The 138,107-nt window shown below is 45.1% G+C and overlaps 2 long non-coding RNA genes across 2 annotated transcripts; one reads left to right on the forward strand and one right to left on the reverse strand.

Annotated features, from left to right (window-relative positions):
• Positions 1-3,607: 3,607 nt before the first annotated feature.
• Positions 3,608-111,608, reverse strand: LOC129046550 (uncharacterized). Its single transcript, XR_010405328.1, has 4 exons — positions 111,303-111,608; positions 79,785-82,131; positions 24,616-24,703; positions 3,608-6,695 (listed from the first exon to the last, which is right to left on the reverse strand). It is a non-coding gene; the product is annotated as an uncharacterized LOC129046550 (long non-coding RNA).
• A 3,269-nt stretch (positions 111,609-114,877) lies between these two features.
• Positions 114,878-118,486, forward strand: LOC135361492 (uncharacterized). Its single transcript, XR_010404773.1, has 3 exons — positions 114,878-114,947; positions 115,322-115,390; positions 117,822-118,486. It is a non-coding gene; the product is annotated as an uncharacterized LOC135361492 (long non-coding RNA).
• The last annotated feature ends 19,621 nt before the right edge of the window (positions 118,487-138,107 follow it).

Consider the following 138,107-nt stretch of genomic DNA (forward strand, 5'->3'; position numbering starts at 1 on the left):
ACTCCCATGCTCATCTGCCCCCGAGACACCCTCACGGGCACAACCCAGAGCAAAGCTGTACCTTCTGGGCCTCCTGTGGCCCAGCCACGTTGACGAATCACATTAACCATCACAGGGGTTTTCGTTTGGGGCGCTGAAAACGTTGTGGAACCAGACCCTGCGGACGGCGCACAACCATGTGAATATGTTTAATGCCACTGAATAGTACACTTTAAAATGGCTAAACTTGGGGGGCTCCTGGGGGGCTCAGTCAGTTAAGCGTCCGACTCTTTTTTTTTTTTTTTTTAAAGATTTTACTTATTTATTTGAGAGAGAGAGAATGAGAGAGAGCACATGAGAGGGGGGAGGGCCAGAGGGAGAAGCAGACTCCCTGCCGAGCAGGGAGCCCGATGCGGGACTCAATCCCGGGACTCCAGGATCATGACCTGAGCCGAAGGCAGTCGCTTAACCAACTGAGCCACCCAGGCGCCCAAGCGTCCAACTCTTGATTTCAGCTCCGGTCATAATCTCAGGGTCGAGGGATCAGACCCCGTGTCCCATCCCGCTCTGCGCTCAGCGGGGAGTCGGCTTCTCCCTCTCCCTCTGCCCCTCCCCGCCCACCCCCCACCCCCCGCACACGCGCAGGCGTGCTCTCTCTCAAATAAATAAATGGATCTTCAAAAAATATATAAAATGGCTAAAATGGTAAATTCTATGTTATGTATAGTTACCACAATAAAAGTCAGTGAAGCAATGTGCACCTGTTAGTTCTGTCCTAACTGCATCGAGGGGGCCCTGGAGAGCCTGGGGGTTCAGCAACAGGTGCATACACCTGCGTGTCCGCCACCCTCACGGCTCACCTGCAGGATGGAGCTAGCACCCTTATCGTGGGGGATTGTAGAGAGCATGAGGCCGCCGGCGGAGGGCCAGTGCCCCCGGCCCCCTGTCCTGCCGGGGTCTCCGTAGGGAGGACCCCCAAGCCCACTGACATCCCGCGGCCCACCCACTTCCCATTACTGGATTCTCACTGGTGTTTGTGTATCTTTTTAATGAGGCCCATGCAGGGACGTGTCTTGGGGCACATCCTGACTTCTGTGGGGGAGGTGGAAGACAGCTCGAAATACGTAATGGACCTGGAAGGAGAAGAATTCCAGCGGGGGCGGGGTGGGGGGTGAGTGTCTGTGCACGCGTGTGGCTGCTCAGTGGCGGGGGAGCCCGGGGAGCAGGTCTGGACAATGATCCAGCAAACACAGGACACAGGGTGACTCTGTTCTCCTGGGGCTCAGACTCCCGGGGGACCATTAACAACACATCGAGACAACCTGTATTTCCCAAGGTTCCCAACACTGTGCAGTGTTGGGTATAAAGGCTTCCAGATTTTTGTTCACCGATGTAAACATCGGTGGGGGGGATCAAGGTGTTAGAATGAAGAAACCGCCTTAGTGGCCAGTGGGGGAAAGTCTCAACTCGAGGTAGTCTGCGTCAAACGCCCTCCCTCTGGGCTTTGCCTGTCATGGTGCTTTGTCCCTGCCAGCCTGACCCGGGGCAGACCGTCCCAGTCCCACGGTTCAGGGAAGGGCAGGGTCACCTGAAGCCTGCGGCTGTCCAGACAGGTGCGCCGGACCACCCTGGCCAATTTATCCGTGTGAGCTGATTGCTTTAAATAAAGTCAGCCGTTCCTCCAGCTCATGTAAGGATGGTGGGATCAATCGGGTACACAGAAACAGATTACCAAGCAGGTGGCTTCGGGCTAAAGATAAATTGTGTCCTCACATAACTCAGGAGAGTGGGATGCACATAGCTCCTAATGTGCAAAGCAAGACTGTCTAGTTCCTTACTTCTGCAGGAGAGCCCAGGCTGTGGCGCATGCCTCCTGGAGCCCCCGAAGACCCTCCCCCAGAGGAAAATCGCGGTCAGGGCTACCCTGTGTTCCAATTGTGAGCAGGCCGGTCTCCCTGCTGAGGGAGGGGCAGATGGTGACAGTCTCTGCCTGGCCCCCCTCCCCCGCTGCCCTGCCCCACACGGCAGAGAGCAAAGCAGGCCAGGGATGCACTCTCTGCACAGGGCTTACAGGTTCCCTCCTGCTCCCAGCGGGACTGTTCCTGGGGGCCCGCCCCCCCTTACCTGAGTTGACCTCCCCGGACATCTGACCTGGCAAGTCGGCCCAGACCGTTGGAACTCCTCATGTGTCTGCTATGCTTGGCCTTGTCCCATGTTGTCAGCCCTCCAGGGATCTAGCCTGTCCCTTCCTTTTTTTTTTTTTTTTGTCTTTTTTGGAAGTAATTATAGATTCACAGGAAGTTGCAAAAATAGCACTGAGAAGTCCCGTGCACCTTCACCCGGTTTCCCCCAGGGGTAATGTCTTGCATCAGCACAGCACGGTAAGGGACAGGAGTGGACCTCTGGAAAACCCACAGACCTCACTCAGGGCTCACCAGTGTCGCACGCTGTCGCAGTCGGCTCAGCTGCTCTGACAAAATACCATAGGCTTGGGGCTTCACAGCAGGCATTTATTGCTCATGGTCCTGGAGGCTGGGAAGTCCAAGCTCCAGAGGCTGGGAAGTCCAAGCTCCAGGTGCTGGAAGATTTGGCTCCTGGGGAGGAGCCCCTTCCTAGCTTGCAGATGGCTGCCTTCTCGCTGTGTCCTCACATCGGGGACAGAGATGATCTCTGTGGGGTCTCTTTCTTAAGGGCCCTGATCCCACCCTCGTGACTCATCACCTCCCAAAGCCCGCCCCCCCCCCCCCCCCGCCAAGGCCATCAGCTTGGGGATTAGGGCTCCAGCTGATGAGCCTGGAGTGGACAGACAGTCCACGGCACATGCATTCGCTGTGTTTACCCAGTTCCATGGGACCACATCGCATGGGCAGATCCTTACAACCACCACCACAGTCATGACCCAGAACATCCATCACCGTGAGGACCCCTGCCACTGCCTCTGTCAATCTGTCCCCTCATTTTGCCATTGGAGATGTCATGTGTAACTTCCGAGGTCGGCTTTTCTCGCTCGGCATAATGCCCTTGAGATGCACCCATACTGTGGCCGGGGTCCACAGTTTGTCCCTTTAGACTGTGGGCAGTGTCCCCGGCCCGGATGGACCACAGTCTGTTTTACCATCTACCCGAAGGGCATGTGGGGTCCGGTTTGGGGTTACCACAAAACAGCTGCTATGAACGCCGCACACGGGTTTGTGTGAACGGAAGTCCTCGTGTCTGTGGGGTAAATGCCCAGGAGCACAATCACAGGTAAGCGTCCTAGGTAAGCGTAGTTTAGCTTTTGAAGAAATGGCCAAACTTTTCCAGAGTGGCGTTTTACCCTCCCAGCTCACAGGGGAGGAATTCCATCTCTCTGCATCTCGCCTCCTCTCCTCCCACGCTTCACGTCCCTGGGCTCCCGTGTGGGGAGCAGCAAAGCCGGCCACCCTGTCCCCCGGGGGGCACACCCTGAGCCTCTCTGCTCCTGGCTCCGCACGTCCAGTGGGGCGGCCCCCTTGAGTCTGCCCTGTGTCTCTCCACCCTCTGCTGCACCCCTCAGCCTCTTCCCATGCCTCTGCCCCCCACCCTCTGACCCCCGCCCTCTGACCAGCACCCCACACTGCAGCAGGAGGGGCACCCCCATCAGCCGCTCGTGGTGCCTTTCCAGCCTCACCTGGTCGGGTCCCCCCATTCTTGGAGACCCATCACCCTCCTCCGCCTCAGCACATCCTTGCGCGCTCATCTTTGGGTCTTTGCCCTTTCTTTTCCTTGCCTTGGCATGCTCTTCCACCCTTTTTACTGGTCAAGTCTCACCCAGTTTCTAGGTCTTCACTTAAGCACAGTATTTTCTGAAGAGCTTTTCCTGACCTTTCTGCTGTGTGCCCCCGTCTTGCCCCAGGAGACCCTACATCCCCATGGATAACTGCTGTGCACAGCAGGGGGGATGACCTTCTCAGCCCAAGGCTGGCAGCCCTGCAAGGGCCTGGCACGGGGCATCAGGGCACTGTCCTTCGCTGTCGTGTCAGTCTTCCCGGGGGCTGGCTTCCACAGGCATCTGGGTCCTCCCTTTGGGGAGAAGGCCGGGCTTGGCCAAGATCAGAAGGAGGTCGGGAGGATGCTGCTGGAACAGCCTGGTTGGGGGGGCGGCGTGACCCTGGACACCTGGCTCTCCTCTGCTCTGTGGCCCCGGGCTTGGGGGCAGGGCCAGCCATGCGATTCATGGGGGCCTGGTAGGAATTTTTCCGGCGGCGACAACATGCGGCCCCTCTGAGCGTGGGGACCCTCCAGGAGGCCCAGTTCTAGGTTTGCCTCCCTGCCTAGAGAGGCAGCGGCCAGCTTCTTGAAGTGGCCTCCCCTTTACTGTTTTATCAACTCACATACCACCTGACATTCTTTGCCCAGAACAACCTCCTCTTGCTGGCCTGAGGCTGTGGAGCATGCTGAGCAGCGAGACCACGTAGATCCTTCTGTGGATTTCCACTCGGGGGAACTCTCACCAGCTCAGTGCCTCAGCTTTCTCATCTGTGGAGGGGGTACTGGACCCATCAGAGGCCGCTCTGGGCCCTGGAACAGCCCAGTGTGTCCCCCAGTGTTGCCCTGGCCCAGTTCTGAGGCAAGCCCTCGCAGGGGGCCCCGCAGAGCCCACCCCAAGCCTGGACCGCCTGGACACTGTCCTCATGTCCTCCTGGCCCTCCCATCGAACTCTGTTTTTCTTTCTTCACATGGTGTTTTTAACAAGGATCCCACATACTTGGGCCAAACCCGGCTGTTACCCTGGAGGCCACCAATAAATTTCGTAGGCAAATAAAATTGACTGAAAATTAGCATAAGAAGCCTTAAATTAACAGGATGTAATTTTATGAGTATCTCACAAACTAGTCAAAGATGTATGTCAGCCTGGGGTGAGTCAACTCCTTCAAGTGTCTTTCATTATATAACGCTACTAATTTTTCTCAAATGTAAGCAATGTGTTTTCTTCCTAAACATTGTGTCCTTTGTTCTGCAATTTGGAAAAATAAATTTCCTTTAAAGCCCTGCTTTGCTCAACCACAAAACAAGGCAGAGAGGCGGGAGCAGAGGTGCCCCAGCCCCCCACCCTGGTCTAGGAAGGCCCCGCCGTGTGCGCGTGGGAGGCTCTTGCTCAGAGCAGAGGAGACTCCAAGTTCAGGGCCACTAAGGCTGGGAGCCAGGAAGCCTCTGACCAGAGGCTGCAAGTGAGACAGAGACACAGACTCCTGTGGCCAATGGGCGTTAGCTGGAGAGAGGCTGACCTTCACCTTCTCCGTGGAGGCCAGGCTGCATCGCCCCAGGGGCTTCGCGGTGGCTCACGGCAGCGAAATTCGACCTTTGCTGAGCACATGCCCTGTGCCCTGTAGGGGCACATGGACAGGGGCACCCTGGCTCACCCCCAGGATCTCATAGCGTGCCCAGGGCTGGTGAGGTGACCGGGGCCCCTTGGAGCCCATGGAAGAGGCTCACCACCACCCAAGGGCTGAGAAGGCTGCGGGCAGGGGTTGGGGGTGGGGCGCATTTTGCAGGAAGCGCTGAAAACTGAGCCAGCGTGAGCAGGGAGCTGGGGAAGCCATCGCAGAGGGGAGAGGAGACAGAGGGCCTTTAGGGCTTGACAGCACAGGGCTAGGAGGACATGATTCCGGGGAAGTCCAGAGCCCACTACGAGGCCCACCCCACAAGCAGTAGGTTCTGGAGAAACAGAGCAGGCGGCGGTTCAAACCTCTGCTCACCCTGATGGCCCCATGTGTCAGGAAGACACGCCCTGGCAAAGCCAGGCTGCGGCTGTCACAAGTGCCAGGGTACTGAGCGACACTTGGAAGAGCAAGCTGGGAGGTCTGACTCAGTTCTGGAGTCTCCTGTTTGGACTCTGGAGTCCTCAGCGTTCAGGTGGTGGTGGTGGTGAGACCAGGTGAGACAGGCGGGGGCTGCAGAGAGGAGGGAGGAGCCAGCCCAGAGCCTGAGGGAGTCAACCTTCAGAGCCAGGTGGAGGGAGCGGGCGCAAGGGAGGCAGTAGAGGGGGACTGGGGGCTTCACGCCTGGAAGATGAGAGCGGCTGAGAGATCACAGAAAAATATGTCCATTGGTCTCTGCCCCTGGTTCCTGGCCCAGGGCTCCGAAAACCCTTGGAATTTCCTAAGTGGTAAGAGCACTAGGAGCATCTCGTATTCCAGTATTTGGTCATCTGCCCCCAGTTCTGACACTGAGTTCCTAAATCCTAAATATGTGTCCCATGAATCCCATGTAGGAAGGCTTGGAAAACACAGATGCGGGTCACTTTGGGGGTGCAGTAGGCTCCCCAGGGGTCAAAGCCTGGCTCCATTCAGACTCAAGAAAGATCATGTCACCAAAGAGAGCGTGGTCATCGGGGGAGGTCCCAGAGGTGGCAGGTGGGAGGGGCAGGCTGGCAACGAATGCACAGGGGGTGAGGTCGACATGAAAGTCTCCAGGTGACCCCCAGCCTGCAGGCGGAGCTGGATGTTATGCAATGGCCCATCGAGTTATCTCTGTAAAGAGTTGTCCTGTCCGGCTTGCCACCTTGTTCTGATTCCACGCCAACTTGACACTTGGTCCTGACTTGCCTTCCATGGACATCAGCTGCAGAAAGAGAATGCACCAGTCATGCCCGCACAGGTCTGGGCCACGGGACAGGCGGTGCTTCTCACTGAGCATTGGCCCCTTGGCACTGGGTTTGGTGAACTTGGCTCCAGAGACTGGATACAGGAAATGCCCTAAGGCAAGGAGAGACAATCCATAAGCCTCCAAGCTCACCAGGGGCCAGAGAACACGTTCCCAGGCTTTTACTGACAGCCCACACCATTACTTCCTGCGCCCTAACCCCCCCGACCTCCCCTGCCGCGTTCCTATTTTGCAACGCCCGGCTACAGCTCCAATCACGTGCAGCTTTCTCTGCCGAGGGGACACAACAAAGATGGGTGACACGTGCCTGGGAACATCCAGCATCGAGCATGTCAACCACCAGCAAATGGTCATCCGGGTGCAGAGCGGGGACAGGCTGCCTCCAGGAGAAAAGAGCTCTCCACGTACTTGGACCTGCAGTTAGGAGATGGGGACAGCTACCAGAGGAGATCACAGAAGTCGGTGTGGGGGAGGTGATGGGGAGAGATGAAATGTGTCCCCCAAAGGCCACTGGCTGATTGGAGGGTGCAGAACTGTCGGAGGTGCTGAGGAGGGGCTGTGTCCGTCTGCGGGGGCTGCCGAGACAGAGCACCACGGGCCGGGGGCTGCAAGGCTGAGGTCAAGGTGCCTGCAGGGCTGGTCTCTCCCAGGCCTCCCTCCCTGGCTTGTAGACACTGCCTTCTCCTCTCCTTGTCCTAATCTCTCCTTCTTACGAGGACACCAGTCATACTGGATTAGGACCCCCCGGAATGAGCTCATTTTAACTTATAACCTCTTTAAAGACTGTCTCTGAATATTCTATGTCCCGCGGGTTAGGACATAGGAATTTGAGGAGGGGGGTAGGGGATACAATTGAGCCATAACAGAGGATAAAAGTTGTAGCTAACGAATTTGAAAATGAAGAAGAAAGTTTAAACCCCCCCCCAGTTCCTTTGGTTTGTGGGGGCTGGAGGTGGTGGGTGAGCCCCGACAAGGGTTAACCGACCTGGCCGGTTAATCAGCGTAAGCTTTCAGCAAGGCTTGATGAGTGATAAATGGGCACATACTTCATATCAAGTGCACTAATAATCTTCCCTGAAATCAGCCAAGTATACATCACGATGATGCTGATTTTCCAGGAAAATTAAATAATTGCAGCCTAGGTGGGTGGACCTTAGTCACCACCTCATTTTCCTACCCTTGGTGCCATCCTCAAGGGCCCTCACTCAGCTCCTCGCCTCCAGCCCCTGGTTATGGACACTCGAGAAACCTCTTGTTCATGTCCAGGCCCGGCAGGACTCGGGCAGCTCCTTCCTGAGGGCTGGTGGGCGGCTGTCACAATTCCACATTCTCTGGACAGGAGCCTTCTGAATGTCTGTAATAATGGCCCCTCCCGCAAGAGCATGGGGGAGTTAGAAAGGTGGCCAGAACCTTCTCTAGTCTCCAACCCCGGTGAAGTCACAACTTTCAGGATTACAGAGAAGAGGGAAACTGGGGCTGGGGCCCCAACAGCGGTCCTGTATCACTCAGGTTGAGCTCCAGAAACAAGCACCCTCCGCACTTCGGTGGCTTCCCAGCACACATTTGTTTATCTACTTATTTATTTTTTGAGAGAGAGAGCGCGCATGCACAAGTTGTGGGGAGGGAGGGGGTAGGGAAAGGGAGAGAAAAACCCAGGCAGGCTCCACACTCAGTGCAGAGTCCAACGTGGAGCTTGATGCCATGACCCTGAGATCATGACCTGAGCTGAAACCAACGGAGCCACCTGGGCACCCCCACCCCGGACCACACGTTTATGTGGCACTCCCTCCACACAGCCCATCTTTGGTGGCCTTGCTGTCTCCAAGTTGCCTTGTTCTAGGACCCTGGCTATCGGTATAGCCTCCTCCCAGACATTGCTGGCTTTGGGGTCATGGAGGAACACGCACCCGTTCTTAAATCTGCTCCCTGAAAGGGACGTACAACACACCCACCTGCCTTTCATTGGCCGAGTCAAGTCAATGTGGCCGCCCTGGTGTGAACTGGGTGGAGAGCACTATCCTCCAGCAGAGGGACAGCAAACAGAACGATGTAAGAACCTGCCACAGGTTCCACGCGTGCCTGACCCACCTTCCTCCACCCCCGGAGAGGTCCCTCCCTGCGGGAAGGCACAGGACGGGTCCCAGCATAGCAGAGCGCCCAAGGCGGGAAAGAGATGGCTTTCTGGGGGTGTCATCAAGACCTTTGCAGTTGGGAGCATCCTTGGAAACCAGCCTCCGCATCTCACTTATGTATTTTTAAACTTGCATCTTAGGTTCAGACAGTTGAGTTCATCGTACTCCTGACTGCACGGCACACGGCTCCATTTCCTGCCATTAGTCTTCATCTCGTCCCCAGTCTGCAAGCCTGGTTCCCCCTCGCCCCCGACCCCAGGTGCTCACTGGAATGTTTCACATCCGTCCTTGAATCCTTGTTTAACTAGAAAACATGTAACTTTCGGGTGTTTTAAGGATTGTTTCAGTTGTAAGTACATTTTGTTGAACTATAAAGCTCCTGTTTCTTACTTTTTTCATTCAACAATATGCCTTAAAAATCTGTCTGTGCTGCTTGTTGCTGAGTACACCACTAACTCGGTGGTTCTCACAGCTATGGAATCCCACTTTATGCATCTTCGTCTGCTCTCTCTGTCCCCAGTGATGGACACAGGCTGTCTCCTCCCTCACACGGCCGCAGCACAAGCCCCTCTACATGGCCTCTGGTCCCTGGCCCCATGCATGTACCCAGAAGGGGGACCGGTGAGCTCTGAGCCACACAAGGGCAGCACCAAGCGAGGTGCAGGACCCGCCCCCCACCCCCCACGGCTGCCTGCCCCCCACTCCCACAGCTGTGCCTAGTGAGGGACCCATTTCCTCACATCTCTGTCAACATCTGCATTACCCAACCAATCTTTTCACAAAGTTGACGTCTTAGTATTCTTTTTGCATTTCCCCCCAAATTCCCAGGGACATTGAATATCCCTTCATACGCTTGTTAGCGTTTCAGGCTTTTCCTTCTTGGAATTGTCCATCGTTTTCTGCCGGTCACCCGTTTTTTTCTTACTGGCTTTGTCAGAGTCCCTTGTATGTTGTAGATAGTAATCTCTGCTCAATTCCAATGTTCTAAGTATCACATTGCAATGTGCCATCCCCTTCTGTTACCCCTGAGTCTACCTCTCGTTGACCAACATCTCCAATTCTGATGCAGTTCTAACCACGAGCAACTCACCCAGCGGTTGTGCTTTGTAAAGGACTTCATTTCAGAAGTCCTGCCCCCATCTGTATTAATTTTACAGTTTTATTCCTTACACCCATATAAATTTATATTTTACATCTATTACATATGTTTATATTTAGCCAGTCTAGACTCACTGTGTGTGGCATGAGGTGCTAGGAAATCAATCTAGTGTTTTCCTCTATATAGTGAGTCAATTTTCCCTACACTGAAAATTAATAATTTATCCTCTCCCCTCTGGTTTGTGATCCCACCTCCATCAAATACTATGTTTCTGCATGTCTCTTCTTTCTCCAAACTGACTTAGCAACTGGTGGACATTATGGCTTATGTATATTTAGAAGGAGTGACAATTTTAAGCCTCCATTCAAGTGACCTATCTTTCCATTTTCTTCACGTTTCCCTTCATGTCTATTTGGATGAAATGTTTGCCCCTTGCCAACATTCATACGTTCATTCATACGTTGAAGCCCTAATCCCCAGTGTGATGGTGTTTGGGGGGTGGTGCTTTCTGGAGGTGAGGAGGGTGAGGACCAGCGCGAAGGCAGCCATCTGCAGGTCAGGAGGGGCACCCTCACCAGAACCCGAGAGTGTGGACTTCCAGCCCCCAGAGCATTGGGAGATCCGTCCACCTCCGGCCCATCGTGGTTTATGGCCGCAGCCTGGGCAGACGAACACAGCCCTTCAAATGCTCTCAAATCTCTCTCTTGACTTGTTCATGTCTTCTTCATGTCCTTTACATTTCTTTCTTTCTTTTTTTTTTTTTAAGATTTTATTCATTTATTTGAGAGAGAGCATGAGCAGAAGGAGGGGCAGAGGGAGAGGGAGAAGCAGACTCCCCGCTGAGCAGGGAGCCCGATGTGGGGCTCGATCCCAGGCCCCCCGGATCATGACCTGAGCTGAAGGCAGACGTTTAACCGACTGAGCCACCCAGGCGCCCCTTTGTCCTTTACATTTCCTAAATTTTAATGTCCCCCCACCAAGGTTTCCTGCATTTATTTCTGCCTTAATATTTAGATACTTCATAGTTTTTTTGTTCCTCTTGTGAATGTATCTCTTTTTCTATTATATTTCTAATTAGTTAATACTGGTGTAGAAAGCCACTAATTTTAGTAAGTTGATCTTGTGTTCAGCAATCTCGCTAAACTCTATTATTAGTTCCAACCAATTTTCTGTTCACTCTGGTGGGTTTCAGCAGATGATAGGTGCTCTGTACAGACTGACAGCTGTGTCTCTTCCCCAAGGATTCTTCTGTGTCCTCCTGTCACAGCACAAGCCAGAGCCTCCAGGTTTCTTCCCAATAGTAACAGAAAAAAATATAGAGTTTACCTACAGAGAATCAGGTTTCCTGTACACTTTTAATGTACGAAACCTCAATCACATTAAGAATGTCTGTTTCTATTCAGTTTCCTGAGAATTTTTAAAACTCACAAGAAGATGAACTTCATCAGATGATCTGCTGTGTCTATCGAGAGCCATTTTGTTCCTTTAGTCCAATGATACGGTCATAAATAACACTGACAGGATTTCTGGTGTTAACTTGTTCTTGCACTTCTAGAATAAACTCAGCTACGTCACTTTTCAAAATGCACTGCGGGGTTAATTAGCTTGCAGCTTATTTGGAATCGTGCCTCTATTTTTATAAGTGAAGTAGACCCAGTTTTTTCCTCTATTGGCCATATCTGAACTTGGAATAAATGTTATTTTTGCCTCATAAAATGAGTTGGGCAGATTTCCCTTTTTTTTTTTTCTTCTATTTTCTTGTTTCTGGAATGAGTTCTCTAAGAATGTTTATCTGATCATAAACTGTTTCACAGAACTTCACATAAAGCTATCTGTGCTTGAGGGTTTCTTGAGGGGAATGTCTTTGCTATTTCAGTTTCTTAAGAGCTCAAGTTCATTACGTTCTTACAGCCCTCCTGTATCTTCGCTTGATGTCTTTGACGGCTTGATCTATTAGTTCCAAGAGGGACATTTTTAATGACAGTTTTAATTGTGTATTTATCTAGTTTTGCCCACAGTTTCATTGGTTGTGGCTTCCTGAAGTCCAATGTTATCTCATTAGAAGAACATACGCTTGGGATTGTTATATTTGCCCCACAATACTCTTTTCACAGAGGCCTGATTTACAAATGTTTACATGTGCGCATTAGAAGTATACAGCTCAGTGACTCTTGACAATGTATATACCATGTACCTAATTCCCAAACCAAGACACAGGACGTTGTTGTCACTCCAGACAGCTACCACATACCCCATTCTGGCTACTGTTGTAACTTAACCACAATGGCTAGTTTGCCTGTCACTAAACATCATGTAAATGGAATTATATGGTATGTACTCATTTCTTTTTATATTTATTCACCCAACATTATGCTTTGGATACTCACTGATGTTGTTGCATGTATCAGTCACACATTCCTTTTCAGTGCAGAATACTCTCCCACCGTATGAATAAACCACAGTTCACTTATCCATTCTCCTGTTCATGGCTACTTGGGCTGTTTCCAGTTCTTAGCAATTATGAATAAAACTCCTACAAATAATTCTATACAAATACTTTATGGTTTCATGTTTTCACATCTCTTCGGTAAGTACCTGAGAGTGGAATTGCTTGATCATTGGTAACTGTATATTACTTTTATAAGAAATTATCAAAGAATTTTTCACAGTAGTTATATCGTTTGAGACTTCACAGCAATTAACGAGAATCCCAGTTGTCCCATATCCTCATCAATACTTGATATTGTCAGTTTTTAATTTAGTCATTCTGCGGGTATGAAATGGACTAAGCTCATGATGGTATTAGATTGCATTTCTCTGATCACTAAAAATGCTGAATACCTTTTCATGAACATATTGGCTATTTGTGTATGTGTGTGTGTATATATATATATTTTAAGTATCTATGGGAATCTTCTATTTTATATGGCTATCTTTTTAGTTTTGATTTGTAGGAGCTCTGTATATATATTCTGAATATAAGTCCTTTTTCAAATACATGTATTGTAAATATTTTCTCCCAATCTGTTGCTTGCATTTTCACTTTACTAAAGGAGTCTTTTAATGAGCAGAACAGAAATCTTTAATTTTTATGAAAGCCCGCTTACCGTTTTTTCCTTTTATGGTTACCATTTTTGGAATCTAAGAAGTTGTGCTTACACCAAGGTCTCAAAGATATTTTCCAATGATTTATCTTCTAAATTTAGATCTATGATCCACATCAAAATAATTTCTGTATGGTATGACGTTGGAATCAAGATTCATTTTTTCCCATATGAATATCAAGTTGTTCCAGAATCATTTGTTGGAGTTTCCTCTCCCCATAGAATTATGTTGGAGCTTTTATCACATTTCAATTGGCATATACGCATGAATCTGTTTCTAGACTCTATATGCTGTTACATGGATCTATTTGTCTAACCACATGCCAATACCATGCTGAAATAATTACTGTAGCATTATAGCAATTCTTGAAATCAAGTGGTGTGAGTCCAACAACACTGTTTATCTTTTGCATGCTTGTGTTGGCTACTCTGGGTCCTTTATATTTCCATGTTAATTTTTAACAGCTTTATTGAGATATAATAATTTATGTACAATTAACTGGGTATATTTTAAGTGTACAATTTGACAGGATCTCATATATATTATATACATATAATATATATTATATACATATAATATTATATACATATAATATATAATTATATATATTATATACATATATATTATATACATATAATATATATGCATCTGTAAAACCATCACCACTATCAGGAAAATGAACATACACACATCACCCACAAGAATTTTCTTTTGCCCCTCTGTAATCTCCATATTCCTCCTGAACCTCCCTCCAGGCCACCGCTGATCTGCTTTCTGCGCTACAGTCCGTAGGTATTTCCTAGAATTGACGTAAATGGAATCATGCTATATGTATGCTTTTTTTTTTTTTTGGTCTGATAGCTTTCACTCAATTTTTAAAATATGTATACATCTTGTTAAGCGTATCAATAGCTCTTTTATTACTCAGTAGTATTCTGTTATATGAATGTACTAAAATTTATGTATCCATTCCCCCTTTGCTAGAGAATTGGGTTGTTGCCCATTTGGAGGTGTTACCAATAGAGACACGGTGAGCATTCATGAACAAGCGATCGTGTCAACAGACGCTTTCTCTCCAGATGTGTAAATACCTGGGAATGGAGCGGCCAGTGCCTACGGCAGAGGTATGTTTAACTTTCTAAGGAAGTGCCAAATGGTGTTTCAAAGTGGTTGTACCATTTCATGTTCCCACTGGCTGTGTGGAAGAGTTTCAGTTGCTCTGCGTGTTTTGTTAACACTTTGTGGTCAGTCTTTTACATTTTAGCCATACGAGCAGGTATGCTGTGATATTTCATGGTGGTTTTGATTTTTCAGTTTACTACTGATGTTTAGCATATATTCAAGTGCTTATTTGCCATCTATGTGTCTTCTTTGCTGAAGTGTATATTCAAATCTTTGGTCCATTTTAAAAATTAGGTTGCGTTTTCTTATTATTGAGTTTTGAGAGTTTTTATAGATTCCAGATAACAAGCTCCTTTTCAGATACCTGCTTTGAAAATGTTTTCTCCTTGTCTGGAACTTGTCCTTTCATCCTGTTAACAGTGTCTTTTGAAGAGCAGTTTTTTACTTTGATGAAGTATAATTTATCAATTTGTTCTTTTATAGACCAGGCTTTTAATGCCACATCCAAGAAATCTTTGCCTCACCCAAGGTGACAAAGATTTTCTCTTATATTTTCTCCACAAGATTTATGGTTGAAGTTTTGCATTTAGGTTTAAGACCCATTTTGAGTCAATTTTTGTACACAGTGCAGGTTATGGATCAAAGTTCAATTTATGAGATATGAATGTCCAATTGATCCAGCACCATTTGTTGAAAAGACCATCCATTTCCCCACTTTTAAACCTCTGTCGAAAATCAATTTTCTATGCATTTGTGGGTCTAATTCCAAACTCGCTCTTCTGTCCCATCAACCCATTTGTCTATCTTTTGGTCAATATCCCACTATAGTTTTTTAATAGCTCTTGAAATCAGGTGGAGTTAGCCCCTTGAATTTATTATTATGTTTCAGGGTTGTTTTGGCTATTTTAGTCCCTCTGTATTTCCGTGTAAGTTTTAGAATCAGCCTTTCCATTTCTATAAAACAAACAAATAAACAAACAAAAACTAAAAACACAACTGGTTGGGGTTTTTATTGGGATTGCATTGAATCTGTAGATGAATTTGGGATGAGTGGAATTAACTTTATTGAGTTTTCTGATCCATGAACGAGGGGCCTCCTCTCTCACAGGGGCTCCAATTGCATGTATATTAGACTACTTGAAGGTACAGCATATTCCACTTAAAGTTTTTCTCTGTGCATGTCATTTTGGGTATTTTTTTATTCCTATATATGGAAGTTTACTCCCTTTTCTTCTGCTATGTCTAATATGCTGTTAATTCCATCCAGGATATTTTTCATCCCAGACATTGTAGTTGGCATCTCTAGGTTTTCCATTTGGGTCTTTCATATTCTCCATGGCTCTACTTAACATTCATTCATTCATTCAAAGGGGGAGGGGCAGAGGGAGAGGGAGGGAGAGAATCCCAAGCAGGCTCCACGCCCAACGCAGAGGCCAGTGAGGGGCTCCATCTCACAACCCTGAGATCATGGCCTGAACTGAAATCAAGAGTCAGACGCTGAACTGACTGAGCCACCCGGGCGTCCCTCTACTTAACTTTTAAACATATGGAATACGGTTATAATAATTGCTTCGATGCCCTTATCTGTTAATTCTAGCATCTGTGACAGCTCTGGGTTGGTTTTGACTGATTATTCTTCTCACTGTGGGACTTATTTTTCTGCTTCTTTGCATGCCTGATAATCTTTGATTGGATTCCAGACCTTGGGAATTTTATCTTGTTGGGTACTGGATTTCTATAAATATTCTTCAGCTGTGCTCTGAGATGCAATTAAATTGCTTGCAAACTATTTGATCCTTTGGGTTTTGTCTTATGATCTGTCAGGTGAGACCAGAGCTGTGTTTAATCTAGGGCCAGGGCTGGTACTAAGATGAAGAAAGCAAGGTGCCTGGGGTGCAGAATTTAGGGAGGTCCTTGTACTCAGAGTCATGCAAGTGCAGGACCTCCTTAAATGTTGTGTTGTATGGGGCTCACTAGGGGACTCACCCTAGTCCTAGCCCTCATTATGGCTAATTATTTGCCACCACTCAGGTAAGACCTAAGTACTTTAACCAAAGCTCCATGAATTATGACAATTTTCCCACCTGGCTGTTGGAAGAGGAATATTCCCAGTTCTGTGGGAGCACCAGGCACTGACTGTCCCCAGCCTTGGCTAATTTCCTCACATGAATATGCTGATCAGCACTGAGCTGAATACTCAGGGGGACCCTCTGCATACATCTGGGGTTCTTTATATTGCCTTCTCCTTTCTGACACTCTGCCCTGTGAACTAGACTCCTTGGTCTACCTGGGCTCTCATCTTGAACTCCTCAACTCAGGGAGTCTGCCCAGCTCTGCCTGGGCTCCCCAAAACTGTATCACAGCCTACAAATTGTCTCAAGATAATAGGCTGGGACAATGTGAGGATCACCTCATTTGTGTCCCATCTCTCAGGGATCACTGTCCTTCCTTGCCTGATGTCTAAGGTCTTGAAAAACATTTTTTCATGCTTTCTTGTGTTGTTGCTATTGCTGCTGTTATTTCAGATGAAAGAGTAAACTTGATCCCTGTTATTTGGTCTTCGCTGGAAGAGGAAGTCTATTTCTATACAAATTTTAGAATCAATTTATAAATTTCTGTAAGAACGTCTGCTGGGATGACTGAGATTGTGTTAAATCTGTAGATTAATATGGAGAGAATCGCTATCTTAATAACATTGAGTCCCCAAGTCCACGAACACGCCGTAGCTCCCCATTTATCCCAGTTTTCCTTAATTTATGAACAGAGTATTTTCACTGTTTTAATTTTGTTCTTAAGAAGTTAGTGTTTCATGTTCTTTTAAATGCTATTGTTTGCATTTCATTTTTTAATTGTTTCCTGCTAGCATCTAGAAATAAAATTTATTGTTGTGTACTGACATCATGGACCTCAATTCCTGAAACCTTGTTATATTTTTTTATTTAAATTCAATTAGCCAACATATAGTACATCATGAATTTTTGATGTAGTGTTCAATGATTCATTAGTTGCATAACACCCAGTGCTCATCAGATCACGTGCCCTCCTTAATGCCCATCACCCATTTCCCCCAGTGCCCCCACTCCCTCCCTTCTGCAACCCTCAGTTTGTCTCCCAGAGTCCAGAGTTTCTCATGGTTTGTCTCCCTCTCTGATTTCTTCCCATTCAGTTTTCTCTCCCTTCCCCTAAGGTTCTCTGTGCTATTCCTTATGTTCTACATATGAGTGAAACCATATGATAATTGTCTTTCTCTGATTGACTTATTTCACTTACCATAATACCCTCCAGTTCCATTCATGTCGATGCAAATCGTAGGTATTCATCCTTTCTGATGACTGAGTAATATTCCGTTGTATATATGAACCACATCTTCTTTATCCATTCATCTGTTGAAGGACATCTGGGCTCCTTCCACAGGTTGGCTATTGTGGACACTGCTGCTATGAACATTGGGGTGCATGTGCCCCTTCTTGTCACTACATCTGTGTCTTTGTGGTAAATACCCAGTAGTGCAATTGCTGGGTCATAGGGTAGCTCTATTTTTAACTTCTTAAGGAAACTCCATACTGTTTTCCAGAGTGGCTGTACCAGCTTGCTATATTAACTTATCACTTCTAGTAGGGTTTTTGTGTTTTTTCATAAATTCTTTAGAGATTGTCATATACAGAATCACATCATCTGAGAACAAAGAAAGTTATTTCTTGCTTTCTAATCTTTGTCTTTTATTATTTCCTTGCTTTATTGCAATTTCTATGACCTCCAGAATGGGTAGTATCAAAAAGACAAGAAATAACAAGTGTTGGTGAGGATGTGGAGCAAAGGGATTCCTTGTGCATTGTTGGTGGGAATGCAAACCAGTGCAGCCACTGTGAGAAACAGTATGGACGTTCCTCAAAAAAACTAAAAATAGAAATACCCTATGATCCAGCAGTCACACTACTGGGTATTTACGCAAAGAAAACAGAAACACTGGTTTGAAAAGATATATGCACCCTTATGTCTATTGCAGCATTAAGTACAAAACCCAAGATCTGAAAGCAATCTAAGTGTCCATTGATAGATGAATGGATAAAAAAGATGATATATATATTATGGAATATTACTCAGCCATAGAAAAGAGTGAAAAGAATCTTGCCATTTGCAACAACATGGGTGGAGCTAGAGAATATAATGCTAAGTGAAATAAGTCAGTTAGAGAAAGACAAACACCATATGATTTCACTTAATATGTGAAATCTAAAAAACAACGCAAATGAACAAATAAACAAAGAACAACAACAAAAGAGAAGCAGACTCATAAGTACAAAGAACAAACTGGTGGTTGCCGGGGTGGGGGGTGTTAGTGGGGGGATGGGCAAAATAGGTTAAGGGGATTGAGACGTACAAACTTCTAATTATAAAATAAATAAGTCATGGGGCTGAAAAGCACAGCATAGGGGACACAGTCAATACTGTTGTAATAACTGTGTGTGGTGATAGGCGGTAACTACTTATTGCGTGTAATGTATACAATTGTCAATTCACTATGTTGTATACCTGAAACTAACATAATATTATATGTCAATTACTCTTTAATTTAAAAAACCACCAAACATGCATTCCTGAAATAAATGTAATTTGGTCATTACTTATTATCATTTTATATAGGGTTAGATTTGATTTGCTAATATTTTGTTGAAAAGTTTTGTATCTAGTTCCTGAGCAATATGGGTCTACAATTTTCTTTTTCTTTAATTCTGTTCAGGCTTTGCTATCAGTTGTATGCTGGGCCTCACAAAATGAGTTGGGAAATGTTCATGCCTATTTTCTGAAAAAGTTTGTGTAGCCTTGGTATTATTTCTTCCTTAAGTGTGATAGAGACAAAAAAATGAAGCCATCTGGGCCTGGAGTTTTGTAAGCCTTAAATTATAAGTTCATGTTCCATAATAAATAAATGTAGGGATATTCAGGTTTTCTGTTTCTTCTTGTCTTAGCTTTAATCAGCTGAGTTTTTCAGGGGAATTTTCCATTTCATGTAGGTTGTTAGATTCATTTGCATAAATTTGCTCATGATAGTCCCTTATTGTCTTAGTAGTATCTATAAAACAAAACTGATGATTCCTCTTTCATTCCTGATATTGGTGATTTTTTTTTCCTCCATTTTTAGAAAAATCAATATTGCTAGATTTTTATGAGTTTTAATAATATTTTTAAAGAAACAACTCTTGGGTTTGTTGGTTTTCTGTATTGCCTGACCATGTTCTATTTAATTCATTCTCATGCTATCTTAAGACAGAAGATATGGTCATTGATTTCAAATTTTTATTCTTTTCTAACATTAGCATTTTAAATTATAATGTTTCTCTAAAAGTAATTGAGCTGAATCCCATGTATCTTTTGAAATAAACCTATAAATTTTAAGGATGATTTTAGATTTACCAAAAAAATTGCAAATACAGTACAAAGAGCTCCCATATACCCAACACCCAGTGTCCCTGTTAGTATCTTATGTGTATGATGTAAATGTACATATACATCCATGATAGATTTGTCATAACTAGCAAACTGATCTTGATATATCATTATTAACCAAAGTCCATATTTTATGTGGATGTCCTTGGTTTTTGCATAATGTCCTTCTTCTGTCCCAGGGTCTCATCAAGGACACACATAAACTCTGATCATCCTGTCTCCTAAGGCTCTTCTAAACGGAAATCTTTCAGATTTTCCTTGTTTTTGAAGATTTTGACAGTTTTGAGGACGACTGGTCAGGTATTTTGTAACTGTGTGCACCCCACACATTTTGAGATGTTGTGTCTTCATTCCTATCAAATTTAAGAGTTTTTCTAATTTCTGTTGCCATTTTTTCCAGCCACTGGTTACTTAGAAGTGTATTGTTTCATTTTCTCACATTAGAGGACTTCTAGTTACCTTTTCCGTGTTGGTTTCTGGTTTATTTCCATTGTGGTCAGAGAGCTTACTCTCCATTAATCCCACCTTTTGAAATACACCGAGATTGGCTTTATGACACAGCATATGTTCTCTGTTGGTGACATTTCATGGGCAATTGAAAAGAATGTGTATTCTGCATTTGTTGGATGTGGCAGTCTATAAATGTCAACTGTATCAATATGGTTGAGAGTATTACTCAAATGTTCTATAGATTATAGATTTTTGATCTATGGGTTCTATAAATTTCTGAAAGAGGAAAGTTACAGTCCCCAACTATGAATTTGGATACGCTTATTCCCAGTCAATTTTTGCTTCATGTATTTTGACCCTGTTTTAAAGGTGCAAATGTTCTTAGGATTATGTGTCCTCCTAATGAACTGATACTTCTAGTATGAAGTGTCCCTTTTATCTCTGGTAGAATCTTTTTACATCAAACACAACTATTGATACTGTTGAGTTTAAATAAACCACCTTGCTATTTGTTTTCTATTGATCCCTCTTGTTCTTTTTGTTTGTTCCTCCTTTCCTGCCTTGATCAAATATATTTAGCAATCCAGTCCATCTCACATTTTGGATTTGGGACACATCTGTGCATCATACTTTTTGTGGTTACTATAAGAATTACAACATATAGTCACATTCGCCTTGAATTACTATTGTACTGCTTTATATATAAGAATCTTAAAATAGTATATTTTTGTATGACCCTTTCCCATCCTTGGTGCCATTGTGTATATTTCATTTCTACACATTAATAAACACATTAAATTGTTATAAAAGCAATCACTAGTTCTAAGGAAATTAACAAAAAAATAGTCTCTTTATTTACTTAGTGTTTGTTATTTTCAGTGCTCTTCACTCCCTTCTGTAGGCATAGATTTCTATCTAGTTTTATATCCCTGCATCCTAAAGAACTTTCTTTAGCATTTGTTTCTTTTTCTTCTTCTTCTTTTTTTTTTTTTACAACTTTTTATTTCAGGACTCTTTTACACTTTTGCTTTTGTTTTAAACAACTTTATTGAGATAGAATTGATATACAATAAACTACACATGTTTAATGTATGCAGTTTTATAAGTTTGGACATATGATACACCTGCAGAGCCGTTGTCACAATCAACATAATAGATCTATCCATCACCTCCAAAAGTGTCCTTGTGTCCCTCTGTGCATGTGTGGTAAGAACTCTTTTTTTTTTTTTTTTTTAGATTTTATTTATTTATTTGACAGAGACAGAGACAGCGAGAGCAGGAACACAAGCAGGGGGAGTGGGAGAGGGAGAAGCAGGCTTCCTGCTGAGCTGGGAGCCCGATGTGGGACTCGATCCCAGGACCCTGGGATCATGACCTGAGCCGAAGGCAGTCGCTTAACCAACTGAGCCACCCAGGCGCCCTGTGGTAAGAACTCTTAACATGAGCTCTAGTCTCTTCACAAACTTTCAAGTGCATATACAGTATTGTCCATTATCAGCTCTATGCTGTCCAGCATATCTCTTGAACTAATTCATCCTGCATAACTGAAACTTCACACCAATTGAACAACACTCTTCATTTCCCCTCCTCTGAGCCTGAATTTTGAAAGCAGCAAGAGAAAAGAAAAACTCATCACATACAAGGGAGCAACCAGGAGACTATCAGTAAATTTCTCAGCAGACACCTGAAAAGCCAGAAAAGAATGGAATGATATGTTCATATATAAAAAGTAAACAACTGCCAACCAAGAATACTTGGCAAAGCTGTCTTCAGCAATGAAGGAGAATAGGAAAAAAAAAAAAAAAAAGGAAGGAAAAAAGGAAGAAAGGGAAAATAAAGTCTTTCCCAAACAAACAAAAGCTGTGGTAGTTTATCACCACTGGATCTAACCAACACATATGGAAAAATTCACCCCAAAGCAGAAAAATACAGTTTTTCCAAGCATACCTGCAACATTCTCCAGGATAGATCATGTGCTAGGCATAACAAAATTCTCAATAAATTTAAAATAATTGAGATAATCTGAAGTATATTCTCTGACCATACCAGAGTTAAATTAAAAATCAACAACAGAAAGAAATCAGAGAAATACTGATATACTTGGAAATCAAACATCACATTTCTAAATAATGCATGGGTCAAAAAAATATTAAAAAGGAATTTAAAAAATAGAAAACAAAATGAAAATATGACATTAAAATTTATGTGATGTAACTAAATCAATGTTTAGCAAAAGATTTTAGATTCAAAATCTTATATTGGAAAGGAAAAAAACTTAACACAATAAAGAATGAAAGAAGGGATGTCACTATAGGAATTCCAGAAAGTAAAAAGGAAGATTATGAACAATTTTATGGCAAAAACTTAAAGGAATCTATAAAATTACTGTGAGAATTAATCAGCAAGCTTAGCGAGGTCACAGGATATAAGATCAGTATATCAAAAAATCAATTGTATCTCTATATACCACCAATGAAAAATCTGAAGACAAAATTAGGAAAACAATTTCACTGACAAAAGCATCAAGAAATATTTAGGAATAAATTTAAGAAGGGAAATGCAAAACCTTTGCACTAAAAACTATAAAACGTTGGTAAAAGAAATCAAAGTGGACCTAAATTGAATGGAGACATATACCATGTTCATGGATTGGAAGACAATATTCTAAACATGGGAAATGTTGCTTTCAGTTTTTCACTGTTGAGTATGATGTTAGCTGTGAGCTTATCATTCATGGCCTTTATTATGTTGAGTTACATTCCTTCTATACCTAATTTCTTCAGAGTTTCTATCATGGATGTTGAATTTTGTCAAATGCTTTTTCTGCATTGACTGAGATGATCATGTAATTTTTATCCTTCATTCTGTTAAAGTGGTGTGTCACATTTGATTTGTGTATGTTGAACCATCTTCACATCCCAGGGATAAATCCTACTTGATCATAGTGGATGATTCTTTTAATGTGCTATTGAATGGTTTGCTAGTATTTTGTTGAGGATTTTTGAGCTTATCAGGGACATTGTCCTATAATTTTCTTTTCTTGTAGTGTTCTTATCTGGCTTTGGTATGAGAGTAATACTTGTCTTATAAAATGAATTTGAAAGTATTCTCTTCAATTTTTTGGAAGAGTTTGAGTAGGACTGGCATTAATTCTTTCTTAAATGTTTGGTGGAATTCACCCATGAAGCCACCTGATCCTGGGCTTTTCTTTAATGGGAGATTTTTTATTACCATTTCAATCTCCTTATTCATTCTTAGTCTGTTCAGATTTTCTATTTCTTCCTTATTCAGACTTGGTAGGTTTTATGTTTCTAGGAATTTATACATTCCTTCTAGATTATTTAATTTGATGGCATATAGTTGTTCATATTTGCCTTCTATGGTCCTTTGTGATTCTATGGTATTGGCTGTAATGTTATTATGTAAGTCCTCTCTCCTTTATTCTTGGTTAGTCTAGCTAAACAATCCTAAAATTTATATGGAACCACAAAACACCCCAAACAGCCACGGCAAACTTGAGAAAGAAGAACAAAGTGGGAGGCATCACTCTTCCTGATTTTAAACTATATTACAAAGCTAGTAATCAAAACAATATAACAGTGGCATAAAAATAAACCACAGACCAATGGAATAGAACAGAGAGCCCAGAAATAAACCTATGCATATATGTTTAACTCATCTTTGACAAGGGCACCAAGAATACACAACTGGGAAAGGATAGTCTCTTCAATGAATAGTGTTGGGAAAAGTGGATATCCACATGCAAAAGAATATAATTGGACTCTTATTTTACACCACACACAAAAAATTAATTCAAAAAGTATTAAAGACTTAAATGTAAAATCTGAAATTATAAAACTCCAAGAAGAAAACAGAGGGGGAATAAAAACCATGACACTGGTCTTGGCAATGATTTTTTTTTTTTTTATAAGACACCAAAAGCAGAGGCAAAAAAGAAAAAATAAACAAGTGGGACTACATCAAACTGAAAAGCTTCTATAGAAGAAAGGAAAGAATGAACAAAATGAAAAAAGCAACCTACAGAATAGGAGAAAATATTTACAAAGCATATATCTGATAAGGGGTTAATATCCAAATATATAAGGAACTCTTACAACTCAATAGTAAAAAAATAAGAACAAAAATAATTCAATTAAAAATGGGCACAGGACCAGAATAAACATTTTCCAAAGAAAACAGGCAGATGGTCAACAGGTACATGAAACTATGCTCACCATCACTGATTATCAGGGAAATGCAAATCAAACCCAAACGAGATATCGCCCTGCATGCATTAGAATGACTACTATTAAGAACACAAAAGATAGGGGTGCCTGGGTGGCTCAGTCGGTTAAGCATCTGCCTGTGGTCAGGTCATGATCTCAGGGCGCTGGGATCAAGCTCCGCATCGGGCTCCCTGCTCAGAGGGAAGTCTGTTTCTCTCTCTCTCCCTCTGCCCATCCCCCTGCTTGTTCTCTCTCTCTCTCTCTCAAATAAATAAATAAAGTCTTCAAAAAAAAAAAGAACACAAAAGATAACTAGTGTTGATGAGGATGTGAAGACATTGGAGCCCTCGTGCACTGTTGGTGGGTAAACTGGTGTAGCCACTGTGGAAAACAGTACACAGCTTCCTTGGAAAATTGAAAATAGTACTACCATATGATCCAGCAATCCCACTTCTGGGTATCAATCCAAAGGAAATGCAGTCAGGATCTCTGCGCCCCCCATGTCATTGCAGGATTACCTATAACAGCCAAAACACAGAAACAACCAAAATGACCATCAATGAATGAATGAAGAAAATCAATATATAATATATCAAAACTATATGAAATATTCATCCATGAAAAAGAAGACATCCTACTATTTGGGACAACATGGATAAACCTGGAGGACATTATGCTGAGTGAAATAAGCCAGATGCAGAAAGACAAATACTGTATGTTTCCACTTGGATGAGGTCTCTAAAGTAGTCAGACCAGGGGCACCTGGGTGGCTCAGTCAGTTAAGTGTCTGCCTTCAGCTCAGGTCATGATCTCAGGGTCCTGGGATCGAGGCCCACATCGGGCTCTGTGCTCAGCAGGGAATCTGCTCGTCCCTCTGCCCCTCCCCTGCTCGGGCTGTCTCTCTCTCTCTCAAATAAATGAATAAAATCTTTAAAAGAAAATAAAGTAGTCAAACTCATAGAAACAGAGTTTAGAATGGTAGTGACCAGGGGCCGGGAGTGGGGGATGTGGGGAGACAGTGAAAGGGTTACACACTTTCGGTTATAAGATGAAGTTCTGGGATCTAAGGTACAGCATGGTGATTCTGGTTAGTAATAATGTATTGTAAGCTTGATATCTGCTAGGAGAGTAGATCTGAAGTGCTCTTGCCTTCTGGTTCTCCCAAGCAGGTGGCAGGGTGGGAAGCCATCGCGGGTTGCCGGCTCCATCCCCTGAACCAACCCCTGGAGTCACCACCTAAGGGAGGTGGGGGCTGATGGGCCTCTGAGAGGAGCCACCGTGAGGGGAGCCTTGGGCTGTGATAGGGATCCCCCCAGGCCTGGGCCCTCAGGATTCTCCCTGCACCTCACCGCCTCCTGTGCGGGCGCCTGGCTGCCTCAGCCTCCACCCTCCATGCCTGGTGCCCACAGGGGTGCTGGTCATCTGGCTGCTGCGGCCCGGGAGAGGCGGGGTGGTGGCAGGGCGGAGGAGAGGGGCGCATGCTCTCGCGTGGACTTGGCTCTGGTGTCTGGGGGTGGGGGGGGCGTTGAACTCAACAAGGCCAGTGAGAATGGAGAAGGGAAGAGAGGCTATAAAAATACCATCTCCCCATCCAGCTGGTTCAATGGGACTTTGGGGATGGGAGGCATCCCACAAGTAAACAAATACAAGGTCTCCTACCCATGTAACAGGATAAGATGGAAAGCACATTATGTGATGAAACCCTATTTAAAAGGCGCAAGTCAAAACAAACAAATTAATTTAGTGTATTACGAAACAATTACAACAGTGCCCACTGCCCTCGTCCCCCACCTCCTACCCCCGCCTCCAACTAGAGGTCTTCTTTCTGGCTCAAACCCTGGGGTTTTGGCAAAATTTAAAATGGCTTGAGTGCAGTGTGTGCCTTTGGACCCAACCTGGCTGGCTTTATTATGTGCATAGACTATCGGCACGTTGTCTGGCGGGCTTCCCCAGCCTGGCACCCTTTCTTGCTCCCAGAGACAGAATAGGGGCAGCTGAATCTGCCCCACTAGGCTGCCCCCCACCCCCCAGGCCAGCCTGGTGACCTGCTGGGAGTGGTGGCCCGCAGTGATCTGCACTGTTTTCCTTCCCTCCTGCCCCCAGGCTGAACCCTGCCAGGTCTCCCCTCCCTTTCACATGACTTGTCCCATCTCTCACCTCCTTCCCCTCCCCCACCTTTCCTGCCTCCCAAGGAGACACCTGGGAGATCTGCTCTGTTAGGGTTGGGAGCCCTCACGCAGCCTGCCCAGGCCCTAGAGTGCTCTGCTCTCCCTTCCAGAGTCAGTTTAAATTCAGTCGAAATGCCATGCTCTCTGGGAGGCTGAGGTGTGCCTAATGTCCCTGCAAGGCGCCTCCATCCCAATCCCTTGGACCTGCGACTGTGTTACTTACATGTCAAGGGCAAAATTAAGGCTGCAGGGAGAGTTAAGGTTGCTAGCCCACTGACCTTAAAAGAGGGAGGCGATCCAGGATTCTCCAAGTGGGACTCAGTGTCATCCCAGGGGTCCTTATAAACGTGAATGAGGCAAGCAGGAGAGGAGGCTGAGCAGGATCCGCCCCCCTGCCTATGCTGGCTTCGAAGATGGAGGAGGGGCCGCGAGCCAAGGGGCCCATGTGGCCTCCAGAAGCTGGCAACAGCCAGAGAACAGATTCTCCCCCTGGAGCCTCCAGAAGGAACTCGGCCCTGCCAAGCCCTCAGTTTTCTCCTGGGGAGACCCATCTCAGAGCTGGCCTCTGGACTCTAAGGCACTGTAGCCTCCATGTCAGGGGTAATCTGTTGTAGCGGCGAGGGGAACCCGGGACAAAAGTCTTCTCCCCCAGGATAAGGAAGGCAGTCCCTTTGTGGGCTCCACAGAGTTCAGAGGTCTCTGGATGCTGCTATTTTGACGGGACATTCTGTAACGGCTGAAAGAACAAGCCGATAAACTCACGGCTTTTCAAACATGACCAGGTAGAGTAAGCCCAGTCCCAGCCTTCACCCCTCCCTTGGCCTCGCTCTGTCCTTGATCCGCACACATCTCAGGGCCGTGCTAAAGAGCGATAGGGCCGGCTTCCTCCCTGAGGAGGGAGCTCTGGGCGGGGGCTCCAGAGCTGGGGTGGGGGTCCTGGAGCGGACCGCTTGCATCACCTGGTGAACGAACAGCTGTGTGGCCAGGGTGTCCTGCTTGGAGCACGACCCCCTGGGGGCACCTGTGGCACCGTCTGGAACCGTTTGTCTTGTGGTCTCTCTGGGTGCGAGGCAGGTGGCTGATTGATCGCTGAGTGCCCAGAGCCAGAGCTGACACACAGCAGGGGCTCAGGGAATGTAGGCACCAATCAGTCAATCAACAAATCAATCAGCCAGCCAATACACATTTAGCGAAACCAAAAGATGGTTTCAGAAGAACGTCCAAGTCTGCAGCATCGCATTCTCCTTATGGAGGACCACTTCCGAGCTGGCCTCTCTCTCACCTGGGCCAGGCTCTCTGAAATGCATCGCCATTTCATGCCTGCCCCCTCTCCCAGCTTCTGGACCAGCCTCCCCTGTCCCCTGAACCCAGGCACCCCAACAGGTGAGCCCTCACCTGCCCCCTGCACCCTGGGCAGACCCACAGCATGCCCACTTCAGGACTCTCACCTACTCCTGGTCCTCCACGTCCCCAGCATCCAGCTCCAGAGAAGGCCCTGCGCAGGTTCCCCAGCAGCGCTCTCCTAGGCAGGGAGGGCACTAGGCCCAAGCCAGCGCTCTGCTGATGGGCTCCAGCAAGGCTGTAGTTCTGATGCTATTAGATTTGCATTATCCATCCTCATTTCCTCTTAACTTTCCCCCCATTTGCTGTTTTGCTGAATTAATGAAAAGAGTGGATACCTTGTGCCCCCTTCTCTCTGGACGCTGAGTGTAGTATGATGAGATTCTGTTAACATGGGTCTGTCCTCGGAGCCAGGCTGGAGCCTGGCAGGAGGGCCACTGTATCCCCAGGAGTCCATGGTGGGGACGGGAAGTAGGATTCAGGGGCCCAGGATGCTGGGTCTCCCCACGTGGATGAGTGGCCCGCCCTGAGTGGAGAGGAGGTAGGGGTGTCAGTGGTCACAAGAGTGACCAGGCTTTGCTCTCTCACATGGCAAGACGGGCCACTTTGTGTCTGGGGCCAAGAGACAGCTGCACAGACTCTGGAACCGAGTGTCCTGAGCTCCCTGAAAACCCCATTGCTTGCAATCAAAGTCAGATCAATAATTGCAAAAAACGGAGCCTGGCTCGTTCCCGGCTACCCTTCCCCACTGTCACTGGGGCGCTCAAGCTGACGGCCTCCGCCCAGTAGCAGGGAGGAGTGTCGGTGATGACTGGACTAGGAGTGCGAGCCCAGCCTCATTCATTCATGCTGGAGACGGGGCCTTCCTGCCTCTCCCCCTCCCTGCCGCAGTCAGTCTTGGATCATTCACTTCCAGGCCCAAGCAGCGGCCCCCAAACGGGACAGTGATGTCACTTCCCTCCCCCTTGTCCCAGCCTCCAGCCCCTGACATGAACAGGTCCTCAAAGGACTCTCCAGGGAGGCCTGACAGACGGAGAAGGTGAGGGGCGAGACACAGGAATTCTTCCCAAGGAGCCAAGGAACTTTCTGGCACTGGCGATTCTCACAGGGCAGCCAGAGCTCGTAGCCAGCAGGCCGGCATGACTCTGACTAACGGGTGTGGACGGCCCAGGAGGACCAGTCATCATCAGAACAGGCTGTTTGCCCGTCAGGGAGAGGGTGAAAGTGTCCCCTAAAGGCTGCACGAAGCTTATCCAGAAGCTTCTACCGGAAGCAGCATGCAGCGGGTCTGATGGAGAAGGTGGGGAGAGGGCCAGGGCCAATGGCAGGGAAAAGCAAACCCAAAGCCACACCAAGTCTTGTTTTTGATTTACCTGCGCGATTCCTGGGCTGAAAATTGCACAACCGAATTCCATCCATATACGGGGTAACAGGTTCCCTCACAGACATATCGGTGGTAAACACACTGGAGCCCTGCTTCCCAATTACAGCGAAGTTCATCGGCGTGTCACAAGGAGAGAAGGTAGCCTTGGCCACTGCAGTTAATTTTTACCAGGGCACTTTTGGTAAACAGGGGACTTAGCCGAGTTTTATTTTTCTTTCCAGACCAGCAGCCTCAATATGTTTGTAGTATAACAAATAAAAGCGTTTTCTTGGAACCTCCAGGAAATTAATGGCTCATTTTTCCTGGCAGGCTGATGTGAGGGTACTCAATTACCTTACGCTGATTAAAGACAAGCGTTACTGCCTCTGGGCAAAGAGGAAAAGAAGAGAAAAAACGAAGCCCATTAGCAAAAGGGGGCAGTGATGTAAGTGATGCAGACAAGTTGGATCTGCTTTTCCACTCGCCTGTTGTTTCCAGATGCCACAAAATGGGATCGGATGGAGCTGAGGCCGCATCTTGCCATGAGGCTGCCTTGGGAGGGTTCTTGCAGGCAGATAAAAAGCAATCATTATTTACTAAGGACCCAAGATGCATTCCACGCTTTCATCCTTTTGCCCATTTTAAAAATGCCCCGTAAAGAAGGTGGTAGGTATGGACATCGTTTTGCAGCTCCAGGAGCAGATTGGGAGAGCCAGTTTCCCCTCCCATGGAGACCAGGAGGAGACGGGGCACTCTGGCCTGCCTGGGTATGAACCACAGCTGGGAAAACTTTGTGCTCGGTGCAGCTCAGCAGCACCCAGGCAAGGGCTGACTTATTAGGTCCCCAGAGGTCTGCAGACGTAGGAGTAGGTTCACGGTGGGATCGTGTCCAGGGGGATCATTAGTCACATATCTCCTGCCCATGCCCCTGGCAAAGAAGACTGTGCCCACAGCTGGAGATGCCATGTGTAGCCCCCCAGCCCCACCCAAGAGAAGAGGAGAGGGTCCCCAGCCGCCTTCTAAGCCCGGCTCTTCCTCTCAGCAGCTCTGCCACATGGCATAAATCTCCCGGTGCCCCAGTGCAATGAAGGGTTGCCCTGCATAATTCCTGAGGTCCCTTCGCCTTTACATCCTATGATTCTATTAACTCCGAGAGTGGGTTTTAAATGCTAAATGGAGTACATGAAGGCTGAATATTTCTCGAGATTTAAAATGTCTCTCTGCTAATTGAAACTAATTCTCCAAACTGCACATGAAAAGCCCCAGGCTGATTTTTCTATTTGATGGACCCTGACAAAGCAGCGCGCAAGACACAGCGGCCCCAGCCACGCGCCAGCTCCATGCGCCCCCACGTTCCTGCAGCCCCGCTTGCTTCCCCGAGCGCCCTCCCCTCGCTCGCTCGGGTCCCCTCTCCTCCTCCTCCTCTCCCTCCTCCTCCTCCTTCTGCTCCAGCTCGGCAGGCTAATGGCCGTCATCATTATGATGAGCCTTTAACAATGACGGGCGCTGCTCTCAACAGAACGCATTTCTTCCTCGGGAGAAGGGACATTTAAATCCTGCTGCCTGGCTAAGTGGGAGAGGGAACAGCAGGGCCCCAAAGCCGTGCAAGGAGGAGGCTCCCGGCAGCTCGAGGTAGCAGCGGGAGCTTCAAATCAGCGGGGGTAGGAGGGGGGCCGGGTGGTTGGCAGGCAGAGAAGAACAAAAGTTTCGGGGTCCTGTGCTCGCCCTTCTGAAAGTGGTCCCTCCCACCGTAGCCGGTTTTGAGTTTCCAGTCTTTTAAGTACACAAGCAACAAAAGTCCACGAAACAGTATTTACCGGCGCTTTACGTGATGCATTGTTTTCTTACTGTGTTGAAATACACCTAACATGAAATTTACCATCTTGGCCATTTTTAAGTGGCATTTTTCAGTGGCATTAAGTACATCCACCCCATCGTGCTACCATCACCACCATCCATCTCCAGAACTTTCTCATCATCCCAAATAGCAGCCCTATCCCCATTAAACACGAACTCTCTGATCTTCCCACCAGGGGCCCGGGGTATGTGATGCACGTCTACGTTTCTGAATCTCTTCAGGTCCATTCCATTAAACACATGCTGGTCAGAACTCAGTAGCAATCTACATTTAGAAAACTGTACAGCCCTCATTCCAGTTGGGAAAACGGAGGCACAGAGAGAGGAGACAGCCTATCCCAACTGACAGAGCACCAGGGGCCATCAGGGATGCAAGTCAAGCCATCAGATGCTAGTCCTGACTGTCATTTGACTTTCACTGCACTTTACATATGGCCAAGATGGGTTTGTCTGTTCCTTTCTTTTATAGGAAATTAAAGGGACATACAAGGCATAACAAACACTAGTGTGCCCACCACCCAGAATTGATGAATGGTAATACTGTGTCACAGCTGTTTGACATTTGTATAAAAAGAACAGAATATTAGACAATGCTGCCTTCTTGTCCCTACTCCCGGGGCACTGTTTCCCCATAGGTAACCTGAATTTCACCCTTCAGAATTGGGTGTGTTTTTCCAGTGCGCTGTTTAGACCTACAGAATAAGATATATGTGAATAATTTGTAGTGTAGTTTGAAGTGTGTTTTCAAACATTTTCATGAATGATATTGCAAAGGAAGCTTGCTTTTTCCTCAACATTATGTTTTTGAGATGGAACTGGGTTGTTATCAGTGTGTGTGTGTGCGTGTGTGTGCGTGTGTGTGTGTATACTTAGGTTGTTTCCAATTTATTTTCCTATTACAAACAGTGCTGCAATTATGCACAGGCTTCTCTAGGTAATAGATTTAGAAGGGGGAATTGCTGAGTCTTTGCAAACATGCATTTCCAATTCCAATTTCACTTTGGATATTGACAAATTGCTTTCCAAAGTGGCTGAATTAATCTCCACTCCTACCAGCAGAGTGTGAGAATTCTTTTTTTGCCTTATATTCACTAACTCTTGATTCTGTCAGTCTTTCAAAATTTTTGTCAATCTGATTAGTATGAAATGTCCTCTTGTTTGTTTTAAATCATATTCATCCGATTCTTAGGAAGGCTAAGCTTATGGGCATTAATAATTTTTATTTTCTCCTGTAAATTGTTTATTCTATCAATGAAACAGAATAGAGAACCCAGAAAGACCCACATAAATAATGTCAAATGATCTTTGACAAAGAAGCAAAGGTGATACAATGGACTAAAGACAGTTTCTTCAGGAAATGGTGTTGGAACAGCTGGACATCTACAAGCAAAATAATCCATCTGGACACAGACCTTACATACTTCATAAAATTTAACTCAAAATGGGTCATAGACCTAAAAGCAAAATTATAAAACTCCTAGAAGATACCACAGGAGAAGACCTCGGTGACCTTGGTTAGAGCGATGACTTTTAGATACAACACCAAAAGCACAATCCTTGAAAGAAATCATTGATGAGCTGGACTTGATTAAAATTAAAAACTTCTGCTCTGCTAAAGACAATGTCAAGAGAAGGAGAAAATAGTTCTCCCACTTGGAGAAAATATTTGCAAAACATGTATCTGATAAAGGGTTTGTATCCAAAATAAAAAAGAATTCTTAAAACCTAACAAAAAGAAGACAAACAGTGTAATTAAAGGATGGGCCAAAGACCTTAACAGACATGTAAGTGTCAAATACATATGTGAAAAGATGCTCCACATCAAATGCCATCAGGGAAATGAGATACCACTACACACTTATTAGAATGGCCAAAATCCAGAACACTGACAACACCAAATACTGGTTGAGGATGTGGAGCAACAAGAACTTTCATTCACTGCTGATGAAATTGCAAAATGGCTCAGTCACTTTGGAAGACAGTTGGAAGCTTCTTACAAAATTAAATATAATTTTACCATATGATCCAGGAATCACACTTCTTGGTACTTACCCAAAGGAGTTAAAAATTTATATCTACACAAAGACCTGCACACAGAAGTTTATAGCAGTTTGATTCATAATTCCAAAACTCTGAAGCAACCAACATGTCCTTTAGTAGGTGAATGGGTAAATAACCTGAGTACATCCAGACAATGAAATATTATTCTGTGCTATATAAAAATGGGCTAATAAGCCATGAAGAGACGCTGAAGAAACTTACATGCATATTACCAAGGGAGAAAAGCCAATCTGGAAAGGCTACATCCTGTAGGATTCCAACTCTATGACATTCTGGAAAAGGCAAAACTCTGGATAAAATATCAGTGGTTCTAGGGGTTGGGACAGGAGGGATGACTAGAAGGAACACAGAGGATTTTAAGACAGTGGAAATACTCTTTATGATACTATAACAGTGGATTCATGTCATTATACATCCGTCTCAACCCATCGATTATACATCAAGAGTGAACCCTGTGATATACTATGGACTTTGGGTGATCATGATGTGTCAGTGCAGGTTCATCAATTATAATAAATATTCCACTCTGGTGGGTGATGTTGATAATGGAAGATGCTATGCATGTGTGAGAGCAGAGGGCATTTGAAAAATCTCTGTACCTTCCTCTTAATTTTGCTGTGAACCTAAAACATCTCTAAAAAAACAAAGTTAAAAAAAAGATCACTGACAGCTTAAAGCAAGATTGATAATACTTTGTGGAGTCTCTAACACGTGTAGAAATGATATGTAGGACAGTGATAACACAAAATAATACATGAGGGGGAAATAGAAACATACAGTTTATATTTTTTACCGAATACGTTCTTTTAAGAGAGACTGCAATAAATTAATTGTGCATATCCTAAATTCTAGATGAACCTTAAAAAAAATAAAGAGGTACCTCTAGTAAGCCTATAGGTGAGATAAAAGGAGATGCTAAAATTACTCAACCCAAAAGAATGCAGAACGATGGGAAAAGGAACAAAGAATATACAGGATGTCAACAGATAGCAATATTATATAATTAAATTTAAAAGGTAAATGGTCTAAATGCACTGATTCAAAGCAAAGATTGTCAGACTGGATAAAAAAGCAAGACTTGAGACTTCCAATTTCAGCTCTGACATGTAAGTGCTTGCAAGTAATCACTCCCATCCTTACTAAAAAAAAAAAGAAAAAGGAACAAAGTGAAAATCAATGTCTTTTGTTGGATCCATCATCCATCAGAGAATTGAGGTCACAGGGCAAACTACCACCGAAAATGGGGGGAGAGAGGAGACACTGTCACAGCTGCGATCCGCTCTCCTGAGGAGCAGAAGCCACTGGAGCCAGAAACTGGTAGGAATACTTACGTGGTAATTGTGACAAATTGCCGGAGATTAAGTGTGGACAAGCATAAGAATGGGAAATGGGAGGGGGAGGCACAATTGACTGGATTTTTATCTCCAGTCCCACCAGGTTCTCACCTCAAAGAGCCAAGAAAAATTCCCTCTTGTCTCAGGCTGGGAGAGGGGAAAATGAACCCTTTGAAATACTCTCAAGGCATCTCCATAACAAAGGTCTACTCAGCAGGAGAAATGACCTTATCAGGACTGTGTCGCTGGTAGGATGAAGGGCAATAGCCCCCTCTAGCCTTCCTGTCTCACTTAAGTCCGGGAGAAGGGGAGAAAACCAAGAAACATAGGTGAAGGTCACAGGCCAAGGACACAGGTCCACTAAGATTTAATCGTGAGATCACAGAATGCTCTCCCTCCTCCACGCCTTACTACCACAGGCTCCAGTATCACGCCAGTGAGCTACAGCCTAAAGAGCTACAAGGCACAAACTATATTTAGGAAGCAGTTCTTAGCAAAAACCAAAGACCACATGAAAAATAGAAAGAAGGAAGCTAGAGGAATTTGAAGCCTTTGGAACTTACATCTACAACAAACAACACAGCTCCACTTCGGGCCATAAAACCTCACCCTAAAACCCTATTCACCTCAGTTATTGTTACCAGATACATCAGGTTGGGGTTTCAACAAATTATAAGGCATTCTAAGAGGAAAGAAAAAATAAGACCGAACTATATGCTGTCTGCAAGAAAACCAGTTTAAGTACAAAGACACCAAGGATGGAAAAAGAGGTATCCAGCAAACACTAATAATAAGAAAACTGGCCCATGTCAATAAAAGACACAGTAGACTTCAGAACAAGGAGTATCCCTAGAGGAAAGAGGGACATCCTGTAACGATAAAATGCTCCATTCACCAATATGACACAACAAAACAAAACATGTATACTTCTAATAACACAGCATCAAAATAAGTGAGCAAAACACTGAGGAAGCTGAAAGGAGACATGAAAATGCACAGTTATTTTATATTTCCATATTTCTCCCTCAGTAATCAAGAGGAAAAGTACACAGAAAATCACTAAGTAGCTAGGATAAGAATCACACTGGGTTTATCCTCAGAAACTGTGGAAGCAAGAAGACCGTGAAGTAAAATCTTTAAAGTGTAGAAAGGAAGAAATCCACCAGTCTAGAATTCTGTATCCAGTGAAGTTATCCTTCAAAAGTGAAGTAGAAATACCTTCTCAAACAAAAATTGAGAGAATCTGTTGCTAACAGACTTGTCCTGAAAAGAAATGTAAAAAGAAGTTCTTCACAAAAGGAAAAGGATGTGGATCAGAAACTTGAATCTACAAAAAAAGAAAGAACGTAAGAAAGGGAATAAAGCAAGGTAAAGTAAAAATACTTTTATTATCTTAATTGAACTAACAAATTACAGTTTGTTCAAAATGATAATAGCAACAATGTATTCAGTGGTTATACTTATGAAAAAGTGAGATGAATGGCAGCAATATTATGGGAAAGGATACCACAATTAAGAATTCTCTTCTACAAAGTACCTGCACTCTCCCATAAACAGTATTGTGTTATCTCGAAAGTGGACTTGGGTTAGTTGCCAATGCATATTGTAAACTCTGGGATAGTCACTAAAAAAAGTAAAAGAGAAAGAAATAAATATGCTAAGAGGGAAGAAAATGGAATCATACTGAAATGCTCAGTTAAAACCATAGAATTCAGGGGCGCCTGGGTGGCTCAGTTGGTTAAGGGACTGCCGAAAAAAGTAAAAGAGAAAGAAATAAATATGCTAAGAGGGAAGAAAATGGAATCATACTGAAATGCTCAGTTAAAACCATAGAATTCAGGGGCGCCTGGGTGGCTCAGTTGGTTAAGGGACTGCCGTCGGCTCAGGTCATGATCCTGGAGTCCCAGGATCAAGTCCCGCATCGGGCTCCCTGCTCGGCAGGGAGTCTGCTTCTCCCTCTGACCCTCCCCCCTCTCATGCTCTCTCTATCTCATTCTCTCTCAAATGAATAAATAAAATCTTAAAAAAAAAAAAAAAACCATAGAATTCAGAAAAAGACTGGATGATAAAAAATACAAAGCAAGGGTGACGAGTAGAAAACAGGAACAGACATGATAGATATTAATCCAGCTGCTTTGGTCTACAGGTTTGTGTCCCCCTAAAATTCATATGTTGAAATCCTTCCTAAGCCTCAGAGATGGTGGTATTAGGATATGGGTCTTTGGGGGTGTTCAGATCATGAGGATGGAGCCCCATAAGTGGGATTAGTGCTCTTATGAAACAGGCTCCAGAGGGATCTTTAGCCCCTTTCATCGTGCATGGGAATAGTGATAAGGAGCTGGCTATGAACCAGGAAGAGAGCCCTCACCAGAACCCAAACAGGTTGACACCCTGATCTCAGACTCCCAGCCTCCAGAACTGAAAGCAATATATCTCTGTTGTTTATAAATCACCCAGTCTGGTATTTTGTTACAGCAGTCCATACCGACAAAAAGCTCTATCAAAAATCACTTTAAACATCGATGGTCTAAATGCAATTAGACCAATTAAAAGACAGCGAGTGGTAGAGTGGATAAACACAAGTTCCACTATAAACTGTCTACAAGGAACACACTTTAAATATAAAGGCTCAGATTAAAAGTGAAGGGATGGAGAAAGTTGTACAATGCTAACACATCAAAGGAAAGCCAAAGGAACTATATTGGTTTCAGACACAGCAGACTTCAGAGCAAGGAAATGATCAGAGATTTTTAAAAAGGGGCATTGGATGATGACAACGAGGTCAATTCTCCAAGAATATGTAGCAATTCTTGACGTGTATGCACTTAGAAAACAGAGTGTCAAAATATATAGAGCAAAATCTGCCAGAACTACAAGAAGAAATGGATTAATCCACGATTAAGTTGGAGACTTTAACACCATTCTACCAGTAACGGACAGATGCAGCAGGCAGAAAATCAGCAAGGACATAATTGAACTAAAATAGCATCATCAACCAACTGGATCTAATTGAAATCCACAGAATACTTCATCCCATATTCTTTTCATGGGATATTCACCAATGTTCAAATAGATCAAACTCCATGTCATAAAACATACCTCAGCAAGTTTAAGAGAATAGAAATAATAACATATGCTCTCAGACCACAGTGGGATTAAACAAGAAACCAATAACAGAAAGACACTGGAAAACCCCCCAAATACCTGGAGATTAAACAACACACTTCTGAATAACACGTAGGTCGAAGAAGAAGTCTCAAGAGATATTAATAAATATTTTGAACTAAATGAAAATGAAAATACAACAGCAAAATTGTGGGATGCAGCAAAATCAGTGACTAGAGGGAACTTTTTAGTATTGAATGTATATATTAGAAAAGAAGATCTAAAAACAGTAACCTCAGTTTTCACCTTAAAAACTATTAAAAGAATAAGTCACATCCAAAGTAAGCAGTGGAAAAGAAATAATAAAAACTAGGGCAGAAATCAGTAAAATTGAAAACAGGAAATCAGTAGAGAAAATCAACAAAACCAAAATCTACTTCTTTGAAAAGATCAATAAAATGGATTAAACTCTAGCTAACCTAATTAAGAAAAAGAAAGAAGATACAAATTACTAACATCAGAAATGAAATAGAGGCAGGCCATCACTATTGATTCCATGAACATTAAAGGGATAATAAATAGTATGAAAAACTCTATTCCCACAAATTTGATCACCTAGATGAAACAGACAACTCCTTGAATATACATTTTACCAAAACTCATACAGGAAGCAATAGATAAACTCAGTAGACTTGTATCTACGAAAGAAATGGCATCAGTAAATAATAATCTTCAAAACAGCAAGTGCCAGGTCCAGATGAGTTCACTGATGAATTCTACCAAACAATTAAGGAAGAAATTATACCAGTTCGCTACTATGTCTTCCAGAAAACAGAAACAGAAGGAATACTTCCTAACTTCCCAATTCTATGAGACCAGTATTACCCTGATACAAAAACCAAAGACATTATTACCAAAAGAAAAAGAAAAAGAAAACTACAGACCAATATAAATCATGAATATAGATGGGAAAATCCTCAATAAAATGTTAGCAAATCAAATCCAACAATGTTTAAAAAGATTGATACAGCATGACCAACTGGGATTTATTCCAGAACGCAATACTGGTTCAGTGTTTGAAAATCAATTAGTGTAATTCCATTCCATCAACAGGCTAAAGAAGACAAATCTTATGATTATATCAGTAGATGCAGAAAAACCATTGGGAAAAAATCCAACACCCATTCATGATAAAAATTCTCAGTGAGCTAGGAATAGAAGGGAACTTCTTTAACTTGATAAAGAACAAGCACCAAAAATGAAGAGCTAACATCATATTTACTGGTGGGAAACTAGAAGTTTTCCTGCTAAGATGAAGCACAAAGCAAAGATATCTCCTCTCACCACTCCCTTTCAACATCGAACTAGGAGTCCTAGCAAATATAATAAGACAGGAAAAGGAAATAAAAGACTTATAGAGTAGGAAGGAAGAAATAAAACTTTGTTTGAAGATGACATGATTGTCTATGTAAAAAGTCTGAAGGAATCAACAAAAGCTTTTTGGAGCTAACAAACAGCTACAGCAAGTCTACGGGATACAAAATTAATATACAAAAATTATTGCTTTCTTGTATATCAGCAATGAACAATTGGAATTTGATATTAAAAACCCAATACCATTTACATGAGCACCAAAAAAAAAAAAAGAGGAATAATTGGGTATAAATCTAACAAAATATTTTGAAGATCTATATGAGGAAAGCAGCAAAACTCTAATGAAAGAAATAAAAGATCCAAATAAATGGAGAACTATTGCATGTTCATGGAAAAGAAGACAATATTGTTAAATTGTCAATTCTTTACAACTTGATCTATAGATGCAACGCAATTCCCAGCAAGTTATTTTGTGAATACTGACAATTTAATTCTAAAGTTCATATGTAGAGGCAAAAGGCTCAGACTAGCCAACTCAATATTTAAGGAGAACAAAGCTAGAGGACTTCAAAACCTATTATAAAGCTACAGTACTCAAGACAGTATGGCATGGTGAAAACAGACAAACAGATCAATGGAACAGAATAGAGAGCCCAGAAATAGACCCCACAAATGCAGTTCACTGATTTTTGACAAAGGAGCAAAATTAATTCAATGGAGAAAAATTGTCTTTTCAACAAACGGTGCTAGAACAACTGGGCACCCTCATTCAAACAAATAAATCTACATACAGACTCAGATCCTTCACAAAAAATAACTCAAGATGAATCACAAACTGAAATGTAAGCCACAAAATTATAGGAATTCCAGAAGATATCACAGGAGATAATACAAGCATCTTTGGGTAAGGTGATGACCTTTTAGATATAATACCAGAAGCACAAAGCCATGAAAGAAAAAAAACCCTAAGTTGGACTTAACTAAAATTAAAAACTCCTGGTCTGTGAGAGACACCATTAAGAGATAAAAAGATGAGCTACAGATTGGGAGAAAATATTTGGAAAATGGATATTTAATAAAGAACTTGTATCCAAAATATTCAAAGAATTCCTAAAATCAACCATAAGAAAAACAAACAACCCAATTAAAAATGGGCAAAAGATCTGAACAGACACCTCACCAAAGAAAATATACAAAGAAGATATGGATAAACTGTAGTATATCTAGACAATGAAACATTATTCATCAATTTAAAAAAATTAAGAGAGTAAATCCTAAGAGTCCTCATCACAAAAAGAATTTTTCCCGTTATTCTTTTCTTTTAAATTATATCTCTATGAGAAGATGGGTGTTAGCTGAACATATTGTGGTAGTCATTTCCCAATGTAAGTAAATTGAACCATCATGCTGTCTGCCTTGAACTTACTGAGTGATGCATGCCAATTATTTCTCAATAAAACTGGAGGAAAAAAAAAAAGAAATGAGCTATCAAGCCATAAAAAGACACGGCAGAACCGTAAATGAGTATTGCTAAGTGAGAGAAGCCAATCTGGAAAGGCTACATACTGTATGATTTCAACTATATGACATTCTGGAAAAGGCAAAAATATGGAGACAATAAAAGGATCAGCTGTTGCCGGGGTTTGTGGGGAGGACGGGAGGGAAGAGTAGGTGAAGCACAGCATTTCCAGGACTTTGAAACTATTCTGTACGGCCTGTGATGGTGGATACGTGACATTATGCACTTGTCAAGACCCATAGAATGGGCAACACCAAGAGTGAACCCTTGTGTAAACTGTGGACTTGGCTTAATCACAACGTAGTGACACTGGCTCATCGGTGGTAACTGACGCACCAAACCGATGCAAGATGGAAAATCATAGGGAAACTGTGTGCCAGACAGAGGGAGTATGTGGGAACTCTGTACTTTCCAATCAATTTATCTGTAAATTCAAAACTGCTCTAAAAACATACAGGCTACTAATTAAAGAAAAAAAAAATCTTAAAAGCTTCATCCCCAGCCCAGGGCCTGGCACAGCCTCAGCCCAGCCTGACACCAGCTGTGGGACACCCATGGTGGCCACACAGAGAGAGGGTCCTGCTCTGCACACTGTATGTGACTGCCCCTGAAGGATGGTCCCCACCTGCCCCTGCCCTGGGGGTGTCCAGGGAGTGGTGACAGGTATCAGGCTGGAGGTGGCTGCCCCAACCTGGTTCTCCCTGGGCTCCACCCCCTGGCACGCTCCCCCTTTACACCTCCTCCTCTCCAGGCTGGCTTCTCTCTTCTAGAAAAACATGCTTCCACATCTCTGTGGTTCTTCCTTTGTCGTTCCTGCTGTCAATATCTTCCTGCTTCTCCATCGGAGGCCTGCAGAAAGGACTCTGGGGCTGCTGGTCTGTAGATCGGGAGGGTGAGAAGTCTTACCCTGTCCTCTACCACCTGCACATCTGCCCCCTCTCCCCACCGCCCGGGTGGCTGAAACATAGGAGGTGGTCTCACATCGGCACCAGGGTATCTTTAATCACGTCCATGTGCGAGCGTGCACATCCTTGTGTGAAGGCATGTTGTCTGTGCCCACAGTGTGTATGTACCCTTTTATCTCCCAGAGTGTCCACAGGAAGGACATGTGAGGGTCAAAGTGCCCTGTGGTGTCTCTCCTTTGACCCTGGGTGCACCTGTCCATGGGTCTGTCTGTGAGTGGCCTCCTGAGCTTGGTCTCAGCTCTATTCTTGTGGCTTTTTAAAATTTAAGACAAACAGGCTAATTTTATAAATGGATGAAAGATTTTAACAGACCATTAACAAAAGAAGATATGTACATGGCTTATAAGCATGTGAAAAGACACTCGACATCATGAGTCCTAGGTGAAATGCAAGTAAAAACCCCAATGTGCTACCACTACATACTGCCATGTGTTGGCAAGGATGTGGACCAGTGAGAACCATCAAAACCGAACCAAACCAAAACAAAACAAACCAAAACATGTCCATGCTGTTGCACATGTAAAATGGTATAAGCAGTTCAGAAAGCAGTTTCATCATCTGTTCAAAGTTAAATACGCACTTATCTTATGACCTAGAAATTCCATGTACCCAAGAGAAAGGGAAATATATGTCCACAAAATAACTTAGACACAATTATTTGAAGCATATTCATTCACAATAGCCCAAAACTCAAAACAACCCAAATGTCCATTCACTGGTGGACAGATAAATTCTAGCATGTCCATGCCTGGAATACACTTAGCCATAAAATGAAAACTAGTGATACAGCGACAGGGGTAAAAACCAGAAATATTATGCTCAATGTAGTAAGCCAACCTGAAAGAGTCTATAACATACGATTCCATCTGTTCACAAAAAGCAGTGAGTGGCTGTCATGGCAAGAGGTGGAGGGGACACAAGAGACCTATGGAGGGAAAATGTTCTGTCTTGATCGTGGTGGTGGTGACTACCACAGGTCACATTCGTCAAACCTCATGGAACTGTAACCTTAGTATCATTGATTAATAAAAAATTTCAGACACATATACAATAGGTGGTTTACTTTTAGAAGGGATAGGGCATCTCCAAAATGAGTTAATAATATACTTTTGGAATAACTCCAAAATGAGTTCTGTTCCTTGATGTTCACGAATAATTATGCTTGCAATTAGACCCTTCACTATGGCATTTACTGCAAGAAAGCCAAATTAGAGGGGCAACCAAAAGCATAAAAATTACACAAGTTGATCATAAAAGGTAACCAGTGAATGACAAATACCTGACTGCATTGTTTGTAGCCGTGCCCCCGGCCAGTTTACGCTGCCATTGAGCAACGTCACTGGGTGAACACGTTCGAAACTCAAAGTCCCAGTCTCCCTCCCTCTGTCGCCAACGGGATGTGTAGGCTCAGGCCAGTGAGTTAACACTGGCTCACCAGATTCGTGGTCTCCTGGGTCTGAAAGACACAGTGCTATTCTTAAAGATAAGGATGAAACTAGCAGGTGCCATGATGTGGTCATTGTTGATTTCATTTATGACCATTAACAGGAGGGATGCAGATCAAATAAGCAAGAGGTCTGCTGATAGGAGCTTCTCCCAGTTTTCCTTCAGCTGAGAATGTCTCTATTTCATGTTCATTCCTAAAGGATATTTTCAGTGGATGTGGAATTCTATGCTCCTTCAGCAACTTAAGGATGTCCCAGTGCCCCAGACCGTGGTTTCTGTGAGAGCAGTCTGCGGTCACAGAGCTGCAGTTCCCACCGGGGCCAACCAAGAGCCACAAACAGGAGGGGAGGATTTCCATCACTCCAACCGTGCCATCCCTCGGCCCAGAAACAGAGGGCTTCCCTTAGGACTTTTCCTGATCACACTTGGTGTGTAGTTCCAAGTTTCCAGCTGCCTCTGAGCCGAAAGGAGGACAGGCTGAAACTCAAAGAAGAAGGTTGCGGGGGGCACTCACTGATGGTGGGGGGCGCTTTCCGCAATCAGCCTGCTGCCATTTCTGTGAGCAGATGCTCCACACATCTTTCCAGGCTTTAGTTTCTGCTGGTGGGAGACAGAGTGGAGCGTGCTTACTCCGTCTCGGTCCCAGTTATGTTACCCGGCATGCTGCAAGTTCTGTGAGGGCAGAGACGTCGTCTAGCTTATTAATCTGACTGACCCGAGCTCAGCGTTGTTCACGTAGCCACTCCTCCTCTACAATTCACTGAATAAATCAATAAACAGTGAAGACTAAATTAGGTGATGTTTGTAAAGCAACTGGCCCGGTGTAAAGACGTTCAATATCAATAAACGATAGTATCTACCTTTGCCTGGAGAGACCTGAAGCTTGTGTGTCTATCTCCAGTATATTCCAACTACTTAACACGGAAGCATTCAAAACAGGGCCAGACGCTCCTACAAGTCACTAACCTGTTGAAGTAAATGAGGCACCTCTCCAAAAATGTTATCCATAAGCCCCAAGAAAATCTGAGTTTATCCCGTATGCAAATGAGAATTTAAAACATGACTGAAAACACATGGGTGGCGTTTCAAATTGGTGAGGGAAAAGAGAGGTTTTCAATAAATCATACGGAATAGCCATTTAGGGGGAAAAAAACATAGACGTCCTTCTTACCCTCTGTTTCCAAGTAAAGCCTGGATTGGTCTGAATAGAAGAAATAAAGCCACAAACGTACTAGGAACAAACATAACTAAATAGTAGACCTATTATGAGAAAGAACTTTCTAAATAAAATACAAAATCTAGTACCATAAAGGAAAAACTTAATAACTTTGATTTCATAAAAATGTAAATCATTCCTTGTGGAGGTATCATTATAAAGCCAGAAGGCAAGCAAAAAATGAAAATGTGAATTTACTGTAACAATGTACAGAAAAATATGAGTACTGTTGTGCATACGTGCACACACACACAGATACACACAGTATCTAAATTAGAATGCTTCGAAAGAGGACTTCTAGGGGCACCTGGGTGGCTCAGTCGTTAAGCGTCTGCCTTCGGCTCAGGTCATGATCCCAGGGTCCTGGAATCGAGCCCCACATCGGGCTCCCTGCTCGGCGGGAAGCCTGCTTCTCCCTCTCCCACTCCCCCTGCTTCTGTTCCCTCTCTCACTGTGTCTCTCTCTGTCAAATAAATAAAATCTTCAAAAAGAAAAAAAAAAAGAGGACTTCCTACCCTTCTCTCTTACTTCGGCTGACAGAGGGAGGTATATCTTTTGGAGGGAATCCTCAGGACCTAATAATTTGAATTCTGCCTACGCTGCGGAACACCCCCCTCCCCCGGGGCAGGGTCTAGGTGTCGCACAACTCCTAGGGGTACATTCACGTCACAGTCTCCCTGCAGTGGTGGCACCGGGGTCTGGCAGTCTGTGGTCAGCGTTCACTGTCCCTGTACTACAACCCAGGCCGCCCCCCCCCCCACAGCTGCTTCCCCGTTACCCAAACCAGTGAGCTGGCGGAAACTAAACAGGGACCAGATTGCAAGGAAGTCTGGAAAATGCAGCTATAAGGAAGATCTTGGAAGGTCAGGGAGAGGGCTGGTCACATCACGTTTCTCTTTTGCCTGATATGATCGGGGACTACACGATCACAGTCTCCAAAGTGGAACCATCTCTCGTTCCTGGGATAAACGTGTCTCCCAACACATCACCACATTTTCTCCGTTAAAGGTTTTAGTTGGAATTCTTCATAAGTGGGATGGCCAAAAATAATTTTTGTCCTAGTCTTGTCTGGATTTGGCGTCAGAATTATGCAAACTTCATTGGAGGAGCTGGAAATCATCTTTTCCTATTCTGTAGAGCAGTTTATGTAAGTACCTTATAGGAGACACCTATTCCTTAAAAAGTTAGAGCGTGCCCGCTGAGCGGCCTGGGTCTGTTTTCTGTCATCAGTGTTGTGTCGACACGGGAAGTCTCCAGATTACCTGTTCCTGTTCCCTTTTTCCTGTGGGTTATTTTTCTCTTGAGGTTTCTCCTCTCCGGGGAGAGGGGGGGTCCACGTCAGTTCACCCATTCTCAATTATTCCTAAATAATTTTTAATTTGTTTTTAATTTTCTCTTCAACCGAAGTTATCTAGAAAATCATTTTGTAATTTTTAGGCGGATGGATTCTTTTTTCAAGGTGGCGGAAATCTTACTCCCTGGGGTTGACTGCAATTTCCTACTTCTCCCTTGCTTTGGGAAGCCATGTCCTGTTCAGGGTGGCGATATGCCCAGCTCTAGGGCAGAGACCATGTTTGTCTGAAGCTATCCTACAGCTCCTGTTCCTCACCACCCGCTACTCACTTGGCCAGCCTGCTTTCCCAGGGCAGACCCACAACTCCATCCAGCCCCCTTCCTCCCTCTTTGGCTCTAACATTAAATACCTGGAACCACAGCACAGCGTAGAGGGTGAGCCCAGACTGTGGGCTGCGCCTGGGCTCAGCTCCCGTTCCATTAATTACTGGCTCTATAACTTTGGACAAGTTACTGAATCGCGCTCTGCCTCAGTTGCCCCACATGTAAAGCGGAATGCCTTATCGATTTATATGATAATTCAATGAGTGAAAATATAGAAAGGGCTCAGAACAGTGGTTGACACAAAGGAAGTCCTACGAAGTGCCAGGATCATTATAATAATTATTGATGTTCTAATAATCATTGCCATCCTCTTGGGACTGTGAGGACAGAGAGCCAACATATAGAGAACACAGAGCAAAAAGAAAGAAAGGGCTTGGATCCTTGATGAAGATGTTGAACAGAGCTCGGAAAACCCACCTCTAGACATTCAGAGAACATTAAATGTCCCTTCTTAGGTCCTCTGCTCGTTTTCGTTGAATGCATTCTAACTGATATGCTTGCTTATATTTTTCATTAATTCAAAAACACGTCTCAGGCACTGTTCTAGGCTCTGGGGACACAGCTATGGAACAGCCTCAAAGAACCCCTCTGCTTCTTGGAGCTCACATTCTTTTTATACTAATTTCTGATTGCTTTTCACGGAAGCCAGAGAAAATAGCCCCATGAGCTCTGCTTTGAGGACTCTCTACTGAGATTTTGTTGCTAATACAATTTTTATAATTGAAAAGTGAAAAGAACTTTTGAAAAGAATGCATGTTCTTGTTTGAAAAGAACGCATACAGGCAAGTAGAAGACAAGAAAGGTTAAGGTCCAGATCGGTTTTTTTACGTACCGATGTCCAGTTGTTCAAACACTGTTCTTTGAACAAATGCCTCTTTCTTCATTGAATTGCGTTTACACCTTTGTCGAAAACAAAACGGCCATATTCGTGGAGGTAAAGTGAAAGGAGGAGAGGGGAGAGAACAGAAAAGCAAACACCGTAGAAATGCCTAAAATGAAAATACCAAACGTCGGCAGAGTCGTGGCACAGACAGACCCGTCATTCCCTGCAGGCTGGGGTGTTGCAGGCACGATCTCTGTGGCCGGATCCATCTTTTCCGGCTGAAGTAAGTCCTCCAGTGCTCTCAAGGGTGTTCTCAAGCAGAAGCGCTCACAGACATTGGGCAAAAAGCACAAACGAGAACGTTCCTGGCAGGACGATTTGTTGGGCCCCAGGGTAGAGACCGCTCACGCATGGCTTGTCGTTGGCCGCATGGACCGCGCTGGGGTACGTCCACACGATGGACCAAGGCGTGCAAACGAGAAGGAACGCTTTCGCACGACGCCCCACAAGGTGGCCAAATCTCACCAATGTAAGTGCTGGAACTAAAGAAGGAAGACGTGAGCGGACGTCCGGAATAATTTCGCTCATGTAAAGTACCAGACCAGGCCACGCTCGGCTGCACTGTGAGAAGCAGGGCCGGTGGCTTTCCTTGGTGGGAACAGGGGAATCCTGAGGTTATGGGATGCTCTGTCTCCTGACCTGGCTGCCGGTCACACGGGTGTGCCCAGTGTTTGACAATCCATCCACGCACACACATGCGCTTGTCTGTGTATCACACTTCGAGTAAGAGTTTAGGAAAAGAGGGGGAAGGGAGCAGCAGTGGTCCTCTGCACCCCTCGTTCTGCACGTGGGGGTGCACTCTGCCCACCTGCTCCACAACCAGGCACGTGACAGCACAGCCCCCCTCCCCCCCCACATACCCTAAGCTTCCGGCTCTAGGGGTGTGGAGGATGCTGAGCCACGAAGCCCAGGACAGGACATGCCCTCGGGAACTTCGAGTCTTGAGGAAGGAGGAGGACCCCACAGCCGACACACCCTCCAAGGCACCAGGTCACTGCGTCCACTGGTAATGCCCGGCTCAGGTGGTCCCAGTAACTCTGCCTACAACCCCGTTTCATCCTCATGAGCTGGTCTGTGCCCCGAACACACAGATCTTTCTGACACCGTCATCTTGGGCCATGCTGCTAATGCAGCGAGTCGCTAAGGCAGGCTGTGGGCCCCAGAGCGCTTGTTAGGGAACCAGCGAGAAGCGCTCGATGTCCATGCCTGTCTACAGCACCGACATTTTATGCAATTTCCAGAGCATCACAGGGCCCCTGCAAGCTCCTACTGGGAGCGGGAAATCTTCTTTCTTCTTTCTGAGAGTGGAAAATTGCTCGGTCCTCTCAGGGGAGAGCTGCGGGAATTTAAGCTCTTAAAGGCACAGAAACACCCTGTGGCCGGAAGTAGCTTTTTCTACCTCTGCTCCCCATCCGTCTCTGCCTCTCTCTTTCCCCTAGTTTTGGGGGCTCGGAGTGGGGATGTTGGAAAGCCAGGCCTGTATCGCCCGATATTAGGAGCAGAGACTTAGGGAGAGAGAAAACTGCCACTCCCAACCCCTAGACTCCCACGTAGGTCCCAAGATCACTGTCACCTCGGCTGTGGAGAACAGGAATCACATTCGGGGCATAAGGGGCTGAAGCCACTGACCACTAGTGAACTGTCAAAATCACCTACATATAAAATTTCCTAAAAAGTTGTGCCATATGGCTCTCACTTTTGACTCATGATGTTAAATAATAGTTGTTTTAATACAGATTCCCATTTTTCTACAGAAAAAGATACAGAACGTTGCCGCTAGCCCTGTACCACAGATAAAACACTGACCCACTGCCCGAGGTGAAGGCAGTCACTGAGCTCGTCCTGACAGCTCCTGGGCCTCACCGCATCCGTGGTGAGCAGTCCGTTGGGTTGAAACGGCGTTAAGCCCTCAAACCTCCAAATCAAGCTTGCAAAATATTGGCCGTGTCCTGACGCGCTGGCTGCATCATCCACAACCTGAGAGCATGACCGCTGTCCTCATCCGTGGCTTGAAGGGGCTCAGGGGTGTTGGCATGCACACGGACATCCAGGTGCACGTGCTCACATGCACACACCATGCCAGGCGGCTGGGGAGCTGTCGTCTCATGCCAGGGGGGCCTGTTATCCCTACAGGCAGAGATTCCACTCAAATCCAGAGGCACCTGGACCTGACTTCCCCGAGCCAGCCGCCCCTCTGGAGGGCAGCTCCATAATTTCCCAGCCACCCTGCTAAAGCCGAACGAACCTCAGACATCAGTGTACAGGCGGGGTGGGCAATGAGACCAGAGGGGCAAGCAATTTGTCCAAGGCCTCAGAGAAAAGCCCAACAGGGCAAAGATGGGACCTGCACCTGTTCCTGCTCCCCTCCTCTGTTCCAGGGGCCACCTGGGGAGACATGGGGAGAGGAAGTTACGGTGCTCACAGTAAGGTCCCGGCCCCAAAGCTTCCCACCTTACTCCCCAGGAACCCAGGACAGATTGTGACACGTGAAGGGTTTGTTGGGCAGGGGTTCAGGCGAGAGTCCAAAGTTTAGCCTCTGTCCGCAGGCAGCCCCCAGGGAGGACCCCTCTCAAAGAAACTCAGCCCAAGTGCAAGGGTAGGAACAGATTCCCCAGGGAGCAGCCAGAGCGGATGGCTCCAGGGCAGAGGAGGAGGAACCCAGCAGTGGGGGGCAAGCAAGACTCTGCTCCTGCTGCGAGGACCCCAGACAGCAAATCCACTCCCTTCCTCCCACCAGCTCCAGGGATGTGCAAGTCTCCCCGTCACCTAGCTCACGTGACAGGGAAACAGGATGCATGAGGCCCGAGGTCTGACACCCATGCCGGCCTGTTAGGGCCAACGTGACAAAGCGCAACCGAACAGGCCACTTACGTGACAGAAAGGCACCTCCCACAGTTCTGGAGGCTACAGGGCTGAGATCAAGGTGCCGGCGGGTTGGATCCTCCAGGGCTGAGGGAGGATCTGTTTGGGCCTCTCCCCAGCTTCTGGTGTTTGCTGGCGACCTCGGTCATTCTTCAGCTTGGTGGCAGCGTCCCTGCCCCTCCGGCTCTCCACCTTCATCTTCACATGGTGATCTCCCCGTGCGTGTGTGCGTGCGTGCGTGCAAACCTCCCCCTACGATAAGGACGCAGTCACCTTGGATTAGGGGCCCGCCCTAGTCCGGTATGACATCATCGTGACCCGTTACATCCACAGCAACCCTGTTCCTGAATAAAGTCACGTTCGGAGGGAGTGGGGTTTCGGACTTCAGCGCATGAATTTGGGGAGGACACAATTCAGCGATAAAAACGCTGAACACAGGTCCGGCTCTCCACTCGGCCACTTCCCCACCCTGAACACAAGATGTCACAGCATCAGCCGGCAACGTGCCTCCTTCCTCTGAGAGATGGGGAGGGAGCACCCACCTCGCCGGTTTGTCATGAACAACCCATGAGACGGGGGAGCACCTCTTGCGTGCCCTCCACCTCGAGCCCTAGCGTGGGCTCTGGAAGGCAGGAAGGCATCGATGGCATGACCCCCAAGACCAGCAGCGACCCCGGCGCTCAGGCGGGAAGCCGGCACACAGGTGCTCCCAGCCCACCCCTGCAGTGACTGCAGAAAGCCATTAAGAGCAAACTACATGTGGAACCACCATAAATCGAGGGGCTCAGTTGGCTGTTCTCCTGCAGTTCTGACCCCTGCCCCCCTCAAACCCGCGTTTCTCTTTGATGCATTCCTAAAGGAGCTGGGCTCCAGATGTTGTCAAGAAAGAAGGCATTTGCAAGGATGCCTGTGTTCAACTGCCCATGTTGGAGATTTATTTACTTGATTTATTCTTGTTCCAGCAAGAATTGAGGGGATATACAGTGAATAAAATCCATTTTGGTTAAGTGGATCGGCGCCCCACAATTAGCGGGACAGGGCCAGAATAACTGAAAAACACAAATAATCCCCAATTCCCATTGGACCTCACAGCTGGCATCTCAGACCAGATGTACCTCCTTGCATAGGCATGTTATTTTTAAACCATGAGGCTCAGCGTGTTCAGGTGCTGTGCACGTGATAGTAAGGATGGGGTGCCTGAGGACGAGGTGGGGGGGCTTCCAGGCCAGCCGCACCAAGGGAGCAAAGAATGGGATGGGAGAGAGAGGTGGTGTTAGAGACCCGCCATGCCAAACGCCTTGCCTTTCCTACCAAACCCAAATTGAATCCCCAGACACTCTGTCTCTTCAAAATTGCGACTTAACCTTAGAGCACTGCCTGGGGGGGTCCAAGGTTGGTCGTGTTAGCCATTCACCTCCAGAAAGCCACGTCGAAGCCTGGCTCTTGCCACCTGGTTCTGGTGATCCGTGAATTTGGCCTCTGGTGGCTCCTTTGCCGCATTAAACACAGTGTCACCCACGGTGAGCGAGCTGGCAGGCTCTGCTCCTGCACCACGCCCCAGGGGGCCCCGGCTGGCCCCGGATGATATGCAGTGCCCAGCCAAGCACTCCAGGAGGGGTGCTCTCCATGGCACATGCTGCCCCTCCGTGCCAGCCCCTGCGCCCAGTCTGGAACTAGTCGCACTTTAACTCCCTGGCGACCCAGAGGAAAGGGGAGAAAAGCGCACACTGAATCTCTATTTGGGGAGGAGCCCGGGCACCATCAATGCCCCTGCCTGCTCTAATGGGCGTTTGCCCAAAGCAAGAGGACAGCCTTGTGGGGTGCATCACGCCATTGTTCCCTGAGCAGGTTCCTACATTGCAGGACCCTTTGGGGTCACCCTGCATGGCAGCCAGTGTTCCCACAGAGCCACCCCCCAAGGCCAGCACATGCTGCTGCAATCCACCCCTACAGGGCCCCAGGCGTTGTCCCTCAAGTCTCTCCGTTGGCATCATCCCTGGCAGCAGCCCGAGGCAGCCCCATGCTGGCCTGTCCATCACTGAGCAGCGAAAGGGAAGGCGGTCCCACCTTGGGCCCTTTTCCTACTGGGAGATTCCCGAGCTCCCCTGTAAACGTGCCCACCTCCTCCCAGAACCTTCTCTGTGAGCTAGTATGGAAAAAGGAGGGTGGCCTTTGAAACACCAGGGGAGTCCCTGAGTCGCCTCCCCCAAGGCAGTGGGGGCCTGGCTAACACTTCAAACTAGAAGAAGTCGGCAAAAACGACAGGAAAAGAACATCTGCTCCATGGGGACCGTCTGTGTCTAAAGGGACACTGAAGAGGTGGGCTGGGCTCTGCCCTGAGGTCACAGCCCCACTGTGAGACTTGTAAGGTGCCCACTGGGTATCGCCCACTCCATCCCACCCTCCTGCTGGGGAAGCCGAGGGCCTCGTCCTCTAGTACGTGGGGAAGCTGAGATGGACCCAGGTCCGGGGCGCACCTGAGAACTTGCTTCCCTTTGATCTCTGTCAAGGAAGGAAAACGGGACCCGCAAAAGGGGAAGCAGCTTGCAAAGGTCTCAAGGCAAGGGATGGGCTTCTAACCTCGCTTCCGCATCAACGGTTATCTGCCATCAAGCCTTCCGGGCGCCAGCGCATTGGGCCGCGGGCTGGGGTGAATCGAGGCTACTTAATACGTCCATCCTGGTCCTGCCTTGTAATTAAGATTCCGGGAATAAAGTAAGGCCGGGGGCTTTCATGGGCGATCTGCCTTCAGATAGTGCAGGTCAGCTTTAGGCACCAGCGCCGTCCTAATGAATGGCTCCCTTTGGGTCTGAAAGAAAAGATGTAATCGGCCCACACAAAGCACGTCCTGTGCAATTACAAGAATCCACATGGATGGGCTGACCTGTGACCTATAAAACAGAATGAAGATTTTCAAATATCACCAGGAGGTAGGGAAAGAGATGGCTGGTCAGCTGCTCCTGCCTTCTCACTCCCCAGGGTGGAAGAAAGAACAAGATCGGGAGACCTAGAAAGAAATGGGGCAGGCTTTGAACAGCCTTGGTACAATTTTTCGGTTGTAGGGTCTTTTGGGGGGGGGGGGGAACGCTAATGCTCATTTTTGCACTCCATATCCAGATGCGTATGACAAAATAGTTTTTCTTTGCTGCCGGACGCTAGCATGCCGGCAAGTTATTTCTTGCTCGACAAAGCAGAACCTCCAACAGCCATAGGATGTGCTCATTACGTTCTGCCAGAATATTAAAGAGAGTATATTTTGGGGCAGGGGGGTGTCATGGTGAAAAGCACAGCCATACGCACTCCTTACGGGACCTGGATTCCTGAGCTCGGGGCCAACTGTCCAGGTTCGGGGCTGAGAATCTACTGAGGGCAAATAAAGATTGCTTATCCATTCTTCTGTCTCCAGACTTGGGGAGCTGTGTCTCATCTCTCGGGGAAGATCCTGACCTATCACATGGCAGCTTAGTTAACTATCAGGGACCCCCAGCAACAGGGAGGTCAGGGAGGGGCCGCAGTTTCTCGTGAAATCTGCAGACGCGGCCTTCGCCTCCATGCCACCGCGCCGGGGAAACCTGCAGGGGAGCAGCGAGCTCTTCTTTCCTTCTCTTTTAAAATCAACACCCGTCCCCAGATTTGCTTTTGGCAAACATTGCTTAACTACCGCTGTTCTCTCTGAAGTCACTGGAGAGAGAGAGTTGGATAATGAGCTGGCATGCTCTTTTGAAATGTTTACTGTGTTCCTTAAAGCAAGGGACATGCTGGTTCCTAAACTAATTTGGGGTTGCTAGATCTTTTCTACTCTTTTTGGAGATCTGCGAAGTAAACACATGGACTTAAGTATAATTAAGCTGTATCAGGGAGTCAAATAAACAGTCATGGGTCTTCCTAAAGGGTGAACCGTTGCGGATCTGCAGGTAGAAATTTTTCCTTGAGTCTTCCCCCCGCCAGAAAGGAAAAAGGAATGCCTGAGTATTACGATGATACATCCCAGCACACCCCAAAGATTCAGGGATGACAGACCAGGTGGTCTTGCCTTTGGTTCGGCAGGGCCACAGTGCCTGTGGCTCAGAGGATGGACCCCAGCGCCCCAGAAAGCCTCCTACGTGCAAACTCGGTTTTGTAATGGGGCTTATGTTTGAAAATTTTTCTGAGCCTCAGCCTAGAACATTTCATGGTCTTGTTTAAAGAAAAAAATTAAAACTCAGGGCATCCAGTCTTGTGTAATTTCTGTGAGGACTATAATAAATGTGTCCACGTAAGCCCTAAATTCCCACTTTCAAAATGAAGATCCGGGGTTAGGACGACATTTATATAAATTTCACTTGGTATTTTGGTGGAGTGTTTTTCCCAAGGAGTTCAAAGGCATTTATAGATATTCTGATTAGTGCTTGTGATATCCCGGTGGGGTGGCAAATTCTATTAGCTCAGTTTTACAATTGGGAATAGAAAATCTTGCAGCAGCCAAATGACTTGGCAAAAACCATATGGCGTGTCACCGATGGCATTTTGAGAAGGAAACAGGTTTCATCAAAATCTTTGTCCAGTTTGCTTGCAGGATTATTATTTTTTTTAATATTAGGTAACACAAGGTGATTCCCAGGGTCTGTGTTAAATATCACCCCCATTTCCAGCCTGCTGGGGCAGGGTTCACCTGTGCAGAAAGGGGCACCGCGGAGCCCCCCTCCGTCTGTTGGGAAGGACAGACTCCCTGCATCATCCTGGCCATCTGGAGGGCTGGGTCCGGAAAGCAAAGACGGGCGTCCTGAGCAGAGAGCGCCCAGGAGAGGGGACGCGAGAGCCCAGGGAGGGACTCCCCAAGCCCCCTTCCCTCCGCACAACCCCCGGCTCACAGTGACCTCCTCCACGCGCGGTCCAAACAAGAAGTAGAGAAGGAAGAACAAGAAGAAAGACGTGGGCTTGCTGTACAGGGCAGATGGCGCATCGAGAACAGATGCCAGGGACGAAGACGACACTGCGACTCCTCGTCGGCTGCCACGTCTCTCCTGGGGGAAGGACCTCCAGCGTGCAGAGCGGAGTGAGTAGTAGCCAGAAGTCAGAGGCCAGCCCACTGCTGCTGGCCGAAGGGTCCTGGGCCCCTAGGCCCTGCGATCCTATTCCAAGGCATGTCCCGACCCTGCACTCACTCGTCCGATGGTCCTATTGGAGGGGACGTGTGAGTGCAGGAAGGTGGGGACACTAGCTGCGGGCCCAGGACGCCCACCCCTGAGGTCCTCCTTCCCTGGTCACAGCCACTCCCTCCACCTCAGCCTCTCGTCCCCGCCTCGGGGTCCCCACGGTCCGGGCCATCTGACGGGAACACCGCTCCCCGCCCTGTACCCACGCACACATCCTATTTGCACGCAGTCTCCCCAGCCAAGGCTACCTTCCCGGACCCGCATCTGGGGTCAAGTCCCTCAACCCAGGCCATCCCAGCCCTCGCCTGCAGGTGACCATGGACATCTGAGACCGAGTCATTCATTGCTACTTCGTGCCTGAGCGGCGGGCGTCTCTACCGCAGGAAGGTTACGCCCCATCACGTGGCACGTTTGCTTTCTCCTGTTCACTGCCACTTGCCCAGGGCTAACGCGGCATCCAGAAATATTTAACAAACTCTTAAAGTAAATCGTTCATCAGTTTGGTCCAAAGAAAGGACCACACAGAAGGCAGGGTGGTGATGGGAGGAAGTCATGGGTTTAGTAGACCCATACATGGAAATACTGAACATTCTCTCATGTGGTTCTGACTCCTCTCCACGGCCCCAATTTCCCATTTCTAGGACCTCGGTCTTCTGACTCCCAGGGCACGCCACTGGCCCCCTCATCTGTCCCACACCTGCTCCCTAAGGGACATAGGTGTCCCTGAACCAGAGATGTCCAGGGCTCAGCCCGCGTTTTCCACGTGGGAATCATGTGCCCTCTTAACATGGCCTTGCAAATCCAGTGAGGTCTCTTCCCTAAAGGGATGCTTCTTCTGTAGGGAGCAGTGAACTGAGTTGCATTTCCCAATATTCAAAAAAAATTTTTTTCCCCAGTAAATATTTTCCACAGAACTTTCTGGTCTCTGCTTGTTTGAGAGAGGTCAATTAGGATTTTTACATTTTAGCTATGCTTCAGGATACACAAGAGATTCCAAATATGAGCTTCTAATGACTATATTTTATAAAATTAGGACTGCTCATTCAATTATAAGTAAAGGCATTCATGGCATTGTTGTAAGCCTTTTTTGTTTTTTTCCTCAAACACAACTCTATGTCTCCCAGTGGGAACATCACAAAAACACCATCAGAAATGAAGGTGCTAGTGCTCTACCCCACTCCCCGGATGCCTTCTCCAAACACCCAGAGGCCTTTTCTCAAAATCAGAGAAACTCTCCAAGGAGGAAGTGGTTTGGACATCTGTCATTGCTATGAGAACATGACTACCAGTCCTCATAAGTGGTAGAAATAATTCCAGAAGAATGAAGCAATAGGTAAGTGGGATCTTAACGGGAGAAGTGGGGGAGAGGAAGGGTGGGAGGCAGGGGCTGGATGGGAGAGAGAGAACAAATAGAAGGAGGGAATAGGGCCTTGGATGCATCCCTGATGAGCCAACTCACCCCCCGGGCAATGCAGAGATGTCTGTCACGGGTGTGCTGGGTGGTGCGATTTGTCACAGAGCTCCTTTTAATTATGTAAAAATGCCCTGAAACTGAAACTAACAGAGTGGGGGCAGCAAGTTTTCCCATTCATGTAATCTTATCTTTTGAACTTCTTTGAACTTCACTATCCTTAAAAAAAAAAAAAAATCCACCAACCTAAAGCTATACATGTTACGCGTTGCCAAATGGGTCCAAAGATGATCAGTTTCTGAAATTTGAAGGTTTATTTCATTTAAATAATTGCTACATACTTATAACTCACATTTACTTCAAGTGTTTTTAATTTTTTATGATAGATGGCACATCTGTCTTTGCCAATTACCCAGAGGCAGACACAAGTCTGAGAACAGAAGAAGCCATTAACACCGCAGTGAAAGACAAGTGGAAATCTTCTGTGTTTCGACTTCATATTTTCTACGGTGTCAAGCTGTCATTTTCCTACAGGGAGAGGACACAGGGAAACCCGAAACCCGATGAACACATTTTCAGCAGCGGAGATAATCTCATCCTCCTCATTTGCTGAGCTCCCAAGATGAGCAACTATACTTTCTGAGAAATTCCTTTTAACACCTTCACAGATTCTAGAAACCAGCGCTCTCTGCCCAGGCTGAGACAGGCTCCTCTCCCCTCCTCACACGGTAGTCTGTTTTCATATAATCTGTGAGTTTCCGAGCACGGACTGCATCTCCTGCACCCGCTGTGTGTGAGGAGACAGGCTCTCCAGGGCCAGGGCCTGGCCGCCACATACAGGAGGCTCTCCCATCGTCCCACTCATTGCCACAAAGCCAACCTGATTCTCTACTCCTCGCGTTCTCGCTCGTCTCCTGGAGTCTCTCCTTGAATGCTGTGGCCAGAGTGACCTTTGAACCACACAAGTCTGGCCAGGTGGACCCCTACGTAAAAACCTCCTTTAGTGCCTGGAGGAAAGACCAAGATCCTGAGTTTCACGTTGAAGGCCCTGGGAAGCCTAGCCCCGGGAGATGCTCCAGCCCTGTCTGCCACCCCTTTCCCTCCCACCTCCTTTGCTGTGGCCACCCACTGGACAACACAGTCCTCAAAGCTGTTTGCTGTTTCCATTACCATTCCTCCCACCAAGCAACACTAACAGAGTACTCAGGGCTTGCCGGGCACTGTGATGGGTGCCAAAGATGGAGGCAGCCACCGAGAGTTTGCAGTTCACTAAGTTAAAAGTGATGTAGGTGCTGGACTCAGCTCTTTTGCCTGGACCCCGGGAGAGCACCTTGACTGTCATCCTCCCGGCTGCCTAACCAAGAGGCCATTCTTTCATGTTTGCAAAGGAAAGTTTACAGATGGCACATGTGTGGTGCACCTCACACCCATTACGATAGTTACTATTAAAAAAACCATAAAATAACAGGTGTTGGCAAGGATGTGGAGAAACCGGAACGCCGTGCATTGCTGATGGGAATTGAAAACGGTGCAGCTGCTGTGAAAGAGCCTGGTGGTTCATCAAAAAATTAAACAGAATTACCACATGACCCAGCAATTCCATTCTGGATGTACACCCCAAAGCACTGAAGGCAGGACTCAAATTGATATTAGCACACCATATTCATAGCAGCTTTATTCATAGTAGACGAAAGATGGAAACAACCCAAATGTCCATCAGTAGATGAGTGGTTAAACAAACTGTGGTATGCCCATACAGCGGAATATTACTCAGCTGACACTTGAAAAGGAGATTCTGACACACAACATGTCCTACAACATGGATGAACCTTGAGGACGTTATGCTGAGTGACATAAGCCAGTCACAGAAAGACAAACATTTTATGATTCCACTTACGTGAGGTAGAGGAGTCAAGTTCATAGAGACAAAAAGTAGGATGTGGGTGTCAGGGGCTGGGGAAGGGGACAATGGGGAGTTAGTGTTTAGTGGAGAAAGAGTTTCAGTTTGGGAAGATGAAAGAAAGTTCTGGAAACGGATGGTGGTGATGGCTGCACAACAGTGTAAACGTGCTTAACACCATTGAATGGTGCACTTAAAAATGGTTAGAGTGGTAGATTTTATTTTTTTATTTATTATTTTTTATTACTATTTTTTTAACGATTTTATTTATTTATTTGCCAGAGAGAGAAAGAGTGCACAAGCAGGGAGAGTGGCAGACAGAGGAAGAAGCACAGTCCCCGCCGAGCAGGGAGCCCGAAGCAGGGCTCGATCCCAGGACCCTGGATCATGACCTGAGCCGAAGGCAGACGCTTCACCGACTGAGCCACCCAGGCATCCCAAAGTGGTAGATTTTATATATATTTTACCACAATAAAAAATGCATATGTAGAATTTCTGCTTCTGACCACGACACAGTTACAGGGCCCCGATTTACCCCTCCACATTAAATGACAACCAGACAAAACAACTAAAAAAAAAAAGATAAAAATAATTTTCAGATGTAGGCCAGCAGACAGCACAGGACCGTGATCCTTGCGAGATGGGAACAAATGAGGTCTGCCTTCTGGTCGCCCCAGCTTCCTACATTTCCAGGCCACACGGCAGGAGGGGCAGCCCAAAGAGAGCCTGGGGTTCTCCCTCACATGAGCAGACAGGGCTGAGAGTCCAGGGAGGCCAAGGAGGCTAGAACTTCAGGGCAGCATTCGAGAGAGGAAGGAGCTGCAGAAGAGGAGTGGGTTGCAAGAAGAGAGAGATTTAAAGTTCTGCAGAGGGGCCCCCGGGAGACTTCAGCTGAGCACCTGTCAGCACGCACACGTGAGGCCTGGGAAGAGTCACCAGAAAGGATGCAGAACTATCTCTGAAGCTAGAAATAGCTAGTGTGTTCACCAAAGCAGAGAAACCTTGTCATACACAGGGCATCAGGAAGAATACTCAGAAGGATACTACCTCAAGAAAATTAGCCCTATGCTAATGACCATTCTGGTCTTGTCTAACAAAGCTTAAAAGTAAGGGTCAAAAGGATTGAGCTATTTCCAAGAAACATAACAGCTTCCAAGAACAAAGCTCAAGAGTGTGTAAAGGAATATAAAAATATCCAACACGCAACAAAATAAAATGTATAATCCTCTCTCCAATCAAAAGATTATTAAGAATACAAAGTAACAGGAAAATGTGACTCATCATGGGGGGAGGGAAGCAATCAATTGAAACATACTCAGAAATAACACAGATAATAGAGCTGATAAAAAAGGGTGTTAAGTAGTTATTGTAACTCTATTTTTTCTATGTTAGAAGGGTAGAGGAGAACATAAACATGTTGAAAAGATACGTGGAATAGATCTAAAAGACACGAATTGGCAGAAATAAAAAAAAATGAGGCCAGGATTACACACTACAGAACAAAAATTTAGTGCACTTGAAGACCAAATAGCAATTGAAACCATGTAAAAGAAAACAGAGTAAAAAGATGAGAAAAAAACTGAAGAGACTTAGTGAGCACTGGGAAACACTCAAACAGTCTAATATACATTCATTGGAGTCCCTGAAGGAGAGGCAGGTAGGGAAGAAAAATATTTGAAGAAGTAATGGTTGAAATTCTTCCAAATTTGGTGAAAACTATAAACCCAAAAATACAATAAGCTAAATGAACTCCAAGTATGAGAAGTATGAATAAAACTATAGCAAGGTACCTCATAGAACCAGTGATAAAGAGAAAACTTTAAAAGCAGCTGGAGTGGGGAAGAAGGGCATATTATGTTGAGGCCCAATTTCTCATCAGAAACAATGCATGCCAGGAGACAGTACAGCAACATCTGAAAGTTTAAAAGCTGCCAATCTAGAGTTATTCCTCAGAAAAGGAAATACCTTTCAAAAATAAGGGTAAAAAAAAGACTTTTTCAGATATACAAAAGCTAAAGAAATTCTTCACCAGCACACCTCTACTGCAAGAAATGATAAAGTCCTTTGAGCAGAAAACAAATGGTAACGAAAATTTGGCTTTATACCAAAAAAATAATAATAATAATAAGATAAGCACCAGAAATGGTAATTATTGGGTAAATACAAAAGACATTTTCTCTTATCTAAAAAAAATTTGTTTAAAAGATAATTGACTCTTTCAAGTAAACATAATAACAATACATTGAGGGGTTTAAAAGACGAGTAGATATAAAGGCATGACAGTATTTAGCACAGACACTGGAAAGGGAGAAACAGAAGTACAGCCTTGTAAGATTGTTACACTATATGTGAAGAATTCTAATATTACTCAAAGATAAGTATACTTTTAAAGTATATTTATACTTTTAAAAAAGTAAATTTTCAAAAAATCCATTAGTCATTTATTTATTTATTTTTAAATTTTATTTTATTATGTTATGTTAATCACCAAACATTACATAATTAGTTTTTGATGTAGTGTTCCATGATTCATTGTCTGCGTATAACACCCCGTGCTCCATTCAATACGTGCCCTCTTTAATACCCATCACCAGGCTAACCCATTCCCCCACCTCCCTCCCCTCTAGAACCCTCAGTTTGTTTCTCAGAGTCCATAGTATCTCAGGTTCGTCTCCCTCTCTGAGTCCCTCCCTTTATTTTTTCCTTCCTACTATCTTCTTTTTATTTTTAATATACAATGTATTACTTGTTTCAGAGGTACAGATCTGTGATTCAACAGTCTTACACAATTCACAGCGCTCACCATAGCACCCTCCCCATGCCATCAAAAACCCTGAAATCTTGCTATTTGCAACAATGTGGATGGAACTATAGGATATTATGCTAAGCAAAATAAGTCAATCAGAGAAAGACATGTATCATATGATCTCACTGATAATGAGGAATTCTTAATCTCAGGAAACAAACTGAGGGCTGCTGGAGTGGTGGGGGTGGGAGGGATGGGGTTGCTGGGTGATAGATATTTATTTATTTTTAAAGATTTTATTTCTTTATTTTAGGGAGAGTGTGTGCACATGCAGTGGGGGAAGGAGAGAGGGAGAGGGAGAGAGAGAATCCCAAGCAGACTCAGCGCTGAGTGCAGAGTCCAATGTGAGGCCCTACCCCATGACCAAGAGATCATGACCTGAGCTGAAACCAAGAGTTGGATGCTTAATGTTCTGAGCCACCCAGGTGGCCCTCCATTAGTCATTTAAAGTGTAAGACGCATATACTTTAAGCTTTTGGGATATCATATCATTCGTTACATAAAAAATGTATAATACAAAAATGGGAATAAGCTTTAAAATTAAAGCAAATGAACTTAGGTGACTATAATTTCCTTATAGTTAAAAAAAAAAGTCTATACTATAAGCCCTAGAGCAGCTTCTATTTAAAAAAAGAGAGGTAGAGTGAATAAGTCAACAGAGCATATAAATTGAAATAATCAAAGTCACTCAATTTATCCAAAGGAAGTCAGGAAGAAAAGAACAAAGAGCATATGGGACACATAGAAAAAAAGCAATATAATAGATTTAAACTCAGTTATATCAATAAGCACATTAAATGTAAATGCTCTAAACACTTCAAATAAAAGGCACAGACTGTCTGATGAATAAAAGAGCAAAAACAAACTACATACTGTCTAAAATAAATCCACTTTGGGGGCACCAGGGTGGCTCAGTTGGTTAAGCAATTGCCTTCAGCTCAGGTGATGATCCCAGGGTCCTGGGATCAAGCCCCACGTTGGGCTCCCTGATCAGGGGGAGCCTGCTTCTCCCTCTCCCTCTGCTGCTCCCCCTGCCTGTGCTCTCCTGCTCTCTCCCTGTCAAAAATAAATAAAATCTTTAAAAAATAAATAAATAAACCCACTTTTATTAAGAAGATATAGATAAATTAAGAGTAAAGGATGGAAACACAATACATCACCCAAAGAATAATCAGAAGAAACCTGGAGTGGTTATATTAATATCAGACAAAGTACGTTTTGAAGCAAAGGGTATTGCCAAGGATTAAGAGAATCATTTAATGATGATAAAGGAGTCTATTCATCAAGAAGACATAACATAACAATTATAGCTGGAGACTTCAGAAACTTCTCTTAACAACTGATAGACCAAGTACACACAAAATCAGTAAGGATAAAGAAATCCTGAACAATACTATAAGCCAATTTGACCTGATTTGAGATCTATAGAATATGCTACCTAACTGAAGAAGAATGTTCTTTTCAAGTGCACACAAACATTTACCAAGGTAGATCTTATTCTGGGACCCAAAAAAATGAATAAATTTATAAAAATTCAAGTCATACAAGGACTATTCTCTGGCCACAATGAAATTAAATTAGAAATCATACCTGAAAGATATCTGAAAAAAAAAAATCCCCTAAATATTTGGAAACTAAATAATGCACTTCTAAATAACTCATGCCAAAGAAGGAATCACAAAGACTATTAGAATCGTATTTTGAAATGAAGAAAAATTAAAACATGACATGTCCAAATATGTAAGATGCAGCTAAAAGTGCTTACCATGAAAGTTAAAGCACTAACCACCTAATTAGCAAATGAGCATGTTCTTGAAATAATGACCTTAGCTTCCACCTTAGGAAGTGAGAAAAAGGAGAGAAAACTTAACTCAAAGTAAGCAAGAGACAAGAAATAATAAAGACAATAATAAATAAATGGAATAGGGAGAAGAAAAGTGATAGAGAAGATCAACCAAACCAAAAGCGAGGTATTTGAAAAGATTTATAAAGTTGATAAATCTCTAGCCAGGCAGATCTGGAAAAGGAGATAGAAGAAACAAATTACCAGTATCATAAATGAGAGTGGGGAGAGACATCACTACAAATCCTACAGGCAGAAAGTAATAATAATGAGAGATTGTTATGAACAATTTTTAGATGACTAAACTCAGTAACTTAGATGAAATGAGGAAATTACTTAGAAGACAAAAATTTTCAGAGTTCACTCAAAAAGAAACAGATAATCTGAATGGCTTAGCCTTATATCTATTAAAGAAATTGAATTTGTAGTTAAAAACTTTCTCACAGAGAAAATCCCAGGCCCATATGGCTTCACTGGAGAATTCCACCAAGCGTTGAAGACAGAAGCAAAATTAATTCTACAGAAACCCTTCCAAAAAACTAAAGAGGAGGGAACATTTTCCAACTCATTCTATGAAGCCAGCATTACCCTGATACCAAAACCAGAAAATGATATTATAAGATAGCTACAGAGTATTATCCCTCACGAACATAGATGCAAATTTTCTTTTAAAAATTGAGCATATCTAATCCAACAATATACAGAAAGGATAATATATCCTGGCTAAATGGGGTTTACGAAGGAATTGCAGAGTTGATTTAACATTTGAAAATCAGTGTAATTCATCATATTGGCAGAATGAAGGAGAAAAGACGTATGATCACATCAGTAAATGCAGGAGACTCATTTCACAAAATCTAACATGTCATGCCTTGCAAATATTCTCAGCAAATTAAAATTAGAAGAAATTCCTCAATATGAGAAAGAGCACCTGCAAGAAAGTTACAAGGAACATCACTAATGGCAGAAGGCTGAATGCTTTCCCCTAATTTCAGGAACGAGGCAAGGATGTCTGTTCTCACCATTTTGGCTCTTGCTGTTGCTCTCACCACTTTCATTCAGCACTGTATTGGAAATTCTAGCTAATGCAGTATGGCAAAGGGAAGACATAAAAAGCAGACGTATTGGAAAAGTTAAAGTAAAATTGCCATATTTGTTCATGACATGATCATCTACATAGAAAATTCCAAGGAATCTACCAGGAAGAAAAAAAAAAAAGGCCGCTAGAACTAATAAGTGAGTTTGCCAAGTTTGCAAGATACAGATTAATAAAAATATATTGTTATTGCCACATATTAGCAAGAAAAAAAAAGAAATTGAAATTAAAAAAATAAAATCACTATGATCTCATCAAAACAGATTAAATGCATGGGATTAAATTTGACAAAAGAAGTGCAAATACCACTGAAAACAAAGCAGTGTTGAGAGAAATAAAGACCTATTAAATAGAGAGGAGTACAGCATTCATGGATCAGAAGACCCAATGTTATTAAGATGTCAATCATCCCCAAATTAATGTACAGGTTCAATATTATCCCAATCAAAAGCTCAGCAGGTTTACTGTAGAAGTTGATTATCTAATTAAAAAAATTATATTAAAATACAAAACTAAGACTAGCCATACATATACACACAGAACATCTTTGAGAAAAAAAAGAGTAAGGTCAGAGGGCCTAAACCTAAACTGATAAATTTTAAGATTTATTGCAAAGTTACTATAATCAAGACAGTATCATATTAACATATATAGAGACATACAGGTCAGTGCAGCAGAAAAAAGTGGTCAGAAATAGACTGATTGATTTTCAACAAAAGTTCCAAGGTAAGGCAGTAAAGAAATGACAATTTTTAAAATAATTAATGCTGGAAAAATTAGGTAACCATATACAAAGTTTAAAAAATAAATGAACTTTGGGGCGCCTGGGTGGCTCAGTCGTTAAGCGTCTGCCTTCGGCTCAGGTCATGATCCCAGGGTCCTGGGATCGAGCCCCGCATCGAGGTCCATGCTCGGCGGGAGGCCTGCTTCTCCCTCTCCCACTTCCCCTGCTTGTGTTCCCTCTCTTGCTGTGTCTCTCTCTGTCAAATAAATAAATAAAATCTTTTAAAAAATTAAATTAAATTAAAAATAAATGAACTTTGATATTTCATACCATACGTAAAATTAACCCAAAATGGATCATGGCCCTCAATGTAAGAGCTAAGATTATACTCCTTCTAGAAGAAAATATAAGAGGGAATCCTAGTGGTCTTGTGTCCGGCAAAGATTTCTTAAATACTATTCAAAGTAGGAAACATAAAAGAAAAAACAAATTGGACGATATCTAAATAAAACTTTTTGCTCTTCAAAAAGAGTGTTATGAAATTAACAGCTATTAATTAACAGCCACAGACTGGGAGAAAATATCTGGAAAGCATAGATCTATCTACAGACTCGAATCTGGAATGTATAAAGAACCCTTATAGTTCAATAATAAGATAAGCCAGTAAAAAATAAGGAGAAGATCTGATTACGCACTTTATCAAAAGAAGATACATAGATGGCAATTAAGCACCTGGCAAGATTCTCAACATTATTGGTTATGCAAATAACCATATGCAAAATAATGCAACATAAAATTCAAAATAAATGCATAATAAAACCATAATGCAAAATAAAAAATGCAAAATAAAACCATAATGAGATACCACGGCACACCCACTAGAATGACTAAGTTAAAAATAAAAACTAACTACAGGTCCACGTAGATGGACCTAGAAAGTATAATGCTATGTGAAAAAAGTCAGACAGGGAGAGACAAATTCCATATGGTTTCACTTACAGGTGAAATCTAAAAAAACAAAGCGAATGAAATAAAAACAGACTCATAAATCCAGAGAACAAACTGGTGGCTGCCAGAGGGGAGGTAGGTGGGAGATGGGTGACATAGGTGAAGGAAATTAAGAGGTACAAACTTTCATTTATTAAAACAAGTCATGGGGGCGCCTGGGTGGCTCAGTCGTTAAGCATCTGCCTTCGGCTCAGGTCATGATCCCAGGGTCCTGGGATCGAGTCCCACATCGGGCTCCCTGCTCGGCAAGAAGCCTGCTTCTCCCTCTCCCATTCCCCCTGCTTGTGTTCCTGCTCTCGCTATTTCTCTCTCTGTCAAATAAATAAATAAAATCTTTAAAATAAATAAATAAATAAATAAATAAATAAATAAATAAATAAATAAATAAATAAAACAAGTCATGGAGATGAAAAGTACAGCACAGGGGATGTGGTCGATAATATCGTAACCACGTTGTTTGGTGACAGATGGCGACCCAACTTACCATGGGGAGCCCTGAGTAACATATAGAATTGTCGAATCACTGTGTTGTCCACCTGAAACTAACATAACACTGTATGGTAATTATACTTCAATAAAAAAATGCAATGGCCAATTAAAATAAACAAGTGTGCCACATGCCGAAAGAGAGAGAACGAAAAGAGGAAAGACAAGACTGACCACACCAAGTCCCAGGGTGGATGCGGAAGCTTCTGGAACTCTACACAGCTGGTGGGACTGTAAAATAAATAAGCCACTTTGGGGAAACGGTTTGGCAGTTTCTTAAAAAGTTAAACATATGACCCAGCCATTCCACTCCCAGGTAATCACCCAACAGAAATGAAAGCATATGTCCATGCAAAGTCTTGGACATGAGTGTTCACAGCAGCTTCATTTGGAAGAGTCAAAATTGGGAAACAGCCCAAACGGCCATCAACAGATGCATGTATAAACAAATCGTGGCATAGCCGTACAATGGAGTATGACTCAGCAATATTAAGGAGTGAGCTATTGATATACATGATAATACTTACCTGGCAGGGGAGATACGGTGATCGTGATACACACAATAATACGGATGAAGCTCAAAATAATTATTCTGCGTGAAACAAGTCAAACAAAAAGTACGTATTGGATGATTCCATTTACAAGCAATTCTGGAAAATGCAAAGTAATTTATCATGACGGAAAGTAGATCAGTGGTTATCTGAGGGTGGGTGAGCATGGAGGGATGGATTACAAAGGAGCTCAAGGAAGCTTTAGGAGGTGACAGTTGTGTTCACCATTTGACCATGGGGATGGTTTCATAGACATATATTAAACCTCATCCACTGTATACGTTAAATATGGACAGTTTATTATAACCCAGTTATATTTCAAAAAAACTACAAAACACAACTTAAAACTTATCTCTCTCCTTCTGTTAACTTGTGATGCTATGCTCAGGAAACCAAGGTTTTAGAGGCATTCCTGGGGCCAGCTTGGCATATTTGTGGGTGTTAGATGATCCAGCCTTGCTTATTCCACAGGACTCAGACTAATACAAGCTTCTCCTCCTCCACCCCCGGTCATCCCTGTTTGCTCAGTTAACTGCTATTGGTTTGAAGAAACTCAGCTCAAAAGTCAGCTCCTCCTAGATATCTTCCTGGGATGCCCACCCACATTCTGATCGGCACTCACGATCAGCCTGTCTGAGCCCAGTCATGTGGGTCACTCTCAGGACACTGTGGACAACTCGTCCCATAGCTTCTGTTCACAGCACAATGCATGGCCCCAGAAACACACCTGGTGAATAAATAACAAGCATGGGGGTAGGAATAGGTCTCAAACAAGGGCAGGAACGAGGCTTCCTTCTGGATGATGCAGACACAGCTGACATTAAAGGTCCAAGAACCTGAAAGCACGGCCCTGCATCTCTTCCAGATGCCCCCTCTCTGGCTGCTCAGAAAAGGGGAACAGAGCGGTGAACAATGAGTGTGTCCAAATAAGCCCCGATACATCTTCCTTCCCCCTTCCAGCTCAGGAGGGAACTGGGGTCTTGTGGGGTAGCCATGATCATCTCTGGCCTCCACAGGACCCACAGGGAGAGGGTACAGAAGAAGTTAGGCCAGACCCAGCCTTTGCAGTAAGGAACATCTACAAGGACAGGCAGATACAATTAAAATAATCCCTTGTTTGCTCCCTGAGATGCCAAACAGGGGATAAAAGTCCACGTCAATGGGTCCAAGCTTTTGACGAGAACAGAGCTGACTCATGCAGTATCTCCCCTTTTGGATGGGGTCCCTCAGTAGGCTCCAGAAAGGCTGAGTACAGCCCCATCTGACCCTGCCCCTAGTAACCACAAGTCCTTCCTACATGAGCATTCCTTTCTCTCCCCCACATTCCCATCAGTCCCCAGATCAGCATTACCAGAGGAACCCTCATGGGGATCTGGCTCACACCACCTGCCAACGCCCTTCTGGATGCCAGGAAGCCGGACTCCCTGGGCCGGGCAAGTTCCAGAATGCATGCCTCTCCGGAGTCAGGGCTTTGCTTTTGTAGGCATGCCAGAGAGTATCGCGGTGGGCAAAACTGAAAAGGAACCAGAAGTCCTCTAGATACTCCAATTCATTCATCCCCAAAAGATGTGTCTGCCCTTTGTGGGGTCCTATGCCACCCAAAGGTAAAAGAGGAGAAGGAGCCCCAGCCTGGCCCCTGGGGAGCCCACAGGTGGTGGAGGAGACCAAGGAGAACAGAGAGGAAGTGAGGGCAAAGAGGGGAGGTGGTCAGGAAAAGCTTCTGGAGGAGGTGAGCTAAGCCAAGGTTTTACGAAGTGGGCTACCCTGGACGAGGCCCGACCAGAAAAGGCCTGTTGCAGGAAAAGGCATCAGGGCGAGCAAAGAGGAGCCAGGCATACCCATAAGGAGTGTGGTATGAGGGACGAGGAGGCTGTGGCTTCCAATACCCCATGCAGCCTGCTCAGCGCAGGGGCCCAGACGTGTGACTTGGTGTTCTGTCAATCGATGGTGCACAATTGCTAACATTCGCCATTTGAACAGATTATTCCATTTATTTACCTTGGTGGGTGATCTATAGCTATGGTACAAGGTTCCAAGGGTATAAAGTGAAAGCTGGCTTTCTTCTTTCACCTCGGTAAGACTCTGGGGAATGCTGTGAAACAGCTTGATCCTGGATCTACACAAGAAGAAGGGAGAAACCCTTTTTTGAAGCATTGCTGGACTCATAGGAAGTGAGTGAAATCTCTAAAGACCAATGCCCACCCCCAACGTCCATACCCCTGCCCCAGTAAAAAGGGAACTGGTGTGAATTGAACCCAGAACAGCTGGGAGCCGAAGGCAAATGGGGGAGGAAGTTGCCCTGAAGGCATGTAAGGCAGTCAGTGGGAAAGACAACATGATGTAGACCCCGAGGCCTGTGGCCACCAGAATTTGTAGAGAGTATAGCAGAGGTACATGGGGCATGTTTGAAGAAAACAAGGACCAACTCCTAAAGATACACAAACAAGAGCCTGTGGGAAGAATGACCACGCAGAGCTTAAAAAGAACCCAAAGGAACTTCTAGAAATGAAAGATATAATTTGGGAAATAGTTAACTCAGTAGATGGATCAAACAATAAATGAGACACCACAACTGGAAAAGACTCTCTCATGACTTCCATTCGCTCCTCCAATGCCGGCCCCTCTGCCTTCTCCCTCCAGCCTAGCAGACACTGCAACCAGAAGCAAACAGAAGAAATCTTCCACTGCGGCCGAGCTCGCCTCCACCACGTGCCAGCACCACACCCACACACTCAGTCTTCACCCCTACTTCTAGCAATGAACTTTTCATGCCCCAACCTGAAGGCAAGTCCACCTGTGTTCCAGAACCGTCTCTCCACATCCCCTGAAGGCCACTGCGCCAGACATTCTCTGCTCCTCTCCCACACTACTCACTTTCTCTCTCTGCTGGAATATTTTCATCACCTTCTTATGACTTAACCATAGAGTTAAGTGGATTGAACACCCAGAGCCAAGTCTTTTCTCTCTTCCCTTGGTTAGCTAATGTTTTAGCTCCAGTAGCTTCTTCAAGAAAGACTTACAAGAACCAGATTTCCTGAGCCCTTACCCATTCGGTAGTGTCTGTTGCCTCGTGACTTGTGTGACAGTTTGGCTAGGTATAAAATGACTTTTCTGAGCACACCCTGTGGATGCCTTTCCCCTTCTATGTTTCTCACCTAACCTGATCACCTTTCCTTGATTCCCGTGTTGTCTTTGAAATTTAGTGACTCTAATCAGGAATGCCTTAGTGTTGACCACTGTATATATCTCCCTTGGGACACAATATTTCCTTTCAATCTGTAGACTCGGGTCTTCCTTTTATTTCTAGAAATATTTCTTGAGTTATAATTATAATTTTTAATTATTTTTCTTTCATAATCTTAGCTCTTTGTTCTTCAGTCTCATTGGATACAAACATTTGGGATATTCTTTACTACCTCCCCATACTCAAATCCTTTGAAATGCCTTATTTGCTTCCATTTTGTGTTGTTCACTTTCTCCTCAGTCCTGTCCTTCACATACCTTCCTATGTTGTCAGCTTCGGCAGTGTCTCCCTGTGCTGCTTCCAATATGCCCTTCGTATCTGGTAATGGCCGTACTTGTCTGTTCCACATTTTCCTGAGTTCTGCAAGTTCATGTCTCATTTCCTTTACTCTTGCCATGACTTCCCTGGGGTCCATCTCTACTTTAAGCTCTTATTTTATAGAGGCAATTCTCCCATGTTTTCTTTTTTAATTCATGGCCATATGTTTGGTCATGAATTCCATCTGCTCCACAATAATATTACTTTGATAAGAAAGAAAAGATGGAAAGAAAGACGAAAAACATGCATGTATGTCATCCATTTGCAAGGAAATCCAGTGGGCCCATAGTTGACAGATGCACTGGTGGTTAACCAAAGCCACACACACCTCCGTGGGGCTCTCTGGCTCTTTCTTCTGTTCCTACCATGATCCCCACATAAAGGGCCTTTCCCCACTTCAGTCTCTAGGATCCTCTCCATTCCTTGGTGCTCTGTGAACCGCTGTGTCTTTGCAGAGAACCCTGGCTATTTCCTGTGATATGGAAAAAGAGTTTCAGGACACCTCCCTCCCCCCGAACTCTACAACCACACATGTATCCTTCAGCCAAATGGCCTGCTGGGATTCCTGATAGGTTAGTGGAACCATGCTCCAGATTTTCCAGCCAGTGGCACAGAGAGAATTCCCAGGGCCAAGGGAGAACAAATAGGGAAAGCAGCTTGACTGTCCTGTGAATGCACTGTCTTCTCTCTGCTTTGGGTGCTGGAATTTGGGTCTGGTGGTGGTAAGAACCAGTCAGCACATCTGTCTGTGCACCAACTTTTCCTCTGACTCATTACCTTGCACCCTTGCCTCTATGCCTTGCTTCTTTTATCTATCCAGCTTTAATGTATGCACGTATAAATAAATCAATAGGAATCAGAGAGGGGCTGGTCAAGGAAAGCATTTCCTGGGGTCAAAGACTGGACATCATTTTAAAACCACTGAACCTCCAACAGTGGCAACAAGATGCTGATGTTCACTGAACATCAAGTAAAGCTAATGTTGCAGAGACCATGAGCAGGACATGATCATCTTTGAGCTGTTTTTCCACTTCTCATGAAGGATGAGGACCAATCTGCATGCAGCCTTTTGCCCCAGCCAACAAGGGGTTCATCTGGGGAGAAGGCTGAAAAGCTGCAGGAACAGCGAGGGTTAGAGCTTCGGGAAACAGGGTGCAGTCCCAGCCTTCGTGACGATGGAGAGTGTCTTATCACTAAACCTCACCTCCCTACTGCAGTTGGAAACACCCACTTCAGAGAACGGCTGGGAAGATCTCATGGGATGCTCCCTGTAAAAGCATCAAGCAAGGTGCCTGGAACCTCGCAACTGAAAATAAAATTTGGTTCACTTTCCTCTTTCTGAGCCCTGCAGAAGCTGGAGGACCGCTCTCGCTCTTACGGTCTTCCTTCCCTGTTGTGGGCCATCAGGTGTGTCCACTTCAACCCTGCAACTCTTACAGGGCTGTTTTGATGCATCGACATCAGAACTGGACTTGTCAATTTTTTAAGTCATGGGTTTTTTTTATCAAGTAATATTCACAACAGATCTCCGGACACTATGCCACCCATCACCCCTTCAAATTACATCATGAGACACTTGCCCCTTTGGTGTCCCATGCCACCTCCTCTACCTCTTCTTTTTGTATCAGTAGTTCTCACTTTCTTTACACTTGATTTGTCTGAATTCTTATGAGTAGGTACTATGTGTTTTTAGTTTTAAATTCCAGTTAGTTAACCTACAGGGTAATATTAGTTTCAGGTGTACAGTATACTGATTCAACACTTCCATACATAACCCAGTGCTCATCACTCCTTCATCCCCAACACCTGCTTCCCCTACCCCCCCACCCACCTCCCCTCTGGTAACCATCAGTGTGTTCTCTAGAGTTAAGAGTCTGTTTCTTGGTTTGTCTCTTATTTTTTTCCTTTCGCTCATTTGTTTTGTTTCTTAAATTCCACATATGAGTGAAATCATATGGTATTTGTCTTTCTCTGACTGAATTATTTTGCTTAGCATAATACTCTCTAACTCCACCCAGATCATTGCAAATGGCAAGATTTCATTCTTTGTGATGGCTCAGTAATAGTCCATGGTGTGTGCGTGTATATATATATATATACAATATATATATATACACACCACATCTTCTTTATCCATTCATCAGTTGATAGATTCTCGGGCTGCTTCCATAATTTAGCTATTGTAGATAATGCTGCAGTAAACATAAGGGTGTGTGTATTCCTTTGAATTTTTGTATTCTTTGGGTAAATACCTAGTATGCAATTGCTGGATCATACGGTAGTATTTTTATAATCAGAAAAAAATACCAAACATCGTAAATAATATACCTGTGTTGCGGCAAAGGCATACTGAACTTTGGGGAGTTTAGTGGAGATTGTCCAGCATGGTGGGAAGCTGAGAATGAGCAGTGTCCTGTCCCCCAATGTCCTCCACTCTCTGGAAACCTCTGAGCAGGACTGCCCCAGTGTGGGAACAGAACTCCCTCAATCAGAACCTCCGAGCCGCCTCTTGCCAGGTGTATGACTTGGATCAGCTGGTTAACATCTCTGTTCCTCAGACGCCACATGTATCAAATGCAGGTAAGATCGAGCCCGAGCTCTCAGGTGCCCAGGAGGAGGGAATAAGGCAAAACACCTCGAGTGGTACCCAGCACCTCAGGGCCATCCCCGTGCACACGATCAATAAGGGAACAGGGCCAGACAGCCTGTAAGGGAACAGTGGCCCTTTAGCCACAAAAAGGAATAAAGCACTGATTCGTGCTATAATGCAGATGAACCTCGAAATCGTTGTGTTAAGTAAAAAGCAGCCAGTCACCAAAGACTGCATGTTGTATGATTCCATTTATATGAAATGCCCGGAATAGACAGATGTATGGAGACGGGAAGTAGATTAGCAGTTGCCAGGGGCTGGGGGGTGGAGGGGTAGCTGCTGACAGTGGTGAGTGCTTAATGAGCGTGGGTTTCCTTTGAGGACGATGAACAAGGTCTGGAACGAAGAGTGATTGCTGTACATCATGAATGTACTTCATGCCGCTGAACTGTACATTTTAAAACAGTTAAAATGGTAACGTTTATGTTATTTGTACTTTGCCATTTAAAAAAAAAACAAAAACGTACAGAGGCCCATCCCCGGAGGATCCCCAGAACACAATCATGAGAACACACTCTGCTTTGAGTGATCAGTGGTTCCTGCACCATTAGCTTTGCTGTTTAACAAACCACTTCAACATTTCGTGGCTTTGAACAACTAAGCTCACCATTGTCTGGGCTGGCTGTGCTGTTCTGGTCTGGACTCCCTCACATGTCCGTGGTCGGCTGGCGGGCCACTGGAGGCTGCAGGATCTAACGGGGCCTCACTCCCATGCGTGGCTGCTGGGAGCCTGCTGGCTGGGGAGCCTCGGCCGGGAGGGCTGGTCTCTGGCCCCCGGGGGAGGGGGAGGGGGCGCAAGTCTCTGGAGGCCAGGGCTCCAAGTACACAGCCTCACTCCTGCCACACCCTCTTGGTCAGAGCAGGTCAGGTTGGCCAGATTCAAGCATGGGGGTGAGTGGGAAATGGACCCCGGTTTCCAGCTGGAGGGGCTGCCAAGGAGCCGTGGCTCTTCACCCAACCACTGCATTCCTGAAACAAAGTGTTAAAGACCCCGGGTGCCCAGTTTCTGCTATGCGTTTCCCAGATGATGCCCAGGTCCCACGCGATCCCCGTGGCCACTGTGCTTGCACCTCCAGGGGTGGGGGCGGGGGGCGGCTCGTGTGAGAAGGGCGAGGCTCAGACAGGAGGCCGGGGCATCCTCTTTGCAAGCCACTTAGTATAATAGTATAGCTGAAATGGAACGGCTTGCAACTCAGGGCTGCCGCGTCCCCGACACCCAGGCAGAAGTAATAGAGGGGCCACATCGAAATACTGTCCTTGGTTTCCCCTGGGACTCTATGTTTCTTTTTGTTTCAGAACTAAATAGGCCTGTCATCACTTTTGTCCCCCCTGTGTCCAGAGCCTCCTCTCTCTCAGCAGTTCTGGAGGGTCAGGGCGGGGGTCCCCTTCAGGTAGAAGAAATAAAGGGGCAAAGACAGGGGTGGGGACAGCAGGAGCCCCTGTCTGCTGTGGCCAGGGTCCTAGGGCATATGAAGCAGATTTCTTGTCCAGAAAGGGGAGTTTAGTGCATGGTAAAGAGCCTGAAACGAGGAGGGAGGTGAACTGGACCATGTCCGTGGTAATAGAGAGCCACTGACGAGCGTGGAGTGCCAGGGCCGAGTTCAGGAAAAGCCGTCCACAGCATTGGCAGACAGATGCTGTTCAGAGAGCTCCAAGGCAGGACGCTCCAGCAGGAGGCCGTGATGGAAATGCCATGGAGGTAGAGTCGATGTCTTGACAACGGCTTCAGTGTGGAAGGACAGGAAGGAGCGGAGAGGGGATGTGGGGAGGGGGTGGGTGACAGGGAGGGCAGGGGCACCACGCATGCGGGAGGGGGACAGGAGAAGGCACGGTGCATTTGCAGGGAGAAGGAAACCGATTGCGGGTAAGTGTTGCTGACTGTTCTAGGGAGACGTCCAGAGCATGGGGTGTCATGGCCGTGGGGCAGGGGCAGAGCGAGGCTGACGGGGTGGCCCCACAGGCAGAGGGGTGCACGCTGGCTCTGGGCACTGCCCCGCCCGCAGTCTCGCCCGCGGCCGGCCCCCGGGCCAGCCCTGTGGTCTGATGTGCCGCCGGGGTCTAAGACCCAACTTCCAAGATTGAGCAATAGCGTTTTCTCCTCCCAGATGAAAACCTGTCCAAAACACAGGCCCAGATTGCTTCCCTGCTCTCTCCTACACTTGGAGTGCTCGGCGCCTGGTCACAGCTGCATGGCTCACAACAGACTTTACAAGGTTGTCCCTCTGCCAGAGCCTTTGAGAAGTAAAAATAGCTGAAATGAGCCCGCTCTCCCGGAACCATGAAAACATTTCACCATCCCTCAAGCTTTCACCTACTGCCGTGTCATCCTATACCCCGACTCACTCTTCACGGGACCCGAGTGTGGAGCCTCGAGGGGCCATGCTGAGCCTCCCTCCACTTCGGGCTCAGCTTTAACTGGGGCATTGGGCTGGAGACGGGCAATTGCCATCTCCGTTGCCGCTCAGGTGCACCGAATCCCGCAAGACGTGCTGTCGGTGAGAAAAAGAAATGCTTTCTAATCTTCCCGGCACCTGCTGGGGCACGCGGCGCCCGGTTATTACATTCCGGGCACGATTAACCCTTCCAATATTAGGGTCCTGGGCTTGGGTAATGTGCTCTCAGGCCAGCAACAAAAATATCTCTGAGATTTTTGAGCTAACGGTGCATTTGCGAGGTCATTCAAGGCTAAGACCAGAAGGATTAAAAGATCTGACTCCTTCCTGAGGTCCTTAGTTGTAAAGGACCAAAGAAGCCGTAAAACAAAGATTTATTCAGTTTCAGCCGGACAGCTCAATGGCACAACCCCGTAAGGACCAGGAAAAAAGAAACATCTGGCCAGAAAAGCACACTTGTTTACGAAAAAAAAAGGTTTAAGAGTCTTCTCCAGCTTTACCAAGTTTTTGGACGAAAACGAGGCTGCACACGAAAAACAATGTAGAACCTTGAGAGACACAGGGGCAACACAGGCGGGAGAAAGAACATCTTGTTTCTTCCTCATCCAGCTGCCTCAGACCTCGGGGCCACCCCCCCGCCCCGCCCCGAGCGCCCCGGGGAGAAGCCCTGCCCTGGTAGGTAGCCCCTGGGGACCGCGCAGCTGTGGGCTCCCCACACAGGTGGCCAGGCCGCCCCTGGGGCCCCGCCCTCTGGTGGGGGAGGGCAGCCTTCGGACGGATGCGCACGGAGGGTCCCTGATGACCAAGAGGCTCTCTTCTGAGCTCAGCGCACACCACCCTGGTGCTGTTGGCACCTAGATAGTGACACCCACTTCCACGGCGTGGGGGGGGGAGGGGCGGTGCGTCTTTGGAGCGTGGACAATGGCTGTTTTGTAAGGAAGGAAGCCTGCACTGGCAACATGGCCCCAGGCCCAGGCCGGGAAACTCGACTTCTTTTCCAGGCCTGCTGTTGACTCAGCGGGGCTCTGAGGCCAAGCCCTGCCGCCAGGGTCGGCCCAGCCCCCTCCTGACGTGCGTGCGCCGGAGCCTACGGATGCATGGCAGTCACAGGACGGCCGGACCCCCAGCTCTCCCCGGGATGCTCCTGGGATGAACGGGTTAAGACTGGAAGATGCTTTGAACTTCTTGGCACAAAGCTGTCTCGAGCACGGTGATTAATAAATCTTACAACAGAGGTGGATTAAGGTCAGAAGTCACTCAGGGGCCTGGGGAACAGAGCTGGCTCATGGCTGCACCTCTGAAGCCCACGCCGTTTGCAGCCCTACAGCAACGGAGGTGGGGGTGCCCCAGGGTCCCCAGGCTCACTTGTTCAAACTGCGGGGGGCCCTGGAAAAGCTCACAGGACTAGAGAAACACGCACACACACGATCGCCATGGAAGTAAAGGCTAGAGAAGAAATGGAATCACACGGCCAAGGCGGAACGGAGTTAGGCAGCCCACAGCCGCTGGGGTGACAGGAGCACCATGTTGTGGGAGTCCGAGATAAAGCTTCTAACAGCAGCCAGTGAGGAAGACGCTGAGCAGACCACTAACCAGGTAAGGCGGCCCTGCTGCCATCTTCCAAGGGGGCCTAGAAATTTCTGAGCAACCAGGGCCTGCGTGTTCCCAAATGCCACCGAAAGATGACATTCCTGGAAACCTTGCACCACGATGCCAAGTCGCAAAGAGCATGAGACAAAGCTGTGACTTTCGTTACAGTGGCTCCTTCTCTTCCTCCATAAAATGGGGTGTCGGACCCGCCATGGCATCAGTGTCCCTGAGTCACCCAGACTTGCAGTCCTTTACACCTCTGTCACCTCCCCCCCATACAGCATGGGTGGTCTGTGGACGGTCTCCTTTCTGCTGCCCTCCTGAGCCCCAGTGAGACACTCAGGAACCGGCGCCCCAATGCCCCAGATGGCCAGACCAGACCGAGGCAGGACAAGCTCATCTCCGGCTAGGTCAATGCCGCGCCCAGTACTACTCCTTCCCACCCGTCTGCCCTTCCAAATGTTCCCGTGGCACCTCAAAATGCCACTCTTAGGCCATGAACCGCTGGTACAGGGACATGGAGGTGACACTCTGGCTCCCGAGCTCCCCGTGGTGTATTCAATTCCACCTGCTGGCCTGGTGTATTCCGGAGGTGCCCCTGCTCTCTGCATGCTGGTTCTGCACTAAACCTTCTTCTCTCCCCAAGTCTCTTTGGCCCTGTGTTCCCCCAGGAAATCCTCCTGGATCACCTCAGCTAGCCCTCCCATCGGTGAATCCCTCCCCAACCTCATGAGCACTGGAAACACATTTCCAAACAGGGATCTGACCTTTGGGCTAACAAAGTCCATTCTCACCAGTACGGCGCCCTGACCACTCCCAGCGGCCCTGAGAGTCTCCTCTCCCTGTCCCAATGGCAATGGGCTTGCATGCACGGAAAGGACTCATAAAAGCCTATCATTTGTTCTGCTCGTCTGTGTTTGTCCTACCCCTTCTGATGCCATAGACTGTGCAGCTAACCCTCCGCACACCTGGGGGAAGCTGAAACCAAAGGGGAGCATTGTATGCCCTACAGACCATCAGCACTATGGCCGGCTCATTAATGATTGCCGAAGCCCCAGACAGCAGCATCTACATCTGCCCTCCACTCCCCACCCCATCCCATCCATCGAAATCCCATCCACCTGGCCACCAGGCCAGCTCCCTCTGCTCCTGTCACCCCCAGTCCACCTTCCCCTTTTCATCACCAGAGGGGGGTGTCCTTAATTCTACCCCTGCTTTCTCATCAGGATGACTGCAAAGCCTCTGGTCCTCCAATCCCCCAAGACTTCCCACACACCAAGGCCAGAGCAGTCCTTCTCAAATGCTTTCTCGGCATCCCCTAGCTTGACCCAGGGCCAGAATGCAGCGTGTGGTCAGTATCAAATACACAGATGCATCTGCCCAATGGATCATAGCACTGTCTCTTCCTCCATTGTCCTGAGGACAAGGCTCGTGGTCATTGGTCATCAGTGTGGCTTCAGAAGGTGTGCTGACCTGACCACTCCTCGACACACAGACCCTATGTGTCAGGGCCACCGCAGACTATTCACCTCGAACACCACACTCTGCTTCCAGGCTTTGCAGATACAGCTCCTTCTGCCCCCCTGCATCTGTCCTCACCTCCACTGTCCTCATCCCATCATCCTTCACCCCCCAAGGGTCCCTTCTCCGTGGAAGGGCCCTCCCTCCCTTGCTCCCACGAGGGTCGGCACCCACGTTGGCCAGGCCAGGTCCATGCCTGCAGGGGCTAGGTCTGGGCGTCCACAGTCAGCGAGGCTTTCTAGGGCGCGCACGCAACTCGCTCACCGGCCTGTCTTTCCCCCGCACACCACATTAGGACACGACAACCAGCGAGAGCCCCTCTTAGCTGAGGCTCAGCCTGGGTCTCAGTGTGTGAGGTGAGCTTGCTGTCGGGGCTGGCTCCCGGGCCAAAGGAGCCTTGCCTTTAAAATTGCTTTGTTGATGTGCATGGAAAGCCAGTGTTCTCTGCTTATCTCAGAGTGGGTCCCATCTTACCGATGAGTTACTGCGCTCACATGGCAACTGGGGGGAGCGCCTGGGTGGCCCACACGCACGCCAGACCGCCCGGCCCTCCGAACCACTCACGTTTCAGAGCTGGTCTAAGCAGCCTGGCTGGCTAGGCCCAGGTGTGCCAACGTCCTACACGAGCAACACGGTGGTTGCGTCCGATCAGAGAGAGCGAATCAGCCCCGCTCCACCCCAGGCTGGTGGGCACGGCCCGACCCTCTGACTCAGGTGAGTGGGGCCAGGGGCCGCCTCACCGAGACCTTCTTGCCCCTCTGTATGTCCTCATATCGTCTCCAGAGGCATCTGCCGTGGCACCCAGGGAAGAGATGGCCGTAAATCATCTGCCCCCACCGCCGCTACGAAAACACTGAAAGTGCTCGGGATAGGTGTGGTTTTGCCGGCGAGAAGCAGGGCCAGCCCGAGGCCCAGCAGCATTACAAGCAGGAGTTTCAAAGGGCTGTATCAGTGGCATGGCCGAAGGCTCCGCCCTCCATAAATCAACCCGGGGCCTTGGCGTCCTCACTGGGCGCTTCCCGCTCGGGCTCACCCGAGGGTGAGGGGTGCTGCCGGCCACTCCCATCCCACGCCACAGGCTTGGGCCTCGGCTTAACCCGGCCTGACCCCGCAGAGGCCCACACGCTCAGCATCCCACACACCACACGCAGCCACAGGATTACACAACACCATTCCGATGCTGCAGAGAACAGCATGTACAGGGGAAGCCCAACCCCGTGGCCCGCAGGAGGCAAATAGGAGGGAGGATGGAACCTGTGTGCGGCCGACGGGCGGCTCCCATTCCAGCCCGGGCTCGGTCACTCCAAGACCGGCCACCGTGGGCAGGAGCCGCCGCCCCCCTCGGCCCCGGCCTCCACCTCCGCAGAATGGGAACGGGCGGCCGATGGGGTCCAGCCCAGCATAGGGGTGCCCAGCACAGGCTTGGTGGGCCCCTGAGCCCCTGGGTCTTGTCGGACCCTGTCACCATGAGGCGGTTGGTGGGACAAGATGAGAAGGAAGGGCCTTGGGCGCCTGGGTGGCTCAGTTGGTTAAGCGACTGCCTTCGGCTCAGGTCATGATCCTGGAGTCCCAGGATCGAGTCCCGCATCAGGCTCCCTGCTCGGCGGGGAGCCTGCTTCTCCCTCTGACCCTCCCCCCTCTCATGTGCTCTCTCTCTCATTCTCTCTGTCTCAAATAAATAAATAAAATCTTTAAAAAAAAAGAGAGAGAAGGAAGGGCCTGAAATGTGTATTTTACTGGATTCCCACTTACTCAGGATAAGCTGCCTGCAGAAAATGGCCTTTATAATCTTTCCTTTCGTGTCTGGCCAGGTATATCACTCCTCGGAGCAGAGGGCTATGTCCAGGCTCCTCAGCAGGGCCCGGGGACCAGCTGTCCCAGAATGACTCTGGCCTTGGCTAGGGAAAGTCTCTGCCAGGAGAAATGGTAGAAGCGGCATAAACAAGGAGACTTCCTGCAAACACAGGCCCGAGCTACCGGAGCCTCGAGGAGCTGTCCCCACGAAGGAAGGCCGGGACCTGGGGACCTGTGCTTTCCACCCTGACAGCACCCTCCTCACGGAGGCCACGGGTGACCAGCGGGACAGAGCCGCGTGTCTCTCCGTAAGATGGGTACTTCCCAAAGAGCACCTTCTCTCAGGTCCCAGCCCCGTTCACACCCAGACAACTGAGGACGATGGAAATGCCGAGGACTTCCAGAGCCAGAGGAGCCTGCCTATGGCCCCCAGCACTGCAGCATGGTCCCTGGGTGACATGGGGCCCACGGTTGTTCTCATAGCCCGGAGCGTAGGGAGCAGACGAAAGATCCGGTGCAGTCCCTTACATGTGCTTCCTAGAGGGAATCAGACTCGGAGAGACGGAGAGTAGAATGGGGGTCTCTAGGCGGCAATGGGGACAGCTTCAGTTTGGGGAGAAGGAAAGTTCTGGAAAGGGATGACGGTGAGGGCTGCACAGCCGTGTGAATGTGCTCAGTGCCACTGGATTCATGGTGAATTTTAGGTCACGGGTATTTTGAAGACATATTGCAGCTCCTGGGGCCCAGCGGTGCGGGCATGTCGAGACAGGTCTTCTAAGGTGAAGGGTAAGCTGGTGCGTCTGAAGCCTCCTACAGCCAAGGAAGAGGCACAAAGCCTCCTGGGCTTCTTTAGAGTGTGGGGGCAACGCAGCCCTCCCGCGGGTGGGTGTCACTCCGACCCATTCACAGAGTCACCACAAAGCTGTGCGGTGTGGGGCCCCGAACAAGAGGGGGACAGGCAGTTAGTGTTCAATGTGGACGCGGCCTCAGTTTGGGAAGATGATCATGTCCCGGAGACAGGCTGGTGCTGGGTGTGCTGGCGACCACTAAACCGTGCGCTTAAAAATAGTTAAAATGGCCAATTTTATGTGTGTATGTTAACCACAGGGTTAAAAACCTAGAAAAGAAAGCAAGGGCAGACTATATTTTTAAGCATATACAAAAGTACGCTAGTGCCCGCATGATCAGACTCATGATGTATATAAACTGGGTAGAAGGTGCAGAAACCTATCTCAAGTTGTCAGAGCAACACAAACGATAACGAACAAAGACGGGAGGCAGTGGGGGGTCAGCAGACGAGTGAGGACCGCGGAACCAGCCCTGGAGTCAGCGTTCGAGCGCCGGAGCGCAGAGGGGCCGCTCCGTTCCCGCGGGGTGTGCGGGTCAGCGCCAGGCTCTGCCCTGGGCACTGTGCAGAACATGGTGGCTTCTCGAACGTTGCTCAGGAACATCAGTCCTCTGTGCTGGTCTCCATGGGGCGGTTTACGCTCCGGTTGCCGCGGGGGGCCTCCAGCCAGCAACGGCTCTGAACTCCCGGTAGGCGCCCAGGAGCTCGGGCACAGTTCGGGGCTCTGAGATGCACAGACAGGCTCCCGCCCCCCGGAGCTCCTGGACTCGGGGAGCAGACAGCACACACAGCCTGTCACGCAGAGTCCGGTGTGCCTGCCGCGTTCAGAACACGCTGTTAGTGTTCCATTTCCCTTTCCTGCCCCGGCCAAATAACTCATGATGTGGGAATGGATGAGACAGGGAATCGTAGAACCGGACAGGCCGAGGGGACGCCTCCAGTCCGACCTCCTTCCTTCACAAATGGGCTGCACACGTGTGCCCTGCAGGCTCCAGTGACCTGGCTCCGTCTTCCACGAGGTGGACGCTGGGACCCTTATTCAGAGCTCGGACAGTGGACCTGCGGTCAGCGCAGCTAGTAAGGGCCGGGGCTGGGATGAGAGCCCGCACAGGCCTGGATGACCAGCCTGCCGCCTCCCCGCTGCCTCGCTGGGGCGCAGGTGGGCACACGGAAGCTTCCCTGCCATGGACGTTGTCTGCGGACACCTGCTGCGCGGCTAGCTGGCCAAAGATCCCCTGGGGCGGCCAAAAAGGTCCAGGGACAGGCCCGCATGGACTCCCCGAGGCAGAGCCTGCGACAGCCAGATTCGCCCTGTGGCCCAGCCTGGTGGACTCTGTCTGCTTCACCTTCCAGTTTCATGCTGTTCCTTGGCTGTGGTTCCTTCGCTGCATTTTTCCTTCGCAGCACTTAATGATGAATTAAATTCTTCTCATTTTTCCCCCTGATGCAAAATAACAACTGAGAAAGAAAGAAAGAAAAAGAAACACCAGCTGATGGAAACTCCCGAGTGCGTCCCGGCACCTCGTTTCAGAGCACGCTGGCGGTGGCCACCCGGCAGGGCGGGGGGCGCGACCTGGCAGGGGAGGGGGCCGAGGCCCTGCCCCGAGGCCCCCGCAAGACCTGAGCATGTGCGTCCCTTTGCTTTTGGGGGAACCTGAGCCCAAACCCGTGACGAGGAAGCGACCGCACCTGCCCCCCAAGCTGGAGGAAGAACGGAAGCAAACAGGTGGCGCGGAGTGGGCACTCGGGGATGACGCTACCTTCGCCAACAAACACGTGCAACCTGCGGAGGTCCTGCAGGCCAGCCTCCCCGCCCGCGTGCGGTCCCAGCCCGCAGGTCAGCGCGCGCAGAGGGTGCGCGGGTGGTCGGTCGTGCAGTGGGCGTGTTTCGCCACCACGTGTAAACACGACAATAATAAAGAATGTTCCAGAGACTCCTCACAGCTCATCTGTCTCCTCTGCACTTGAGGCTTACCATTGGCTCCTCTGACAAGCTCTGGGTTCTGTGCTTCTGCCAGGACATCTTTTCGGGGGAAAGGCCACTCCCCCAACGGCCGCGGTGACACAGCAATAACCCTGCTGCCAATTGTTGGGCACTCACCACTCCCTCCAACCCTGGCGGCTGCCCCGCAGCACAGGGGTCCAACCCCTGATCCACGAGTCTGGAAGCTGAGCCCCCAAGAGGTGACATAAGGAGCTCAAGGCCGTGAAAGCAGTGAGAGTCCGAGGCCAGGCGCCCCCGCTCCAAAGCCAATCATCACTCCTCCCAGTGCATCCTCACCCCGAGCACAGTGCTCATTCTCCCGAAGGAGCCAGGAGGGGCCGATGCAAACATCACTGCTTCTTCCTCCTTTGCTCTCCTCAGCACCTCTCCGTCCAGAACCATGCGGGCTTCCTATAGCAGCCCTGAGCAGGATGGGGGCTCCGGCGGGATGTGGGGACAGAAGGTATCTAGAACTTACTTCGAACTACACCCCCAGGGTCACAACTCCAGTAAGCCCCAGCGCCCCTGTCCCTGCCAGGTGGAGGGGAGAAGGGAGCTTTTGGTTGGAGAGGCCAACAGGTCTGGGGCTTAATCGGGGCTCTAATCTGGGCATTAACTCCAAGGAGCTGCCTTGGTTTCTTCATCTGTGAAATGGGAACAAGACAAGACCACCCTCCCTACAGTTCTGGTGGGGGTGACGGGAGTGACGTACGCACAAGGCCCAGAGAGCACCCAGCACCAGTGACACACACCCCAGTCCCACCTTGTGTTGGGCCCACGATGAAGGCCTCCTTTCCCTTGTGTGTAAGGGAGGTGATCATCCACACTCTGCCCACAGCACAGAGTTGTTGTAACAACAGCATTGAAGAGGGCCCATGGAAGTTATTTTCAAGCCAGTCATCTGTTCAACCGTCCATGCGACGTTCGAGCCTATTATGTGCTAGATGCAGCGCTAGGCCGAGGATACCCAGAAAAAGGAGGCCTGACCTGGGTCCTGGCTGCAGGATGGCCACAGTCCGGCTGGAGCAGAACAGGGGAACTTCACCCAGGACACGAAGCAGGTGCTCACCCAGAGGGAGGGAGCTTCTTCGGGCTGGTACCGGGCCCCATAGGCACAGCAGCCCTGACCTCCTGGGTGACGTCCACGTGAATGTGGATGACTCGTGAGGAGTCCAGGACTTTCTGGAGAGATCGGTGAGCCGCGTCCAGGCAGCTGCACACCTGCATAACTAGCCCTGCCTGTCCTCTTATGGAGATCTAGAAAGCAAGGTGGGCCCAGTGCTAGGGTCTCTCCCACTGGAAACCCAGGCCCAAGGGCTACCCTCTGGGATCTGGGTGGAAGCCCCATCACTTAAACGGCCATTTGATGGACAGAGTGCTGCCTCCCCGCTTGAGTCTCCATTCCCCAGCTGTCATGGGGGTTGGTGCCGGCTACCCCAACTCTTGTCCTGATTGGAGAAAGAAGTGAAGTGCCTAGCGTAGCCCTTGGCTCCAAGAAACTACTTGGGAAAATGCCCACCTTAATTATTCATAATATCCATAATAAGGGCAATGATAGAGCAGGTGACACAGGAGAGTCTCCTGAATTCAGACTAGCCGGGAAGCCATGCCCAGGCCTCCTAGGGGCCCAGGCCTCTGTGTTTGAGTGCGGAGTGTGAATTATCCCACAACTTTAGCCTGCCCCACCATGTCCCTGCAAATCCTTATAGGCTTCTCTGCCCCAATGGACCTGGGGAAAAACAGGACCAGAAATTCCTCAGCAGGAGCTCTTCTGTTTCACTTCCAGAGGCCACTGGTTGTGAGTGTGAGAAAGGAAAGGAAGTCATCACTCCTGGTCCTGCCAGGGCCTCCTCCCAATCTGTACACCCGCCCTGGCCATCACAGACACACCTCTCGCACTGCCCGGGGTAGCCCTTCAGAAGACACACTCATCAATGAAGAGTCCATCCCAAGTTGGCAAGTTGTGCCTTCCCAGTGACTTAGCCTGATCACCAAAATCTCACAAATCAAACTTCTCCAAAAAATAAAACTTGACAGACTCTAGCCCAAGGACCAAATCCAACCTGATGCCCAGATTTGTAAATAAAGTTTTATTGACACACTGCCACGACCATTTCTTGCTGTACCACCTACGGCTGCTTCCACACTACATTGGTGCAGTTGAAATGTGGATTGTGACAGTGCCTTGATGTGAATGTTTGTGCCCCCTCGCCCTGCAAATTCACCGGTTGAAATCCCACCACCCAGAGTGATGGTATCTGGATGTGGGGCCCTTGGGAGGACAGAACCCTCATGATTGGGATTGCTGTCCTTATAAAAGAAACCCCAGAGGACTCCTTTACCCCTTCTGCCGTGCAAGGACACAGCAAAAAGATGGCCATCTACGAACCAGAAAGTGGGCCCTTACCAGACACTGAATCTGCCAGGACCTTGATCTCAGACTTCCAGCCTCCAGAACTATGAGCAAGCTCTGTTGTTTATAAGCTTACCCAGTCTGCAGTCATCTGTTAGAGCAGCCCGAAGTGACTAAGAGCCGCAGAGCCAAAGATATTTACCATCCATCCGGGCCTTACAGAGAAAGTGTGCTGGCCCCACTCTACGTGAACACAGGGACACATGTGGGGCTCTCCCACCCCATACTGCATGGCCCCTCTGTGCCCTGACTTCAGCACGGTGCCCAGAGCGGAAGGTCCTCATTGAATGCTTGTCATCCTGGTGTAGACACCTGCCCCAAACATGCCCCGAATCATTCAACAACATTCACTTAGAGCCCCGTGTGACAGGCCGTGATGTATCCCCAAGTGACTTCCCAGGGTGGACCTCACCCAGAGGAGGAGGTAAGGCTCACAAGCTTTCTTTCAGGAGCACATCTTTGGAGAAGATCAGGCCATCTTATGTGTATACAAAAAGAGGATTCTGGAAATGTGTTTCCAGTTAGCTGGAAGTAGAGGGAGGAAAATTATGATTTTTGGATGATTCTGGGGTTACCCAGAACCGAAAGGGAGACATGAACGCCTGAAAACAGACTAGCCGCTCATACCCACTGAGTCACTGATGCAGAAAGGTCACAGACAGTGTGGCCGCGATAAATAGCTAAGATGTTCCAGAGACAGCTGACCTCCCTCCTCCTCCCTGTCCAACCTCAAAAAGTACATGGAGTGACAGCTTTTCCCACTGCTCAGGAACTCCAGAGTTGCTCCTGTTTTCCTGCACATCCAGTGATTAGTGGGAGAATGGCACAAGCCTGGTGATTTCAGGCAAATCTGTTCGTGCTCTTTGAGGGAGGCGGCCGGGGGATTGCGCTACCTCTGCTCCAGTCGCTCCGGGACCCCACACTGACTGCAGTCCAGCCCTTAGCACGGTGTGCAGGCCCCTTTGCCCACGGCCTCGCCCATCTCCCCTGCTCCCTCCAGGCCTTATGGGAGCTCTTCTCACCCTGTGCCTTTGCCCCGCTCCGCAGGGGGACTGCCCATGGCCTCCCTCCCAAACTCCCTCCTTTGGCAAACTCCTCGCAACCCAGGAAGCACAGCATCAGCATCTCCTCCACACAGCACTGCCTCAACCTCCCCAGCCTCCACTTGCCAGGCGCCCGGAGCCCCCCAACCCTCTGTGCCCCCGTTGAACCCCTGTGACCCAACGGGCTTGCTTTGTCTCTCCTCCCCGACCTGATAACTGATTGCCCTGAACTGGGGAGTCTCGCTGATCCCTGAGCCTCCACTGCCTGGTAAATGTTTCCTACCTTTAAATCTTTGCACTGATCATTTGTTTCTAGATTCCTTCAACCTGTGTACCATTGGTTTAAGGGAACAGAGGCTAAAGCAGATCTGGAGTTCAGGTAGCGGTTCGTTCCAGCCTGTTCCACCAGCAAGCGGTTCCATCTTTGTATGCCCAGCCTGCACGGGCCGTTGGAGGGACCAGGGCTCTCAAGTCCTTGTCCCCCCAGCTCTTCTAGGCCCAGAGTCCCCTCCTTTTCCTCAGCTCCTGCAGCTCTGCATCTCCTGCTTTCCTTCAATCATCTGTGCAGCAAACATCTGTGACCCCTTCTAGTGAGGATGGGGGTGCCCAACACCCCCCATTCCTGCCTCGAAGGAATTGTCATCTAACGGGGAGATAAGAATCCAGGTGGGGAACCCAAAAGAAACTGAAAAGCAAGCATCCTTCGCAGCATCTGCGATGGCCTTGTCACGATGAGCAAGAACTCCTGCATCATCTCTTCTACCTCAGTGGCAGACTCAGACCCAGGTGGCACTCACTAAGTATTTGATCGATAAATCAGCAATTAAAGTGGGCACTTCCACCGTCGGTGGGAATGCAAACTGGTGAGGGGGGAAACACTATGGAGGGTCCTTAAAAACGTGAGAACTACCACATGCTCCAGTAATCCCACAGCTGGGTATTTACCCAAAGAAAACAAAACGCTAATTTGAGAAGATATAAGCACCCTGTGTTTACTGCAGCATTATCTACAGTAGCCAAGATATGGAAACAGCCCAAGTGTCTACCAGTGGATGAGTGGATAAAATAGATGTGGTATATACGTCCAACAGAATATTACTCAGCCATCATACAGATGAGATCTTGTCATTTGCCACAACATGGATGGACCTAGAGGGTATTATGCTAAGTGAAATAAGTCAGACAAACACTGTATGATTTCATTCATATGTGGAGTCTAAAAAACAAAACACCTGAACAAACAAAGCAGAAACAGACCCATAAATAGAGAGACAGACTGATGGTTGTCAGAGCGAGGGGATGGGGGGATGGGCAAAACAGGTGAAGGGGAGTGGGAGATACAGGCTCCCAGTTATGGAATGAATGAGTCAAGGGGACGAAAGGTACAGCATAGGGAATACAGTCAATGGTACCGTAATAGTGTTGCATGGTGACAGATGGGAGCTACGCTTGTGGTGAGCACAGGGTAATGTGGTACACCTGAAACTAATGTAACATTGTGTGTCAACTGTACGTCAATAAAAATAAAAGGATGGATGGATGGACGGACAGATAAATGGCATGCCCTCGGGTGAAGACCGCAGAATGGAAAAGATTCACAGATACACCCTCCTCTGATATCCAACAAAGTGAAAAAAAAAGTCATAAAACCAAACTCATCATCAATAATCACTCGATGCCATAAGCACTGGAAAGGACAGCTAAGAGGAAAGCAGGAGATTCTGGTTCGGCACAAAAATGTGCAGTTCCTAACCCCACTCTCCACCCCTGGAAGATTTTCTGAGGAAAGAAATTCATACTGAGAATTCTCACAAAGCTCTGCAAGGGGCAGTGGGCTTGGGCAGACTGGCAAAAGTGAAGTTAAAACCTCAAAAGTAGAAGTCCCTGCATGTTCCAGGAGGAGCTCCGCAGAGGGAAAATGTGTTTGCCATTTTCCAGGCTGCCAGATTTAGCACATAAAAATGTGCCAAGATGTCCTGTTTGGGATATACTTATCCTAAACAATTATCGGTTGTTTATCTGAAATTCAAATTTAACTGGGCATCTTGTATTTTATCTGGCAATCCTACCAGGGCACCGTGCTCAGTTGGAACAGCAACCTGACGCCCGTGGGAGGGAGAAGCGTGCCCTCGGCAGGGCTGACTGGGCCACGGGACAGAACACTCAAAGATGTCAGGGCTGGGGTTCTCAGCCTCAGCAGACGCCCCTTTGCTACCTGCTCCCTCCTGCAGACCACAGGGAGTCTGCCTGCCACTGACATGCCATCTTCAAAGTACAGCTCAGAAAGAGAAAGACCAAGTTGCCCCAGGTAAGATGGGAAAATGACGCTTTCACACAGAACACGTCACATAAATAGAAAGACTGGACTGAGCTGTCCCATCACACGGGATAAACAGAATAAAAGAGTGGCCTCTAAGGGGAATCCTGACCTTGGGGCAGAGGGTTTACAAGGTCAGCACGGAGACTGACAGTTGCACCTGCCCTTTTCTTTCACAGGTGTTACTCCCCCATACACCTTTTGCACCTCTAACTGTTCTCGAAGAACTCACACCAGCAACAAAAACTGGTGGAGAATAGAGCAACGGAGTGGCGTGACAGAGCCACTCACCCATCCCGTGTAGGTGGGGAGTCAAGACCTGCTGGAAAACCTGAAAACTCAGGACTTGTCTGCTTAATGATTTGTAAAATATTTTTCAGTAACCTAAGGAGTCTTTAAAGACTGGTATCTCTTGTGGTGAGGGAATTTATCTAAAATTTAGCTATTCCACCATACTACTTTTCTTTTTTAAAGCTCAAATAAAATTAAAATTTCATATTTTCAATCATGCAAAGTATGATGCTACTTTTATAGAAATAATATCATGTTGTCGATCTATATATTCACCTATTTTCTATTTATTCCAATAGAGAAATCTGGCATGATGTTCACCAAATATTAACCCCATTTGTTTCTGGGCAATGGGGGATTTGCTGGTTTCCTATTTGTACTTCTCTGTATTGCTTTAGCTTTTGTAATGGCATGTAAAACTTTCATCAAAAAAATAAAGCCATTACTCTAAAATAACAATAATTATAATGGCAATAATATGTATGGCTCACATTTCTAAACACTTTATATGTATAACTCCTTTATAACTCATCAGAAGGTGAATTATTACATCTATTTTAAAATAAAGAAAATGAGACAAATATTTACATGGAATTTCAAAGGAATCTACATAAATATCATTAGACTAGGGGCGCCTGGGTGGCTCAGTCATTAAGCGTCTGCCTTCGGCTCGGGTCATGATCTCAGGGTCCTGGGATCGAGCCCCGCATCGGGCTCCCCGCTCAGCAGGAAGCCTGCTTCTCCCTCTCCCACTCCCTCTGCATGTGTTCTCTCTCTTGCTGTATCTCTCTCTGTCAAATAAATAAATAAAATCTTTAAAAAAATCATTAGACTAATAAGTCGAGCAAGGGGCTGGCTACACACAAATATACATTGCATTTCTATACACCATCAGCAAATATTTGGAGTCAGTTAGTAAAAAGAAAGCCACCTTTTATAATAGCAACCAAAATCAAAGGTATCCAGAAACGAATCTAATTAGAAATGGGTAAAGTCTGTATGCTTTAAGCTTCACTGAACTCTAGAGTTATTGAACTCTATTAAAAATGTATTAGAGAGCGCCTAAGTAAACGGAGAGAGAGAGCCCATGTGCATGGATAGGAGCACTCGATATCACAGAGACATCAATCTCTCCCAAAAAGAGAGTTACAGCTCAAATTACTCAAATAAAAAAATGTTTTTTTAATTATAACTGGGTTTTTCATGGATTGACAAGCTGATTATAAAATATTAATGGGAAGACAAAAGGTCAAGAATATTTAAGGCACTCCTAAAGAAGAGTAAGTTAGAGAGATATCCTAATATGAAGGCTTATTCATAAGGTTAGGGCAAATAAGATAGTGTGATATTGCTGCGAAGATTGACAAAATGGCCACTGGAACAGACTAGAAAGCCTCAAAATAAATCCACCCATATGTGGAACTTTAACATACGACAGAGGTTGCTCTGAAGATCAGTGAAGAGAGGAGGGACTATTGAGCAAGTGGTTCTGGTATCAATAGTTATTTTTATGGGGGAAGGTAAGATTAGATCTCTATCTCAAACCATTAACAAAAGTCAATTCTAAATGAATTAGAGTCTCAAATGTGAAAAACAAAAACTTGTAGAAGAATATATAAGATAACATATTTTATCTTGGTGTAGGAAAGTATTGAGACACAAAGTATTAAACATAACATAAAACATTAATATATTTTAAGTTATTTCAATTAATAACTTATGTTCACCAAAAACCACCACAAAACAGTGAAAAGAAAAGCCACAGACTGGGATATAATATTTGAAACACATATAAAAAATAAATAATTAGGGCGCCTGGGTGGCTCAGTTGGTTAAGCGACTGCCTTCGGCTCAGGTCATGATGCTGGAGTCCCGGGATCGAGTCCCGCATTGGGCTCCCTGCTCAGTGGGGAGTCTGCTTCTCCCTCTGACCCTCCCCCCTCTCATGTGCTTGCTCTCTCTCTTTCTCTCTCTCTCAAATAAATAAAATCTTTAAAAATAAATAAATAAATAAATAATTAGTGCCCCAAATATATAAGGAACTCCAAATCTAAAGAGAATAAATCAGGGGCACCTGGGTGGCTCAGTCGGCTAAGTGTCTGCCATCAACTCAGGTTGTGATCTCGGGGTCCTGGGATCCAGTCCCACATCAGGCTCTCTGCTCAGCAGGGAGTCTGCTTCTCCCTCTCCCTCTGTGCTCTCTCTCTCACTCTCTCTCAAATAAATAAATAAAATATTTTTTTAAAAATTAAAAAAATAAAAAACCAAAAGGGAATAAATCAAACTTTAAAAATACATAAATAGGCATTCTACAGAAGAAACACAAATTCCAATACATATATGAAAGGTGGATTAACCTCTTTAGTAATCAGGAAAATACAAATTAAGGTCACCAACAAGCTATTAGTTTGCTCTTTGCTGGCAGTGATGAAGTCTGACTACACCAAGTGTTGGAAAGTATACAGATGAACAGACTGTGAATGGACACAAACATTTCAGAAAACAATGTGGCATTATTAGCGAAGTTGTACATTAACTACCGTCATGTAGTTAATGACCCAATCATGCCACTCCTGGATATATTCATAACAGAAATGAGCCCAAACATCCCCTACAGTGGAATACTACGTAGCAACGAAGATAAAGTACAGCTACATGAAGCAACAGAACATTTTTTTTTTTTTTTTTTAAGATTTTTTATTTATTTGCGAGAGAGACAATGAGAGACAGAGAGCATGAGAGGGTGGAGGGTCAGAGGGAGAGCAGACTCCCTGCTGAGCAGGGAGCCCGATGTGGGACTCGATCCCGGGACTCCAGGATCATGACCTGAGCCGAAGACAGTCGCTTAACCAACTGAGCCACCCAGGCGCCCGCAACAGAACATTTTTATCCAGTCCAAAAGCAAATAAAATGAAACAATATATAGTCAGGCATAAATACATGCGTGAGTTTTTTTGTTTTTTGTTTTTTGTTTTAAGAGTATAAGAAACAGATTTAAGGTAGTAGCTATCTTTGAGAGAGGTAGGGAGAGAACAGGTAGATGCAAATTATTGGTTCATGGGTTGTTTATCATTCTGTTTTATGACCTAAATATATGTTATACATAATCTTTTGTGTGGTTTTTATATTTTAATAGAGAAAAAAAATTAATTAAAAAGAAACCAAGGCACAGGGAGTTTATGGAAGTGTTCAAGGTCAGGGATAGAAGAGTGGGCGGAGCCAAGATGCAAAGATGCAGCTCTGCTCCATCCCGGCACTCTGCTTCATACACTTCAGGAGCTCTCCAAAGGAGAAAGTGCCATGCAGTGGGAAGAACAGTGAAATGATATGACTGACAAATAGCTTCTCGTTTAATAACAAGAGGCCAAACGAGCAGAACTGAAGAGGAGATGAACAGAGAAAACACAAATACATGTGCTACAGCCCCCGGACGGTGTTCTCAAACCTGGCCCCCTCAGACTCCCCACTGCCAATGATGGGTAAAACGTGTAACCTGCATGTAGCCAGCCCTTTCGTTTTTTGGGAAAGTAGTGATTTCTCTAAATATCTCGTCCCCAACTCCTGAAGAGTCCTCTCAGAAGAACACGGAGCACCAGCAGCCGTAAACAAGATGACATACCCAAACCCCACCCGCAGTGCTCCCCGGGCAGGGTCCAGCAGAGGCTTTGGAAAGACTGTGTCAGATGTTCCACGGCTCTGGGCACTGAGAAAGCCTTCATTCCCCTTAAGCCCCATATCTCGGACTGGAATCCTGTATCCATAGTGCTTGAGTTCTTCATTTCAAAAGCACTTTTCATCTCCTTAAAAAGTCAATGCTTTTCTGATTATACAAGTAACCCATGTTTCTAGCGAAAATATGAAAAACAGATAAGCACAAAGAAGAAAGGGGTATAAAGCACACACAATCCCCACTCATAAAAAAAATAGCTTTATCAGTTGGTGCCTTTCTTTCCAGGCCTTTTTTTCTGTGCACGTGTAGCTCTGTGTTTATGTGTGTGTTTGTACTTAAGATGTTTCTACTTAACTGAGATCTTATTGTATATACAGTCCCCAAGTGCTTTTGACTGACTAAAGAAAACACTGATCCTCCCCATCATTTCAAAGATAATGCTTTATGCTTTTCTCTCCGGAGCCCAGGACCACATCAGCTATACCCTCGCTTGCACTTGGGTGGTATTGGCTCCATGAAGGACTTTGTGATGGGCCCTGTTTAATTTATCACAGTTCTTCAGATGAGAAACTATCCTTAGTCAAGTACAAACCAGAAGAGCTCTCCCAGGACTTTGTTGCTGGCATGTTAGGGGAGAATCACAATGACAAGCACGGCAATTTGCATTTGTATACTGGTTTGAGCTATATGACCCACTTTCACGTGGAAATATAACTGTCATTCATGTGGAAAAGGAGGAAGACAAAGCCCTACAGATATTCATCAACTGGCCTCTTGAGTTGGACTGCCAGAAATTAAATCCCGGGCCTCAAATTCTGTAAACCCATGTTTCTTCATCAATAAATTGAGGATAATAAAAGCACACGACTCATGTGGTTATACAAGGACAGTTGAAAAGACCCAACACACACAAATCAATTAACAGCGTTCCTGGCACATAACGAGTATTCAATAGATGTTACTGCTGTCAGTGCCATGGTGGTGATGGTGAGGATGGTGGTGAGGACAGTGATGGCCATGATGATGACACCGGAAAGAGCTGTGATACACTTTGGGGATTAAACGGATCAATTATGTACAATAAAATGGACTCCTGCTAAGTCTTCAAATTTGGAGTTTAGATAAAAGTATATACCCAAATAACCAGGCATAGAATATTTCTATCACCCTGAAGAGTTTCCTTAGACCCACTTTCAGTTAACTAATCTTCTCCCCTTGCAACAACAGCCCCAGGCAACAAGTGTACGTTAGAGTTATCATTCTACGTTCGATCGGTCTTTTACAGAGATTCATGCAAAGAATTCCATTTTATCCTCATTTCCTGGCTGCTTAGCTACATGTCTTTGCTCTTTTACTTTAATGGTTGTTTTGGGGTATGTAGTATACACCTTCTTCATATTATATTATCACCTTTGAGCAGTATCCTGCCACTTCACACATAAGAACATTACTTCCATTTCTCCCAACCTAATCTTTTTTTTTTTTTAAAGAAGACATTGTGTTTTTTGTTTTTTTTTTTTTAAGATTTTATTTATTTATTTGACAGACACAGCAAGAGAGGGAACACAAGCAGGGGGAGCGGGAGAGGGAGAAGCAGGCTTCCCATGGAGCAGGGAGCCCGATGCGGGGCTCGATCCCAGGACCCTGGGATCATGACCTGAGCCGAAGGCAGACGCTTAACGACTGAGCCACCCAGGTGCCCCCCAACCTAATCTTTATGCTACTGTTTCATACATTTAACTTACACGCTGTCAGAAACCCTAAAACACACTGTGACAATTTTTGTTCACACAGCCAGCTCTCTCCTAAAGAGATGGAAATGGCAAGAAAATAACTTCTGTATTTACCCGTGTAGTTTACATTTCTGGTGCTCTTCCTTCCCTGTGTGGACCCCTTTTTCAGCCCGTATCATTTTCCTTTTGCCTAGAGGACTTCGTCGTACATTTCCTGCTGATGATAAATTCTTTTGGATTTTGTATGTCTGAAATCTCCTTCACATTTGAAAAATACTTTCTCTAGGTAGAGAATGCTAGGTTGAGAACACTGTCTTTCTGTACTTTAAAGATGCTGCTCTTCTCATTCCCAGTGAGACGTATGCGGTCATCCTCGGTATACAATGTGTCTTTCTTCTCTGGTTCCTTGTAATACTTTCTCTTTGTTGGCTTTGACCAACTGGATTATGAGGTACCTTGATTATGATGGGGTTTTCATCATATTTTCTTGTTTTTAAGGCTCATTGAGATTCTTGGATCTGTAGGTTAATAGTTTTCATAGAATTTAGAAATTTGGGGGCCATTATTTCTGGGTATGGCTCCCCTGTCCTCTCTCCTTCCCCCATTTTCACAGCTTCTAGTTCCAGTCTGTTTATATTAGGCTGCTTGAAGTTTTCCCACAGATTACCGATGTTCTGTTTTTTAAATTATTTTTTCTCTGGGTACTTTCTTTTGGATAGTTTCTATTGCTATGTCTTCAAGTTCCTTAATCTTTTTTTCTGCATTGTCTAATCTCCTGCTAATCCAATCCAGCAGATTTTTCACCTCTCATGGCACAATATCTGTCTCTACAAATTTAATTTGGGTCATTTCTATATATTCCATGTCTCTGCCTAACTTTTTTTTAACATACAGAATACAATTATACTAACCATGTTGGTCGATGCCTTTGTCTACTAAATACGACATCTGTGTCAGTTCTAGGTCAATTTTGATTGATTGATAATTCTCCTCATTTTGGGTCATATATTCCTGCTTCTTTGCATGTGTGGTAATTTGTGATTAGATACCAGACATTGTGAATTTTACCTTTTTGGGTGCTGGATTGCTTTTATTTCTATAAATATTTTTGGGTTTTCTTGGCATAACTTAAGGATGACAGTAAGTTACTTGGAAAAAGTTGATTTTTCAGGAATGGTTTCTATGATTTATTAGGTGGGTCTAAAACACTGCTCAGTCTAATTATTCCCCACTAGTGTGGCAAGACCCTCCTGAGAATTCCACCAATGCCTGTGCATTATGAGTTTTTCCAGTCTGGCAGGTGTGAACAGGTACTATGCCTGATCCTGTGCCTTCTGGATGTGTTTTTCCCCAACTCCAGGTCATTCCTCACATGCATGTGCTAATCATGCTCTGCAGAATACTCCAAGAGGCACTTCTGCAGCTCTCTGGATTCACAATGTAGTTCTCTGCTCTCCACTATTCTGCCCTTCTAACCTCAGCCACGTTGGTCTTCCCAGACTCTCAGATCCTTGTCCTCAACACAGCAAGCCAACCAGGCTCCATCTGGGTTCCCCTTCCTTGTGCCACAGTCCAGAAACTTCATCAAAGTGTAAGTAAACTGGAGCAATCCTAGGGCTCACTCAATCATTTCCCATTTTCAGGGATCCATGTCCAGAAACTTTGTCAAAGCATAAGTAAACTGGAGCAATCCTAGGGCTCACTAGATCATTTCCCATTTTCAGGGATCCATGTCCTCTGTTGCCTGGTACCCAAGGCCTTGGAAACTATTGTTGCACATCTCTTGTCTTGTTTTTATTTTGTAGTTTTTTGTTTTTTTAATTTTTTTTTAAGATTTTATTTATTTGCGAGAGAGAGAATGAGAGACAGAGAGCACGAGAGGGAGGAGGGTCAGAGAGAGAAGAAGACTCCCTGCCAAGCAGGGAGCCCAATGCGGGACTCGATCCCGGGACTCCAGGATCATGACCTGAGCCGAAGGCAGTCACTTAACCAACTGAACCACCCAGGCGCCCTATTTTGTAGTTTTATGGTTGTTTTGGGCATGTGAATAAATCTAGCCCCCAGGACTCCATCTTGTGTGGAAGCAGAACTGTCAAAGGAAATATTTGCATCCACTCTGGGGGTTAAAAATGTAACTTACATACAACAAAATAAGCCCATTTTAAGTTTCCAAAGAAGATTCCCCAACATTAATGGGATTTGCCTCCATATTACTTAGTTTTTAAAGTTCTTTATATATTCTAGATACAGGGTTTTATAAGATATGTAAGATAAATAGTTTCTCCCATTCTTTGTTTTACCTTTTCATTTTCTTAATAGTGTTCTCTGAAGAGCAAGTGTATGCTTTTGATAAAGTCTAAATTAATTTTTATAATTTTTTGAGTATAGTTGACACATAAGGTTATTGATTTGTGCATATGTGTTCTAGCTAAGAAAACTTTGCCTACTCCAAGGCAAAAAGATTTTTCCAATGTTTTCTTCTAGAAGTTTTATTCTTTCAGATTTTAGGGATAAGCCTACGCTCTACTTGGAGTTAACGTTTTTTACTATGTCATGGGACAAGAGTCAAGTTTCATATTTTCCTGTATGGATATCAGCTGTTTGAGCACCACTTGTTGAAAAGTTGTCCCATTCCCTATTGAACACTGGTACTTTTACAAAAACTCAATTGACTGCATATGCCTGGTCCATCTCTCTCTTCTGTTCTATTGATCTATATGTCTGTCCTCACATAATACTATGCTACCTTGATACCTGTAGCTTTATCTTAAGTCTTAAAATCAACCAGCTTAAGTCTTCCAACATCATTATCCTTATTCAAAACTTAATAACAAAACTTCAACATAAATTAAGCAAAACTTGAGGGTATTGGAAAAAGAAAGAGATTTACAACTTGTTGAAGATTCCAACATTCTTTTCTCGGTATTGGTGGAAAGAGTATACAGAAAATTAATAGGGATAGAGAAGACTTGAAGACTATCGACCAACTTGACCTAACTGACCTAACATTTATAGAACACTGTACCCCAGATCTGTAGCACATATTCTCATGAAGTATACACAGAACATTCAGCATGATAGACTGTATCCAAGGTCATAAATCAAACCTCATTCAATAAAAAAAGGAAGGAAAAGATATAGAATATATTTTCTGACCCAAATGAGATTATATTATACATCAGTAACAGAAAGAAATCTTTAAAATTTCCAAAACGTCAGAATTTTAAATATAATCCACAGTTTTAAATAACCTAGAGGAGGAAAAAAAAATCCACAGGAACAATTAAAAAGTATTCTGAACTGAGTGAAACTATAACCACAATGCCTGAAGTGCAGCTAAAGCACTGACTAGGGGATGTTCTCACTTTGAATGTTCATATTAGAGAAGAGGAAAGGTGCTAAATCAATCAGCACTTTGACCTAGAGGGGAAAAAGCAAATTGAAGCCAAAGCAAGTAGAAAGAAGAAAATAAGAAAGTAGAAAGCAGAAATAAATGAAATAGGAATAAATTAAAAAACAAAAACCCCCAAAAAAACAGAAAACCCATGTAACCAAGAGCCAATTCTTTGAAAAGGTCAATACAATTAATAAACATTTGACAAGCGGCACACCTGGGTGGCTCAGTAGGTTAAGTGTCTGCCTTCAGGTCAGGTCATGATCCCAGGGTCCTGGTATTAAGTCCCATGTCAGGTTCCCTGCTCAGTGAGGAGTCTGCTTCTCCCTCTCCTTCTGCCCCTCCCCTCTGCTTGTGCACATGCTCTCTCTCACTCTCACTCTCTCTCAAATAAATAAAATCTTAAAAAAATAAACATTTGACAAGACTGATAAAGAAAAGGTTCAGATTTCTAATATTAGAAACGAAAGGGGGGGGGCACCTGAGTGGCTCAGTCGGTTAAGCGGCTGCCTTCAGCTCGGGTCATGATCCCAGGGTCCTGGGATTGAGCCCCGCATCGGGCTCCCTGCTCGGCGGAGAGCCTGCTTCTCCTTCTCCCTCTGTCTGCCACTCTGCCTACTTGTGCTCTCTCTCTATCTCTGTTAAATAAATAAATAAAAATCTTTAAAAAAAAAAAAAAAAGAAAAAGAAACAAAAGGGGGAGATTACTACAAATTTTACAGACATTAAAAAGATAACAACACAATTAACAAGTTTAGGCCAAACATTCTACAACCTGGATGAAATGGACATATTTTTTGGAAAACACAAATAATCAAAACTGACTTAAGAAGAAACAGAACAACTGCATAGCTCTATGTCTATTCCTGAGTTGGATTTATAATAACATACTTTCCCACAAAAGCACCAATTCAGGTGGCCTCATGGGTGAATTATAGCAAATAACTAAGTAATTAAGTAATCCATAAAGAAATTTAAAAGCTAGAAGAAAATTTTTATACCTTCTCACATATTTACCACTTCTACATTCCTCATTACTTTGCATAGATCTAAGTTTCTATCTGGTATCATCCTTCTGCTTGAAGAACTTCTTTTAACATTTCTTATACAGCAGGTCCGCTTACAGCAAATTCATACAAGGTTTGTTTTTCTGCAAAGGTGCATATTTCATATTCATTTTGAGATATATTTTCTTTGGGTGTGCAGTTCTGGGTTAACAGTAGTTTGCTGGCTTTTCTTTCAACACTTTAAAGATGCTGTTCCACTGTCTTTAACTTGCATAATTTCTGATAAGAAGTCTTCAATATTGTTACCTTGTTCCTCGATATGTAAAGTGTCCTTATTCTTTAGCTGCTTTTAAGATGTTTTCTTTTAAAACATTTTATTTATTTATTCATGAGAGACAGAGAGAGGCAGGGGCAGAGGGAGAAGCAGGTTCCTCGCAGAGCAGGGAGCCCGATGAAGGACTTGATCCCAGAACCCCGGGATCATGACCTGAGCCGAAGGCAGACGCTTAACCGACTGAGCCAGCCAGGTGCCCTAAGATGTTTTCTTTACACTGGTTTTTAGTAGTTTGATTATGATTTTTGTATGTGTGAGTTTATGTGTGTGTTTATCCTAGTTGGATTTGTAAAGAGATTTTTTTATCTCTAATATTATATTTCCCATATCTGGAACTTTCATTTGGTCATATATATATATATATTTATATCTTCCTTTTCCTTCCCACTATATTCATGTTTTCTTTTACATCCTGAAGCATATTGCCCATGTTTATAATGGCTGTTTCAATGTCCTTTTATACTAATGTCATCATCTTTGTCACTTCTGGATCTGCTTCTACTGCCTGACTTTTCTCCTGTTTATGGGTCATATTTTCCTGCTTGTTGGCATATCTAGTAAATTTTGATCAGATGCTAGAACTGTGAATTTCATGTTTTCACATGTTTGGATTTTGCTGTATTCCTATAAAGAATAGCAGCCAGTTAAGTTACTTTCAAATCACCTTGGTCCTTTTGAGACTTGTTTTGAAGCCATTTTAAGGTGGTGTAGAACATCCCCTTCTTCAAAGACTAGTTTAGCTTTGTCCCTATAGTGAGACCCTTCTGGTTCTTTATGAAATGTCACTTCTATCCAATGAGGTCTCTCCCCTCTGGCTGATAGGATCCTGGATCATTCCTGATCCTGTGTAAGATCTGGGGACTGTTCATCTTACAGCTCCCTAGTAATTGTCCTTTTTCTGGAAGCCGTTCTTAGCCCAGCCTCATTGTGCTTAGCCTTATGTAAGGGCAGAGTAGCAGGTAGACAAATACTCAAGGAATGCCTGTCCTATTTCTGGAGGTCTTTCTCTGTCTAACTCCCTCCTCTCTGGTGCTCTTCCCCGTAGATTCTATCTACCTCCCCCAACTCAATTATCTCTCTCTCAACTTAGTAAGACCACCTGAGTACCAATTGGTACCCTCTTCGCACCATGACCCCAAATTGCCTCCATGCAGAAAACGGGGGCAATCACTGGGCTCATTCCAAGTGTTACCCTTCTCCTAGGATCATAGTCCTGTATTTACTGATGTCTAATATTGCAAAAAGTGGTTGTACATATTTTATCTAAATTCAGACACATTACCCCCTTATAGTCAGAAGTAAAAGTCAGATGTCGGAATCTTTAAAGCAATACAAGATGTGAATTAGACTTTGGTAAAGAAAACAGAGATCATTATTGTATTATGTATTATTTTGTATAATTGCACAATGTAAGTAAGCATGTGGCATTTTATCATCTACAAGGAATGTTAACCTCCATATTTAAATTCTGAAACTAACTCTGTTACTAAATCTTACTAAATTGTTAAATCGTATTGTTGCTCCTTTGAAGGGAATGTGCTTTCTGTCTCCGCCTTCCCTGGAGTTTTCTCTTTGGCATTGTTTCTCAGCACTTTTACTGTGCCTCAATGGAGTCTTCACTGTGAGTGCGTTTTGCGGTGTTCCCAGTCATTCTTGAATCTGCAGTGTGATATCCTTCATCGTTTTTTGTAAGTGTGTAGCTGTTATAACTTCAAATATTGCTGTTCTCCCATCCCCCCCTCTTCTCCTTCTCAGATGAAAATTACCCAACTCTTAGGCATTTTTGTCATTTCTCAAATATCTCATGCTTTTTTCTTTATTCCTCACCTCTTTTTTTCTCTCCACACCTCAGTATAGCTATTTTCTCCTTACATTGCCTCTCCGTGCTTCAGTTACCTCATCTGTGAAATGGGCATAATAATAAGACCCAACCCATAGAGTTGCTATAGGGATTAAATGCAATGTGTGAATATGTGCCAATTAATTCGTCCAGCGCCTAAAATACCACACTATTGTTATTCACATTACATGATGGGAAAACTCAAGCTTGGACAGGTCAGGTAACCTGGCCAAATTACACAGCTGGAATTTCCCTCCTGAAAGAAGATGTGGTCTGAGCTGGGCCTTGTAAGTTTGACAAACTATGGATGGCTAGAGAGAGTGGGGGGAGTATGTGGACACCTTGAGGAGACTGATTTGATGGAGATGGACAGATGTTTCAGAGAGGACCCCAGGAAAAGGCTGGCTGTGAAGGGCAGTGCCAACCAGCCGAGAGATCATTTGGGATGTGCAGTCAGCTGTTCCAACAATACCCCAGGACAAGAGTGGCTAAAACAAGACAGAAGTATCTTTACCTTTCACATAACACGTGTGAGCATAAGCATCCCTGGGTATTGGAAGTCTATTAAAGATGCCCACTTAACAGAATGGGCCAGAATGGATTTGAATGGCCACCCAAGTTGTTTGTGCTATAGCCAAGAGCGCACCTCTCCTGAGAAGCTAGTCAGAGGCTGGGTCAACTAGAGCCTCTTCCCAGGAGGACACAGCATGTCCTGCTCATCTCAGGTAATGCCATGCTGACCTGCTTGCCAAGCAGCAAACTGGTTCCATTTCCAGTGGCCCAACACACCAAGGCACTCATCCTAAGATGTAACTAAAAATGTGTTACTCCTCCACTTACAAAATGTAATATGAAGAAAAAACCCAGCCAGCTACCCCCTTGCCTACCAAAGTTCAGCATTCAAGGACCACCAGGTCCAAACCGCAGCTGATCTGTCCCGGTCCATCTGCAGCTACTTCTCCATAACCCAACGCAGGCCAGTCTTCCTTCCCTGAACACAGTGTATCCTCACACAGCTATGGTGTTGCTGAGCAGCCCCCTGCCCCCCACGGCTGCCCCTGCCTTTAACTTCTCTGCTTTCTAGAGAGCTCAAGAGTTCACTCCATGCCTCCAAGATGGACCACCAGCAATCGGCACCCACCTCCAGCTCAGTCCTTGCCACGTTGATGCATCAGCATGGGCTTACCATCTGTCCCTACGAGAACGTGAGAATGTGTGTCTTCGAGGGCAGGGATCAGGTCTTCTCAATGTGTGGAGCCTCCGCCTCCCACCGGGCATCAAGTCAGTGCTCAGTGAATGTGGGAGGAGAGGGGGAAATGCGATGAACTGAATGTGTGCCCCACCCCATCCCCCCAATCCATATTTTCGAACCCTAATCCCCAGTGTGATGATATTTGGAGGGTGGGCCTTTGGGAGGTGATGAGGTTTAGATGAGGTCATGAGGGTGCAGCCCCCATGATGGGACTGGCGTCCTTCTAAAGGGGATGAAAACACGGAAACTCTGAGAAATAAATGTGCTTTTTTTTTTTTTTTTCAAGCCCCATGGGTTACGGTATTTTGTTATAGCAGCCCGAGCTGACTAAGACAGGAAGAAAATGCCATTCGGCGTGTGGGGCTGCCATGAAAACCTGCCAGGAGCCGGGGGTGGGGGGCTGTGTAAGCACATCTAAGTGTACAGTTCCAAGATCCTCAGGAACAACGTCACCCTCCACCAGCTCGTCTTTTCTCACGCCCCAAGCTCATCAGATTATTAAGTAGATCGCATTAAATACCAGACTGGTTTCCCAGAGACAGCTGGTTTCCAGTCCCCACTAGTTCCGTCCTCGCTCCCCACTACCTGTGTTGGGATCCTCACGCAGCCTCAGAAATTCCTGCTCTGAGCAACTTGAAATGAATCCAGGAGCAGAACAAGCAATCGTTGGCAGCTTCAGAGACCAAGCTCTGAATCGAGACATGGCATTAAATAAGTGTATCCAGAAAAAAAAAAATTATATAATACATGGAAATTAGTCCAAGAAGCAGGCTATGGTCTCCGTGCCATGGGAACTAAAGCACAGCACAAGCCTGGGGACCAATAAATCCATCCATTGCAGGCACCAAAATGTCGCTAAAAGGTAAACCAATATCGTAAGGGACTCCATTTGTCACTTTAAACACACGGCTCCCAGGAAAAATGATTTTCATCTCCGTTTCATTCCATCTTTCTTGTTCAAGGGTCTGGCCTTATCTTTAAATAACAAAAATCTTAAATACTGAAATGATTTAAATGCTGGTGAGATCAGGCTGATAAGGTAATCGGGTCCTAAGAGAACCAGAATCTTCCCTAAGGGCCTCTTAGCAGGCAATCAGTTCCTGACAAGGCTTTGTACGTGGTTAGAGACCTGGTTTGGTGGGAGGAGATGGGGAGGGTTTTCCCAAATGCCAAGGATCAGCACACAGAGCTCCTGAAGTAGAAGGAAGCTTGGAAAGGAAAGCATCCTAACCTTTCGTTTTAAAGTCTGCAGAGTCAGAGATGGACAGATGCTTCATAAATGTGTGGTGATGAGGAGGTTATTCCTGGAGGTGGGTACCAATGGAAATATGAAGTGTCCCAGCCCTCTCTGTCCTTGAGCTCGCTGGGAGCCTGCTCAACTGTCCCTATCTTCACAGCTCCTCTTACTAGAAGGAGAATCAGCAAATCCCACTTGGCTAAAATGTGGCCTAGAATGACTTGCCTTCAGGCAGCCCCAGACACAGGACAAAACTTTCTAAAAAGATACAGCCAAAGCCCTTGGCCTGTGGAGAGCATGGGATAAATGGAAAGAAGAGCTCCTGCCTGCTTTTTCAGCTCTCATGTGGTTACGGTAGACATTTTGTATTGTTTTAACATGTTTTTTTGAATGTGTGTAAGAGAGAAAACTTACATAACCCTTTGGACCAGTTCCCTAAGGAAAAAAGAAAGCTTAACTGTCAGCCTGCGGTTCACGAGGAGCTGATGCTTCTCTACCAGGCCAGACGCAGGATGGTATGGCCAGGCAGCAGGCTGGCTACCCACTCAGAGGGCTGCCTGTCTCCCCGGGATGACCACGTGGACTCCGCTGAGAATCAACTTGCAGCCATTTGGCTTGAAGAGTATCCCTTCCCTACCGGGAACATTCATGCCTCAGGTGACCAAACCAGGATTTTCCACAAACTCTGTTAAGTGCTCTTTACTGGAGCCTCAGCCTACACGGTGCTATTTTTGCAACTTCTTGCGAGTCTGAAACTACTTCAACATTAAAAGTTTGTATAGAAAAAGATTGGTTATATTATCCTGATTTTTTCAAATATGGACATCAAGTGTCATGGAAGGTGGGGGGCTCATCCAAGGTCCCCTGACACCGTGTATCAGTCAGGAGAGGCTTGATCGTGCTGCACAAAACAATCCCCAGTCTCGGCGACTTACGAGGACACATATTTGCGGGTGGCCTGGGAGCTCTTCCCTGAGCTGGCGTCATCCTTTCTCCAGAGCACCGGCCCGGGACCGAGGCGCAGCCCCCACGTGGACTGCTGCAGGCGACCGTGGCAGAGACAGAGCCTGGCCAGGGGTGCCCTGGCCCTTCCTGCTGCCACCTGGAAGTGACTGAGGGCAGCCCCATTCCACTGGGCACAGCCCACTAAGAGCGGGTGGAGAAAGGCCATCCTACTGTGAGCCGAGAGCGCATGCATGCGCAAGCGCCAGGACACCACATTCCGTAACAGGTGGCTCAGAGCTGGAAATGGGACCTGTGCCTCTCTGAGCTCAGGGCCTGTGTCCTCTCCACTCCACCACAGAAACTCTGCAGTTGCACTGCTGCTTTTCATTTTAGAAGTTTAAATAGTATGTATTTTAGCCTCTCTCTCTTTTTTTTTTTTTTTTTTTGAAGGACTGTGGCATAAAACCTAAGTATCTCTTAATCCACACCTGGCTTTAAGTCATATCAGAGAAGAGGTGCCAGATAATGCGCCAGACACTCAGTTCAATTTAAATAGCAGATAAACAACAACAAAATTTTTAGTATGAGTGTGTCCCAAATATTGCACGGGGCCTCCTTATCCTAATATATATGTATATTGCTTATTTAATATTCAAATTTAACCAAGTGTCCTTGGGGGGGGTGATTATTTTGTTTTTATTTGTTTTTCTGCTGAATCTGTCAACACTACCTCAAAGGTGGGGCCGCCATCCTGCCAAATGATATATGAAAGGACGTGTATTGATAAATTAAAGTCATTGAAGAGTATGTTGAGGCCAAAGGAATGCTAATACCTGCGGAGGGGCCAAAGATCACTCCCCAGGCAATAGTGCAAACTCAAAGGAAGACACATTGGGACAATGTCTGCATTCCCCACAGCTCCTTGCTCGCCATAAACGCTCAAAGAACGCTGGTTTGCTGGGTCTACCTTGCCTACTGCCAGATAAAGCCATCACCTCAATGGGCACCCCCATTCCACATCACTCGGCTTTTCAGAACCCAAAGAGTTGGGCCTCGTTGAACTTGACTCTATTTCCCAACAACCAGCACAGGACCTGGTACAAAGAAGGTCTTGACAAATGTTCCTTAAACAGAACTGAAATGGAAGGAAGGGAGGCGGGGGAGAGAGGGAGGAACGGAGGGAAAGGGAGGGGGGAGGTGGGGAGGAGGAGAGGGAGGGGGAAGGGAGGGAGGTGGGGAGGTAGGTGAGAGCATGGGATCCCATTTTGACTAAACATCCCTGAAAACCCCTGCATGCCCACTGGGGTGCTCAGGAAGGCGCTCAGCAAATGTTAACTGAAGGAAGCATGCTGTTGCCCTCGGGGCCACTGTTAGCCCTTAGAGCACCTGCATGGGAGTTAGTAAATTGTACCCTCTTTGGGTGGCCATGGCTCCCAGATACAGGGGTCAATGAGCACACAAAGTCCTTGACCTATTCCACCAAAACCCGAACACTCCCTCCCCTCCCCCTTGGGCAGAAGCAGTGTGAGAGCCCACAGCCTGGCGAGTGGGACAGAGTAGGGGGTTCAGCCCCCGATCGCCTCTCAGTCGGACACCTGTGCCCACGGCGTATGGGTGCATGCAAGTTAGGTATCCGGGACGTCTCTTCCCAGTCCAGCTCCTGTCTCTGCTGGAAAGCACTGGAAGATGCCCTCAGATGAGGACTTCCACCCTTTGCAGAAAATCTCTTCTGCTCCATTTCCACACGTACCACGTTAGACGGGGAATTGAGAGAGAAAGAGTGAAACTGCCACGAGGGCACTGGTGGGTACGCGCTGTAATTGCTGGGTGTGAACTGTGTGTAAGGTAACAATCGCACTTGAGTGGTGTCTGAACGGAGCTAATCCAATTAAATATTTTCCACATAGAGCTAATGGAGTATACATTGTCCTCACTTATGTTCACTCTTTCGCCGTCTTCTTGGTGTTTTGGGTGCTGCTTAAAAATGATTTAATGAAACAAAAACAAAGACTTCCAGAGCTGGGTATCCTGAAACGAGGACTGCAGCTAAGGCTGACACTTACTCTTTAGTTAATTCAATTGTGCCTAATTATCTTGTTGCTTTGTGATCCAGCTTTCTCCCAACCAAGACCAGCTCCAGGAACGCTCCTCCTAATTGCAGAGCAGTGCGAGCGGAGCGGTATCTTAAAGATAATGTGAGTAATCCTCAGCACTGCGATTCCTGTGCCATGTCCCTGAATGCCTCTCAGCGCGTGCAAGAACGAACTCCAGAACCCAGCCTCCCCGCCCCCTGGGGTTTGTGAGAAATCTGTGGCTGCATTTCCCATCATCCTGCATCACCACAAACAGCCAACGGATACTCTTTGTCCACTTAGCAGATGACGGCCTGTTGCAGAGGGACCGCTCTGATAAGTGGGCAGAGACTCGAAACATCCCACAACTAAGCAACTCTGAAATCTCTACGGAAGATAAAACGCACTGAGATATGCACCAGCCTTGAGCAACTTTCAGCTTTGGGGATGTGATTCAGTTCCTTGGTTTCTCTAGCTGGCTGGTCCAGGTTTTTACAAATTTCCCTCTGCCTATGCTGTTTTCTGTACTTAGAAAAAAAAATTTTTTTTCAAGCACTCTAAAACTCCTCTCAACTTCAAAATTATACCCTAAAGTCAAGAGTGCAACAAAAGTGGGACTCCTTTGGTTTACCTTCGTCGTAATTTGGTTTGGGAAAATGTGGTTTGCAGCCATAGCAAAGAAAATTGTCTTCAGAGCTTGAGCCCTCTTTGGTGAAATGCTATGTTTCCACCAAATATTTGTTTCCATGAAGTGTTTTCTAGCAGCTGGGAGAGCCAGCCAGCTGAGCTCTGCACTTAAACATACCCAAGCCAAGAGTGAATTCACAGGACCCTCATTTCTAGGTCCTAAGAATGATCTGGTCCTTCAGCTATTTTACAGACCAGTGGAAACTGCCCACAAACAAATAAAGGGAAGCGTGGAGGCTTCTTCTTCTTCTTCTTTTTTTTCCAAGATACTAAGACATGAGCAGAGCATCAGAATGGCATGGGACAAGAACTGTCTACCTCTAGGGCGGGCGCGTGCAGTACTAGACAAAGAGAAGGGGAGAAAAATGCACCTAGCCCCAGAGATTTAAAAGTTGAGCTGGGATATTTGGTTCTAAAATGTATGCACCGCCACCCCCCCCCTTCCAACTAAACCCAGAATTTTATGTCACTGCATAGAAGAGTGGCTCAAAATAGAGAGGGGTTATGGAAAACTGAAGAAATCAGTGTTTTTGCACACCTGAGGCTTAACAACACCATCCCGCCGTGACTGACACGCTGGGGTGGACAGGGAGGCTCCCAAGCCAGATGGCCCACGTCTGGAACCTGCTCTGCCGGCCACTAAGTACTGTGTGACACTGAGCAACCACCTGCCCTCTCTGTGCCTGTCTCCGTTTCCTCATCCGTAAAATGGAGCCAGTAACAATATCCGACCTACTCTTGGTTGAGAAGCAAGCAAGTTAATACAGGTACAGTGCTGGGGACCATGGCTGGTCTGCAGAAAACACTCCTTTATATTCAAGTGTCCACACAACCATAGGTGAGATCACGTTGGAATTCCTTCGGCTGGGCTCTCAGGCCCCTGGTCCTGGGAGTGACCTGCCCAGTAGCATTTACTAGCATTTATGGAGGCCTTTCCCCCCACAACCTTCCGATGAAATAGGGTGATGATTCCTGTGTCACAGTGAAGCTAGTGGAGACACACGGGTACTAAGCAATTTGCCTACACAGCCAGAGGAATAGAGCCAAGACTCAAAGTCTCACCTGTCCAGAGCCTACCTGTCCTGACCACAGACTTGACACATCTGCGCTGGGAGAGCGTGGAGCCCACCAGAGCCCAGCGAAGTCATCATTGCAAGAGAACTATTTGCAGAGCTCTTGGAATATGAGATATCCGTGAGTAAGAACAGCAATTTGCACAAATAATTTAGCCACATGCATTCTGAATGCTCCTCCTGTGAAAGCCACATGGGGAAAATCAAGAGGCAGACCCTCCAGGCATGCGGGAAAGTAGCCTCGGGGACAGCAACTCGGGGCCCATTTTCTCCTTCTGGGGGTGACACACTGAGGCCGAGAGAGAGCAGAGGTGGAGATCCCCAGGAACCACCCTGCTGTGGGTCGTGGTGGGGACTGAGACCCACGGGGTGCAGGGCCTCTCCAGCCAGGACCCAGCTCGGGGGAACACCCAGGGATGCCCCAAATCAGAAAGCAGGAGAGTGCTCTCTGCTCTGCACTCTTTCCAACACATTGTATTTCAACCATCAAATGTTTCAGCCAATCTGCAGAAAATACATTCCTTCCACAGGGGGTGAAAGCTGGCTCCCTTCGTTAGCAGAAGGCCCTTCTCTGCACCTCCCCCCTGGCTCCCACAGCTTCCCTTCCCTTCACCCTATATCTGGAATTTACATAATCACAGGCAAATAAAATGAGAAAAGCACGCTCTTTCATAACGGGCATATTCTGACTGTTATTATTCTTCAGGCACATTAGCTGCTGATTATAGAGATTAGTCAAAACCATGATTCTGTTGATTGTGAGGTGGGACCGATTTTTTCTTTTTAACAAGGAGAAGAGCTGTTGTTTCGATGGCAGAGAATCACATAAAATGGTACTCGCAGGGGAACGAAGTTTCTGAGAGTCACGTAATTGTCAGTTTCTCGGCAGTGTTAGGCGTCCCAGCCTTTCAGCTCTTGCCTGTCTGGTCAAATATTGTACCCTAAAATTGATTAACTTTTACTGCAGATCAACCTCTTCCCTGTGAAAGTACCTCCAACATTAAAAGATCCATGATTTTAGACGTACGTGTGTGTGTGTGTGTGCACCATGGAAGAAGTACACACCTCTCTAGAAAGGATATTTGAGTGCACAGGTTTTGAACAGAAGAGATGCTCATTCTGTCCCAAGAGCTTTGCAGGGGGGTCCAACCGGGGAAAGAACTGTGCTTACCTGCTCAGGGTGGTTAAGAGCACCGGGCCAGACCTCAGTGCTCAGAAGGGTCAAGTCCAGAGCCGTTAGAGCAGAGGGCTCCTCCCTGAGAGGCACCTGCAAAAACCTCTCCCCTTGAAGTAGCACCCACCCTGCTTCTCCCTGGATGAATTCTGTGGTTCGCAACTGGACTGGGAGTGATGTGGCCACCTAGGGGACGTTTGGCAACGTCTGGAGACAGTGTGGGTTGTCATGACTGGGGCAGGTGGGGAGAGGTGGTGTTTACTACTGGCATCTGATGGGCGAGGCCAGAGATGCTGCTAAAAGTCCTACAGTGCACAGGACAGCTCCTACAACAAGGAATTCTCCCCAAATGTCCGTAGTGTTGCAGTTGACAAAACCCGGTCTAGTGGATCGGAAATCATGTGAGATTTTTAATAGGTAACCACGGGGAGTAGAGGGGCTACATTTGAATCCTTTCCCCCCAAATGCCCAACAGGAGTTAAGGGCACATAAAGACCTGTTTCCTTCGTTTCTCATGATGCTCCAGATCCATGATGTCATTCTGGGTAGAATTAAAGAAGAACAAAGCAAAAACTGTACAATTCATTACACCTCTATGTCTGAATTTAGCAAGAATTTCCAAACAAAAAGATCCCTCCCTCAAAATGTATACACACAAACCTTTAGGGCTGCAGGTAATATTGCCAAAGATCTTTTGATGTGATTTCTTCACATACTAGCCTATATCCCAGCTGTTAGGTCAGGAGAAATCTGATGGAATATTTCACTACCTTCTTTCTAGATCCTCTCTTAGGTTTTGCTAAAATATGACTGGTACTCATTGAAATACTAGTAACTACTCTAGGAGACAATATTTCATGAGACTATCTCATGACTATTACAGAGCATGTTATAGCAAATCAGTTTTCTTTCTTTTAACATGTTGGAGTAAAAAAAAAAAAAAAAAAAGCAACTTAATTATGTGCCCCGATCCTCAAAGAATTAAAGAATTTCATTTGAGCATCTCTTATAACAGGATGTTGGCAAAGTTTTCTGCAAAGGGTCAGACAGTAAATATTTGGGGCCTTGCAGGTCACGTGACCCCTGTCGCAACTACTGGGCTCCGCTGTGGTGGCTCAGAGCCGCCAGCGGGTGATGCGAAATGAATGGGCTTGGCTGTGTGCCAATAAAACTTTATTTACAAGAACAGGCTGTGGGAGGGGCTTGGCCGACTCCTGTCTTACAACACAGATTTCCTGAGAATAATGCATATAGGCAAAAAGAGTAGGGGAACGTTCGGGAAAAGCCACTGCGAAGTACCAGCGACCATCCTCACGGTCTGAACGACAGCAGCTGTGAGCAACTGGCCGCCCATCCAAGGGGACCAAGAGGCCTGCCGGCGGGGGGCTGAGGAACACACGGCCACGTGGAGGAAGAGGAGTTGTGACCCCGCTGGTTCGCGGTCTAGGGCGGCCCCCCCTGTCAGCTGCACGCTCTGCTCAAATTCGGAAACTGCCCTTCCCTCCTCACCAGCGGAGGAGGTCACTGGCCGTGGCGGGGCTTGGAGGCCTGGGGGACCCCTGTGCCGTGGCCAGGGGCAGTCACCCGCCTGGCGGGCAGCTCCGGTCAGGGGAGGCGCGGGCGGGGACCACGAGCGCGGCAGGAGGCAAAGCATCGGGAGCCGCGAAGAACTGGAACAGTCTGTCCGACACAGTCTGTCCACACCTCTGTCCGAGGTGTCGCGCGCGGCCCCAGCTGCTTTACAGCAACTGCCACGTCCCCTCGGCCCAGCTCCACGCAGGGGGCGCCGCAGCCCGCTCTGTCGCGGGGTAGCCGCGCGGCCCTGGAGGCCACGCCGTGGGCTAGAGGTCGGCGGCCAGGGCTGGGACGCGGGCTGGGACGCGGGCCAGGGCCCCTGCGCCCAGCTTCCGCCCAGAGCTCTCGCCCCCATGCTTAGTCAAGGCGATGTACACAAAGCATGAGTTTGGCTCTTTCTACCAATTTTAGGAACTGTCCCATCAACTCCCACACTTCAGTGGTTGGAGGTCGTCCCGTGGCCAGAGAACATTCTCAGGCACAAAGAGGGACACGGGTGAGGTGCCGGCAGCAGCCACTGTGAGCGCAGTGGTACCCACCGGCCACACGGGCGGGAGCGGGTTGTGGCTCGGCGTTCGCAGGGCCTACCTTGTCCACAGGACCCGGAGCTCCCGGACCGCAGAGCCCGCCAACTCATCTCGTATCTCCCGGTGCCTGGCAGGTTGGAAGTGTCCAGAAAACACGGTGAGTGCGTGCCCAAATGGGTCTGCAGCAATGAGACACGGGCTAGGTCTTTGGGGGAGAGAGGCCAGAGTGGGCTTGGGAAAGGAGAAGGAGGAGGAGGCAGGCGGGGTGCGGCGCCCCCCGCGGCCAGGCCTGCGTGTCTCCCCTCGGTCTCCCGCGGGCCCTCTGCCAGCAAGCCTCCCCATCGGCCCAAGCTGGTCTCTGGGAAACCACGCCTCACCTAGCAACAGCTGCTACGGACTGCGCCTTCCTGATACTCCAACAATAAAGCGCCAACTGCCTGCCACTCCCAGATAGTGTTGAAAGGAAAGCGGGTTTATTTCAAGACCAGGCCACGAGAGGATCTGGGTTTTCCAAACTGGAGTCGTGGCACGTTAAATGGCCAGCCTGCCAAGGCGGGGAGCCCCTCCAGCCTGTGGCGTCGTCAAGAAGAGCCTCCGGTCTGCAGTGGTCCTTGTTCATGAGATTCCTGTTGCTCCCTGTTCCCATTCAGCTGGGTCAACATGTGCCTGTAAATTCCTCCCAAAAGGGAAATCATCACAGCATCAGCAGCCCCAGAAATGACAAACAACTCAAGTATGGAAAGGCAGCTGCCAAGTGCTCAACAGTACTCATGTTGCAGCAGAAAAAAAAATCAGATAAGAAAAATAAACCGAGTTGTGTGCATATTTCCTCAAATATGTATCCCATTTTGTGGTTCCTTCCAGCCTTTGGTGTAATGAATATATCCATTTGTCAGGGGTCATGGAACGGCAGTCCTACAAAGCTGTCTTGAGTTGGGGAACCACGCTGTCCAGTTCTCTCCCTTCTCTAGAGCACAGAGTGGTGCAAAAAGTCCAGAACACAGGGCCACTGACATTCCTTTTCCCACCGGCCTAGTTGCTAAACTGTTGCAGGGCTGGCACCAGCCCACTTCTGCGATCTCTCCTACATTGAACTGAGACACCAATACGCTTTCAGTAAACTTTGTCATCCTCAGGTGGAGGATCCTGGGATAACCTCTGTACAGCAGACGGCCCGCGGGCAGGGACGGTGGCACGGTCACCTGCCCTCTATTTGTTGACATAGCTCAACTCCACGGCTAAAGAGCAGCGGAATCAGAAGACGGGATCGGCTAGGGGAGCCACGAGCCAAGATCCGGGGAATGGCTGATGCGCAAGGAACTCAAGTGAGGCTGAAGAAGCCACACTTTGCTCAACAGCACGGAGCTGGCCAGGGCATCAGGGCCTCCGCCAACCTCCAGAGGCCACTCTTGGCATGGCCATAAAAGCCACAGCCACAAACATGGACAGGCAAGAAAAGAATATGGTGAGAAACTGGCTTGCCTTTGCTTCTCAGACTCCTTGGAAGTTTCTAGAAGGTCATTTTCCTGACCCCCTGAAATGAGAGGTCGGATTCCTCTAGCATTCAGTCAGGAACCATGACTGAGCTTCTACTCAGGGCCAGGCCTGGTGCCTGGAACCCGGTCCCTGTCTTCGAGGTGCTCAACCTCCAATGACTGACATTGGCTCCAGAATGAGGCTCCAGAGTGGCCAGCACATGACCACCCGGTACTCTGAGGGGCCTGGTCAAGGGCCCCGGGACCCAGAGGGAAAGGATCTGAATCCACCCAAGAAACAACACCAAGAACAGAGTCTCCCGAAAGAGAGAGCCAACTACTCTCCATCATGTCTTTCCTTTCTGTGCCATGTGTCCGTTCCACGAGAACAGAGCCATGATGCTCACATACGGATGTGCTAGGACAGGCACCCCGTCGACCGTCAGGAGTGAAAAATGACATCCTTGCTTCTGAGGACAGCATCATGCACCCTTTCTGCTTAAAGAGAAGCATACCTCTGGTATCTGAATCATGCTCCTGAGACGTGTGGCAGCAGCCTGTGGAGACAGAGCTGCGAGACAGGCAGTGGCCCCGGCCCACTCTGGCCCCCAGAGAAAGGATCTTCTGCTCGGTGGCAGGACAAACATTTAAATGTTCCCCAGGAGGAAGGATGTGGAGCTGTGAGAGCCCAGTGATTCAATGGCAGGGTCAGAATGACTCGGTGGGGTTTCTTTTCTTGCCCTTATAATTCTATTCATGAAGTGGATGGATTCCCCGTCCCCTTGTTATAAACTTTGATTTCTGGCCTCGTTTATTTCAAACTGTTTTCCTAAGTCTTTAAAAGGGAATTCTGTCTTCCTTTTCGATCTTCTTACATTTAAATCCACTTAACTTTCCATCTGGGGTCTGCTCCTTTCTCAAAGGGCCCTGTGCTCCCTGTGGAGCTGGCGTGCTTGTCAGAAAGTTGAGGGGGGTCGGGGCGATCTAGGAAGACTTCCCCTTTACTGTTTGGGCAGAGAATCTGTGGGCATTTGTGTCTGAAGGTCTGTTTCTCCTTTGTTCAGTTGGCTGCATTCTTCTCCGATTGGTTGAATATACAAGAGAATATTTCCAGAATATGCACAAAATAGTTTGGACTAAGTAAGGGCAGGCATTAGGGCAGGTGATAGTTTGCTGGTAGCAACAGAGATAAGGGTCACCATTTATGGGGCACGTGCCTGGAACCCCACATGTGTGCGTACTTCATTCAATCCTCCAGGCTCTGCCGGGGACACGGATACTCCACGTCACAAGCAGGGAGAGGACGAGCGTTCAAACAGGCCTGAAGCCCCCGGTCGTCTCATAGTTCCAAGCTGCTCCCAGGGAAAGCATCACACACCAAATGCATCTCATACCCACCCTCGCCGCTCCCTATAACCATGTCAATAGGGTTTGTTTGACTTTAGGACATGCATGCTTCCTCCGAAAGGCAGGTTTTTTTCACAAGTCAATCAAAATTAATTTTGTAAGCCTCTCAGACTTGACTGAGGACATCCCACGATGTCACTAAACCAAGGTTAGGAAGGCCAATTCTACCAAAGTGACGGAACCCCCCCTCTTGGGGACTGGTTTACCTGGGAAGCAGGCAGCCCTACCTCGTGCTCACAGCCTTATCCCGCGGGCAGAGCCCAGTGGGAGGGCCTGGGGCTCAAAGCCAGCCCACCAGGCGTTCCACCACGAAGGATGGGGCCGGGCGTGTAACAGGCGGGCACAGGTGCTCACTGAGCCCCCCGAGTTGCAGACAAAGCAAACTACATAAGCGTTTCTCCAAACTCCCATCAGAGCGAGGGCACAGAGGAAGAGCGGATGACAGGCCAGTGAGCGCCCTGAAGTCACAGCCTCCGGCGGCATCACCAGCTGGCTGTGCAAGGTACTGCCATTCACCCCAACGAGCAAAGTTTTTAAAAGCAGCCAAGGAGCTCTGCCACGATTTAACTGCATGACACCCAATCCCCATAGGGTGTTATTTTTCATAGTCAGTGAGAAAGAGGCAGACTTCCAGGCAGATCGGTATTTTGGGGTCCAGCCTCCGTGTCCTCAGAGCACCCCAAGTCCACCAGGGTCAGGCCTGGGACGGCTGCTGGGTCCGGCTGCTTCAGGTTCATGGGTTTGCGTGTTCTGCAGGTGTCCGAGGGACCACCTCCGAGGGTCATCCTAGGACTTCGTCAGACCATGTTTGTGGATGCCAGAAGGTTAGTATTCACCAATTCCACTGACCAGCAATGACCTTGAGCTTGTTGGAATCAGCCAAATTCCAATCCACTTTGTGTCAGTGTCTGTCTTCCAAGCACTGTACCTGTGTGTGTGTGTGTGTGTGTGCGTGTGCGTGCGCGCACGTCCGCAGGCGGGGGACTCTGTACTTGGTTGAGCCCCCAAAGACTCAGAGAAGTCCTGTTTTAGACACAGAAAGCTATTTCGTTTCCCCAGCTCACTAACATAGGTCTCTAATGAACTCACTAAATGAAAAGCTACACAAACATATTTTTCTGTGTTTTTTTTATTACATATTACATTGGCTAATTATTTCTCTATGCAATGAATGGGTGTTTGTTTCATGAATTCTCAGAGGTCATGAATTCTCAGAGGCACAGAGGAGAAGGCTTCACAACGGTGACATGATGTCATTTCTAAATGGGTAAGCAACTTGAAACTCCTCCATAAATTGTGGATTATTAGGTATTTATGGTTACTCTTAATAATGCACATTGAAGAGAGAGCTGCATGATATCAAGAAGAGGCATGCAGTCCGTGACAGGGGCATCTCCACTGCCCCAGTGCAGACAGGCACCGAGCCCATCCTCAGGGAGCAGTTCGTAAGCACAGAAACCAAGCCTCACCCTCACGGTATCACACACACAGCAGATGACTTGTTGGCAATAACATCACCCGGTAGCCTTTAAGGATTTGATTCCGTGGCACTTACTGAAGAATAAATTGTTGACTTTCCTTGAATTGTTGCCTAAGGACGCGGCTGAATATAAGTTAGAGCCAAGTGTAACCTTAAGGAAGGCTGAATCGAGACGGAGAAGCCAGGATTTTACTCCAAGTGGGAATGGAGATTTATTATTTAAGAAATTGCCTTAATGTTGCTATTGAGGCTTTATAAAGTCTCGGTGGGGGCGGTGGGAAGCTATATCCACAGATTCTGTACCAATTATTCTGTTTATCCTGGGTAAATTACCAGTCTATGAGTTACATCTGTCTACACGGCCCTGCCCAGGGTCAAGAGAAGCATCACAAATAAGCAGGACCTGGGAAAAAGCTTTTGGTGTGCTCATGATGCTAGGGCGGTAGGGGGATTTCAGGGATAACCCCTCAGAGGGAAATCGGCCTCTTCTTACAACCAGATCCTTTCTGTTATTTCTAAGATGAAAACTGATTCTGTCAGAATGTCGTAGAGCCTGACCAGCAAGATTGACGTGAGACAGAAGTAATCGGGTAGCTGGTCTTCTCAACAGACAGCGAGAATAAGGGAACAGCGGTGTTATTGGTAGAAAGTATTGTTTTCAAGCTGGTGGGGGGGCGAGGATAGAATAATAGACAATTTTGACCTACAAATGTCCTTTAAGAATCAGATTGTTTCTAATTGTTATCCAGTTTTCATTATAGAAAGAGAAAGGAAATGTTTGAGTCAAACAATGGTCCCAGAACAAAACTCCAAGTTTTGGTTGCTGTGGTTCTTAATCATATTTGAAAAGATGGCGGATAGCTCCTTGATGCCTTACAAAGTGCCGTCAGTTTCTTCTGTCAGCTTACAGTAGAAGGAAGATCCCGCTGGGAACAGCCTACCTTTTCCAGAAACTTTCAGGCATACTCACACACAACTGGACAAACAAACTGAGACTTCTGGCATCCCTGTACTCCTGAGCCAGCTACAGGGACGAAAAGGGTGTCAGTCTATACAGATCTTTCTATGATTTAGTGATACACCTACTAAGGCTGGGTGCTTTTGCGGGGCGGGGGGGGTGTGTGCTACATTTAAGACATTAGAAAATATCTTTTTAAAAAAATTAGATCCAAAAGCTCATTTGCCATTCCTAGAGATTTATGTTTTCTTAAGAATGTGGCATTGGTTCATTTTCTGTTGGTACTGGATTGAATAATGTTCCCCCCCACACACACAGCAAATTCATGCCTGTCCATCTGGAACCTCAGAACATGACCTGATTTGGCAGTAGGGTCTCTGCAGATGTGATTATTTAAAAGGAGGACCTATTGGACTTGCCTGGGTCCTTGTAAGTGGAGAAGTGAGTAGGGAGAACTCACGTCTCCTCCTGAGTGCCTCTTGGACCCCTCACACTACCTCCACACTTACAGTGCTCCTGACATGGGGTGTGTGTGGTTTTGCCCACACCAGGCAACTCTCTGAGGCACCAGTGAGGTGTGCCACAATTCAGTTCTGCCACTAACTGGAGAGAGTGCAGACCCCACAGGGGAAAGGCTCGAGTGTCCCCCACTCCAGATGCTAATCGAAAGGAATGGTTCTCCAGGTTACCACCACTTCTGGCTGACTTGGCTACAAATCAGAGGCTTCACAGACCCTCTCCTTGGATTTGACTATTTGCTAGACCAGCTCTCAGAACTCAGGGAAACAGTCATGTTTACCAATTGATTACACAATGAAGCCTGGGATAAAGGATATGGATGAACATCCAGATGCCGAGGCAAGCAGGGCAAGGTCTGGGAGGGTCCTGAGGGAAGGAGCCTCTGTTCCCATGGAGCTGGGGTGCGTCATCTTCCCGCTACGTGTGTGTGTTCATGCCTATGTGAGACGCCCTCCATAAAGATCCTAACAGTATGGGGTTTGGAGAGCTTCCAGGTTGGTGAACCAGCCCCCATGCATGAGCCCACACAGACTCGCCTCATTAGAACAAAACACACTCCTATCACTCAGGAAATTCCAAGGGTTTTAGGAGCCCTAGGTCAGGGATGGGTCAAAGACCAAATACAAGAACAAAAGATGCTCCTAGGGCTCTTATCACTTAGGAAATTCCAAGGGTTTTAGGAGGTCTGTGCCAGGAACCAGGAGCAGAGACCAATGGACATATTTTCTATTCTTTCTCAAGGAGACAGACACAGAAACACAGAGGGAACAGAGCCATGCAACCATGGAGGGAAGGAGGCAGAGGTTGGAGTGACATATCTACAAACCAAGGGACGACAAGGATCGCAGCCACCACCAGAAGCTGGAAGAAGCAGGGAAGGATTCTTCCTGAGAGCCGTCAGGGAGCACGGCCCTGCTGACACTTTAACTTCAGACTTCTAGCCTCTGGAACCATAAGAGAATAAGTTCCTCCTGTTTTAAGCCACCTGATTTGTGGTCATTTGTCACGGCAGGTCTAGGAAACTAACTGTTGAAACATGTCTTCAAGTGACGTGATTTATCCCTATTCCCGTATTTGGACAAAGAAATGAAATCGGATGGTATGATCAAAACCATCTGAATCTTCTGCAGTGGGTGGCATCCTTGCTTGCTTATGAGAATCCCCTGCAATCTGTGGCAAATCCCCTGGCCCAAGCACCTCCCCCCCTTCCCCCCCCCCCCCGCCTGGCCCAATTAAATCAGAAACTCTGCACATGGGACCAAAACACCAGCCTTTTGTAACAGTAAAACCATGGGCTTCAGGGTCTGTCAACTCTTGGGTTGCTTTCTGGCTTTGTTACCTACTAACTATGCCCTTGGGCAAGTCATGTAATTTACCTGGTATTTGTTCAAATTGAAAATGGGATTGTGAAGATTAATCTTGCTTTTTAAAGACTGTATTTATTTATTTTAGAGAGAGAGGAGGGCAGGGGGAGGAGCAGAGGGAGAGGGACAAGCAGACTCCATGCTGAGCACAGAACCCGACACAAGGCTTGATCCCACGACCCCAAGATCATGACCTGAGCCGAAATCAAGAGTCGGATGATTAACCGACTGAGCCACCCAGGCGACCCAGACTGATCTTTTTAAGTATGTAAAATATGTAAAAAGGCCAGGCTAAATATCTGATAAATGCCACTTCCTTCTCATTCTCCTGACGTATAGCGAGGCAATTTACCAGGATGGGGAGAAGCCCGGGCTCTGGAACAAGACTACAGGCAATCAAAATTCTGACTCCACCACTTACTAGCTGTAAAACCCCGGGCACTGCTCTGTGCTCAGTTTCCTTATCTATAAAATGGGGCCTTGGAGAGTCATTATGAAGTTTAAGTGGGATAATAAAATGATCTGATCCCACTAAAGCACTTAAAACGGTATCTGGCACTGTAAGCATTCAATAAATGTTAGCTCATATTATAGACATAATCGGATAACAGTCTGCACACCACCCCCTTGATAATACGGAATTCTGCCTGGCAAAGTTTCGCATCGCTGCCCTTCCCAATCAGAAGCAAAGTGAGGCCTGTGAAAGAGCGGGATTAGCCTGGGACTCCAGAGACGAGCTCTGGGCTCAGCCGAGATACCACGGAGCTTCGGTCACTTTCCCTGTCGCCCGTTCCAGGGCCTAATTTGTAAAAGGAAGGGTTTAATAAGCTGATCCCTGTGAACCTTCTAGCATTAAAAAGAAAAAAAATTGTGATTGTCTGAATATTATAAAGTGATAGATGAATTCTGGTTGTGTTTGGCACACAATCCCAATGCTTTTATGGCATTTTGAGGTTAGGAGTCACAGAAATCTGGTATTAATAAGGAAAGAAACACATTCTGTTTTATTATAGCAAAGGACAATCCTGGGACATTTTTCAAGGCTTTTCAGGCCACAGGCACTCAAGACCACCATGTGACTGCTGACAGGAGCTGGGGAGAAGACATCACTGGATGGAAATTTCAAACTTAGGAACTGGCCCTATGTGGGAACGTACATCCATACAGTCTCTCTAATGGGCAATTAGCTAACATGTATAATCTAAAAAATACACAGTAATTACAGTTTGAAAAATCTGTCCTGAGGAAATATAACCAGTCTGCTTTTCTCATGCTTCTGGGATCAGCAATTGGACAATCCAGTCAGTTCATTAAAAAGTCAGCTAAATGGGGAAATCATAAACAATAGCAAAAACACACTATAAAGGTTTTATTATAAGTTATACACTGTGGATTCATTCATCAATTTTACAAGGAAGCACCAAGGCCTTTCTCAGAGTTTTGATCCCTGATTAGAATCCTGTGATATCTTTTTTGCACAAACCACACCTATATAATTCATGTTCTTCATTGTGAGGTGGGGCCCAAACAGAAAGATATTTGGGTATCAACATGAAAACAGATTCTTTCTATAGTTTACAATTTTTTTTTCTCAAATTGATGATGGGGCCTTGCCCATGACCTTATTTGGTAGCAACCTCATGACTTCACTTCATAGGGTCCTCCTTAAAGCATTCAAGTTCATTTTTATAGTTTTTGTAGAAGCAACCACGCTCTTTCTTTTTTCACTCATATTCCATAGGTTAGTATTCCAATCAGCTAAATCACAACGACTGGCATAAACAGCTTTGGGAACAAACACTATTAGCTCTTGGGAAGCACACAACCCAAACAGTGGGAGCAGGAGAAAAGTGACTGTTCCCTGTGTGGTCAGCCCTGCAGAATGCGTGGAAAACTTCGATCAACCCAGCCAGTCAATTAAGTGGAGAAGTGGTGAAGAGATTTCTCCTATAGTGAGATATGTCATCAAACATTTACGTACAAAGATGTTTACTGGAATAGTAACTGATAGAGGCAAAAAATATGGAAACATAAAATATACCCATGATGAATGTTTGTGCATATATATACATACATACACTATATATAAGTATATATGTTTATATAGTATATATATGATGTAATGGTATGTAGATATTAAAAGCTATATTTTAAAAATGATTTTATGACATATAAGATGCCTGTAACATGTTTATTCATTCAATATTTACTCAGCAATAGAACATTTTATAAGTTTTGGAACAAAATTTGTACTTAGTATCTTTCTTATAAAATTAAAAGTGGGCCAGAGATTAGACAAATGGGACTGATGTCATCTTGAGCGCCTCATCTATTTTGACCTTGATTTATTTGGAGCTTAGGCTTTGTTCTTAAGAAAAACACATACATATGTCATGTAGGTAGTCTAAAGTAAAATGCATTTGCCTCCAGTAAAAGGTGAGAGGGAGGACTTTTTTTCTGAGTATGGCCAAGTAAACTTTTCTTAGACCCCACTGTCCTGCAGATAACAACTATCAACTCTGAATAAGAATATAAAACAAGACTTTTGTTTAATGGAGGATGAACAAAAGGTAGGCAGACTCTACAGGAAGTCAACATTCAGAAGAAAAAAAAAATGGCATAAGATGACATTCCCATTTTTATTGTTTTCAGCCTGTGGGCAACTCAAACTCGTCACCACAGAAGTGACTAAATCCCTGAAAGAAAACAAACCAATTTTCTTGGCTGAAGAACAAAAGGGCAGACTTCTGCTCTGTCAAGTTGAGGGCAAACCAGGGTCACTGGAGAGTGAGGGGGTAATTGAGAGAGGGGGGACTGGAGAAAAGGCACTCCAAATTCTCTAGGTGACACTGGAACCATATATGTGACAGATGGATTCAAAGCGGCTAAGCTAAGAATGAAGGACTGAACTAAGATTTTAGCTATTCCAAGAGAAAGAGTTTACAGTTTCAATCCAATCAAGTTAATAGTCTGCTTTAAAAAAAAAAAAAAATCAACCTTCTTCAGAGAAATATAACAGAATCCAGATGGCATCCACAATGTCCATGATTATTCCAAAATTATGCAACACAGAAGAAAGAAAAAAAAGTGACCTATTCTCAAGAGAAAAAAATAATAATACATGGAGACCAATTCTAAAATGATCTAAATGTTAAAATTATAAGACAAGGATTTAAAAACAAGGACAGAAATGAAAATATGTTCTCCATGCACATAAAGAGAGGAAATGCCAGCAAATAGAAACTATAAAAAATAATCAAATGGAAATTCTAAAGCATCAAAATACAATATATGAAATAAAATGCTCATTGTATATGCTCAACAGTGCAATGGATATGAGAGAGGAATGTCAGTGAGCTTGGAGACATACCAAAAGAAATCACCCAATCTGAGAAATATAAAGAAAAACATTAGAAAAAATTAATCAAGTCCCAGGAATCTGTGGGACAATACTACCAAGTCTATCATAATTAGTGGAATGAAGAGAAGAGTAGTATAAAAAATGTTTGAAAAAAATGGTCAAAAATGTCCCACATTTGATAAAAGATACACATTTATAGATAAGGAAGTCAGAGACCCTCAAACAGAAAAACTACAAAGAAAAGCACACCCAGGCACCCATAGGCAACAGTTCCAAATCAAAGATAGAAAAAATTATGAAAGCAATCAGAGAAACGTAAGATATTACATCCAGAAGAACAACAATTCAAATGATCTCCAGTTAATCATTATAGGCCAGAATATACTGCAACAACACCTTTAAAATCCTAAATAAAAAAATAAATTAAAAACCTGCTCACTCAGAATTCTATACCCACTGAATATATCCTTTAAGAATCAAAGCAAAATAAAAACAATTGCAGATAAAAGATCATTGAGAACTCGCTGACAACAGACCGGCACTGAGAAATATTAAATGAAGTTCTCCATTCTGAAGGGATATGGTGCTACATGGAAATCCAGACCTTCTGGGGGAAATGACAACTATGTGAAATATCTGGATTACTATAAAAAACTATTTTCTCAATGTGTTTAAAAATACTTATAACTATTTCATTGAAAAATTATAGCATTGTCTGGGTGGATTGATAATGTAGATGTAATACATATAACTATAACATAAAAGGAAGGGAGGTATAAATGAACTTAAGCAATTACGAAGTTTCTACATTTTACAGGAGCTACAATATTAACACTAAGTAGACCATGATAAGTGAAGGATGCATACTGCATTGTTTAGAGAAACCACTAAAAAAATGCAAAAATGAACAAAAAACTTGTGGGACAAATAGAAAACAAATAATAAAATGGTAGACCTAAATCTAACTATACAAGAAAATACATTAAATGTTCACTGACTAGGGGTGCCTGAGTCCCTCAGTCAGTTGGGCAACCGACTCCTGATTTTGGCTCAGGTCATGATCTCATGGGTGATGGGATTGAGCCCCACATCAGACACTGCACTCAACAGGGAGTCAGCCTGGGATTCTCTTTCCCCCTCTGCCCCTCCCCCTGACTCTCTCTCTCAAATAAATAAATCTTTTTTAAAAAATTTTTAAATGGTCACTGACTAAATATCTAATTAAAAGAAGTCTATTCTATCTGATATTATTATAGTCCTGCCAGCCTTCTTATGCTTACTGTTTTCATGATACATATTTTTACACTCATTTACTTTTTTTTAAAGGTTTATTTGACAGAGAGAGAGATAGCACAAGCAGGGGGAACAGCAGAGGGAGAGGGAGAAGCAGGCTCCCTGGTAAGCAGAAAGCCAGACTTGGGGCTTGATCCCCGGACCCTGGGACCATGACCTGAGCCGAAGGCAGACTTAACTGACTGAGCCACCCAGGCACACCATACACTCATTTACTTTCAAGAGATCTCTATCTTTATATCTTAAATGTGCCCCTCTTAAAAACGGCATATAGTTGGGTACAGCTTTTTTGTTTTTATTTTAAATTCATTCTTAGGAATCAGATAAAATAGACTTCAAGAGTGGCATATTAACAGAGATAAAGGAGGAATATTTCACAATGATAAAATAACAACGTAACAATCCATAAAGTGCTTGCATCTAACAGCAGATCCTCAAGTGTGTAAAGCAAATATTGACAGAATTAAAAAGAAATACACAATTCCAAAATCATAGTTGGAGATTTTAACACCCCTCACTCAACTATTAATAAAGCAACTAAACAGGAAAACCAATGGAATTGGTGAAGATACAGATGATTTAATGATACTGTCAACTACCATAACCTAACTGATATTTATAAAATGCCACACCTAAAACCTAGGGAATATACCGTCTTTTCAAATGCACATGATTCATCAAAACATAAAACAAGTCACACTAAAATCACACAAAATGTGATCTCTGATCACAATGGAATTAGAAATAAAAAAATATATATATCTAGAAAATCCCAAATATTTGAAAGTTAAATAACACATTGCTAAGTAATGTCATGAGTCAAACAATAAAGCACAAGAGAAATTAGAAAATGATGATGGAAATACATATCAAAATTACAGGAAGTGATCTAGAGCAGTGCTTGGAGGGAAATCAAGCTTAAAATACTTACATTTGAAAAGAAGAAAGATCTAAAATCAATGATCCAAGGTTCCAACTTAACACACAAGGAAAAGAAGCAAAGAAAACCCAAAGTAAGCACACAGAGGGAAACAGTAAACATAAGAGCAGAAATCAATGCAATATAAAACAAAAAGCAAATAAAAATCATGTAACCAAAAGCTGTTCTTGGAAAAATAAATATGATTGATATATAGATATTCTGATCAAGAAAATAAAGAGAGGAGGAACAAATTAACAATATAAAGAATGACATAGGGAGGGGTGCCTGGGTGGCTCAGATGGTTGGGCATCTGCCTTTGGCTCAGGTCGTGATCCTAGGGTCCTGGGATCAAATCCCGCATCGGGCTCCCTGCTCAGCGGGGAGCTTGCTTCTCCCTCTCCTTCTCCTGCTCCCCTTGCTTGTACTCTCTCGCTCTCTCGGTCAAATAAATAAATAAAATCTTAAAAAAAAAAAAAATGAAAAGAATGACATAGGGACATTACTACAGATCCTACAGATATTAGAGACTATGCCACCTTTAACAAATATGACAATTTAGATGAAATGAGCAAATCCTTTATAACAGAATATCTCAACTGTCATATAGCTACAAAAGAAATTAGTTTCTTTATCAAACACATGCCCACAAAGAAAACTGCAGACCCAGATAGCTTTTTCACTAGTTCACAACATTTAAGGAAATAATAGCACCAATCACATACAAACTCTTTCTAAAAATAGAGAAGCAGGGGCGCCTGGGTGGCTCAGTCGGTTATGCGTCTGCCTTCAGCTCAGGTCATGATCCCGGGGTCCTGCTGCTCCCTCTACTTCTGCCCCTCCCCCTGCTTATATGCTCTCTCTCTCCCTCTCTTTCTCTCTCAAATAAATAAATGAAATCTTTAAAAAACTTAAATTTAAAAAATTAAAATAAATAAGGAGGAAACACTTCCCAGCGTACTTTACAAGGCCACTGAAACCTTAAAATCAAAGTCCCTCATCAGCATAGATGCAAGAATCCTTAACAAAATATTAGTAAATAGAATACAGCAAAATATAAAAAGGATAATACATCATGACCAAGTAGGAGTTATCCCAGAAATTTAAGGTTTTATTAACATTGAAAAATCAATCAATGTAATTCATAACATTAACAGACTATAGGAGATAACCCATATGATTATTTCAACAAATGCATAAGAGGCATTTGACAAAACTCAAAACGAATTCATGATAAAAACGAGAAATAAGATCGTATATACAGCCAATGTCATATTTAATGATGAAAGAGTAAAATTTCTCCCGCTAAGTTTGGGAACAAGGCAAGAATGTTTATTCTCACCATTCTTATTCAGCATTGCACTGAAGGCTCTAGCCAGTACAATAAGCCAATAAAAATAAAGAATTAAATAAATAAATATCATCCAGATTGGAAAGGAAGAAGTAAAACTGTCTCTATTTTCAGATGACATGATTGTTTACACAGAAAATCCAAAGGAATCAACAAAACTGCTACTAGAACTCATTAGTGAATTTAGCGATGTTGAAGGATTGAAGGTAAATACACAAAAGTTAATTGCAGCAAACAACTGGAAAAAAAAGTTTTAAAAATAATTCCATTTATAATACCATCAAAAAACATAAAATACTTCAGGGTAAATTTATTTTTTTATTTAAATTCATATATATATTCATATATAGTTAACATATAGTGTCATATTCATATATAGTTAACATATAGTGTTATTATTAGTTTCAGGGTAGAGTTTAATAATTCATCAGTTGCATATAACACACAGGGCTCATTACATCAAGTGCCTTCCTTAATGCCGTTCATCCAATTACCCCATTCTCCCATCTACTTCCCCTTCAACAACCCTCAGTTTGTTCCCTATAGTTAAAAGTCCCTTATGGTTTGCCTCTCTCTCTGGTTTTATCTTATTTTATTTTTCCTTCCCTTCCCCTATGTCCATCTGTTTTGTTTCTTAAATTCCACATGAGTGAAATCATATGGTATTTGTCTTTCTCTGATTGACTTATTTCACTTAGCATAATACACTCTGGCTCCATCCATGTCAGTACAAATGGCAAGATTTCATTCTTTTTGATGGCTGAGTAATATTCCATTATCTATGTCTATGTCTATATCAATATTATATATCTATATCTATCTATCAATCTACCACATCTTCTTTATCCATTCATTAAAGATGGATATCTGGGATATTTCAGGGTAAATTTAACAAGATATGTGCAAGACTGGTACACTGAAAACTATAAACCATTTTGAGAGAAATTAAAGAAAGCATACATAAATGGAAAAATATACCATGATAACAGATCAAAAGACTAACCATTGCTGAAATGTCAGTTCTGCCCAAATTGATCTCTAGATTCAATGTGATCCCAATTATAAATCAATGCACAGAAATCAGTTGCTTTCTTATACACTAACAATGCAACTGTAGAAAGAAAAATTAGAGAAACGATTCTATTTACAATAGCACCAAAAACCATAAGATATCTCAGAATAAACCTAACCAAAGAGGTAAAGGATCTATACTCTAGGAACTACGGAACACTCATGAAAGAAATTGAAGAAGACACAAAAAGATGGAAAAACATTTCATGCCCATGGCTCGGAAGAATAAACATTGTTAAAATGTCTATGCTACCCAGAGCAATCTATACCTTCAATGCCATCCCGATCAAAATTCCAATGACATTTCTCAAAGCGCTGGAACAAACAATCCTAAAATTTGTATGGAATCAGAAAAGACCCCAGGGCGCCTGGGTGGCTCAGATGGTTAAGCATCTGCTTTCAGCTCAGGTCATGATCCCAGGGTCTTGGGATCAAGTCCTGCATCGGGCTCCCTGCTGAGCAGGGAGCCTGCTTCTCCCTCTGCCTCTACCTCTCTCTCTCTCTCTCTCCCTGTCTCTCATGAATAAATAAATAAAATCTTAAAAAAAAAAAAAAGGAAAGAAAAGACCCCGAATTGCCAAGGAAATGTTGAAAAAGGAAAACAAAGCGGGAGGCATCACATTGCCTGATTTCAAGCTGTATTACAAAGCAGTGATCACCAAGACAGCATGGTACTGGCACAAAAACAGACACATAGACCAGTGGAAAAGAATAGAGAGCCCAGATATGGACCCTCAACTCTATGGTCAAATAATCTTCGACAAAAAATGAAAAAATATGCAATGGAAATAAGACAGCCTCTTCAATAAATGGTGCTGGGAAAACTGGACAGCTATATACAGAAGAATGAAACCTGACCATTATCTAACACCATACACAAAGATAAACTCAAAATGGATGAAAGACCTCAATGTGAGACAGGAATCCATCAAAATTCTAGAGGAGAACATAGGCAATAACCTCTTTGACATCGGCCACAGCAGATTCTTTCAAGATACATCTCCAAAGGCTAGTGAAGCAAAAGCAAAACTGAACTTTTGGGACTTCATCGAGATAAAAATCTTCTGCACAACAAAGGAAACAGTCAACAAAACAAAGAGGCAATCCACAGAACGGGAGAAGATATTTGCAAATGACACTACAGACAAAGAACTGATTTCCAAGATCCATAAAGAACTTCTCAAACTCAACACCCAAAAAACAAATAATCAAGTTAAAAAATGGGCAGAAGACATGAACGGACACTTCTCAAAAGAAAACATAAAAATGGCTAACAGACACATGAAAAAATGTTCATCATCATTAGCCATCAGGGAAATTCAAATCAAAACCACATTGAGACACCACCTTACACCAGTCAGAATGGCAAAAATTGACAAGGCAAGAAACAACAAATTTTGGAGAGGTTGTGGAGAAAGGGGAACCCTCTTACACTGTTGGTGGGAATGCAAGTTGGTACAGCCACTTTGGAAAACATTGTGGAGGTTCCTCAAAAAAGTAAAAATAGCACTACCCTATGACCCAGCAATTGCACTACTGGGTATTTACCCCAAAGACAAAGATGTAGTGAAAAGAAGGGCCATATGCACCCCAATGTTCATAGCAGCAATGTCCGCAATAGCCAAACTGTGGAAAACGCTGAGATGCCCTTCAACAGATGAATGGATAAAGAAGATGTGGTCCATATATACAATGGAATACTACTCAGCGATCACAAAGGATGAATACCCAGCTTTTACATCAACATGCATGGGACTGGAGGAGATTATGCTAAGTGAAATAAGTCAAGCAGAGAAAATCAAATATCATATGGTTTCACTTATTTGTGGAACATAAGGAATAGCATGGAGGACATTAGGAGAAGGAAGGGAAAAATGAAGGGGGGTAAATCGGAGGGGGAGATGAACCATGAGAGACTATGGACTCCGAGAAACAAACTGAGGGTTTTAGAGGGGGATGGGTTAGCCCAATGATGGGTATTAAGGAGGGCATGTACTGCATGGAGCACTGGGTATTATACGAAAACAATGAATCATGGAACATTACATCAAAAACTAATGATGTATTTTATGGTGACTAATATAACATAATAAAATTAAATTTTTAAAAATTATGCAAATGCCTTTTTTCTATAGAAATTGGCAAGCTTATTCTAAAATGTATATGGAAATTCAAAAAGCCAGTAACTGCACTGTACATTTTAATACTCACTAGCCACATATGACTACTTAAATTTATATCTAGATTAATTAAAATTAAATACAATTAAAAATTCTGTTCCTTAGTAGCACCAACTACACTTCAAGGGCAAAATACTCACATGTGGCTAGTGGTTACTTCCTTAAACATTGCAGATATATAATATTTTTATCACTGCAGAAATTTTTATTGGTCATCAGTGACCTTGAATATACAAAGCAACATTGAAAAAAATAACAAAATTAGAGGACCTATACTATCTAATTTCAAAACTTACTATAAAGCTACAGTAATCCAAAAATTGTGGCATTTGCAGAGAAAAGCAGAAGAATATGTTCATGACTTAAGGATAGGCAAAGGTTTCTTTAACAAGTCACATAAAGCAATAACCATAAAAGAAAAATCAGAATTAATAAAATTAAATGTTTCTGTTTATCAAAAGACATCATAAGGAAAATTAATAGGCAAGCTACCGTAGGAAAGAAAATATTTACAAAACAAACATCTGAAATAGGACTGGTATCCAGGATATATAAAGAACCCCTACAATTCAACAATTATAGTAAAAGCAAAAACAACACCTCTCCTCAAAAAGGGAGCAGGAAGCAAAGGTTTTAAAGAGAGATTTTCCAAAAGAAGATATGTAAATGTCCAATAAGCACAAGAAAAAGTACTCAATATCATTAGAAATCAGGAAAATCTAAGTTAAAATCACAATGATATACTACTATACACCTATTAGAATAGCTAAAATTTTAAAAGAAGAAAACACCAAATATTGGTGAGAAGGCAATGCAACTAGAACTCTCCTACATTGTTGGGAAGAATCTGTAATAATACAGCCACTTTGGAAACACACCTGTAAGTTTTCTTTTTTTTTTTTAAGATTTTATTTATTTATTTGACAGAGAGAGACACAGAGAGAGAGGGAACACAAGCAGGGGGAGTGGGAGAGGGAGAAGCAGGCCTCCCACTGAGCAGGGAGCCCAATGCGGGGCTCAATCCCAGGACCCCAGGATCATGACCTGGGCCAAAGGCAAATGCTTAATGACTGAGCCACCCAGGCACCCCAAGTTTTCTATAAATTAATCATATACATATCCTATGACTTAGCAATTCCACAAGTGGGTGTTTACCTAAGGAAATAAAAATACGTATTTATTCACAAAGAGACGTATGCAAAAAAATGTTTACAGCAGGTTTATTTGTAATGGCCTGAAACTGGAAACTTTCCCTCTGTTCATCAACTAAAAAATGGACAAATATATTCATGTCACAGAATAACATTCCACAACAACAACAAAAAACTACTGATACACACAACATGGACAAACTGCAAAAATTATGCTAAGTGCAAGAAGCCAAACAACTGAAGAATACATACAGGATGATTCTATTTATGTGAAATTGTAGAACAGGAAAAATTAATCCATAGTGTAAAAAAATGTCAGAAGAGTTTCTGCCTCTCGGGGTTTGAGGGTGGAGACTGAGTGGGAAGGAGCAGCGGGAAACTTTCTATGGTGATGGTAATGTTCTCTCTCTGGGCAGAAGTTTGGATTGCAGAGTATGAATTTGTCAAAACTCAGTATATTTGTTTTCTAGCGTTGCATAACAAGTTACCACAAACTTTGAGGCTTGAAACCACACACATTTATTATCTCATAGTTTTTGTTAGCTGGAAGTTCACACACAACTGAACTGGATACTCTTCTCAGGGTCTCTCCGAGCTGTAATTGATGGGACAGCCAGGCTGTGTTCTCATGTGAAAGTTGCCTGGGGAAGAATCTGCTTCCATGCTCATTCGGGCTGTTGTCAGAATTCGCGTCCTGGCATCATCTCTTAGACTGATGTTAGCTTTAGCTCTCTATCAATCACCTGGAGACTGCCTTACATCCTACAGCCCCTCCACAGTTCCCAGGTGCCCTGGGTCTCTTGTGTGGGATTCTGCAACATGGCCCCTCATTCCATCAAGCTCACATGAAGAGACTCTGGTCCTGTCTGCTAGCAAGAGGGAAATGCTGGGGGTCCTTGTGTTCCAGAAGTCTTCCAGTTTGAGAGGAATCTGTGAGGCATATCCTCTCAAAGTCTCTTGGGCTTAATAATCTGACCTTTTGATTTTGGGGGGTTTCAGCAAGAGGTTGTACTGTCACACACTCAGATTTTTCTGTAGAGCATGTTGAATGGATTTGAGCACCTGTTGTCATCTGGAGAGGTGCAGAATCTTCAAAATCTCCCAGTGCTGCTTCCTTTCTGTTTGACAGTTCCCCCATCAATTCTATCTCCACCCACATTTTCCTGTAAGCAGCCAGAAGAAACCAGGGGATGCCTTCAACACTTTGCTTGGCATTTCCGTAGCTATATAACCAAGTTCACGACCTACAAGTCCTGCTTTCCACATCGCCACAGGAAGCAGGGTCACTTAACTTCCTGCCACTACCTGTCAAGGACTCACTTCCTCCAATTTCCAAATGCACATTTCTCACTTCCTTATGAGCCTCAGGCAGCAGCCCCCTTGAAAGTCCAGGTTTCTATTAGTAACAGTCTTTTCAGGAAGATGTAGGCTTTCTCTATCACTGGTGAGCTCCAAAGCCACCCCCCATTTTTAGGTATTCATCACAACAGCACCCCACTTCCAGGTACCAATACCTGTATTAGTTTTTTATTGCTGCATAACAGATCCCCACCAACTTAGCAACTTAAAACAACATACATTCATTATCTCATAGTTTCTGTAGGTCAGAGGCTTGGGCATGACTTAGCTAGGTCCTCTGTTCAAGGTCCTGCAGGACCATGTTCTCATCTGGAGGCTCAGCTGGAGAAGAATCCACTTCTAAGTTCACTCTCATAGTTGTTTCAAGAATTATTTCCTTGCTGTATGGCTGAGGGCCCAAGCTTTTTGCTGGTTCTTGCTGGAGACCACTCTCAGACCCTAGATGCCGTCCACAGCTCCTTGTGATGTGAGCCCCTCCAATATGGGCTCCTACTTCATCAAGCCCACAAGAAGTTCTGCTCCAGTCTACCAGCATGATGGACTCTTAAATCATACAACATAGTCATAGGAGTGACATTTTAGCCTCTTTGCCATATGCTACTGGTTATAAGCAAGTTTACAGGGGTGTGAATGCCAGGTGAGTATCACTGGGGGTCACCTTAGTGTATACCCAACACACTCAGGGAATGAAGACTTAATTAAGATTTGGGCATTTTACATCAAAAGGAAAAATAGGGAGCGCCTGGGTGGCTCAGATGGTTAAGTGTCTGCCTTCAGTTCAGGTCATGATCTCCAGGTCCTGGGATCGAGCTCTGCATCAGGCTCCCAACTCAGTGGGGAGTCAGCTTCTCCCTCTCCTTCTGCCTCTCCTCCTGCTTGTGCTCTCTCTGTCCCTCTCAAATAAATAAATAAAATCTTCAAAAAAATTTAAAAAGGAAAAATAGAATGAACTCTATATATGCATGCTGAATTGTTGAAAAGCATTAATAAGATGGATTGATGGAGGAATAGATGGATAAATATATGATAAAGCAAGTACAGCAAAACATCAATGGCAAAATCTAGGTGTGGATATATGAGTATTCACTGAAAATTTTTGCTATCCACTTGAAATTTTTCATAATAAAATAGCAGAAAAATCAATGTACACCTATTAAAAAGAACACAGACATAGCAATCATCATTGAGTAACAAGAATGAGTCTTTTCTATTTCTTGATACTTTTCAGCATTTCCTCACTTTACTGCAATAAGCATGAATTTTGTGTATAATCAGGAGTTGGGAAATTTTGTTTAATTAATAATGGAGCAAAGATGTAAGCCAAAGATCTCTCCAGCCCAGCATTGGTCTCCAGCAGCATTGCTGCCTTCCCAGGCATTGTTCTCCAAGAGACCAGGATGTGATCTCGAACATTCTCGAACTGCCCTAATACCCAGCTCTGGGTGGGTCATTCACAAATTCACCTAAGCCCTCCGAGAGCTCATGTTTTTAGGAGGCATCAATCATCTCTTGGGCATAACAGTTGTATGATAATAACAGGTGAAGTACAGCTGTTCTTTTTACATATCCTAAAACTATCTCAGTTCTTTTTCTCTGATTCTAGTATTTCTGAATTTGGTAAATAAACCTAAGTCCAGCTAATCTTAGTGATTCAGATTCTATCATAAAAACAGCTATGTAAATCTGGAGTGCTCAGGACTCATAAACCACATACCTAGGAGTACCTATTAGTGTGATGCTATTGTAGGTAAATTAATCAGTCAGTATTATTTAAAACATGTCCTACCACAGCCAATACCAACAACAGATGTTTGGAGAATGAAGTAACTGGTGTACACAGGCCTGGCAGACAATACCTTTTTCATTTTCTTTTTTTACAAGAGGAAATGGTTCTGTCCAGCCAAGCACATGATTAAGGCATTCATATTTAATAAGTGGGTCCTGACATATGGAAGAAGGTTCTAAGGCTACTTATTGGCTGTTAATGGATTATCTACGCTCCCCACAAAATCATTTGATCTATAAGCACGAGTCACTTCCTCTGTCTAGAGGCAAGAATATAGAAAAAGAGAAGAGAGTAAATACACAAAATCATTAGCAAATAATACAGTACAGTATGTAACATGCTAGAATAACTAACAATTTAATTCAGCATTTGTTTGTTAAGCTAGACAATGGAAGCACAAAAGTGAGCTATTACTTCTGCTTTAAAGAGCTCACGGTGCTAAGCAGAACAGAGCTGAGATGGAGGTCCTCGCTAACTGCCTGCTATGCTAAAACAGACTAGAAAAGACAATGAATCGACAGAGATGGTAAAAATTCATGGACAAGAAAGCTAAGACCCGTAAATGATGGGTTGGTTTTGCACTGGCATAAGAAAAACAAAGGAATAGCCTTAAATATCATCTTTAATTTGGGGGTAAACCAACAGCAACAACAATGATATTGTTTGAGGTTTTAACAATAATCTGGCTGCTCCCAAGACAGAGAACAAACTCAAACTCTAGCATGGAGTTTTAGGGGAAAACGTTTCTTAGGATATGGCCAATATGATGAGGAAAAAGAACAAATAAGTAAACCATCAACAATCATTTCTATACTCGCAACCAGCATTCTCCGTGAAAGTTTTAGGGGCATCGAGAAAAACTGGAGGCGGGGGGGGGGGGGGGCGCTACAATTTTGCTGACAATTTTGCGAACAATTTTGATTGGGAGATGCTATTTGAATTTTTAATAACCCTATCTATTGACATAAAAAGGAAATACAAAGAACTGCATATATTTAAAGTATACAAGCTGGTGAGTCTCTACGTATATAAACCATTGAAGCCATTACCGCAATCAAGATAATAAAATGATTCATCACCACCACCCAACCCCACGAGTTTCCTTGTGCTCCTTTGTACTCCCCTGTGCCACGTCCCTCCCCACCATCCTTAAGCAACTACCAATCAGCTTTCTATCACCACAGATTACTTTCTGTTTTCCAGAGCTTCATGTAAATGAACTCGTACTGTATGTACTCTGTCTGGCTTCTTTCACTCAGTGCAATGAATCTGAAATTCATCCATACCTAGCCCATGTTAAAATAATTTCTTTTTATTAATGATTGATTGATTGATTGATTCCGCCGTATGGATATACTATAGTTGATCCATTCACTTACAGATGACATTTGGGTTGTTTCTAGATATTGGCAATTAACAAAGCTGCCTTGAACATTTGCGTAGGAGTCTTTGTATAGACATATGTCCACGTGTCTGTCATTTCTCTTGGGTGGAGTGGAATGACCATCAAACCATTTTCGTTGTAAAGTGGCTTCCTCATTCTACCATCCTATTTGCAGGGGATGAGAGTTTCAAATGCCCCCCATTCTTGCCAGCACCTGCTATGATCAGTTTTTTTTAATGTATCCACTTTATAGTTCCCTAATGACTAATGATGTTGAGAATCTTTCCATGCCCATATTTACCACCCATGTACCTTCTTTAGTCAAGCGTCTGTTCACACTGCTTGCCGAATTTTTAGTTGGGTTATTTATTTTCTTATCGCTGAGTCTTTAAAATTCTTTATATAATCTGGACGTCTTTTATCAGATAACATGATTTGCAAATATTTCCTCCAGCCAGCTCATTCTCCTAAGAATGTCATTTGAAGAGCAGTTTTTAGTTTTGATCAAGTCCAATTTACCAGTTTGTTCTTTTGTGGATCATGCTTTCATTGTTGTATCAACGAAATCTTCATCTAATCCAATCTCAAAAAAGTTTTCTCCTCTTTTTCTCCTACATGTTCTCTAACTTCGGTTTTGTGATGAGGACTAGGATCCACTTGGGTTAATGTTCTATACAAGCTTGTGTCAAAGCCCCAGCACCTACTGTCGACAAGATGACCCTTTCTCCACTGACTTGCCTTTGAACCTCCGTGGAGCTGTTCATATACGTGTAGGTTTATATCTAAACTTTGTCCTGTTCGACTGATGCATTTTTTCAAGCCAGTATATCACTGCCTTGATTACTGTTATTTTATGATGTCTTGAAAATTAAAAATGTTAATCTTCATTTTCAAAGTCGTTTCGGCTATTCTCAGTCCTTTATATTTACATAGGAATCTTAGAATCCGTTTGTCAAGCACTACAGAAGAGCTTTCGGGCTAGGATTTTTGACTGGGGTTGCATTCAAGCCATACAGATATGTAGGAGAATTCACATGTGACCAGTAGACTCTTCTGACATGTAGACAGAGGACATCTTTCCATGTGTTTAGGTCCCCCTTGATTTCTTTTGTAGGTTTCAGTGTTCAGAACCCACACATCGTTTGGTAAATTTACCCTTAATGTATTTCATACTGATGCTGTTATAAAAGATATCTTTAAATTTTTATGGTTTTTCATTATTAATACATAGAAATACAATTATTATTTGTTCATTGATTTTGCATCCTACAACCTCGTTAAGCTAACTTAGCAGTTCTGGCAGCTCTGTTGTCGATTCCATCAGATTTCTATTATAGACAATCTCATCATTTGTGACTTCTTCTTTTCCAAACTAATCGCCTTTTATTGCTTTTTCTTTCCTGATTGCCCTGGCTAGAACTCCCAGTACAAGAACTAAAGTGGTGAGAGAACACGCCCCGGTCCTGTTCTTCCTGATCTTGGAGGAAAAGCAGGCTTTGATATTAGCTGAAGGTTTTTTGCAGATGCCCTATAAAACATTGTGGAAATCCTTTCAATTCCTGTTTGTCAACAGTATTTATTAGAAACAGATACTGGATTGCGTTCAATGCTTTTTGATGGGAGAAGAGGAGATCCTCTATTTGAATGACCATGTGGTTCTTTTTTTCTGTTTGATATAATATATTGCATTGATTCATTTTCTAATATTAAATCAACAGTGCATTCCTGAGATAAACCACACACGGTCATGATGTATGATCCTTTTTATGTATTGTTTCATCTATGGTCACAAAGGACATTGCTCTAGAATTCTTTTTTGTAATGTCTTTTTCTTTGTAATGTCTTTAAACAAGTTTGCAATTGTTTAAAATTTTTTTTAATGCTTGTATAGAATTGGTACAATTTTCTCTTTAAATGTTTGGTAGAATTGACCAGCAAAGTCATTTAAGCTTGACATTTGACCACAAACTCAACGTTTATAACAGATTTAGATTTTTTTAGGTTACTGCATTTGTAATGAGGGAGCATTGGTATCTTTCAAAGTGTTTGTTCATCAAGTTACAAATTTACTGGCATAAAGTTTTTCATAGTATTCCCTTATTTTAAACAATGGTATAATCCACAGTGATGTCATCTCACTCATTTCTGATGCCGGTTATTTGTTGCTTCTCTCTTTTTGCCTCATCAGTCCATATAGAGGTTTATCAGTATTATTGACCTATTAAAAGAATCAGCTTTTGGGTTCAATGATTTTCTGTATTGTCCTCCAGGGGCTTTTTAAAATGGATTTCTACTCTGATCTTTTCTTTTTCCTTCTACTTAATTTAGGTTTACTTTGCCCTTCTTCTTCATGCTTCTTAGGGTTGGGCCTAAGGTCATTGATTTGAGGTTGATTTTCTTTTCTAACATAGGAGTTTCATGCACCTCGTCCCCTGGAATTCTCCATCAGGGCACTCCCACAAATTCTGATGTGTAGTACTTTCATTTTAATTCAGTTCACAGCCCATGGGCTATTTACAAGTGTGTTCTTTAGTTTCCAAGTATTTGGGGATTGTCCAGATATCCTTCTATTCTTGATTTCTAATTTGATTCTATTTTGGTCAGAGAATACTCTTCATATAACCTAAAACCTCTTTAATTTATTGAGACTTGTTTTATGGCCCAGAATATAATCTATTTTGGTAAATAGGTCACATCCAATTCAAAGAATGTGCATTCTTCTATTGCTGGATGGAGTGCTCTACAAATGTCAATTAGGTCAAGTTGTTCAAGTCTTATCAATTATGAAGAGAGGGTATTGAAATCCCTGACCGTAATTGTGGATTTTTCCATTTCTCCTTGCAGGTCTATCAGATTTTGCTTTATTTGTTTTGAAGTTCTTTTATTAGGTGCATAAATTGTTAAGATGTCCTCTTGCTGAATTGACTTCAATATCCTCATAAAATGACCTTCTTTATCCCTTTACTCTGATATCTTCTTTGTCTGATATTAATATAACCACTCCAATTTTCTTTTGATTATTATTATCACAGTAAATCTTTTCCCATCTCTGTGTCTTTGTAGTGAAGGTGCATTTTGTTTTGCTTTATTTTTTGCAGACAGCATACAGTTGAGTATTGCTTTTTTCATCTTCTAGCAATCTCTAACTTTTAATTGGGGTATTTTATATTTACATTTAATGTGATTATTAGCATGGTTAGGTTTAAATCTATAAACTCATTGTTTCCTATTCATTCCATCTGCTTTTTTCTCTTCTTTTGAATTGATTGCATATTTTTTTATGATTCTATTTTATCTTTTTTGTTAGCTTATGAGCAATATGTCTTTGTTTTGCTCTTTCAGTGGTGACTTTGGGATGTATAGTATACCTTCTCACAGTCTACCATCAACAGATATTATATCACTTTGCATACATGATATGAACCTTAAAATAGTGTGCTTCCATGTTTCCCACTGACTTTTATGCTACTGTGGTCATGCATTTTATTTTTACACTGGTTATAAACCTCATGCTATATACACTCAACTGTCCTTCAAAGAGATCTAAATAATAATATATATTAATTACATATATAAAATATATATTTAATATATATATTAATATATCTTAAATATTTGCCCATGTAGTTCCCATTTCCGGTACCACTCATTCCTGCATATAATCCATATTTCTATATGGTATCAATATCCTTCTGCCTGAAGGACTTCCTGTAACCTTTCTTATGGTACAGGTTTACTGGTGATGAATTCTTTCAGCTTTTGATTGTGTTTATATTTATCTTGACTCTAGAATGGCATTCCATTTAAT

This window comes from Mirounga angustirostris, unplaced genomic scaffold (assembly GCF_029215605.1).
Source record: "Mirounga angustirostris isolate CCGP_5_RB_7025 unplaced genomic scaffold, mMirAng1.0.hap1 SCAF_9, whole genome shotgun sequence".
Classification (NCBI taxonomy): Eukaryota; Metazoa; Chordata; class Mammalia; order Carnivora; family Phocidae; genus Mirounga; species Mirounga angustirostris.